Here is a 132,493-nt window from a genome sequence, read left to right as displayed (position 1 = left end):
TTTGGGTAGTGTTTTGCTAACCCTATTATTACTTTATATGGTGCGTGTTTTTTCAAGATATTTTATCATTTGAGTTTGGGTGTGTTTATCTAGCATAACCTCTTTCATTTCACAAGATATGTAATCCTCAAGTACTTCCTAATTGCTTAAGGAAGCGCTATACATTCACAACCTCAATAAAATGTGATTCATCAAATTGATCAATGATCGTAATTAAATCTCTTTGTATAGTCATCATTGTGAATTGATAACATGAACTATAGAGTTTAGGGATCACATAGGTTGCTCAAGCAAGAGGGTTTGATATTCATTCCCATGTCTTGGATTGGAAACGACTCTACTTGACTTTGCGGCACATAAACCTTGAATGCAAGTGTTACTTGTTTTATGCATTTTACATAAAACAAAATGTTTTGGGAGCTAGACAATAAGTTACAGGAGTTATTGCATGCCATCAAGAAGGTAAAATCCCTCATTTGCCATATACCACTCAAGTAGGTAGTGAATAATACTAATCAAAGTAATTCTATGAGGGTTGGAAGCATCCATTTATGTGGTGTTGTACAAATATTGTTAGCCAAATGTGAGACTCATGGGACATATTTATTGTCTTACAATGTGTAAAGACCATAATGGATGTAGCTGCAAATAATGAAAATATATTATCCTTGGTGAAAGTCAAAAGTATGGCCTTAGTATGTGCATCACATGCCTTGGGGGTGTGAGAGCCAACTTTTGTTGGACCATATTCTTGTCCATTTGTTATAAGTTATTTCTTTCAACTCTTGGTTGGCTCACAATTAGGTAAAACATTCGGGGGGTGTATGTGAAAGTTTTTGATTTGGTGGAAAGAAAGAAGTCAAAGGGGTGTGGATGAATGAATGGGCACTTAAGGAATGCCTATTTCTTCTGCTTTGGCCACTAGTAATAGAACCCTTCTCCATCTACTCAAAACTTTGCCCCAAACACTTCTTTCCACATTCAACGATCACAAATCCCTACATATAAATTCTTATTTTGTTTTTTGGCTCTATGGCTTTTTAAATTGGGTCCTTGCCATATTTCTTGCATGCATCCAATACTAGGCATTGGTGACACATTGCACTATTCATAACAAGCAAAATTTTGGTTTATGAATTGTACAAGCTATTTTCATTTTCCTCATATCAGCCATTTATCTTAGTCATATCTTCATGACATTGGTTGGCATATTTATGCATGATTGTGTAAATGTTGTGAGTATTGCTTGCCAATAATAGGAAGTAATGCTAAAAAGTATGCACATGTATAAGAGAGGGAGAGAGATCTAGTTTTTCACTACTTGAGTTTAGGGTAGTCAATGGAAACCTAGATATTTGTTTTTATTGAGGAGAAACATTATTCTCAACTATACATGAGAAGAGTTGTAAAATGAAAACACCATCAAAATCCATGGCATGAGATTTGAACCCACAACCTTACTTAGCAATGGGCACGGTTTTGGCTCGAACCGAACCGAACCGTTAAGCCATGGCTTAATGGTTTATTGGCTCAAAGATAAATAAACCATTTGGTTTGGTTTCAAATATTATGATCCGGTTTGGTTTTGAATTTCATGGTTTAGTGGTTTAGTGGTTTAGTGGCTTATCGGCTTATCGGTTTTGGTTCGGTTTGGTTTATTGGCTCAAAGATAAATAAACCATTTGGTTTGGTTTCAAATATTATGATCCGGTTTGGTTTTGAATTTCATGGTTTAGTGGTTTAGTGGTTTAGTGGCTTATCGGCTTATCGGTTTTGGTTCGGTTTGGTTTTGAATTTCATGGTTTAGCGGTTTTAGCTTATGTGGTTTGGTTGAAAGGTTTATCGGTTTATAAATTTGGTTTGGTTCTAAATTTTTCATAAACGGTTTGGTTTGAATGGTTCGATTTAAATGGCTTCATAAATTTTAAACAGTTTGGTTTGGTTTTTAATATAAATAAATGGTATGGTTTGGTTTCAAGGCCAGGAAACCGAACCGAACCGAAACCGAACCACGCCCATCGCTAACCTTATTGTTATAATGTCATGCATATATGTTTCAGCTTTTGAAATTGATATGACAAAGTTTGCAACTCTTTTAACTATCATTTGAGAAAACATTGAAAGTCACTTATATGAATTATTAAGACAATCATTTTCATATTGTGCTTTATTGCATAGTGCCTTGTTTGAAATCATTCACATTATAGATATTTGTCACTTGTGAGGACCTTCGCATCTAAAAACATCACGATGATCAGCACACTCGTACAAAAGATGGGCCTTAAAAAAGGGAAACATGGAGATTCTGGAGGAATGTGAGTTCATACTTGCTTTTACCTTTATAAGATCATCATGTTTTATGCTAATGTATTGCCAAACTCCATGTCAATATTTGGAATAGAGGAGATGCTTGATTTGGGGAGGAAGTGCTTACAAGCAACAAACATTGTAGCTGAAACAAAAATAAGACGACAATAATTGGTGGGGCGGGGCCCTACTATCCTATTGATTGTTTTGAGAAGTTGGTGACCATTAATGTCCATGATCTTTTTTAAATATTCGTTAGAGTTGTTTGTTTTACTTGTGTTCAATGAGATTGTTGCATAAAGATGAAATGTGCATTTTTGACAAAAACAAAGACACTTTGGAAAACTTAATGATATCACTTTTTTCTAGTTTTACATGTCATAAATTAGAACCGACCATTTTGATAGTCACGGCTTTTGTAGTCATTTCATAATATTGAGACATTACTTGTTTGCTCATTCAAATAAGACAACCTAATGCTACTTCCAATTAATTTTAGCACTTCGTTAGTTGGTAATAAAGATTATGTAAAGGCTCAATTGCTCATGATGTTCGATTGTATAGTTGTTTATGGGAATATTTTGAAGAAATCGGAAAAGTTGCACATGTGAAAGCAAACAAGTGAACCATGTGCATATCTCCGACTTTTGGAGAGTTAAGCTCGCATACTTATATACTAATACAATACCCTAAAAAACATTGGTAGGTACTCAAGTATAAGTGTATAGATACTATTTAATGGCCAATGTTTCAAGAACCAAAGTGCAAAACAAACGAATTGCGGAAGTGGATATCTTGTCAATGGAACAAAACATGAGGTTGAGACAACGAATATGTATTTTCATTGAATCTACAAACCTTTGCCCTAATGTCATGATACAAGAAGAGGATTTGAATTAAGTTGTGTTTGGAAACAATGGACAAGGGGATTTGTAATTCTATACAACATATGTAATATGATGTGTGAATGTGGTTTTGTAATTCCATACAACATATGTAATATGATGTGTGAGACATGTTGGGATTGCAAAAAGCCTAATTTTCTAAGAGGAATCTATTTAGATACCATGAAGCAAGTCCTATGCATTCCATATTCCAAACTATTCTTTTACATCTTTCAGTTTTCTAGAACTCAATTCATTTCTTCCATATCTTTTGAACATTTTCACTTGCTTCACATGCAAACAATTGATGTCGGGGTTGTTTTTCAACTTTAAGAACCATCTCTATGATACCATGAGCTCCATGGGCCACGCCAATTAAGCATGAACGGATGTGGACAAATCATTTAAGTCTAAACCAGTTTGGCAAAGCTCAAGCCGAACTGAATCAAGTTCAAACCAGTTAAGGAATCTCAAGCTTGAACTGGGCTGAATTGCCAAAACAGTTTTAAACAATTTAACAACTTCGTTTTGGCTTGATGAGAGTTGTTATCAACTCCTATACACGATTACGCAAACATACAACATTACACATAGTGCAACATTGTATGCATTGAAGTGGGCGTATGTGAATGGACATATATTAACATATGCTCTTTTTTTAACCCCATTCTTTTCCCTCTTAAATGGTTTCCATGCATCATCTTGTTTGTTTGTCATATTCTTTCTCCTTTTGTCGTTCTTTATTTATGTCTACACTTCTCACGAGTGTGTTGTAAATATGTCCTTTAAACCTTAAACCCCTTCATGGATTTCATAGGGGTTTTTTTCTTAGTTATTTGCGAATGTCTTTACTATTTGTTATCAAACCAATTATTTCATGGGAAATTTGTGAGTGTGTGTTTGCCACTTTTCTTAATTCCAAACACAAGAGTTTCCAACTCCTGTGTGGTTTTGCGCATCTTCCATTCATTATGTAGGTTCATACAGATGTCCGTGTGTAATAAGTGAGATTTAACGGAATGGGGGAAAGTGAGATAGACATGTTGTCACGATAAGATGTAAAACAGAGTTTTAAGTCTGAATTCGATCGTTCAATGAAGTTTGGCTCAATCAATGTGCAAATTTCTATTTTAATGCCACACAAGCAATTCATGGCCTTCAAGCTTGTGCAAAATGAATAGAAATAAGGCGACTTAATTTACGAAGATTAATGGGGTGGTTAGGTATGTGTTGAAATACATCTAAATGACGCCCCAAAATTGATAGTTGTAGGACCTTCCTTTCATAATCATTGATAACAACATATCATGGACATGTGATGATGACTTACTCAGATTGAGGAGAGAAACAAATAAATGACATCACATGAAAGAGGGGAGCAAGGAGAACCAAACTAAGTGGGGGAAGAGAGAGACAGAGAGAGACGACAAAAAAAAAAAAAAAACTAATTAATCATAAGAGAGATTGACCACATTTAACATGATCAGATATCATAGGAGTGGAGAAGAGAATTGAGAGGGCGTAGAAATCGATGAATTATTGGAATTAGTACATGAATATCCAAATTCCTACTTTTCAATTCCATGGATTGCATTTTAGGTACCCAACGAGTCAAGCCACTATATTAACATGTTCCCTATTGAAAAGTAGGAATTATTTGTTTCTTTTTCAATGGCATTGTAGGTAACCCCGCTAGTCAAGCCACTATATTAACATATTCCCTAATGTGTGGATTTGCTCAATATATGGCTTACACTAAGGTGTATCCCTAATACAAAAAGAGAAAGAGAAAGAGAAAAAGATATATTAACATCTTATAACACCAAGATTATGCACATGTGTGTGTGTGTGTGTGTGTGTGTGTTGTGTATCCTATTTAATGTTGTGGTATTTATTCCACCAGTTTATGATTAATGCATTTCTAAATCTATCATTCAGTATCATTAACATGTGAATTACCTCCTTGTTAAAGACTTTGTTCTATATTTGCGAGTTATTACTTGCCCCCATGTATATGGCTCGAATCACGCATATTTATTTGTATGCATAAGATAATTCTTGATAGCAACATTCGTTCCAACTCTCCCTCCATACGCCTACAATTGAGTATGTATCATTATGGATCTATGTAAAGTAACATGTACACATGCCTCCTTTTGAATATAGTTTGTATATAATGCTTATGTTCAATAGATACTTTACCTTTTACCATATACTACCAACTCAAACACGCACACGCACACGCACACACACACACACACACACACACACATGCACGCATTGCCAATGAATGTACTTACAAAATACAAAGTTGACATTTTTGTTTAGGATTATTGTGTGGTTGTTGCAGTAGGCTTCCTGTTCTTGGGAATGTTCTTTTATGTGCACCTAAATATTAGGGTGCAAAGCCACGTAAGAAGGGAGGTAGGGTAGACAAAGATGAAGAGGATGACTGGAATATCTAAATTTCTGAAAAGTGAAGGATCAAATTGATATCTCAACAGCTTAAGATGATTATAGCCTATAAGAATTGAATCCTTTACAAGACAAGAAGATAACGCATACATATGTTCATTGCTTGACATTGATGTAGACCATTTCTTTTCCTTCGTTTCAATCCTTATTTCTCTCAAAAAGATGGTGCCGAATATGAATGCGGCTTTTAATAGTTAGGCTTGTAAGCTACCGACTTAGAGACCTACACAATAGTGTTCATTGTTTTTAAATAATTTTCAATCAGATCTTTCCTTTCCAAAACACTATTGAAAACCTCATCCGATATGTCGAATAAAAAAAATCTTAGCTAACTACATCAGCGCATCTAATTAAAATGATTCACAAATATTGTACTCATTTGGAAGGAGTTGGTTGTTGGTTAATTTATTGAAGTCTTAGGTGTATGTTATGGTCTACATATTGTTTATGTAGCTATATTGTACGCACACAACACCACACACATTATAATGGTTCAATAGCTAATCTTATGATTGAAATTCATAATTTGTTCCAAGTTTCACTATTGTGGGCTACATTGAACATAAATGTTGCACATCAATGAAATTAACAGCTATCAAACCCTTTTTGATACTATTAACAACCATCAATGAAATGTTTTCAATGAAATCCAAAGTCAATATCAAACACAGGACACGAAAATCTATACGTCATGTTTACTACTAACAATGATTTCTCAGGTAACTTTCTTCGCATTTTCACCTTGGGCAGTAAGTAGTCAACTTTATTGCAGCATAGTGATAACCATACCAAATTCCATTAGGGTTTTAAATATTACAAACCTAGAATTCTTCTATTCACCCTCATGCATAGGAAAACATATACACAACCCACATGTATGCTACATATAAAATAAAAAAGGAAAGAACAAGTCTTTGTCTTGAGTTTTGACAATTGTGGGTAATTGGGGAAAAAGAAGATGTTCACAATCGCATGATTTTACGGATATGAAAAGTTTCCAAAGGTCTTTCACCCCTTGGACCATACAATGCTAGTCCACATGAATTTAAGCATTTTTTGCAGCTCTATAGAGGTCTAGCCGGTTGCAAAAAATAGTTGCATAGCCAAAGACGATTGAATAAATGAATGTGCTAGAAACGATGATTTTAATTTTGTTATTTGTGATTCTTTTTGCATATGTACGCTAAGTACTCCAACTTGACAAATTTGAGATCACACATATCCTATGTTAGTACTATTATTGATAAAAAATAGTGTAACAATATTGTTGGACGTTGACAATGGAAATCTAAAGACAATTCGCAGTCATCGTGAACTGCTACTTCCATGATGATGTTGTCGAGAGAACTGTACACTTTGTATGCTTCTCATTTATATTTGTGACTGGTTTGATTTATCAAATCTTTCTCGAGTTCTTGAAGTCACATGATCATTTGTATGCATATTGATTACATTTTTTCTATATGATGATCATGGATGGCCTTTTGAAATGCAAAATGGGAAAATATGTGTCGAACATATTTAGAATATTCTTGGAGTTTACACCACAAACCTATCTATGTACATAAAACCTCTCCGCCATTTTGATCCCAAATAAATGCATACGAGACTAGATATGAGATTTGTAAAGAAGCAATATGGCAATGAGATATAGGTTTTACATTTAGCATTGAACCATTTTGTAAAATTCATTATCATTGTCTCAATTGAAACTACATTGCAAAAGCACTCATGTTTTGGTTTATATATGTATATTGTGAAGCATCATAATCATATTGTATGCACGGTAGGATCAACGAGATTTGACTTGTTTATGTGGTCCCCCTAGTGACTAACATTAGAGGACTAAGGGTAACACGGTCTTGAGCTACTTTAAGTCCGTAATTCATGTTGAACATGGACATCCTAACTAAATTTATGTATATTTATGTTTTCTAATCATTGTTGACATAATTGGTTTTCATGGGAAATGGAAATAGTATTGTATATAGTCCAACATTATTTTGCAGAATTCTAGGGTTCGTGCAATTTTGAACAAAAACAATTGAAGCACTTCGCGTGTCAGTATACTTAAAATCTATGTCGAAATTACAACCACAAAATTGGTTTTGGACTAAACCAATAAACACCATGATTAAAAGATTAAATATATATGGAAAATAAAGTCAACAACTGTGGAAGAATTGCTTAGGAAATATTCCAAAGAAGGGATTTCCATGAGGTTTAAGACAACATACCTTCATGATATTTTACTTCAATAGTTTGAAGCTCATTGTGAAACAAATGTTATTACATTTAAACTTTGCTTCTTTCGAGGTTACACATCACCATGTTCGTCTTTACGGGCCTCTTCATAATCAAATTGAACCCCACACATGCATATGCACATATAACATACCTTTAGGCCTTTTGTGATCGTCATGGTTCTTGAGCCTCGAGACTAAAAACTATGTTGCATCCCCTTCGGATGGTTGTTTCTATGCCATCCTAGAAACCAGACTTCTATTTGCATCTACATTGGTTGTCCAATACATTATTTTTTAGTTGTTTGATTCAAACCTATTGTAGTTCATTAATGTCCTCTTTATGGTCATATTTATCTTTACCAATCCCAAGCAATAAAATATAGTCGAGGCCCGAGGGTTGCCTTTAAGAAATTTACATTTTCGTGATGACAAGTCATTCGACATTAAAGTTTAAACTCATTTGCAACCTCAGAGAATCAAAGCTATAAATAAATGTTCAAGAGTTTTGAATCAAATTTGAAGCATTAAAATAAATAAATGTAACAAGAGACTGCTTCACTATAGCATTTGACATGTACCCCCCAAATAGCAAGTGAGTGAATGTTATTGTCTTAGGGGACATCTAGCAAAAATAATTATATTATATATATATACATATACATATATATATATATATGTTCCCTCTCTAGTTAACTTTGTGGATCAAAATAGTAACATAATGCTATCAAATGCAGCTAAACTCTATCCGAAAAAACTAGCTATATTTGAAGAATAATCTACATGTTGGAGCAATACACCCTTATGGAGCATAAAATACCACTAAGGTTCCCTTAAGACAAATGGATAAGTAAAGGCAGATGACGTGTCGATTTCAATTAATTGGGGTATTCCCATAGAAAGTCACAAATTAGAGTTAATCCCAATTAGTTCACAACTCAACACCACTTTTCTAGGAGTTTTAATGTAATCCATGTAAACATATGCTATGTAATCCAAAAATGTTCACGTCACATTCAAGGGGTTGTCATTTGGGGTCAAATGTATAAGGTTATGGATGTAAAGAGAAGATGAGAGAACTTGCTATCAAAGGAAGGTTGGAGATCGGATTCATTTGCGAGCAAGCAAATATTAAAACTTGGGCTCGACTTGTTTTCAAATTCTTAGATACAAATTTCTTAATTATTAGACCCATAGGGAAAAAGGAACACACGGCGATGTGTGTGTGTGGGTTTGCTCTAGTTATTGTATTTTGTAGTAGGAATTTTTGCCAGGTAGAAAACATCTATGCTTTTTCTCTATTGAGTACATGCTTCTTAAAGACCACCTTTTTCTTTCCAGATACGAAATAATATTTGTTTGTGTGGCATAGACTTTTGACATGTCTAAGCCAACAAACCTTTACAAATTGTGGTCTTACTTGTCTTGTTCTTGATCATCTCCTTCGAAATGTTGATGGTAATGGGATGTGTTCGTCCTTTTATTCCCCGGGGATTCTTATCCCCAATGTCCCTTTTCTGGAAAGGCCATGTAACTTTTAACCCATTTGTCCCTCTTGATCAAAAACATTATGTCTCTTCATTTCAATTACAAGCTTGTTTATTTCTACTAACTAGCTCGTTTACTAGCACAAGACATGGAAGTATTCTTAGAATAATACTATTTATATGAATGTTTTCATTGTAGCACCTCGATGCTTTTGAGAACTTCAGGATTACCTCGAAATTTGTTGAATTACCATATATTGATATAAGGAGACAATATAAGCTTCATATTCAATGGATAGATGCATAGTCAATAGATTTTTCTTCAAGGTCTTCTATGATAGCCCCCTCTATAATAAGGGCATGTCTCTTTCGTAACCATTATGTGTATACATTATAACATTAATATGCTTCCAACTACCAAATAAAAGAAAACCTCATGCAAATTACATGGCTACACTCATAGGGACACTTCAAACTTCTCTAAAGGATTCTAGACCATTTTTTCACTGCATAACTCCTAAAGCATGTGCTACTACGTGTGTGCGACATGTGATGATCATGTGTTGGGATTATGAGCACCCCATACCTTTATTCAAGAAAAAACAAATGCATTGAAGCTCGATTATTACTTCTCCTTATCTTAGAAGTGCGAGGTGTGATATTATGCATGGTTATGGCTGATAAAATTTTAGGACAAACATAAGACAAACCTTAACAATCAGGTCAACACAATTACAAGCAATAAGCTATAAAATATTGCTCTAAGCAATATGAAGCTACAATACGTGACATTGCCATAAATCATGAAAAAGGATGTGGAGGAGTGCATTTAAATAGGTTTACAATCTAGAGTTTCATTGGTTCCAAAAATGGGCTTTGCACGGTGTTCACATTGGGTCTCTTTATTTAGGGGATGTTTATATGCAAGGCTAGACCCAATAGGGTATACCCTATATTTTCAACTTTTATCATCTATTGTTTATTGCAAGAAGAATATACAAATCAATTGCAATTTGTTTATAGTTTGGTTGATCATCTCCTTTCCCTCACTTTGAGAGAGGGGAATATTTTTACAAAAAACACTTCGACTTTCTTGCTGGCTGCTTTTTCCTAGTTGGCTTTAACTTCAATTTTCTCATGGGAAATGTCAATATATGGAAGCCTATTAGGGTTCCATATAGCAAACCTATGGACCTTGTGTTGACGCCAGATGGTCTCTTTTAAAAACTGAAATCAGTCAGCCACACCAATATATGCGCTTAATATGTTAGGACTTAAATTTTAACTCTGCAATATGCACAATGCATGTTTTCAATTCAATGAGATACTTGCAACATATGTTTATCTGAAAGAATGCATAGCCATCAACATCTAATGTGTGGGCCAAATGGTGTTCTTTAAAACCAATCCCATAAGTGTAAAAGTTTATAACGATACATTTCATGACACTAAATAGACAATGACAATAACTTCTATGTACATGTTAATATATACCATTTCAAATTAGTACATTCCAACTTGTTGATTGAATGCACTAAACTAACCACTCTCGAACCTAATGCATCACTTTTTTGTAATGAATTGGAGTGCTAATTGTTTGATATGAAAATAAATTTATAGGCGACTTCACAAGCACATCATTGAAACATAGTCTTCTAATACTGTTCTTTTAAAATATGCACTACGTACGTCAAGCACAAGTTTTGATTTGAAGATGATGGAAAACCATATTGAATTCTTAATATGTGAAGCATAACATTGAAATAAGTTAAACATAATGTTGGGACAAGAAGTTCATTCATCATTCATATTTATGATTTCTACTTGCAAAGAACTTATATATATTCATAGCACCATTCTTTTTATGCTTGCTAGATAGTTGTCTCAAGTTGGAAAACGTTGTATCTTGTGAATAGATAGATCCATTCAATAATTTTAGAATTCTTTAGTAGGAAAATGACCCATGTATGAGTTGTAGACATATTATTATTATATTTATTATTAGTTGTAGTATTGAAATTTGAAGAACTAAAATTTTCAAAAGGGTATCTTTCAAAACTTTTAAGATATGTCTGGTAATTCTCTTCTTTGTTTTTAAAAGAACATTTACATTCAGATTAGATCTTCCACCGACACTTCATGATCAAAGTCTTCATAAAAGGAAATGAAGAAGAAAGAAGTGTATGGTGCTCTCTCTATTGCAATTTGCATAATTAGTAAAGGCATCCATCAATACTTTTTAAGTTGTTTTTTAAAGGTGGTGGAGAAAATAATAGAGAACATTAAGTAGGTGGGTCTATTTGGACATTTTATGAAGAAACTATTTATTATTTTATAAATTGATAGACAATTGGGGATAACATATGAATGGAGGAAAGTAAAGTGTTTTGTGGTTTAAAGAAGATTCAATAAAAGCCTCGACAACTTGTTGAACATTATAGGGTTCAAATAGGAATCACTAATGGTAAGGATGGGTTGAAAAGGAGAACTAGGATTTTGTTCCAGAAAAGTTTATCTGTGTTTAGAATTCGGAGGTTAGAAAACATTGTGTACACGTAGAGAATGAAACATATTTTCGAGGGAAACAAATGGTAATAACCAAGGCTACTTTTCGATGACCAATAAATAATGTGGAATGGGGACAACACAATAGAATAAAACGAATCTCAAGAATCATTACTGGTCAACGTTTCACGAAAAAGCTAACCGGGAAAGTTTAATGAGCCTTCCAATGACATAAATTTTCCCAAACAAACGCACAAGTTTTGAATGTTCAAAGGTGTATTGGGGATAGGTATCACAACAATTGTCTTGTGCTATGTTTGCGCATGAAATCTCTAGAATAAGTTCGGGAAGGTTGAGGCGCCAGGAACTTAGGAAGTTAACTTGGTTAATTAGCCTAGGTCAAATGTATGATATGGACAAGCCAAAAAAGGGCTAGGACTAGAAAAACACATGCGTGGAAAAAGGTAACATAAAGTTGGAAGTTTGGGCAAGTCCGTATTTTCCTCCGTTGTGTCCTTTTGAGGCTCTAGTTAACTTGTAGAACCTCAAAAATGTCAAGATCTAATCGGAGTGTTGGAATCTAAGTGGAAAATATAATGTAAACATATTTCCATGCAGTCACGCATCACACAAACTACCTAGGTATGCAGAGCTTCGTGTGTAGACTGTAGGTTAAGACCATAATGTTAGGTCTCTAATTAGTCAAAAATCCGAGGCTCTAAATGGAGAATGTTTGAACCTTCTCATAGTTGTCGACCTTGAGGTTAGAATATGTGTATTGGATGTAGGTAATGGAAAGATGTGAGTTTGGGGAATTTTATTTAAACAAACAAGACATTACGTGCGTGTAGCACAACGTGTCGCGGCGCGAATGTCTTGCATGAATTAACACCACCAACGTGTTTTTGACGAAGAAAAGTAAGCATTTTTCCGTAAGGTAACCCGAGAAGAAGAATAAAAGAAGAAGAAGAAGAAGCACAAAGATTAGAAAAAAGAAAAGCTAAAAAGCAAGCCCATACTCAAATATGTATAGGCTTTACAACCAAAATTTCAAAGGAGAGGCTTTCTTCTCAAAGGGAATAGACAAACATACATACATACATACATACATACATACATACATATATATATATATATATATATATATATATATATATATATATATATATATCATATATGTATATGTATATGTATATATATCATATATGTATATGTATATGTATATATATATGGTTCCTTGGTAGGAGGGGTGGTGTGTATGTGTTGTGTGGAAAAGGGTGCTAGAAATAATGAATAAGTAGTGTGAAGAAGGTAGTGAAGAAGAAGAAGAAGAAGAAGAAGAAGGTAGTGAAGACATAGTGGGAGGATGGAAGAGCGGACTTAGGGAGTTTTAGTAGCATAATTTAGAAGAGGAATCCTAACTAAGCTAATATAATAATGGGGTGCATAATTGGCTTCTATGCAATTGCTGATGTCCGACACAAGTTCCGACAAAACTAATCGTGTCACATACCGGCTTTTGATCCCATTCTTCGTCTTCTTCACCCACCAAATCCTACATGAAAATCCCATCCCTCTACACAAAAACACTCTAATCCATACAATACATACATACATACATATTGTGTGGGTATAGTGCATTTCATTTTGCTAATACTAATTAGCTGAGTTGCTAATGGCTACCTCCTCCAAGGCTATCCCTCCACAACTTGTGAAACTACTCAATGACTCGGAGTACAAGGGCCGATCTGCGTGTACCGGCCCCAGCCCCGGCCACCTCTTCTCCCGCTCCGCCTCCCGACAACTCGGATGCCTCAAATCCCTTTGCTTCTTCATCTTCCTCTTGATCATGTATGGTACATACATACATACATACATACATACATACTCTCAATCATGAATGGTACATACATACATACATACATACTCTTGATCATGAATGGTACATACATACATACATACATACATACTCTTGATCATGAATGGTACATACATACATACATACATATGGGCACACATCATTTTGAAATTATGTTGGATTTCTTTACACTTATTTGAAAGCCATTGGAAGACCCCCAAACCAAACTCATGATTAAACTTGTCATTCAATGTGTGAATGGTCACTATATGGTTTGTGTTCGATTGTGCTTTCGTCGTGGTTTTGATCCCTAATTCGCATTTCCATTACATATATGAGTGATGCATATGCAGCAATGCACTCATGCAAATTATCTCTTAATGCATTTTTAATTGCATACATTCATATACTTAATGTAGAGATTCTACAAAATTAAACTAATCCTCACATAATCAATTCATTCAATCCTTGATTATGGGATTATCTTATTCACCTCTACATAATTAGAGGTTTATCCGATATTGGATCGATCTCATTGGGGTTAATTAATTAATTAATTAATTAATCATAACATGAGTTATTAAGGATTGATCAACTCTTCCCAATATTTTATATATTAGCCATCATAATAATATCCATATGATCAAAGTCGCCCGATGCATTGCATTTATAGATGAGTCTATAAACCATTGATTAAATCTGCCCTATGCAATCTATGTATATGAGTTCTTAGTCATTGCTCAAATTCGCCCAATATAAAATATATGAGCTATTATTAGCATTCAATTTTAATTTTACCAAGATTTTCTCTAGTTTATTGGAATTGGATTATTTGGATCTTACTTTGAGTACAAATATAGATGGATAATCTAATTCAACAGTGAAATTATCTAAATTAAAAATCTAATGGAGAATGTTTAAATTTCAATTCTTAAATCCAACTCTACTCAACTAAATCAAAACTCCATCAAAGTAAATTAGGTTTATTACTCCAAATTTCCGTTAAATTAATCTGAATTGAAGTTAAGTTTAATGGAGATTTGAATGGCTTCTTATGGGCAGAGGTTGGAAATACATGTCGCTATGGAGCCCCTCTTCCCCTTACTCTGATCCTGCCTGGGAGAAAACCCTCCTCAAATCAGCCCAAAAACAGGTCATTTCATTCCATTAAGATCTTTCCATTACCAAGCCAACAATTATATCTAAACAATTTATTTAAAGTAATTAAGCAATTAAGTAAGAGCAAACTTGCAACTAAATTGAAGTGGCTGTTGTTTTCCTCTTTCATTTATGTATCTCTTATCATTTCTAAACATGATATATGTACATATGTCTCTAGATATAGTTAGGGTTTCCTCTTTTTTGGCTCACCTTATAGGGGCTTTAATCAAATCTTAGGCTTCTTTCTTGTCATGGGGCACAAACATTGGGATTGGGATTGGTATTGGTATTTGGCCAACTTATAAGGACCCAAAAGGCATAAATTTGCACCCCACACTATTTCCTATGGTTTGTCTCAAGGGGGCACAAACATTGACAATGGCATTGGTATTATTTGGCCAACTTATCCAGACCCAAAAGACATAAATTTGCATCCCACACTATTTCGTGTGGTTCGTCTCAAGGGGGGGCAGTATAGCATTGGCAAGCACATTCATATGGCCCCACTCATCTAGATCCTGCGGACAAATCATGGAAGGTCAAATTGTTAAACAAATGAAATTGCATGGTGTGCAGGAAGGGGGGCAAATGGTGGTATTAGTGACGGGGGCAGCCGGATTTGTGGGTTCACATGTGAGCCTCGCCCTGAAGAAACGAGGCGATGGAGTTGTTGGACTGGACAACTTTAATGACTACTATCCTGTTGCCCTTAAGCGGGCCCGAGCCTCCAACCTTGAAGTAAACGGAATGTAAGTCCACCACACAAGGCTTGAGAATTTGTAAAAGGAGGATTGCTAGAAGTATGCGCACAAACATGCATCTCACACCAACCATTACACATGAATATGTCGATGAATAGAAGCAATGATAACACACCTAGATAATTTTTAAGAGGCTTCCACATTGAATCTTAGAAGCAACATAGGACACCCATAGCTCTAACTTATGAATCCTACTATATCTTGACTTATTAAATGTTATGACAATGAGTATAAAAACCAAGGCATGCATTATCGTGTTTGTGTACTTGTCCCAACAACCCTAGAAAAATGTGATGCTATAAAAGAACTCAAATTTAATGACCCATTACTTAAAGGCGAAATTTCCCCACTTTTGTAGTTTTATTGTTGAGGGAGATTTAAATGACCAACTTCTGCTTGCGAGACTATTCGAGTTAGTGCATTTCACACATGTTCTCCATTTGGCTGCACAAGTAAGTTCTCATTTCATAATTTATATGGCATTTTTCGCACATGTGTAGAGTACATAATTGAAACTCATATTAAAATAGGCTGGAGTTCGATATGCGGTGAAGAATCCCCTTGCATATGTCCATAGCAATGTTGGTGGTTTTGTCACTTTATTAGAGCAATGCAAGGTAACTTTTTGTGAAGTTTTACGTCATTGTGGTAGAGTTGGTATTATACAAGGGAGTACATAAATTGTACCTTTTGTAAGAGTTGCAATATGCAATGTTGTAATGCAGAACACAAACCCTCAACCCGCAATTGTATACGCATCTTCTAGTAGTGTATATGGACTAAATTCCAAGGTTAGTTTGTCGCGGAAATATATTTTTTCAATGTACAAGTTCGAGTGTAAATCGTTTGGTAACTTATCTTGGTTTACAATTCGATACTAGGTTCCATTCTCAGAAGATGACAGGACAGATCATCCAGCAAGCTTGTATGCAGCGACAAAGGTAGTCACTTACCTTTTACAAAGAATAACCTTTATACATCACTCAATCACTAAAGAAAAATCATAAAAGAAGTCGACATTCATCCCAAATTTTGTATATGATCATTGAGCACTATTTTTCCAATCAAATTTAAGGGTTAGTTCATATTTCTGACTGTAGAAAGCTGACGAGGTCTTGGCTCACACATACAATCACATTTATGGGTTGTCAATTACTGCATTAAGGTAAAGTACTTTATTTTGTTGAGGAAAAGCATTTGCTTCAATGTGAAATCATTGACTTTATATATCTTTATTACAGACTTTCGATGTCCCACATTATCGTGAAATTTTCAATAATATCTTAATTATTTGGATTTAAGTGTGTTTGGAGATTTTTGTCGGTTTTGACATATCATGACATTTTTTTTATAATTACAGATTCTTTACTGTTTATGGGCCATGGGGGAGGCCAGATATGGCATACTTTTCTTTCACTAGAAACATTGTCGAGAACAAGGTAAATGTAACAACACAAACTTATTTATTAGATTTCATCTCGATGGTGAACCCTAATAATAATGTATATGCATTTATGAAGCCGATCACAATATTTCAAGGACCACATGGGGAGGAGTTAGCCAGAGATTTCACTTTTATTGATGACATTGTGAAAGGATGTGTTGCATCTCTAGACACATCATTGCCTAGCACAGGAAGCGGAGGTAAGAAGCATAAGAAGGCCCAATTTCGCATCTACAATCTGGGGAACACCCAACCTGTAAAGGTTGGTGACTTTGTTACCATCCTCGAGAAGCACCTAAAGAAGAAAGCCATTCGAAAGTATGAATCATTCCTGTTTTTGCATCAATGATTAACTTTTTGCTTTCAATTTACTACACATAAACTATTAGAATATAGAATTTAACATCACATATTGCATTCTAATGTCCGTGTTCCTTGTGTAGAATCATTCCAATGCCTAGCACGGGGGATGTTATGTTCACACATGCAAATGTTACGAGGGCCAAAGTTGATCTAGGGTATTTGTTTAACTTTTATTTCGTTTAACCATAAATCTGTGGTTGAGATGTATTTACTAATGCCATATTTATGGATTTATCAATGTGCATAGCTCAAATGGGTTTTTTCAATATTCAAAAGACTAATAATATACCATGCTTATGATATTCTTTTATAGGTATAATCCAACTACCGATTTGAGTGTTGGCTTGCACACGTTCGTGAAATGGTATAAGTCTTATTACAAGGAGGATGGAGGGCATAGTGACATGCTCAAGGGTTATAAGCCATACTAAGTAAACTATATATATATCTAATGTTTTTAAAAGGCTTGAACAATGCCCTAAATTGTGCTAATATTAGCAAACAAGCATACTCAAAATCAACAAATAACAAGGTTTAATGTTGATGTAGTAGTGTGCTGCCATCCTCAAAGTAAGTGGTGTATATATGTCCCATTTGAAAACAATAGGTTCTAGTTGTAAATCTAATATTCATCAAAGCGTGCATGGCCTCAATTGGCGATTGTAAAAAAGTGAGATGTCTAAGACAAGAAATTGACAAGGTAATAAATCAATTTCAATGTTCATCCTTCATATTAATGTCTTTGTGATATACTATGGCATATTTGCATCAACCTATGATGACACACTTTAAGAACCTTTGCAAATGCATATCACTTAAAGAATCTAAGGTAAGGATTTGAAATGATAATTTACCCCCTTTAACCTTCTTTTATGTTAGTCGTATTTGTTTCTTCAATGCAAGAGAAACATAATGACATATCCAAAAAAATGAAAATGTATCGAATCTTATCTTCATTCAAGTGCATAAGAAACATATTGTGATAATAATATTGTTGGTAAGATGATGAATAAAGGCCTATAGTTTCTTTACAAAACTTCATTGCAAAAGAACCTCAAAGCACATTAAATCTATATGTCAAATAGATAGGTGCACAATGAAAAGCATAAAGGGATCATATAGAAGTTTGACATAGAAAGATGACGGTTCGAGAATTGACCCCAACACAAACCACACTATACACAAGAAGGTAAAGCCATAAGCTAGGTAGAAATTCCCACAAACTAGAATGCTACTCAAAGAAGTCATTAACTACAATATGCTATGATGTATACATACGAAATATAAAAAGATTTATTATTTCATTCCATAACCATTCATGTGCCCATAGAACCATGGAAATTTATGTTTCCTCTGTATGCCAATTGATGACCTTGTGGTCCATCGCATTTAATAAAATTCTTTCTAGTTGCTAGAAGTCATTTCTAGTTATATCTTAATATGTGGACATATCAATCCTAGACAAGTATTTGTAGAAAATGTTCCCAAAAAAACCCTAAACCATTGATGCCTTGATGACAAATGATTTCTTTTTAATTACAAAAAAGTGTTTACATTTAAAACAAAATTTCTGAATTTCTTGTTACACAAAAGGGACATCTACAATCATCTACAATGGAGTATACCTTTTCTCCTTCAAAGTACAACAATGTCAATATGGAGAGCAACGTGGAACATACCTAAAAGTAACAAAAGTTGTCCTTATACAACTATCGTATGTATGAGACTTTGAGAAGGATAGAGAAACACATAGAAGAAAGGTATCTCAAGATACATGATTATGTAAGGAGGTCATAGTGATATATAGCAATTGAGATCAATCGATAAGCAGACAACACCATCTATCACAATGGATATGCAGATGACACGATCCTAACGCAGATCCATTTTAATTGGAAATGAAAGGTTGATACCACTAACTTGCAAAATGACAAAACTCCAAAACACAATAAAACATTGACAACAATACTGAAAAATAATAATCAAAATGTGAACCTACCTTTTAAAAGATCACCAATGATAGAATATGGTTGTATCAAATGCTTGTGACACGTGACATATGACCTACACTAAATTAAGATCTTATTTTTAAATTCAATTCGTCCAAAACCAATCAAGCTCAAATGTTAACACTCAAATTCATCCATATGTTGCTTCTTTGTGTTAAATTATCGCCCAGTTATGAAATGGTATATATATATACTACATTTCACATCACATGATTGACACCGACAATATTATTACCCTCATAAATTATTGGTGTGTACCCTTGTGATGCCAACTAAAAGCTAAGGAAGGTAGGTGGAATACGACAACAATAGGAACACCATAAGACATCACACTAATCTCAATGTTGGCACCTCACTTGCATTCAAAGTGAGCAAAGTTTCTAGAAATTTCCAAGTGATATCACTTCACTTGGTAAAGTACAAAAATAAAACCACTAGAACCTTTTTTGTATAGGTTAATTTTCATATGTTGACACAATCCGACATTTTACTCAATGTTCAATAATGAATCAAAAGTATTGGTTAAAATGTTTCTTATTAAATAAGTGCCATGTGTTCATTAGTAAACATGTTTATGTTCCGAGTAAAACAATATTCCCGTAAAAATAATATCGTTTAAAACAATACCGAAAGGGTACCATCGTATCTAGATATGTTCTTCCTTTCTTGCCTTAAATGATCATTGATAACTAATATATTGAAAACAATTGTTTGGCGGACTAATGTAAACATTATGTTTTATAGGGATGCTCTCTTTTCTTTTTTGTTGTTTTTGCATAATGGGCCTACTTTGGTAGTAAGTTATTTGGGTTAACAACACATGGTTGTGGATTCAAATCCTCATTTCCATGTATATTTGCTACACCATATGTCATTTCTTTTTAAAATAATGTAAAAAACCCATGGTGTCCTTACCACAATAATGAGGATCTTCTAGCCAAGTAAACCCTCAAAGTGCCTTAGCCTATGTAGTATGTGACATAAATGTAACTCTTCTAAGGACAAGGTGTTTGAAGAGTTTAGCTACGAGAAGTGCCAAATCAATTTTCCTTTCAACCTATGCATCATTGTGGTATTCCATGAAGACCATCAAACAAACATCGATTTCTCATACCCCAATTTAACATTTTCCGTGTTAATGATACCTAAAGTTGCAACATGATAACCCAAATAAGTTCATTAATTGGGAATATGACGTATCTACGTATAGCATTGTTTTAAATTATTGTATATGAAAAAACGGGGTTCATCTAAATTTTGTTGTCCTCTCCTCAATGCCACAACTAGAGGTAACCCTTTTCAGCTCTCATCACATATAACATCCTCCATGAGTCCAATAAATACAATCAAATCCACAAGCTCTAGAGGATCAAGAGAATTTGAGCTTTTGGAATTTAACTTATTATAATATGGTGTAATGCCTCTTTCCTCTCCTAATTAGATTACAAGCTCCAAGTATACTATTATAAATACTCTCTCGATTATGATCGCCCACATTGCACTTGCTTTTATAGAGGTGGGTGATTGAGTAGGATCATGTTTCCATCACCCACTTTGTCCGGCCATACTCCATTTCACTTTATTCTTCCCTTTAACATGTCAACATATTATGTTTATTCAAATCTCTACTAAATCCTTTACTTTATGAGGTGGACTATGACCTTTGTCCTAGGTGCTCATCATATTACAAAAAAGACATTTATATGGCCCATTGCGTACTTGACTAATGTCATAACATCCTCTTTGATGGCCCAACCATCCTAGAGTATTACATAATGCCTTTCATAGTGCTTCTTACCTAGATTTGTCATAAATATGCTAACCATCCCCACTACGAAGGCAATATTCGGTTGGGTGCTCACATCACATAACCCCACCATTTATGAATGAGTAAGGAATGGTACATTTTGTTCCTTAGCCGCATTGGACATTCCACTTTGCTAGGTCCTAACTCTCATGCATTTGACTAAATGGATGAGGTTCTAAATGAATTTGGGTAATCAGGTAACATAGGAAAGAGAGATTTGAGCCCAAGACCTTATACACCAAACAATGAGGAAAACCACATGAACAAGTTTCTTTAGAAGAGATTTATATAGAAAAGAATAACTCTTAGCTTATCTTTTGGATGTTGTGATGGCATCATGTATGTATGCATGTATCCTTTTATTTTAGACACGTTTTGATAATTGAAAGATTGCATTCTCAAGCAAGTTGGAAGCGAAGGTTTTTATATGTTCAAATGATTGGCTTGTACATCAATCTCTCCATGGAGACTTGACCAACACTTAAAACCCCTTGATTTCCTTACTTTTGGAGAGAGATCCAACATGTAGAAGTGTGGGAAATAAACTTCTCACTAAACTTGATATCAAAGTTTGGGAAGTAAATCCCCCCCTTTTTTTCTTTTTCTTTTTTTTCCTGAAAAAATATCCTCCATTGGTATTAAAATGGAAGTGGCTAGAGGCCATGTACAAAATAGTCTAATATTACGTCGAATATTGTAAAGCCATGCCGAATGACTCTAGCTAGTCTTTCTAGGTAAGATAAATATGAAAAAAAACCCTCGCCAATCTTTATAGGCAAAGAAATTACAATGATGCCATACCATTATCTAAATCAGAGAAATGCCCATGCTTTGCATTTGTTCAAATGAATCGAGTGTTTTGTGGCCTTGTCCATGCTGGACATATGTTATAATGAGTGCATTCCAAGCTATTCACATCTTGAATCCCCTTTTAAATATAAAGGTTTGAAAATGTGCACAAATTTTTCCAACTCATCACCTTCGACTCAAGAAAACTTATACCAAAGTTGGTGATTAGGTGTATGAGTGAATATACATGAACACAACCAAAGTAGAAGACTTGGGAGGCACACCACCTACAAGGTACCAATCCAAGATTGGTGCTCTCTAGCGAATACAACAAACATAATTTAACACTCTCTTCTAAGAGAATGATTGAAGAGATAGAATGTGGATATGCCCCACTCCATGGTCATGAATCAAGCAAACTTTGTGACACACCTTGTGAACACATCACCAACAAATGGAAAGAACATACAATCCATAGAAAATTGGATTATAACTACACTCAAGTGGACCACCAATATTGGTAAACTTGCATGATGTGACCGAATGTTAGCAACCAAACAACCTAATCCCGTGGCATTCAGAGTTAGCCAATGAACCCCTACCCCACAAATGAGCCACGATGTTGAATTGAGAATGATGCCTAGAGAATTCTAGAGAGGGTAGATCACATTAGGCCCAAGTCAAGAGAGTGAGCATTAACACTTACACGTATATGCTCACACTTGGATCACCCAATCAAATAATTCATTTGTCGCTACTCCATTCTAGGGACTTATATTTTCCCCTTGTCCAAAAACATAGGAGCATGATATTATCACCCTTGCACCAGTTATTCACTCCATTCGACAAAAGTTGATACATTGGAGCTCAAAAAAACTCTCGCTAGCAGGTCACATCATAGTGACAAACCAAGTATTACTCACAACGGCATGGTACAACCTATCATGTTCGACAATCTCCAAGGAAAGTATGCATCAAATTCAATGACTAATACACAACTACATTTGGTCTAGTACGGAATATCATGCAGCTCGGGCCAAGGTGGCATGGCCTATACTCACATCACCTAAATCGAGAGGAGGGTTGGGTCTGATTGATCCCCTCTCACAATCCAAAGCCCTACTCGCTAAATTAGTGGTGCAAGGACTCCAACCAGGGGATGACTATGGAAAATGTTATTACGGTTACGCTTCGCTTACTTTAAGCCACAAAAGGGACCAATTGAGCCCCCTAGACGGGATGGATTCTAAACATGGATCTCAAACCAATTTTTCCGCACCAATTGCAGAATAGATTCAATGCATCCATGTGGAAGGTGTGGTGTGACATAAGACGATGGCTCAAGTGTGATCAATCAAACTCCAAACTTGCCTAGCTCAGTCACATCCTATGGAACCCATGTATTAGAGATGAATTTGGTCAACAATTTGGATCAAGTAAGGGGTTGTCATGGGGATGCATTGCAGAAGGTCCAAGAAAGAGTATAGAATGTTGGAGATGGTTTATGTCATTGCCAGTTTACAAGATCAAGCCAACAAACTCCATCGAATCAATGACAAATGGAAGTCTATGAGATCTGAAATGATCAACGATCTATTGCTTAGGGAAGTTGCTAATCAAAGGACGACAATGGAGAAGTGGATAGGCTACAACGAGGAAGGCTCTTTGATCCCAAGCGGTAGGGAAACACTGAACAGGATCGAAGGCCATGAATTGCGAGACAGTGAGACACCAACATTGAATATGACAATTCGAATACTCACATATACTGGTCATAAATGGATTGTAGATCCCAATCCAATCAAAGTACACCTAGAATGGCACATATGTACTCATAAAAACACACGGCTATGTAAAGTTAGTTGGGACCCTTTTCAATGGACGTGATGTGATCCTTATGTGGGTCAAGGAAGCAAAGTCATCCCTTTCTTCCAATTCACGACTAGATTGAGTCGCCACATTATAACCACTCAAATCGCCTGAGAGCTAGTTGCTACAAAGATATGGCACACATATCATGTTCCTCATACAATTATCAGCAAGTTTTGGCAGAAAATCTAGAAACAACATGCTAGGTGAATTACCACGTTCCAATTGCTATTAATAGTGTGGCAACGTGGGAACCTTAGCTCTCCTACTTAGTCCTACTTGTGCAACGTGCCTAAATGCAACAGAATCAATCTAACATGCTTTGTGGGACTGCCTAGAGACCCATCGAATATGGCGAGGGGTTGGCCGCCTATTGCAATTATGTTAGGTTCAAGGCACAATCGAGTGAGGAAATGTATGTTGGTTATCCCCAATTGACAGGTACGAACATCAAGAGGAGGGTTTGACTTTGGTGATAAAAGCACAACAGATTTCTATTTCCACCATTAACAATATCCGTGCAATTCCTATTAATGCCAAAGCTCAAGTTGTGTTGGAATTGGTCAACCCAATAACTTTTTGGATTCATTAGAAACTACGGTGTAGACAAGTCTTCTCCAACCAAATCGTGCATCAAGTAATGTTTATACAAAAGATATAGAGTGAAGTTGTAGCCACTCTAAATAGTCAATATGATGGCCTCATATGCGAACCTGACGGAGTTGAAAGACAACAACTAGTCTTCATCCAATAATGGTCGTCCTCTCCTTTTCTTGAGTCAGTGGGCATCCACATATGATGGAACTATCGCGTCCCCACAAGGATTTGTATATAACACTCTCATCTGTAAAATTTTATAACTAATGGAAGGAGTTTTTTTTTGTGTGTGTGGGGGGGGGAAGATATTATCACCCTTCTTAAGAAAGAGTTGCATTTAAGATATGTGATATTGTGATAATGTCATGTTACAAGAAAGAGTGACCTTTCTCTTGTTTTCACTGTGCTCTAGGTTCAAACCTCAAGTCTATCATACCTTCTAACCTCATTGGTTACCAAAAATACAATGATGGGATCTTGAACAAGATGAAGTAACTAGCCATAATCATGGAAGGATTTGCAAGTCAATCATATAAAAGTGAACATGAAAAGAATTAGATAGCAAACTTGAGAGATTGTTCGTATATTCAACAATGATAAACCTAGATGAATGTCCACTTTTATCAAAATATGTAAAGGGTCGACCAATTTTCTAATAGAAATGTAGTTATGAGCACAAAGAATCCACGAAATATTGGGCCCACCACCAAACTGGCTACTGTAACATATGAATATCGATTCTACAATTCCAAATGAGCATATCAAGGAGATGTAATATGTGAAATGGCCTAATATAATAATAAATTTGATTGCTTTGTCAGAGTATAGACATTAAGATTTTTCATGAACACAAACCATCACTTCACAATAGCATGTGGGTTTTTGAATACCCGCTTACAAAGCAATCAATGTGATGTTGACAATTGAGTAAACGATACATAAGGAAATGTAAGAAAGTGTAATTAGATCGATTACCATTCGAGAGTACGTGTTTGGGGGAAGATGGAAACATGTCAAAATCATACAAGAATATCTCGAAGCGTCCACATTAGCTTTCCACTGTCACTTGACACCTATGAAAACGTGCATCCCTATGAGGCCTTAACTTTGGCCACTAGACTCTGCCTCTACATTATGCTTTGAACTAAGATTCTCATCTACAACAATAAAAAGAGCAATGGGTAAGTTAGACCAAGATTTTCGTCGTAACCATTACAATATAAAGAAACAAATCATGCGCCCTTTTCTAACCCGATTTTTTCCCCTTTAAATATATAGACCATGTTAGCTACACATGTAAGAAACAAAATTAAGTACCCTTCTTGTCCTCCGAACTTGTGTCAACTTCTGTGGACCAACATCATCGAAAACATTTAGAATTACACCAAAAAAACGAAACCGATATGATCATTTTTACAGCATTCCAAGAGCCTTCGTCATCGCATACCTTCATCATCATCATCATCATCATCATCATCATCACTATCCAACCCATCACCATCACCTCCAATATTAAAATCCTACCAAACAAATCAAAACACCTCAATCCAGTCCAATGACTATACATATTTTACCAGCATTTTGATAATATATTTTGCAAAGAAGCATTATGAGATCTTATATACATGAACGACATACCGAGAAATCATTCATCGAACCCATATCGAAATTATCGGCTGCAAGAAATAGATCATGTATTATATATGTCGGATCATGTACTATTATATATGTAAGGAGACAATGATCATATCAAATGGATAGATAATTCAGATGCTTGAAAAAATAAATCATATACCATTATTGCTTGGGATTTCATTTTCTTCATCTTCATCAATCCATTTGTCCCAATCTGCTTTCAAATAAGGTGGTGTTTTTCCTGCTCCATGGAGTAATCTCTTCCACCATCCATTTTCTTTCTTTACAATGACACAAGAGACATTCCGCAGGCCAACACTGACCTTGCTTTCCTAAATCAACAACTTAATGTTATCATCAGACACACAAGAATAAACATAAGAGAATTCTATCATCAGACATTAGAGATTTCAATGCATATCTTTAAGAAAACTCGATCAAACATCGAAGTTCAAAGAAGACCAAATGCTATCATGTCATCATTTACACAATCCTAAATCTCAACATTATGCAATTGAAAATTTTATTGAGGAAGAACTTTGTGGAGTATCATAGAAAATGTCCTTAAACATAGAACCAAAATCTCCATAAAAAAAAATATCTATTTGAAAATACAATTGAAACTTCTCGATGGGATTTGCTTAATTGATTTTCATTGAGAATGAAATTACATAATTTTAATGGAGATTTTATCGAAGAAGTTGAAGAAAAATACCTCAGCATTCACTTTGTCATAGAGATGAAGATCAAGTTCATATAAGACATTTTCAGGACCGACTGTAGCCGAGAATTCAAATTTCCCCTTGGGATCAATCTTTACTTGCGGATTCTTCGCATCAGGAAGCTCAACTGTAAGGTATAATTTGTCTGATCTCTGAGCCCATTTCAACTCTGGATGGCGACTACAGAAAATATAGATACATATTCACAAAAATATAAAGTGGAAGTACACAAAAGAACCCACAGAGAAAAACAGAAAAAAAAAATTCCTGTAGGAGCTTTATAATGCAGGGAAAGCTACGAATTTATCCTTTTCCTGATTTTACCAGAAGTTTCGTTTATATGCGTGAAGCTTTGGAAGAAGGTGAAGAAGAGTAAAGAAACTATGCATGAGAGAGCTACTCTGCGTCTTCCTAATGCAAAGGAGGGGCCTTTTACTAGGGTTAGGGTTAGGGTTAGGGTTAGGGTTAGGGTTAGGGTTAGGGTTAGGGTTTTAGAGCATACCTCATGATTGGGTTGTTTGTTTTGTAGGCCACCTTGGTGATTTTGGGGGTTTTAAAGAGAAGAGTATATTATAATTTATGTACATATGTATGTAGTTACTCTTCGAAATTGTGGCTCGATAACTATTAACGAGTCACGACACCGGACGCAAACGCCTGCCTTGTTGCTTTACATACCAGCTTTTTTTAAGTGTCGGTGAAAAAAGCAAAAAACAAAATAAGATTTCGAACGTACGGAACTCAAACTAGACAAGCTGGCCTGAGACCTGCCCGCATATCATTTCGGCATGTGAGCCCCTGAAAGGGCTTGAACTCTACCAGTCTTGTCTTGTCTTGGGATAGAAGAATATGTGGCCTCATTGCCAATGATCGCTAGTTGGTCGATTGTCTAGATCATCTTTGAGAGAAATGTGCCTTTGTTTCACGATCAACTAAGCTAAAGAGTTTAAATAGCATCGCTAGCACCTGCCATATATTGCACCCTCTAAGCATATGGTAATAGATCTATCCATATATCTATGTCTTAAGACTATGGCGCCAATTTCGCTACCCAAGAAGCCTAGAGAAGTTGTCATACCATGCAAGAGCTTTTTGTACATTGCAAACATGTCGATATGCTTTTCTGTATACCCTAGATCTCTCTTATGAAGATCGCCTTTCTCATCCATCCCGACAAGTTTCACGAGTATGTGGAGAGCACCCAAAGACTGCCCTCTCATCCATTCTTGTTTATACTAGGGGCCTTACGCATGTACATTCCCTCTTGTCTATTGTTTGGGAGGTTGCATTTTCTTGCTTTGTATGGATGTTCGACTTAAAACATCCACATCTCTCGAGTTACATGTGAGAGTTTTGTGGAATGTTTCTCTTATTGTATCGCTGCTTTGGCAAATCAGAAATAGCGGGCACACATACTTATTAGAAATTATAATTTTAGTACAACTTTTAGAGAAAGATCTAGATTTAAGCTATATAAAATATAGCACCACCCAATCTATGAATATCCGGGTGTTATTCTTTCCCTAACAATCTAAACGTATGAATAAAATGAATCTAGTGGCCCACATAAATGGACAACCAAATGAAGACACGATGTTTCCTTTAAACATTTTCAATGACATTGTAAGAACATGGCATGTATATAGAATGTTTGTTCGTTCGGAACCAACTAATAAAGGAGGTAGCCTGTTGGTTTGGAATTACCTTTTTATTGTTTGCATGTTCATTTTCCCGTGAATATTATATAGTTACTATCTGTCAAGAATCTTTTTGTTTTTCCATAATACACAAAGAGATAAAGGTATACATGAGCTCAACCTCGGTGTGACAATGACACTCCTACTAATGGGGTGGTCGCAAAGTCTTAAAATGGAAACCATGCTTGCAATTGAGCATCAAAATAGTATAAATATGAAATAATGGAGGAATGACGAGGAAAAAATTTCCTAGCATATCATTTTGAAACATTCAGTTGAGTGGTGGAGGGAGGAAGATTTATAGTTTATGAGAGACAAAAAATATAGTTTATGAGACAAGGTTGCACCCATAGTGAGTCTTGAACTTGGGGAGAGATGCGTGTATATGATGAGTTCCATGCATTTTCCATGCATTTGCTCAAAAACCACCTTTACCTCTTGCCTTTGCAACTCAAAGACATAGTTTTGAGAACTAAACTATTGTATCTCTTTTTATGGATGTAATAGTTGTTCATCAATAAGGAAAATTTGTGCTAGAAAAACTGGTATTCAAAGCCATCATACAATGCTCAAAAGTACTCATTGGATTGTTGACTTTTAAGAGTCATTATCTAAATCCTGGGCTCACAAAACTTGTAGATAGTGAGGGACAATGTTAAATTGAGGTTATAATGCATAATGAAATGGAAAAAAGTGAATCAAAATGCACAAGCATAGGCACAAACATCTCTCTCTAGTAACAATGGCATTGAATAGAGGATCATTACATGTAAATAACAATGAGATGTGGTGACAACTTCAATAGGGCCTTGCTAGGGTGGTCATATTTTAGTGGGATCCTAGATTACCCACATGGGCATCTTTTTGCATCGTCAATTATTACACATCACATGGGATATACGATGAGCTTGGAATTTGATATCATTTGTTATCGTGGGCGTTAGTGAGTAGCTAAGAGGAAGGTTTTTTAACAAACTATATTTAAGATAGGACGACTTTTAAGCACAACAAGACATTCAGTGCAAATGGCAATGTGATGAACAACTTCGATTGTTTGTAAATATAATAATGAATTAAGTATACATATATGGCATATATAGATAGGGGCTATGGCACATGAGAAGTAATGTAGCTAAGCAATGGTTGGTTATATAAGTTTTCTTAAGATGGAAAAGTCTATGACAACAAAGAAATATAAATATCTGGAAAATATTGTATGATATGTATTATGTACTACTAGTATCAATGCAAAAAAAATTATTTAACAAGAATAGCTGAGCTATTCTTAGTAAAAGTATCATACTCCTTTTCAATAATAATATCGCCACGACTATTTTTTTATCCTCGAACATAGGCTTTACAATAACTATTCAAAAACAAGAGGCTGCCTCTTGTGAGTCAATGCTAATAATAAGCTAGTGTAATTACAATCCATGTTGTGATATCACATTGACGACATATCGGCAATCATGCAAATTTCAAACAATTCTAGCTAGTGGGTTGTAAGATGCTTTTCAAATATTAAAGTACTTGAAACATCTGGATAAGATTTTTCTCTACCTATCTCACGATATTTTATTCTAATCGCATTTCATAAACTTTTCCTATTATTTGTAATCGTTAATGGAAGTCACGCTCTATACAACAAAATAAAGCCGTATACGTTCAAGTGTAACATGACCCTATACCCAACTTCTCATCGTATACCAAGTTGCAAATATGTATACAGTTGCAAATACTATACACCTTGTATTTATCTCAAGGGCAATTTGTTACAAAAAAAGTTGTGAGCAAATGCACAATAATAAACACATATGAGAAGCATGCAATGTAAGGCTAAAAAAACACAATGTAATCAAAAACATTTTGGTTTTTACATCAAGCAACTTTTTCCAACATAGATGCTATGCAAAAGAAGTGATTGACATTGTATTGCATGGGAAGGAGACCATATTTTCCCATGTTCCCCAACCCTTCCAAAGAATATGAGCTTTATGTGAGTGAGGGAGAACATACCTAGTTAGTGCATTGTGCAACAGTCAGTGGGGGGGCATTTATCATATAGGGAGTGAATTGATGATTCCATGTATTTCTTTACAATGTTCAGTTTTATGAGTAGGCTCAAAAGAACTAGGTAAGTATAATAGAGACCAAGGGGTCAACATGCCCCCCACCATTGCGAACTATATATGCTTTGCCTCATATTTAGAGCTCATAATGGTAGGTTCTCATCCTCAATGTTGGGAACATAGTGAGAAAAAGGCAATAGACCTCAAGCATATATATGTATCCAACATGCAACATATGTCATTTTTCATTGTGCCACATTTTGTATAGGGCCAACATATGTTAGGGATAGATAAATGATTTAGACCATCACCCAAGTGTAAAGTAAAAGAAATTTTGAATCCTTCTACGATTCAAATCCCAAGTGCTTAGCGAAAGTGTTATGGTTATCGATTGGTACCAACTAAGAAGGATAGTATGACATAATCTAGGTAGTTGCTCACCTGAAAATGATAAGGCAAAAGCCATCAATTCCACTTTCGATGACCACAGACTTTTATTTTCCAAGGAGATTGTTGATTAGCCACAAACAGACTCAAACAGAAAGCTATCGCCCACACGCGTTGCACAACATGTCCATACATGTATGCATGTTTGGTGCAGTCGAAAGCAGGGGCGAGGCAAGAACAGGGTGTGGGTGGGGCACCGCAGGTGTTTGTGGCCTAGTGAATCGTGGTGTGGAACGGGTCGGGACAATATGTATGTGCAAAGGACGGGGAATGTATTGCCAAGGAGCAGAGGTGTGAAACCAAAACCATCATATCCATCAAGCATGATGATGACGATCTATCACGATCACCATCCCCATCGCCACATCATCATCACCGTTGCCATATCATCATCACCATCGCCACATCATCACCACCATCGCCACATCATCATCGCCATGGGCATCGGATTATAGCCATAGTCATAGCCATAGCCATAGCCATTCCCCTGGGCCTTCATCTTGATTCCTCATCATATATGTATGTATGTATGTATGTATGTAGATAGAAAAAGCAGGGCAAAGAAGAAGAAGAAGAAGAAGACACAGGAACAGAGCAGAAAACCACGGCCATGCCGCCCCTCTGTTTGCTTACCTTCAACCAACTATATACATACATACATACGTATATAGTTTGTATACGACTTCCCAGCTTAGGGTTTCTGAAGCTGATCATGTGTTAGGTTTTTCTGAATTCCTTCCATTCCCTTCCTTCTTTCATTTCTTTATCCTCTGCTTTTGCCAGTATCTAGGATTAGGGTTAAGCTTATTCTTCCTTCTTTCTTTTCTTTATCCTCTGCTTTTGCAGTATCTAGGATTAGGCTTAAGCTTATATTATTAAGCTTAAGCCATGGAAGCTGAGCCGGAGCTTTTTCTTACTGATGATCAGAGAGAACTCATGCGCTCTGCTTCCTCTGATTCACACAGTAAACATGGAAAGCATTCTTCTTCTTCTTCTTCTGCTACAGTCAATGGAGAAGCTTCTTCTAAGCTTCATGATAGGGGTCCTCATCATTCTGGAAAACTAGGTCTCCCTAAGAAAGGTAAGATTAACATCAACTCTGTTTTATTCTTCTTTTCATGTGTTAATTTCAATTTCTTTTGTGAAGGTTTGAGATAGTGGGATTGAAAAATGGTGTGTGAGATGCATGCATATTTTAACTCAATTGATTTCATATTTGTAAATATTTTGACATAACAGGTGCAGACTATTGTGACATGAGAATATAGAACAAGTGTATGCTGTATGGATGTAGTGTTTTATCTATACACACAAAATATTTCCTCACACTGTGGATAAATGGTAAATCGTTGATCTTGCATTATGGTACAATGATGAAATCTATAGATTGATCCAACCATATAAATTAATGGAAAATATGCGATCTTGCATAAGATTAATCCAACCATATGCTTACGGTGGGTTAAATTGTGTGCATGGGATTGAGCAAACCACGTGAATCAATGGTAATATTTGATCTTGCATTATGGTAAACATGATGAAGGATATAGATTGATTTAACTATATGAACTAATCGTACTCTTTGATGCTGCACTAGGATTAAATATGGTCTTTTACGTATGCATGGGTTAAGTAGTGTATATGGGATTGATCCAACCATGCGAATCAAGAATAATCTTTTATCCCGCATTACAGAAAATTATGATATTCCAACATAAAGATGTGTAGGTGTGGGTTAGGAACCCTAATTCACCGCACAAAGATTGCCTATCATGTGAATCCAGAGTAATGACAATATTGCAGTGTGCAAAACATGATCTCATGATGTGAAGACGTGGCTAAGGATACTTATGGAACAAGAATGTGTATGGGATCGATCCACACCCTAATTCATCACACAAACATGGCGTTACCATGCTAACCATTGATAGATTTTCTGGAATAAGGATATGAGCACGCATATGGTTTATGGATGTTTATGGGCTTCATCTATACACTTATTTGGCATGCAAATCATATGTTACCATGTGTATCAATTTTAATATTTTATATTGCACTATGTTAAAATATGATAAAGGAAAGAGTTTAGAAGAACTGTAAGGGATTGATCCGACCATGTAAGCGAATGGTAATCTTTGATCTTGCCTTATGGTAGCATATGATATTATCCCATAAAGAAATGTCAAAGGGTTCTTTGATCTTGCCTTATGGTAGTATATGATATTATCACATAAAGAAATGTCCAAGGGTATGTGTATGAGATTGATTACTCGCTCTAATTCAGCACACAGATTCATATGGGAGGCAAGGTTTGGATCTCAACCATGTGATTGGAGGGAAATCTTGGACTTGGTTTATAGTAACATAAAGGCAAAGACATGTTCAAGGTTGTGTATGTGGGATTGATTCCCCTATCTAATTCAGCATACAGATTCACTTGGAACACAAGGTTAACCCAACCTCTGTTTTCTGGTTGTTAAATTTTATCCTAGTCATGTACATAGATTGCTTCAAAATGTGAAGAACGTAGCAAACTTTTATCTTACGTCAATGTAAGATATGCTATTCTGGGATCAAGATGTGATCAAAGATATTTATAGATTTAGTGAATGTGTATGGGATTAATCCCATACCCTAAATATAATATTCTGGGTTTAAAACATGATATTCTTTTGGATCTTGCAGGGGGAGCTGGGGGCAGAGGCACTTGGGGTTCCTTGTTGGAAATTGATGGCGAAGTTTGTTTTGATAAAAATGACCCTAATTATGACAGTGAAACGGTAGCACGAAGACCTCCTTCAATATGCTTGGAAGCTTATATATTTTTTATTCTCTGTTTTTGTCTTTATGATGATTATAATACTGATTGGATATGCAGGAGCCATACAAGTTAGTTACAACTCCAGCTTCCCAATCAATCCAAGAATATAAAAGAAAAGTGGGTCAAGTTATTGAAGAATATTTTTCCACTGATAACATCACCGAAACAGCAGCAGACCTCCGAGAGCTTGGTTCTTCTATGTATCATCATTACTTTGTTAAGAAGCTCATCTCAATGTCTCTTGATCGCCATGATCGAGAGAAGGAAATGGCTGCCGTGTTGCTTTCTGCTCTTTATGTAGATGTCATTCAGCCTGAACAAGTAATAAAAGGATTTTCGAAGCTTGTTGAGTCTGCTGATGAATTGGTGATAGACATACCCAATGCACTCGATACATTGGCCTTGTTTGTTGCTAGGGCTATTGTTGATGACATCCTTCCACCCTCTTTTCTTCACAAAGTAACACATGCTCTTCAAGAAGGGGCAAAAGGTCATGATATTGTTCATAAAGCCAAGAAGAGTTACTTATCACCACCTTTACATGCTGAAATTGTAGAGCGTCGTTGGGGTGGAGGTACACATACAACTGTGGAAGTTGTGAAAAACAAGATATTGGCCCTTCTTAATGAGTTCACCGAGAGTGGAGACAAAATAGAAGCTTGCCGATGCATTAGAGAGCTGAATGTCCCTTTCTTTCATCATGAAGTGGTGAAAAAGGCACTGGTATTGGCCATGGAGAAGAGAAACTCTGAAAGTTCTATCTTCTCACTTCTCAAAGAAGCTGCAAATGAAGGCTTGATAACATCCAGTCAGATGTCAAAAGGTTTTACTCGGCTGGCCGAGGCTATTGATGATCTGTCTTTGGATATTGTGCATGCAAAAGAGCTGCTTCCATACTTGGTATTGGAAGCGAAAAATCAAGGCATTTTGAGTGCATCATTTATAGTGAAACAAGCTGCTTTTGAAGTGAATGGCTCGAAAGAGCCAAGTATAATGGAATTAGATCAACTTAGTCTTTTTAAGCAAAAGGCAGTTTCGATAATTCAAGAGTACTTTCTTTCAGATGATGTTGAAGAGGTGATTAGGAGCTTAGAAGATTTGTCATCACCCCATTTGAACCCAATCTTCGTGAAGAGATTGGTGACTTTGGCAATGGACAGGAAAAACCGTGAGAAGGAGATGGCATCAGTATTGCTATCTTCCTTGTATGCAGAATTAATCACTTCAGAGGATGTTGCTAAAGCATTTTCATTACTCCTCGAATCAGCTGATGATACTGCCTTAGACATACCGGATGCAGCAAATATACTCACGTTGTTTTTAGCACGAGTTGTGGTCGATGATATTTTGGCTCCTCTAGACTTGGAGGAGATTAAAGAAGAGATGAAGCCAAACTCTCTTGGTGTTGACATTGTAAATACTACAAGAGCTCTTCTGGTGGCTCGGCATGCTGGTGAAAGGATATTGAGATGTTGGGGTGGTGGATCAGGCTGGGCTGTAGAGGATGCCAAAGACAAAATTGTGAAGCTCTTGGAAGAATATGAAGCTGGTGGAGATGTATTGGAGGCCTGTCAGTGTATCCGTGATCTTGATATGCCATTTTTCCACCATGAGGTTGTGAAAAAAGCCCTTGTGATGGCAATGGAGAAGCAGAATGACAAGCTACTTGTCCTACTGCAAGAGTGCTCTAATGAAGGTCTTATCACCTCAAGTCAGATGTTGAAGGGTTTCACTAGAGTTGGAGATAGTTTAGATGATCTTGCATTGGACATACCTGATGCAAGAAAGAAGTTTTTGCTTTATGTTGAGAGGTCAAATTTTGAAGGTTGGCTCTCCAGATCTTACATAGCTTCAAATAATTGGAACGAATCTACAGGCGCACTGCCCAAATGAAGGCGATGATTTAAGGCCATACATGGTGGAGCATGTACAGCCGTATACATGATGGTCCACCTTCAAAATGTATGTTACTTGTGCCATGCATGGCACTTAGAGCAAGAATTTCATTTAATCAGTTCTCAAACTTAAGGAAGAGTTTTGACCGCAGAACACTTTTTAGTGATGCCTGTTGAATGGTCAATTTAAATAAGCAATATAGAACTCGATATCCTCTTTCCTTGAATTAATAGGAATGAATGTACAGGGGCAATACCCAAATCAAGGTGATGATTTAAGGCCATATTCGGTAGTGCATGTACAGCCATAGACATGATGCCCTCCCCTTCAAAATGATGTTTCTTGTGTCATGCAAGCTCTTAGGCCAAGAATTTCATGTACTCAGTTCTCAAACACCAATCCAAGAGTTTTGACTGCAGAACAGTTTTAGTGGTTTAAGTTGGGCAGGTTATTCTCGTACTAATATCTGCAATTGTCAATCTAGAGTCCCTTGCATTCGAAAAGTTAGACCAGCATCTAAAGTTTTGATTCATTCTTCAATTCTGTCTAAAGACTCAGCTCTTGCTAAGTAGTTGAAAATCCAATCTTGATGAACCAGGCAATGCCATGAAGCATAATCTCTGCATTATTATCAATGGATCTTCAACAGTAAAAGTTTAAGACACTTCATTGAAAAAACGTGGACCATGACAAAAATCTGTTATGAGAGTAAATGCTGCATTCTGTATGAGTAACATTCTCGTTCTAAATGTGGCCCAATGGCTTTATTTATATCACAGAATGGCTGTATAAAAGTCTTCATGATATAAAAAATGGAATTAGATTATTTATTGCAAAACCAAAACACAACTTTTGGTTTTTGCCAAGAATGGTTAGATTATGAACTAGAATAATATTTTCTTAGGACAGCAAATGGGAAATTTATGGACTTAAAGTACTCTGATTTCTTCAATATCTTTCTGATTTGCAAATCTCCCAGCAAGGATGATGCCTTATAATTTGATCAATTTTTCGGCAAACGAATAACCATTGAACTGGATTAAATACCCATTTGGCTGGAGCAAAATTGTTTATAGGCCATGGTCACATATCTCCTCAAAAATGATGCATTTTTACAATCCCTGAAAGCAGTAATAACTATCTTCTTTTTGTTCTTTTGTTGATATTTTAAAGGGTCATATATTCCACTATAACACTTTGACGTACATACAATGATATCCCCATTCGCATATGATAAAATGAAATAAGAACATATTTAATTTCTTTTTTGCAAAAATAAAATAATTTATATGTAAATGATGACATGTGTAAGAATGTAAAGTCAAGTGTTTGAAGTATCCCATCACACACATCATATATATCCGGACCTTCTATAAAAACCTCACATCAGAGGGATGGTATCTATATCTCGATGTATATATTTCTTTCCACAAAGGGGAAAATGCTTCTTCAATGAGGCACAAGAGAAATGGAAAATGAGAGGGCCTACACCAGTGATCTTTACTGCTTAGCCTCCAAATTTCAAAGAGCTATTATCTTTTTTTTGCGAGGCTAAATGAAACACCACATCATACCCTCCATAATGTATAGAGAGAAGATCCTCCCCTCATGGAGGGAGCTCGGCAAAAATTGATGAGTACATAGAAAGAAATATCTCTATTAGTTTCTGTACTTGTTTTTATAAGAGTATTCTGTTTGCTGCGATATGGTTTTGCCCCTCGATGATCTGCGTATTGATGTATCATCCAAAGTAACCCTTTGCGCAATTTCCTTACTTCGCTTCTGAAAAGAATCACTGATGTTGCCATACAAAACCAAACCATATAAGGAATGTTATTTCAGTATGGAAGAATTAAGCATACAGTTGCAGTTTCTTAACTTGTCTAAAGGATATATATCCCGACTGGATAGTAGTATCTTTTATGAGCAGTTTTCGAAAATGCTCATACTATAGGGGTGTGTGTGTTGTACATATGTATGCATGTGTGTGTGCACGTGCGTGTATGTGTCTTGATTGGATAGTGAAAACTAGACTTTGATGTAGGAAATTCCAAAAATGCTCTTTATTTTGGATTTAACATAAAAAGTTTCCATTGAAGTTTTAGTAGCCTTCATATAAGTTAATGGATGGATCAAAGGCTTAGAATCAATAATTAAAAATATAATTTTATATCTCTAAAACTTTCAGGAATCCTTTCCGTATTATACCAAAAATTGAAGGTTTTTTTTTGTATTAAGTGGTGCAATACCTATTTTGGGGTTAACTCAAGCACATACATCCATCATACCTTATTTTACCATAGTGTTTCTCGAGCTGCCTTTGCAAAGCCCTTTCCCTTATGCCCTTCGTGTTCAGGGAACGGAGCAACGCCTCTAGCTATAAGCAAAATCAGTCAATACTTGCAAAGTGAGCCATGATTAAGAGTAGCAAAGAAAAGGAGAATCTGTCCAATAACAAAGTAAACCTCTTCTTTAGCAGCATAATATCCCCAAGTCGTCGATTTCTCATCTTCCACGAATATTCGTCCATCCCTAGGGAAGAACCAATATCGATTATGGTCTTTATCTCTTCCTAGTGGATTTGTTCGTATTACCCGTTTTTCAATCTCCCGGTCAAGATGTTCTTGCTGTGACATAAAAACTTGAATCAGCAGATACCATTGAAGCAATCATGATAATTGCAGCTTTTTTATTTTTTTATTTTTTTTCTCCAAAATGCAGCAAATTTTATAAAGTGATTTCATGTGGTTACTTTACCCTTTTGTGTAATTCAATAATCTTCCTCTCTTGTAGTTTGCGCTCTTTCACAGCTACCAGCTTTGCCTTCCGAACTTCTTGAAGCTTCCTCTGCTCTTCAATCCTCTTCCTTTCCTTCACACTCTCCTCAGCTTGTTTCAACTCAGCCCGAATCTTGAGTATGCGCTGTCTTGAGCGAGCTGAGGCCGCCGAAATTTCCTCAGCATTGCTGGTGCACATACTTATCATTAATATAGAGATGATGGTGATTCAAGGATAATGGAGTAGTAGTGTACTGAAATACATATTAAAGTATCGAGTTATGAAATGCATACACAACTCACATACCCATTGTCTTGTGTTCCATTCGACAAACCACCAAAATGCATGCTATTCTTCTCTAAGTTGGATTCTTCATTGTCCATGCCATCTTCGGAGATACTTTCTTCACTGCATTCATTCTTTACATCCTCAGCTACTCTTGGGTCATATTCGTGCACAGGCAATTGCATCACAGACACCTCTGTATTCTGCCCCTGCTGTTTCAATTTTTCTTGTGCCTCCTTTTCCATCTTTGACGACTCCATTTCTTCCTTCCTTTTCTGGGATGCAATAGCTTGCTTTTCCTCTATATAAATATCTAACTGCTCTCTAATGCCAGAAGAACTCAGAGCACAATCAACCAACCCACATAGAATGTCCAACTTTATAGATGGCTCCAACAACATATAATTTCCATCATTAATTGTCGTGGAATGCTCCACTAAAGACTTAAATCCCTCAAGCTTGGAAAGATCACAATAGTCATCTTTCCATGTGTCAATTGTCACCTAATTAATAAAATAAAATAAAGAATTGAGTCCCTATTGGATAGCACATATATAAGCATTATATTTAATCTGTGCAGGAGAGATTTACTTTCGCTTTAGGATTCCGTATCTCTTGGACATCCTCATTAATTGCAGGGTCACTCAAAATCAACTTGATCAGAGCATGGTGAGCTTCCTTCAGTAATATGTGGTCTTTGTCTTTACAGTCTAAAGCTTTTGCCAATTCATCTAAAGGAAATGGAGATAGCCTGATAACCTTCCCAAACAAAGTGCAAAAATTCCAAACCATAAGTAATCGCCCAGTACAATCCATCGGAAGAGGGAAATCAGACAGAGGAACTGGCTTGTTCGGTAATAGGGGATCGTCAGGTGATGATTGTACAAGAGAATCCTCAATCGGATACTTGATGGGTACTACTTTTGCTACTGGTCCTGTATAGATGAAAACATAATGATAATCAGCAAAAAAACATATAAAACATTTCATTAAGGACGGGTTAGCCTAGTGGTTTGGGGTCCCATGGCCTATAAACCATAGAATCCAGGGTCAAAGTCCCACCTCCGCACTCCACAAATTGAGATTCACACCCATAGGACAAAAGAAAATTGCCAATACTTGTTGCAAATGTCCTGAAAACAGGATGAAATTCACTCGACTTACCATTGTTAGCTTCATTCCCATCCTTCAGGATTGTTGTCTTTGCCTTATTCTTATCTTCTTGAGGTGTCTCAACTTTGATCTTATCCCCCTGAACTATCTTCTCTTTCTTGTTATCCTCTTGAAGTGTCTCAGCTTTTCTTTTATCCCGCTGAACCATCTTCTCCTTCTTGTTACTGACTTGAGGTGTCTTAGCGTTGCTTTTATTCCCCCGAACTGTCTTATCCTTCTTATCTTGTTGTGTTTTAGCTTGGCTCTCGTCCTCTCCAATTGTCTTGGTATTTGCCTTCTTGACTTCATGTGATTTCTTGGATTTGCTCTTACCCTGCTGAGCTATATTATCTTTACTCTTATTGTCTTGTGTTGTCTCAGTTTTTGTCTTAGTGTCCTGAATCATAATTTTACCTTTCTGGTGTGTATTTTCTCCATTGCAAAGCTCTGTATCCATCATTTTTGGTTTTTTGTTCAAATTAATTTCTGCTTCCATAACTTCTACCTGCAATAACAAGCCTGTTCAAAGACCACATGTATGACAGCAAAATCCAGGGTTTTAAACTTTACCCTGATAGAAAACTCCATAAATCGTGCATTTATTTCTCTGACTTTGTTATAACATAAGTAATCAGTATTAATCATTCACCGACTAAGTCTTTTGATGGTTTGAAATGTTAAAGAGTATTTGAAAACACAGCTTACCAGTGATCTCTTATTGACTCCATTTGATTCTTTTTTGTTCACCTCCTGTTTGTTGAAGAACTTCTTCAGCTCTTCAGGAGGGTTTGTTGTTATGCCATGCTTATGACACAGGCTTTCAAGAACCACTAATGGTGTTAGGGAGTTTCTTGATGCATTATTTTTCACAGATTCCCTAATAAAGGACTTCAAAAGGCCCCTAGTGAAGGGAGGTACTTTTCTCCTGACCAAGTTTTTTGCTTCCTCAAGAGAGCTGCCAATCAGATTTTTGTCATTATCAAGCCAAACTACGAGGTAGCTATGAATGCCATCTTCAGGATTCTCATACACAGCTACAATCCTACATGGCTTTGTCACACTTTCTTTAACACAAAGCACCTCTTCGTCAACAACAAATCGGTCCTTAAAGTTTTTCAGTATGGCACTCACAAGCTCATCAAGGCGAACCATACCTGTAAACATAAAAACCTCCAAGGATTGTATACATAAAAACTTCCACGTATATAAGAAATCAATAAATAAATAGATACAAAACAGACCATTTCGAGAGGAATAGACTACTATGAATGAACCCAATTCAAGGGCAGAGGCAGGATAAAGAGAAACAAACTATAATTAGTTGGATCAAAACTCTTGAGAAAATTTCAGCACATGCAATTTTGTGATATTTATTAGCTCCTATCATTAGAGGATATATGAACTTAGGATTGAACACATAAACTGCACCAGTGGACAAATTGTCAATTTTTTCATATTTTTGGTGAGGAAAATTCGTGTGCAAGCATGATATCTATATGTTTAAAATCAACATCCTCCTTGAGGAAACTCCCTCTGTACAAATTGAAGGCAAAAAATGTTGTTTCTGAAACACAAACTTTAAGAGATTGTATGAACAGAGTTCTAACATTCTTAGGAATGGAGAAACGCAACCTTGAAACTATATACGAACATACATACCAAGATTTAGATCATTAAATTTGTGACTTCAAAATGTTCTAAATGATATATATCTACAAATTTATAATAAAACATCTCATGTACAGAGTAATACAAAATGAACATCGAAAACTCTTCCAGATTCATAAAATCAAACAAATATTTTTTGTTATCAACTTACTTCCATATACTAACATTCGAAGTTAACCAAAATGTGCAAGAAGCACCAGAAAGCTATGTGATATTTTCTCTCATCACAATTCCAAGACTGGGAATTCAAAGGTTACTGATATTTTCTCTATAATTCATAAATATTGTAACCATATGTTGAATTGTCAGACAGGATGACGGATTCTAAATCATTCATGGTTCCACCTCATAGTGCAGGGGGCAACACTTCCCCACACATTTTGTTATTTCAAATATTTTTCTTTTGAGATCGGTTCCATTTTATGCTGCCTTTTCTTCCCATCCTCCTACCAGAGTCTAACCCTCCCCCTCCTTGCAAATTTCTGCTTGTTTTTTTATATAGGCTTTTCTTTTAGTTTTTTACAGTGGTTATTCCCTCTCATCCTCCATGATACAACTTCTCTTTCCTCCTCTCTAAACAATATAAAAGATATGAAAAAATATGGTCCAGTAATAATGTATCATAATTAGTCTCTTACAACTCATATGATCTACTCGAGATCATTCCTTTTTTATATATTCACAATCATGTACTTTAATTGACCAAATCTGAGACCTTGAAAAACAATCTAGTAAATGATTAATTCCCTTGATTCTGCTACACATGAAAGAGCTCACAGATCACTCAAATCATAATAAACATTTCCAAAATAGCATGACCTTAAGTAACACTTACTGAATTGAACAAGACGGAGCACAGGTCCCATGAATTCTTTGGGAAATTGTTGAACCTTTTCTGTCGCTTTCACCTCTGACAGAAGAGCTTCCTCATATGTCAAGTTGATCTTACCTGTATACTTGCACGTCCACACTCTTTGGCGATATAAATTTATACGATTCACATATTCTCTGGATGAAGTGTCAAGGACTATGATATTATTGAAACAAATCATATTGAGCCAATCAATCTGAGTGCAGGAGATATCAACACCCAAATATAATTCTTTTGTCATATCATTTTACAATTTAAACATATAAAAAGTAATGTATATGCAAACATATCTATAGGATACTGATAATCTTTGAATATTTCCTTGGTTATGCGCACTTGAAATACAAGATCCTTCGGATTTAAATCATCTGGTGGATTGCTGAGCTCATACGGTTTCCTCTTGAGAAGCGGCATATGGCCGAGTTATGCTGTGTGCAATTTTTCCTGGCTTTCTTTTACTCTGGAGAACTGTCTTTCAAATGGAATATTACACCATTCATGATTGTAAGATTCATCCTTGTGGATTGCAATAAACAATGATATTCATGCATTACACAATATGAGTTGTTCTTCCAATCATGTAGTTAAAATCAATTAATCAACGATTAATACTAATGGTAGAGTAATGACTCTCCAACCCAACTGATCCCCCAAGTTGACATAATTGTACTCTCTTCCACATCCTATACTACTGAGACCAGACAGCATCTTTTCCTGCATCCCATACTATGCAGGTAGGTCTCTAGCATTATCCATAGACGAGCTCTTCCACCACAAGAGAGTGGATCCATTCATGCAGTGAATGGGATGAGGAGAAGACAGGATGAGGCCAAATATAGCCTTTTCCATAACTCTAAACATTAGTAACTGCACATAGACAATGTTAGTATCCAGAAGATAGTTATTGAAACCAGATGTATTGTTCCTATCTCTATATAAATCTAAACCTTAGGAATTGCACATGGTCAATGTCCATGCCCACACCATAAGGTTGCCCGCTTGCTGTTTACCAATATCTAATTTATTTTACCCTCTTTGCATTTTGGATGCGCAAGGGCAGCTAGTTTTTTATATTAAACAAAATCTCCATGTGCCCAGACAATAAATCCACATACTTGTTTCATACCTAATGATGATTAGCATCTCTCTACCTCAATTTAACTCCTAAACACACACTAGATGCATTGTTAAGTTAAGCATAAGTTTACATTCTAAGATTTGAGCATGGACAATGTTCATGTCCAAATTATGCCACAGCTATTCATACATGTGGCCACAAGGCCGGCCCAAATGATGACTGGGCTATCTCAAGGGTTGGCTTGACTCGGGTCGCATATTGAATGAGTAGTTTATGCAATTTTATTTTAAATGTCAAAATATTATAGAAATAACACGGTATGCAATTTTGCTATGAAGATCAGAATACTATAGATATGACATGGTATGTAATTTTGTTACAAAGATAAAGGAAACATCATACAAAGAAGAAATAAGAAACACTTACCTCCACAAGATGAAGAAGAGCCTATAGGCTGACAACAGAAGAACAAAGAACGAAGAAGAAGAGCCCACAATGATGCCAAAAATGATTGAATTGATGAGCTAAGTAACTCCTTCAAAGAAACTCTTTCTGAAGACAACGAAATCTTCCTTCTTTAACACTCTTTTCTTCTCTCTCTCTCTCTAACGATGAAGAATCGTGTATCACACTCTCTCTCATATGTATGAACATGTGTATCAGGTGTGCATCATTGTTGGGCAGTTGGGTTTTCCCGCCTAATCCATAAAAATTTCTGTCAAATCTGATGGCTTATGATGTTCTTTGACCTTCCGCTTTCATGCAAATTGGTGTGGATTTTGGAGAGAAAGAGAAACAGGGGAGGAGAGAGAATATGGAGGAGGGAAGTAGACCCCTCTCTCTTTCTCTCTCTTCATTCTGACCCATCCTCATTCGGTGTAAACGGTCCCTTTTCAACCTAATGTGAAGGAACCCCATGGACAACATTCATTCACATAAGGGTAAATTAATTAATTCATCACGAACCTCTCGCTACACAGACTTCATCATCGGTTCCATTTCGGCCCCAGATTCAAGTCTACATACCATGACAATGAGTATTGTGATTTGTTCGACAATAATGTATGTTTGTCTAGCTTGCTTTACATTCTGTAGATATGCTTTTGGGTGTTGTGATAAGTCGTCCATGTATATGGTTGATTCATCAAGCTTATTGCTTCAAGTTCATTGTATGAGTGTTTATGGACTCCTTTTGTCGTTCCATTTGTATGATGATCGTTTATAATGATAAGACACAAAAAAATGTCTAAGGATGATGCCATTATGTGATGATCGCACAAAAAAAATCCTTCTTTGATTGCCTAAGACAATTGTTTGGCATATGATTTGGTTGTCTATTAAGTTGTTTAGATAGTCCTTGTACGATTGTTTGAGGCTCTATTAAGTTGCTTAGATCTTCCTTGTAGATGATGATTTTGGGTGCCTGATAAGCCGTCCATGCATATGGTTGATTCATTGAGGTTATTGCTTCAAGTTCATTGTATGAGTGTTTATGGGCTCCTTCGTCATTCCATTGTATGATGGTTGTTTATTATGACAACATAACTTGTGCATTGTCTGAGGATGATGCCATTGTGTGATGATCGCACAAAAAAATCGTTCTATGATTGCCTAAGACAATTATTTGGCATATGATTTGGTTTGTCTATTAAGCTACTTAGATAATCCTTGTACGATTGTCTGAGGCTATTCATTTCATTCATTATGAAGTTTTTTTTTGTCTTATAAGTCCGGTAGAATCCTTGTATAAATTTTGAGCTTACTGCTTGACTTCCCATACATAATATGGAAATTTGATGGCTCAATGATACATCTGTTTGGCAATGCATGCATGATTTGCGATATTATTTGACGTCACCGGACAACTTTCTCGATTGCTTTTGAGCACCACATAGTAAATATGTCATTTATATCATCATTCTGTGGTTGCCTTGACCTAGTACTTGACATCCAATTATATGACAACATCAATTGTATGATGCAACAAATTTCACATTTTTGTATGATTGCATCGAGCCACAACTCGACATTCATTGTTAGATTAATCAATTGTCTAATTCATCATTTGGATATTCTATGCATGATTGTTCAACAGTAGTACGTGATATTCCATTAGACAACTTTCATTAGTGCTTTTAAGTACTACATTGTCAAATAAATGGCTTACAATTCTCGTGAGTTCGTTTGAGGCTACTCTAAATTCCACTATACATCACCATGATGGCCACATGCATTACTTAGATATTCCATGCACAATGATCTAAGCATCTTACTCCACATTCCATCACTATTATTCTTTTCAATGTTCTCAAACACCACATTACTAGAAGGGTGTCTCATGATAACATTATTATTGGTCGTAAGTGTGTCAATATTTATATAACTAGTCACACACCGCATTCACAAATGCACACAATATGTTTTCTTATTTTTCCAATCCTCTATAGATAGACGATGGTATATAAGACTTACCTGGATCATGGATACAATTATAGGTGAAGTCTAAACATTTATGTTGTTGGGGAGTTTGATAATATATCATAATCTAATAACTATAAACTTGTTACACTTTAGAAATCAATTTTGCCACTTAAAACAAAGGGTGTTGTTGGATATACTTATATTTGGATTCTCAATTGAGAAAAGGAGAATTAGTCATTCCATTTCTTTGAGACGTGACTCCATTTCCTATAGACTTTTATTTGCAAACTTAAAGGTGATACTCCGACTCAAGATTCCAAACATCCATTTTGGATTTTTGGTTTGGTTGGTTGACCTTCTTCATCATTGATTGCAAGAGGAGTTGGCTTTTCCAATTGACTCAAATTTGGGCATTTGGGTAACTTGGAACCACGTTGTATTTGGGCACCGCCTATTGCTAACTTTTGTTTTTGCGAGTCCTTTCTCAAAAAATCTGTTTATGATTGTTTTTTATTTGTTAACATCATTGTGTGAACACTTCACCTAAAGGTTTTTTATTTGGAGTGCTTCAGAGTTTTGAAAGTTCATAGGTTTTTTAGGGGTTTTTTCTCATCTAAAGGTTTCCTATTGGGAATTTATCTCCAAAACAAAAAATGTAATCCAAGAACTAGTGTTGCATATTACAATGACAACTACAGTTTAGTTAAGGGAAATAACATCGCATTATTTGATCTTAATCTCCTGATGAGGTATAATATTTCCAATCAGATTATTGGTTATAAGTGGAATTCGCATACAATAAACTTGCTCATGAAATAATTTGAGGGGAATTTTCATTTATTAGGTGGCAATGGCTAAATGCCCAACGGGTTTGTAATGTGAAAGGGGCCCTTTGGGGTTACCAATTTGTTTTGAAGGGAAGATGTTATTGTGTAAAAGGGGCCTTTGGGTGCCCCAACGTTTGGGCTAACTTTTGATCATCGTTTTCTCCCCTTTGTGTCCACTAGAGTTACTATCCTCTACGTGCCATTTCTATGCTAATTAATTGAGATATGCTTGACGATGATCTATTTAACACCTCATACGTTTATTATCAAGTAATTATATATTCAATCGAGAGAGCGCCCTTTCCCTCGACGTCGGGGCTACATTTTGTTCCTCTTCTCTCCCCTCCACGCCCATAGAGATATACTTTCCTCCAACTTTTCTATGCTAAATAATTGATATATACATGTTATTTACTTAACCATTGTTTATTAAATTAAGATGCCTTGTATGCTTGTAACACAATAATGATCTATGTACGTGAGATAATTTGATATATATTTATAATTTGGTGCAATGATTAGGTGTGTGTTAATGACAAATGTTCATTAAACTCGAGGAGCCCTTGAGCCTTCTACAATTGAACGAACTAAAAAGTGGGCAACATTAGCACCAATAAGTTCATCACAACATTAATGAAAAGCTAAGGGAGATCAATTCAACATGTCTAGTTTGTGTATATGGAGATATATACGTGGGGGATTGATAACTCATAATCAAATATTTCCTCAGTTTTGCTTGCTCCTACCACTAGCCACCTATTTGGTCATGGGAAGGAGGAAAACCAATGCATATGTATAATCCCATGGTAAATATTAAAGTGGGGGTTGACGTCATCTGAATTAGTTGGTGTGATGCAACTTCAATAATAATTAACTTAACATTTTTCTCCTACGATAACATTGCAAGTTCATTTTGGCAACCTAAAGGTGCAAAAAGATTTCAGACAAACGTTGTTCTCATTGTATCTCAAGACGAGGATAAACTGGAAAGTCTTTTGGGGATTCACATAATCTCAAAGTGAACAATATACATCCAAAAAGTAATCAAAGAATAAATGGGAGTAACCTTAGACTGTCGAAGAACTAGTTGCATTGCAATCTAACTCGAGAATGCCAATTTGAATCAATCGAGAATATGATCTTTGAGATTGGAAAGACATTTTACTTTGCTTTAGCACCAATCAAGTTGTTGCACCACCAAATTCTGCAATTTTTAGAATATGAGAATAAAAGAAGGTTATGAAACCGCACATCAATACTTGGATGAGACTTGATTGTCAATATCTACAAATGTTGCCACCAAGATGAAAACTTGTTCAATACAATTTCCATAACACACCTGCATGGGACCAACTATTTAATATAATCTCCAAGCTATCGAGCAATGTACATTATTCTTTATTTGGTGGGAAATAACAATGCCAAGTCAAGGAAATGATAATTGACCAATTCATGTTGAAATAATAATCAAGGATGGAACAATCAACTTCATCACAATTGTCACCATGATAAACGATATTGCACGAAGGTACACAAATAAACGAGTTCATGTATAAAGGGATGTCACACATACTCGTCTAATGCAATGTAATCTATCTCTGTCATTGTGCATACAACTCAACAAACCTCGCTTTATTCATTAATCACCCAAAAACTATGAAATCTTCCATGGTAATACCCAAGAGATCATAGGTTCAATGGTGTCCCTTTAATATTTGGATAATCGAATAGAAGGGTTACTCTTCCAATACTAACTACGAGGAATCTATGGATAATGTCATAGACTATGCCCAACTAAATGCTCAAGGTTGATTACCTCAAGGACATTACACATATCACACCTCAATGGTTTCCAAAATTGTACTTTCATCGTACGCTTTTATGGCGTGGATTTGAGGCTCTAATCTCAACTTTATCCAAACATGTGAGCCAATATTTGTCAGAAACGTTGGCTGAGAACCTTTAGTTTTTAGACATATTTTCTTTATTTTCTTTCCTTGACACTTGGATGTTGCCCATTATTTGTACCTATTCTGTGAGAGTATTAGAGTAATATAAGAATGGGCTAGTTCCTTTACATGCCACGAGATCACGATAGAGAGAAGGAGACAAATGTGAGATCAGCTCACTAAATGTATTTTCAAGAGATTAGGAAAACAAAGTTTTAGTTTGGATGACAATGCGACAAAGGTAATGCAATTATTTCCCTCAACGGAATATTCGTATCATTAGTCTCCTTTTGCTCTTTATTTTTTGAATATCCTAGCAAAACTATTCCCTCACTTAATGATTTTGCACCTTCACTTACCTCTGCAACCATCTAATGACTTTATATGGATTGCATTCCTCTCCTTTGAAACATCCAACTTGAAGAACATTGTCATGTGTTATTCAAGTTTAAAGAGCAAGGACCATCTATATAAAGTATGTTTCTAATACTCTCTTAGATGCCTCTAAAATAACACATGCAATCCCTCAACTTGATGAACATTGAATATGACTAGAGATTGAAGAACATCATCATCTATGGGTTTAAACAAGAGAGTACCGAAACACATGCATCCCTCAAAAAGGTCATTATCATCTATGGGATTGAAGAAGAGAGTATGAAAACACATTGTCATCTATGGAATGCGATATTTGGCAGCCAATCAATTAGACATCATGATACTCAAAGGATTCAAGGTTTGGGCAATTACAAAATACATTCCGTAATATTAGTGAATAATCCAATGTAACGAAGAAGACATAGAGGGATGACATGTTTGATTAAGGGGGAATTGGAAAAATATGTGTCTATCATAAAAATGATGAACATAAATGCTACATGTGGCTTAAAATAGAAGTATAAAATGTCATGCCCACTTTTGTAGTTTGGATGCTACATACCTCGTTAGATCCATCTAACTTATATGCTTGTTTTGATATAAAACAATCACTTGTCAACCTAGAAGATTATGTTGTTTATTTTTAAGTCAAAGGGGAAGTTATTGGCTTTGGTGATATAAACACTCATACAACAAGTTAGCTGCTTGATTCACAACAATTTTTATGTCATGTATCTCAATGATGCAATAGGATTAAATGTATAATCGATCTTCCACTAATAAAAAAGTTTCATGTCAATTTGGGAAGTTACTCCAACAAATGTGCAATAGTATCACAATGCTTGTTGCAAATGGTGTATCATTATGGCATGACACTAATGATTTTCGTATAGAAAAAACAATGGTAATATTGTGATTGATTGTGTGATACTTTTTTTTAGGAAATTTGGATTACACGCAAGTTATTGCATAGTGAATGGACAAAGTCATATGACTTGTACATTTATGACCTCAAATATATGAAAAGGTTTGAGTGTGGGAAGGTCGATAAGGATATCAAACAATCATATTTGAGCATAGACTTTAAACTAGCACCCATGTATTATGAGATGGTTGAAGGTAAGTTACAAACGACACAACTACAAAATGGTGTAACACTAGGGTGTAATGGGAAGCTTTCATGAAAGTCATTTTTTGATGCATAAACAAATAATTTTCAGCCAACGGCCAAGCACATACCCTGTAAAGTCATCAAATAATTTAGTTCAAGTAAAAAATGGTTTGATAAAGAACATCATGAAGCTCAAAAGTTTATCCTAAAATTGGATGTAGTCATGGATAAGGAGGTGATCATAAACAATTGCATAAGTACGTAAGACTCATTGAAAGGAAGAGAATAATATGGAAAGTTACTCAGGGAGGCGATATCTTCGAACACAAGAGATAACACAAGCGTGTGCTAAAACCTTGGAGAAACCTGAGGAAGAAATATGTTGAGTCATGGTCCATTGACTCATTTGAACTTGTTTGTGCATTGTAATAACTTATATGAGAAAGTTACTCAGGGAGGCAATATCTTTGAACACAAGAGATAACACACGCGTGTGCTAAAACCTTTGAGAAACCTGAGGAAGAAATATGTTGAGTCATGGTCCATTGACTCATTTGAACTTGTTTGTGCATTGTGATAATTTATATGAGAAATCAAATATTGGAAAGATGACATGTTGATGATTCTCTTCCTCTATGCTTCTTTCTTTACAATTGAAAATGTATATACAGTGCTTAATAAGTGACATCTCGAAAGCAACCTTCTTGTTGGGTTCTCATACCTTTTCAACACATTGGTCACATTGGTGCTACTTTGTGAGGTGGTAGACGTTAGAGGCATAACTTTACAATCAAATTCTACAACTAATTTTAATGGGTAAAAGTAGGATAGTGAAGAAACTAGTTATCTCGGGCTTTGGGACAAATCCATATAGATGCAGGACACAGTGGGAACATGTAGTGGTATGGGAGTCTTAGGTCGTAAGCTATATAAAGGGCACTAACTACCCCTTCATCATGACATCTCAAGATGTTGTTGAGACTTTGTTAGCGAGGGTAAGCTCTCATCTTCATATTCATTGATTCAACAACCAAGGTATAACATATGGGACCTTGATGGTAATCTATGTTTGTCTCATGTCCTTCACTCAGGGGTGGTTGATGCGGTTAAACACCCTTTATATATCATTCTCCTTAATCTCTTGTTCTTTTTCTCATCATTAGTTCGATCCCTAAGTTCACTTGGAAAGAGTTTGAAAGCAAAGGCAACTTTGAGATTAAATCATTTCCTATCGAGGTCTCCCATTGAGTGTGCATGTAATATTAAAAACTCCCTCTCATTGACTTCTCAAATTCGTATAAATCACATGGGAAACAAACGAACATATCCAATGACACATAAAAATAAGTTTTTGTGTTATGATTGGATGAAATACATGGAATAATGGTTTGGAATATGGGATACATCATACAACACACTTGCTTCCTAAAGCATCAATAGATTCCTCTATGAACGAGGCATTTTTACAACATTATACTACATATGTTCCACTTAACTACATAACTATATTCTTTGCCAAACAGGGAAACCAAACAACAATACATGTTAGAGTTCATCCTGTTGTTTGCAATGTAGACCATTGCTTTCAAATAATTTAGTTCATACACTTTGGCCAATGTATATACTTTTCCCTGCACGGGTTAGGGGGCATGAACATCACACTTTGATATAATACTCTCTACCTTTGATCACATTTGACTATGCTTTTCATTCATGTTTAACCAAAAGCCAATCATTGCACGAATTGCTCTTGCAGGCATAATGTGCATTCTCAATTGTGACATTCACTAGTAACATTATCAAACATCAAGAGCCTACGCTCATTTTCACAATGTGTATTAAATGAAAATGCCATGCTTTGGTCTCGCATATTATATTTGTCTCTGAATATGATAATACAATCTATCTATCACACACACACAATCACAATGTGCACTCTCGATTGCGATATTCATCAGTAATGTTCTTGACTACGAAGAGTCACTGCTCACTTTCACATGTATTACATGGGAATCTTATTTTTGGGGGTTTTGGAGTGGCATTTGAAGATGATAATAAAATGCGTGTTTGTGTGGCCAATGCTTAGCGAAAATGCATATATGAAAGCTTATGGTGGTTTCACGGGGTTTGAACGAAAACAGATGGGACCCAGAAGGAGTGGATGAGATTGAGTAAATAAGTTGTGGATGGGGACAAGTTCTTCGTAGCGCCCATATGTACATACATCACCAAGTCAACCCAACATGTCCGTGATGTGGCGGACATATGTTGGTGGACATGGAGGAATGAGAAAGAAGATATTCATGCACCAGCACATGTCTCTGGATACTTACTTGTGTTATGTATTTATTGTGCATATATGAATGCAAGTTTTTTTTGTTTCTTTTAAAAAAATCAGAAATAAAAAAATAGAAAATAAAATCCAGAATTAAAAAAGAAGTAAAGTAAAAAGCAAGAATTTAAAATAAAAACTAAGAACTAAAAAAGAAAAAAAAAACAAGGGAAAAAAATTAAGATAAAAAGTAAGAAGTAAGAAATAAAAATAAAAATAAAAATAAAAATAAAAATAAAAATAAAAATAAAAATAAAAATAAAAATAAAAATAAAAATAAAAATAAAAATAAAAATAAAAATAAAAATAAAAATAAAAGATAGAAAATAGAAAATAAGAAATAAGAAATAAGAAAAAAGAAAAAAAAGAAAAAAGAAAAAAGAAAAAGAAAAAATAGAAAAATAAAAGCTTCTAAAATAAGGGTCATATACCTACTGTTGTTGTATGTATAATGTTTTTACAGTTTTTAACAGAAGAATTCTTCAGGGCAAACCCTAACCTCTCTGCCCACAGCAAGAAAACCCTAATCTCTGCACAGGAAAACAACCCCATCACCCCACTGTGCAGCAAACATAAACAAAACCCTGTAGTTCTGTGTAGAGGTGAACCCTACCTAGCGGCCCCCACCTCTTGTGCAGAGATCCTCTACTCTCCGCTAGAGAAGAGCGTCCTCCTCTTTTTCTTGCTCCATGGGAAAGAAGAAGAAGAAGGCTATTCCTAAAGTTTGGTGCTTTTACTGCGAGAGAGAGTTCGATGATGAGAAGATCCTCATTCAGCATCAGAAGGCAAAGCATTTCAAGTGCCATGTCTGTCATAAGAAGCTCTCCACCGCCGGTGGTCTCGTAATTCATGTCCTCCAAGTGCATAAGCAAGCTATTACAAAGTAAGGCCCTTCTATGTTTGCTTTGATTTTTAGCTATTTTTGTTTTAATCTGATATGCATTCTCAAGTGCACGAGTCGGTTGTTTCCAAGTAAGCTTTTATTATTCCTTATGTATTTTTTTCATTTGATCTTATCTATCTATCCATTATGTATTTTTTTCATTTGATATTATCTATCCATCCATCCATCCATCTATCTATATCTTCATGTGCCTAGCGATTATAGTTAATTTTTACTTCCAATTTAATTTTGTTAATCTGAGATTATTTATTTAAGCGCACAACCAAATCTATCACAAGCTATTATTGTTGCTATCATCATTTTTGCTTCTTCTCAATATTTATTAAGTTATTTATTTTTTATTGTTATTTGCTCCGTTTGTTTTGTTCTGTTTTGCTTCTTTCAATCATACATTGTTTTCTTGTTTCCAATGTCTACATATTTCTGTTTCTTGCATGGTTTTTTTTATTAATGGCTAATCTAGGTCGTATTAGTTCTAAATTGTGTTTTTGAACATTTTTCTCACTAGTTTCTTTTCATGCATGAAATTATAAGTTCGGAAAAGTGTCTGAAATAATTGTAAATTATGAGACAATATTTGCATTGGAAATTAATATTTTGTTTTCTTGGCTACATTTATTTTCTGGAATTTGGCTTTCATGGGTGGTAATAAAGAAAATATTGGAATCCAACATAGCAATTTAGCGATAGTAGTATACATTTCTATCAAAATTTGTTAGCTTCATGAGATTTGCTACCAGCAAGTTTCAAATTCTTTTTACAGTGTTCTACAGCAGCTTTCTCCTAAGAAAATGGTTCTAAGGCAGCATGATATATCAAGGAAAGGGGTGTCTGATGAACTGTGTTGTCCACATTGAGAAGAATTTCCTAAGAAAGAACACTAATAAGGGCCCCTTCTTTTGGAACAAATAACTCTTCTAGTGTATATATTTAAAAGATCTGTATTGTGGGCTGAACACACTATCGCTTAAATTATTAAGAGTAAGGATCCCATGATGTGAGATAACTACAGAGCAATCATTATAGGCCACTATTGGGCCATGTTATATGCATCAATTTTAGAGTTAGAGTTGAGTGAATGGGTAGAGAATCATGGTCATCGGGCACAAGGACGAGCCCTTTTAAGAAGGGGTCCACTGCTTTAGACTGTACATTGATGGTGCAAGCTCTTGTTTAGACCGTGTAAAGAGGATTTATTGCTGCTGTGTAGACTTGTAAAGTCGTTTGACACATTGTCATGAGCTGCATTCATGCAACAACTGCAAACTTCATAGGTACGAAAGGATTTGCTGTGGGGAATTTAGGTACTCTATGAATAGGTAAAATATCAGACGAGGTAGCCAACAACATTCACATCATTGGCGTTAAACAAGGATGTCCTCCATAAATCACTGCCTTTGGGGTCCACATAATTCAAATGCAGATTGCATATATAGTGAGTTGACCTGGTGCAAGTCTTTCGGGAGTACTTGTACCCATAATTCTATATCTAGACCATATTATCTTTATCTCAGACTGCTAGAGGGCCTATGAAGTCATGTAGATGCTCTGCATTCATCTTGTGAATAAAGAAATCTCTTTGTGAACCAACCATGAGAAGTCCACACCATATTTAGGGACATTCTTCATGATGTAAAAGCAAATATCCTGGCCAAAGGGGATTGACAATCAGAGGATTCACAACGAGAGGATTCCTCTTTGTTGTTGATGTGGACTTCACGGATGCCAACCATGACCACAGTCAATGTTGATGCATATTGTCATAAGGTCAAGTCATCCTCACATGGCATCAGAGATGCCCCCCTCATCCCTCCTACCTTTCCATAAGGGGATTGACAATCAGAGGATTCACAAGGAGAGGATTCCTCTTTATTGTTGATGTGGACTTCACGGATGCCAACCGTGACCACAATCAATGTTGATGCATAAGGTCAAGTCATCCTCACATGGCATCAGAGATGCCCCCCTCATCCCTCCTACCTTTCCATAGTAGGTCATTCCATGCAGGATTTTTTTCATATGCCACATGAAATTTATTATGGCAGGTTCAAATAGAGCCTTTAATTATCTATTGGAAGAAATATTGTCCTTCTATCTAACGCAAAAAACAAAAGAGAATTGTAATTTTTTCTCAGATGAACTGTTTCCCTCATTTTTGTGCATCTATTTCATCCTCCCATTCTTCTTGAATCTTCTTTAATGCTCTTTCTTATTTGAAAATTTCCAACTCTCTTCTTCTGTCTTGTCTTTAATCCTTTTTTCTGTTTTCTGTCATCTTTAGTTCTCCTTTCCTGTTTTCTTATTTAAAGTTCTAACTTTATGTTCACACATTATTTCAACATTCTTTTGTGCTCACTACACACAGAGGGATTATGACGGTATTGATAATGTTGTGTCTGATTGTTCATTGGATGATGAATATATATAAAAAACTTGTATTTTGAGATATTCTAATAGAATTTGGAAAAATTTGAAAATTATGCCTACTTTAAAACTTGTTGCATTTTGCTGTTTATAATTTGCGTGAACCATGATGATGGGGATATATTTTATGCTAGAATTTTCACTGTGTTCATTGTATCATATGGTGCGAGTTTAAAATTATTGTAAATATGTATTATTGTGGCCTACTGTACATGGATCATATTTTATGACTCGGCAACCTTGAACTTGTGATGGACATGCTCAGATGAGATCAACTTAAGCTAGAAGTGTAGGTCAGATTGATGTGATGATTTTTATTCTATATATTGAGAAGGATTACTGTATAAAGAAGTATGACATTTAACCAACATAATTCATTAATAGAAATTTCAGATTACTGTATAAAGAAGTATGGCATTTAACCTACATAATGGCAATGGTGACTTAACTGTCATAGGGTTCATGTGTGTTCAATTTTCAACATATGAAACTGTTCGCAAATCTGAAAGCAATTTGTTTACTTTGGTTGCTTTCCCTAGTGATAGAAATCCTATTATGTCACTTACATGGCATTATGTTAACATTGGGAACTTTGCCTTCTTTTCAGTGTGATCAATTTGATTATAGATACCATCGTGTCTGGTTCATTCAGGGGATTTTTTCCTTGAATTGTTATCTTGGGTAGTGTGAAATTTCACACACTTTTTGTAATTTGGCTGTTTATTTATTTGAGGCTTCCTTTTTTATCTTTCCATCTCCATCTCCATCTCTCCCTCTCATTAAGTCACTGACATATCCCTGTTGGAGGGTGGCAGCTCCAGACCTGCACTCTCTTTCATCTTTATTATCTCTGTACTACATTCTCTCTCTTCCCAGATTATTCTCTCTCTAGAATCTGCAACGCTTTAAATGCCTTTTCTCTCTTCCACTTTTTCCAAGATATGCCCTTTTTTATTCCATGTTTATTGTACCTGTTTGGTAGTACAAGAGTCTCTTAACTACCAAACAACCATTCCCAATTTTGTATAAATAGGCTTATACCAGCCTCTCTTGTAATGAGATTATTTTCTGCTGCTACTTACAAACAAGCACAACTCTTTGGCTGTGTCTCTACTCTTTGCAACCATTTTTTCAACTGCTGTCTAACAGCCTTCTCACAACTTGGCTGTGTCTATTTTGTTCTAACTCTTCCGCTGCTGCTATTAACAGCTTTTCTCACATGGTATCAGATCAGTGAGGTCTCCATATCCTCAGCCTGATTTTTTTGCCAAAGAGCACACATACCTCTCTTCTTTTATCCCTCCCTCCCAACCCTATAGTGGAAGTTCTCTTAGCAGCCACCCTCCCAACCTACAGAGGAGGTTTTTTTTTTCTTTTCCCCTCAACTGAGCCTCACCTAGCATCTAGGGAGAAGTAGAAAGACCCTGAGGATCTACTTACAACTGCTGTAAATTGTCCAGTTGTAGCTCAAGAGGAGGATATCCATGGCCTCACATGCCACCATTGTTTCATCAACCATTCCCGAACTCCCCAAAGAGTCCATCTTGGATGGGAACAATTACTTGGATTGGGAGCTACAAATAAAGACCTTGCTACAATACCATCGTTTATGGATTGTAGTCAATGGTAGTGACAAGAAACCACCAGTAACTTCATCCTCTTCAACTAAATCAGTTGCTGGCTCATCTAACGCTGAGATTGAAGCTTGGCTAGATAAGGATTCTTGTGCTCATGCTTTCCTCATGTTTAATATTAAACCAAGCATCGCTCATCAATTTCAAGATAGAGATGAAGAGACAGCCAATGAGCTATGGACATCCATCAAAAACAGGTATCATCGAGCTAATCATGCTCAAATGATAGCTTTTGAGAACCAACTAGCAAATCTCAAGATTCATGACACTCCCAACATCATGGATCAAATTACGGAATTTGTTACTCTCCAAAAGGAACTAGTTTCTTTGGGAAGCAAATCCACTGAAGTTGAGTTTGTGCACCGTCTAATGAAACCCCCAATACCCATGTGTTGCTTGTCTTCATGGCAAGCAACATCGAGAGCCTTTCCCTCATGAAACCACTCGCCATGCAACATCTATCATGGAGTTTGTGCACATGGATCTTTGTGGTCCCATGAAAACCACTACTCTTGGTGGTGCACGCTACTTCATGCTCATCATTGATGGTTTCTCCCGCAAGGTTTGGGTTTATTTTCTTGTAGAAAATCCTCAAGCCTTCACAAAATTTCAAGAATGGGAAGCTCTCGTGGAGAACGAGACATCAAAGAAAGTTCGAAAGATCAAGTCGGACAATGGTGGAGAGTTTAGCTCCCAAGCTTTCCACCATTTCTGCTCTCAACGAGGCATTGCTCGCCAATTTTCTACACCCAATACTCCTCAACAAAATGGAGTTGTGGAAAGGAAGAACCGGACAGTCCAAGAGATGGCTCGTACAATGCTATCTCAATCGGATCTTCCTCTCATTTTGGGGTGAAGCTGTCAACACAGCAGTCTATATCATCAATTGCTGCCCAACAAAAGCAATTGCTGCAATGACCCTTGCAGAAGCATTTACAGGTGTAAAGCCCTCAGTATCTGATTTTAAAGTCTTTGGTTGTGATGCTTATGTTCACATTTCAGATCGTAAAAGGACTAAATTTGAATCCAAAACCAAGAAATGCAAATTTCTTGGTTACAACACACAATCTAAAGCCTATAGGTGTGAGATTTCGAATCAAAGTCCCTAGTCATGACTCATCTCTATGGATGTTCATTTTGTGGAGTCTCACTGGATGACTCTATTATGTCATCTGAGTTCATGGTTGAAATATTAGCTCCTTCGGAATCTCCTATTTTAGACGAAGATGTCTCACCTTCAAGCCTCCCATCTCCTCCTACTCAATCACTAACTTTGCCAACAATTCAAACCTCTCCCTCAACTACACTTGTTTCCCCTCCCTCTACACACCAGCTTCCACCACTTCCCAAGTGGCTCCAAGCCACCATTCGTGATTCTCATCTCTCCGATGCTGAACTTCATGAGTCCCTCAACTACACTTGTTTCCCCTCCCTCTACACACCAGCTTCCACCACTTCCCAAGTGGCTCCAAGCAACCATTCGTGATTCTCATCTCTCCGATACTGCACTTCATGAGTATACATCTGGTTCTCGAACACGTAAGTCACAACGGCCTCCTCACTCATGCAACTTTGCCTTACCGTGCACTGTTGTGCAATCACAAGAACCCACAACAGCAAAAGAGGCCCTTGTTCTTCCAAAGTGGAAAGCAGCAATGGAAGTTGAACTTGATTCCATTGGGTGGAATCATACATGGGAGCTGGTCCCACAGCCTACTCACAAGTCATCAAGTTGGCATATTGCCCTACTCAAGAAAATGTGGCTGATTTATTTCCTAAGCTCGAGTCAATGTTGGACTGCCGTTTTGGAGCTGAGAGGTGTTGGAGGGTGGCAGCTCCAGACTTGCACTCTCATTCATCTTTATTATCTCTGTGCTACATTCTCTCTTTTCCTAGGTTCTCTCTCTAGAATCTGCAACGCTTTAAATGCCTTTTCTCGCTTCCACTTTTTCCAAGATATTCCCTTTTTTATTCCTAGTTTATTTTACCTGTTTGGTAGTACAAGAGTCTCTAAACTACCAAACAACCATTCCCAATTTTGTATAAATAGGCTTATACCAGCCTCTTTTGTAATGAGATTATTTTCTGCTGCTACTTACAAACAAACACAACTCTTTGGCTGTATCTCTACTCTTTGCAACCATTTTTTCTACTGCTGTCTAACAGCCTTCTCACAGCTTGGCTGTGTCTATTTTGTTCTAACTCTTCCGCTGCTGCTAATTAACAGATTTTCTCACAATCCCCTCTCCTCTAGCTATATTATGTGGATGGATCAGAATATATTACGAGTCCTAATATTTTGCCTCTTCACTCGTCCTTCAATGGTTCTCTTTACCTTTTTATTTATTTGTTCAACTGTTTTAGTCTTATGAATATTTACATACACACATAATTAAATTAGGAAGTAGGAACTATGTTCTTCAAGATGGTTTCTGGTCAAATATCTTTTACTTTTTAAAGACATAATGGGCGCGGAACTTACCAGAGGAAGCCGTTGATTTCCTTTAGCCAGAAAGTAGGGACTACACAGTTTCAAAATGAGTCTCAAAATAAGTTGTTGTCAAACCTCTCCTAACTTAAGAAGTCATTATTAAGTCCTAACCGAGTCTTAATTGATTCAAAATACGTCAGAAAATCCATCCTTTGAATGGACATGTTAATATGTTAGAAAAATTTACAAAACTAGTCCTTGGGTCCTCTTTGTTCTCGTTAATACTATAAGCTCCCCAAACTCTCTTCACTGGATGTTAACATTAATGTTCATAGAAGCCCTGTTATTTGTTTCTATTTTAGGGTTCCAAATGCAAAACCTGAGAGGGAGTCCACAGAGTTGGAGATATTTGGCATGGAAGGCATTCCCCCAGAGATTCTAGCCGCACATGAAGGAGACCAAGGTAGATAAATGCATGGAAAATATATCACATTATAAATTTATCACTCAACTAAAAGCTATTATTTATGTTGGACATGTTTTCCAGATGATGAAAGGCCTGCAAAGACTGCAAAGGTGGAGATTCCTACCTTCAATCCTGGTGCTCTAATTGGCTCCTCACCTCTTCCTCTGCCAGTATATCGACCAATAGCGCCCATGTAAGTACATACTAGATATGATTATTACATATGTAAGGGTGAGTTTTCTGAGGTTGTACATACTAGATAATATTATTACACTTTTAATTCATAACTCATTATTTGACTTAGAGGAATTGGTATTTAAAATTTGCACCTGATTCTTAGACTGATAAGAGTAATCAATACAGGTATGCCTCTCCTCAGCCAGGTGTATCCCAACAACCTCCACTGTGGGCTGCACAACCCCCTACATCACAACCATGGCGCCCAGGGTATGTTTATCCCAGACCTCCTGGAGTTGCTCTTCAAAGGCCACCCTTGCCTTTACCACAACCTCTATTTCCAATTCAAGGTGCAAATATGCCATTGTCTGTACCAGCATTTCCTCCACCACCACCTCAACCGCTTTTTCCTATAAGTTCTTCAGCTAATCAGGGTGTGTCACCTGCCCCTCCTCCCCCACATGTATTCCCTTCTCCAATTGCGCCTCCTGGTTTTCAGCCACCACCTGTTGGAAATGCATCAGAACCGAGTCCTGTACTCAGTGCTAGTGAAACAAGATCAGCAGAAGGATATGGGTCTGGTATGGTGCAAGGTCTTACCTCATCATTCTCACATCCTCAGGCTCTTCCAGGTAAGCTTGGTCAAGATTAATGAGTTTTTTGCCTTGTTTTCTATCTTGAGGAACGATGAAGTTATGCAATGCTTCCTCGTGAACAGCTTGTTTCCTGTCTTAAGCTTCCCCGTGAACAACTTGTCAACGAGATCATATAATGCATCAAGGTGTTTCAAACCAAAACTACAGAAATATTTGAACTGTGAGAGTCTTTTCATTTAGGAGAGCTTTTTGTGTGATAGTTGAACTTTTTATTTTTATAAGAGGGAGATGAAAGTAGCACGCTTAATAATAACTAAAATGATTGACAATGCTAATTATGTTGAGTTATATATCCACATCATGAACAAAATTCTGTGCGATTCAGTTAACTTGAAAAGATAACCGATGTATTGTCGTAGGTGTACATATTCATGCAGTTCTTGAAACTTGGCTGAGCACCCATGAGACAAATGAAGAAACACGGGATGCTACTTGCAAAGATTATAACTTCTTTACTGATGTAATTGTTGAACTACATGCCCGGACACTTCTAGTCTTAACTGAGAACATGAGTCAGGGTTGAGGGCACAGTTGTTTGTGTAGACTCTGGACTATGCATGGTAATGTTGATAGTTTCACCCTCCTTAAGCTGGACAAAGATAAAAACTGCACTATTGAAAGCTAGGCAATTTCAAGATGTGACGTAGCCTTGCAGATTGTGTATGAAGTTGCATGCTGGGTTGTTGTATGAAATTCAAACTCCCGTCTTATAATGAAGGCGATATACATTTGCAACACCTTATGAATGTGCAAAAACTCATGGACGATAGATGCAAAACTTGCAAAAAAGTAAGGCTTTATTTTGCAGGATTTAGGGATAAAATTAAGGCAATACATATGCAACACTTTAGGATGCACGGGAACTCCTGATCGAGAGGTTTATACAACCATATGTTGCTGCCTTAGAATACAGAAAAAGTAATAGTTTAGGGTTTAGGGAAAGAATGTTAGACAATACTTGTGCAACAGCTTAAAGTGTTGCGTTAGATTTTACTAGCATGTTGAGAAGTGTATCTAACCATATTTTGGCCACTTTTGGATAGATGTGAAACTAGCAAAAACAAGTAAGGGGTTTTGTGGTACCTTTACTTGAATAGTGGTAAGCAGATTCGATGCTGCAAACACCTCTTGATTTGTTTGTTGGTGTATGTTCCTTTCTGTTCTCATTGACCGGTTACGAGCCTTACACCATGGCTTCATTTGCCATCATATTTGTGTGATAGAAACTTATCCATCATCTTTGTTTTAGAAGCCTATATCCATTCCTGGATGATTCCATGACTTATAGCTTCTAGATGTAGTCATATAATTCTTTTATTTTTTTCCCTTTCCATGTTTTTTTTACCAGAGATTTTGTTTTCTCTCTTCATGTTGACTTTTTCACATCCTTGGTTGTTTTTGGTCTTTATTTGAATTAGCATTAGCTTCTCTCCATCATTTATGTCTTGGAGGAAGTGAAAACATTGTGAAATTGACAACTCCAAGATCAACCTTCAAAGCTCAAAGCATTATCCGATTTGTGGATTTTGATTCTTATTTGATCATAGGACCAGGAGTTTGAAGTTTAAAAATAGCCATTTGGAAATAGACTTATATAAGTTTTCAGCAGTTTTTACATGTGTACACCTACATTTATAACACAAGCATTGCATCACAAATATCAGCATATTTGGTGCACTTGCAGGCTAGACCCTTACCATCAACGTCGTGAAGGTATGTGCAAAGTTACTTTTTGCCTCCAACTGATGTTCTAGGTGAATGCCTGTAAGAATGGCTTTGCTCAACTCTAACTTTTTTGTGCCCTGGTTCTTGTCAAAAGAGCAAAGAGGTTAGCAGAGAGTTTGTTTTACGTTCCTAAATAGATGAGATTCTGTTGGCATTTTTATTTTTTCAAAGTAGACTTTAGTTTAAAACTGGTGTCTTCTCTATTAAATTTCTCTTTGTTTGAGGAAATAGGTGTTGTGGCTGCATCTGCTGTTTCTGGTCAACACAGTTATGCTGCAGCACCTAACACTGGAGCTGCTTGCATTGGTCCACCTCCTGTGATCTCAAATAAAGCACCTGGTCAAACTACAGCTAATGAGGTCTACCTTGTATGGGATGATGAAGCAATGTCTATGGTGAGCCATTTTACATCCTGAAATATTGCTATGGTTGCTATGTTTTTCAACTGACCGTGTTTATAATGATTCCAGGAAGAACGTAGGCTTTTACTTCCAAGGTATCAGGTGCATGATGAAGCATTCCAGGTAAGCCTCACCTTGCTTCCTGTCAATTGTGGTTAGCACGATTTAGATGGGCTAATCGCTTCCTGTAAGTACCTCTTGATTAGGGTTGTTAGGTACAAGATTCCTCAACTGTCTGATTGTTCCTACTGAGTTATTATTAGAAGGGATGGAATTCCACGTATCACTTTGTGCTTCACGACAATTCAAGATGTTTCTCAAATTAGAGCCCCATACTAGGGTACTCTAAAAATTTGGTCGAATAGACTGATATTTATATGTATGGTCACAAAAACTTCTGTATATGGGTATATTCTACATTTGTGATATGTGTGCATGGGTTAAAGGTGACACCAGTCTGTAGAGGGTTTTGAGTGTGTTTGTTATCCTTCTTTTTATAATCTGCCATGGAAACCCTATGGAAAACCGAAAATGGTTTTGGCTTCCCACATACTACTCCAGTGTTTCCTGCTAATCTTATTGTAACTGGCAATGGCTCTTGTTACAGGTCAGGAAATATTGTTCGGATTTCTGAAGTTTTAACTTATTTCATTACATTTTTAATATCATGTGTTTAATATTCATACATGGCTTTCTGCTGCTGCTGATTATATTAATGGTTTTGCTTCACAGATGAATTCTGTTGATGCTGCGATCGATAAAAGGATATTGGAAAGCAGGCTCGCAAGTCGGATGTCATTTGGTGTCTAACAAACTCTTTCAATTACAAAGATTTGTTGATGTTTTACTACCACAAATGGTTAGTTTTGATTTAGTAGCGAAATATTTTGAGAGGCTAGACACTTGGACACCTTATTTTTGATATATTGTAACATTGTTCTGGATGCTGTATGCCTGTCATTAATGGGAACCATGAAAATTATCGTATATGTTTTGTTCATCTTGTGTCAAGAGCAGGTGTGCACGAAATGAAAATCAAAATTTCATTTCCTGATTTTGCAACTGAAGGAACTGATTGTCTGATAATAGATATAATCTATTGATCTAAACTAAAATAATCAGTCATAAATATTTTTGGACAATCTTTGACTAGACTATGTCAAATTAGAGGAGTCTTAAACCAGAGAATTTCATGGTTGTATGGGAACTTCTGTGGATCCCTAGTATACGCTTCAATAAATTTATGATAAAATGGACAAACTTGAACAAATTGAGGTGCTCCTACCCCTTCATTAGAGATTGATGGGAGTGACAAGTTGTTTGTTCTTGCTTATTATATCAAGCACAAAGGTTTCACTTTGGCACCTCTTAAAATAATGCACAGTGTCTTTTGAAAGGTTAATTTGCTTGATTCGTTTTAGAGATATTTCTTCCATGGATGCGTGATTGTCAACTATCAATGTGAAAACGGAACATTATTTACATTTGTGGAGTACTTGTGCTAATGTTCACAGCAGTCTTATGTTGTAAATGAACTTTTGGAAAACTATCGATCTCAGAAGATGTCCTCGGAATCCAAGTCTTGCATATGTGAAATCTGGATCACTATGGCATGGGTCAATAGTTTCATGATTTGAACTTTAAATCAATGTCTTGTTCACTCTTATGTTGGAAATCAACTTTGGGAAGCTATCTATTTAAACCCTTACTTGATTTTCAACTTTTCTTATGTTGGAAATCAACTTTGGGAAGCTATCTATTTAAATCCTTACTTGATTTTCAATTTAAAGTCAATGTCTTGTTCGCTCTTATGTTGGAAGTCAACTTTGGGAAGCTATCTGTTGATCTTAGAAGATCTCCGCAGTAAGTCTTGCATATGTGAGATCTGGATCACTATAGCTTAGCTCAATAGTTTTACTGCGAAAGGAAAACTTTAAACCCTTTCTTTCTTGATTTTGAATCAAAAGTCAATGTCTTGCTCACTACTATATTCTGAGTAGTAGCCTCATCATCCATTTTTCTTTCATAATTTGTTAAACTGTCCACTCATTTTCTTTTATGAATTCGTGTCAACATGCTTCCTTGAAATAATTCACTTGTCAATTGTGTGAGCTCTACAAATGCACAAATCTAGCAAGTCTATTTCTTAGGCACCAAAACAGAACAACCAAAATTCAACAATGAGTAGAGCAACATAGAAATCTAATGTAATTGGGTTGTAGTAACTGCCAAAAATCCAATCTAGGAATTATCACAAAAAGTCGGGCATGGCTTACCCTTCTTAAAGTGTGCTAGTTTCATGGCAATAATGAGATATCGTTAGTTCCTTGGTTGGTTTCGAATGCTTGATCATACTTTTAACTCTAGTACAGATTACAACTATATTGATTGCTATGTGGATCAATGAAGACGGCCCGTCCAATGATGAGAATTGGGAGAGCTTATAAGATTTAACAAGAACGAAGAGGACTCAGGGACTAGTTTTGTAAATGTTTCTAACTTGTTAATATGGCCATTCAAAGAATGGATTGATCCACGCGAAAGGCCAGAAGAAGAAGAAGAAGAAGAAGCAGCTGCAGCCGCATAGTAGTAGCTATGGAGGTAGTAGAGCATGTTGTTCTCTTCAAATCAGTCCAAGGGGCGTCTCACACGGATATAGAATCATGGGCTTCTGGGCTGAGAGGTCTTAGAAACCTACAAGGGGTCATTCACCTTCATGTGGGACATCTTCCTTCTTGCAAACCTAATCATGGCGATTGGACTCATGCCCTCTATGCTCGATACAAGGACAAAGATTCTCTGCAAGCTTATGCAGTGCATCCTGATCACATAAGTGCGGTTGCCCGCGGGACCAACCTCTTCTCTGAAGTCATGGCCATGGACTGGGTAGCCAGCATGAAACCTCCCACAATTCCCTTGTCATCATCTGAATGGCCATCAGAGGAGGATGGGAGAAGACCGCCCGCCATATCGCCAACATTAGCATCATCAGTTTCTTCTTCGCCTTCTTGGGTTGCTTTTGTGAGCTGGGCACCCCAAGCATCTTCCCAGGAGCTAATTTCTAACCTAATTTCTACCTTAGGGTATTCGGACCAAATGGCCGCTTTCACATTCGGCCCGAATTTCTCGCCTGCCCGTGCCCGTGGATTCGAATGGGGATTTGCTTTCTTCGACAATAGTGATGGGGATGAGGAGGGCCATCGAAATGGCTACGATGCCTTTCACCTTTTGATGCAAAGGCCAGAAGTTGAGAAGTTCTTGCTGGTTGAATTCTCGCCGATGCATGGACTTGCTGCCAGTATGTAGACAAATCCTCCTCTTTAACAAACAAAGGGGTTTGAGTAAGGTAGGATATCCTTCCATCCATTTTCGACTGCCTCTTTCTTTTAATTCTGGAAATGGTGTATGTTTTCATCTGTTTTTCTTTCTTGAAATATATGGTAATGGTTATGTGAAGGGAATATATGATCATGGATTTTGATGTTATTAGCTATTCTTGCATGTAAAAGAATGTTATGCAAAGCTATGCAGCATGTGCACCATGATCTAGACATCTAGCTTGTTGAAAGGCTCAGAAATCAAATGATTATTATATAAGATGCAAGATCTGAACTCGTCTCATCGGATGTCATTAAGAGAATGAAAATTTCTCTCTTCTTGGCCTCTGGTTAACATGAAGAGTACCTTGTCCTCGTAGTCAATGTCTTCTTTTGATTGGCAGTAATCCATGGAAGATCATGTGGGATTTTGAATCGTGGATCTCTGTCATTCCTTGTGTGATACAATCTATGACTTCAACAATATAGAGTCCATTGTAGGAGACGATGCATAGATGGCGTAGCACATCACCGATGTGATTTAGATTTATACACATGTGGATAGAATGATTATATATAGGCATAACCTTATGAACCAATTCTATAGCTAATTTTAACGGGTTGAGGGTAAGATAGTCGGGAAACAGATTATCCTAAAACTCAGACAAACCCATATAGACTCATGACACATGGGAACACGTGGGTGGTGTGCTAACCTTAGGTGTTGAGCTATATAAAGGGGACTAGGCACCCCTTTGTTATGATATATTGAGACACTATTTGAGTTTCTATTGTACCTCTTCTCCAGATCCGTTATTTAAGTATAACGAATTATAACATAAGATAATATTTGGTGGTATGGGACATTGATGGTATTTTATGTTTGTCTCATGTCCTTTGCTCATTAATCTCTTCTTCGTTTGCTCATCATTAGTTCGATATGTAATAGTATGCATTAATGTATGGGACGTGCCATCTAATACAACATGCTATACACAATATCTATCTATCTATCTATATATATATATATATATATATATATATATAACATCATCTAATATGACCAACTACATGCATCTAAAGTAAATAGATAGTGCACCAAGTTGTTGAAGGCATTATGGCTTGACATGAACTTAGACATTGTTCATGCATATAACATCTAAATATAAACATCTCACATCGCCTATAATAAAATAGTTATAAACAACCAAAGCAACGTTTTTGGGATGCAGTTGGATCCTTATGTTGCCAACATCTTTATTTGGATATTTTTTAGGGCATTAATCGACTTGTAATAGTGTAAATGACTCAACATCTTGTTGGAAGGTGGCACATTTCAACCTCAATAAAGTCTGTATCCTTTATTCTTCAAATAACAAAAGTGGGAAACAATAAGCTACCACATTGCATGGAAGTAATAAATGTCAAAAATTTTAAGTTATCGATGATTGGCATCAAGGACAATAAGTGATTGTTGTTTCTCATCGTAAGGAACTAAATAAAGATCAATTTTATAGTTTGTTCAAGTACTCAATGGTTGACATTAAGGATAATAATGGTTTAAAGGCCATGCTTTTTCCTTGGGCTGGGGATTTTGTTCCACCGCCCAGTTGTTGTCGCATATTTATGGATGTACAAAAGCAATGTTAAAGAGTGGTGAAACAACATATGTTATTATCAAAACATGACTGCATGACATTATCTCATCTCTTCTGTAATTTTCATGTTGGAAAGCTAGATTTGATAGTTTCATGCAGCAATCATAATATCAAAACTCATACTCAATTGCCAAGTTTACTCCACACAACGTGATTGAAGTCATCAATTGATTGTTTGTTGAGAACGGATGAAAGATATGGTGGTCATGGAAAAAAAGTAGACTTATAGAGTTTAACATGAATTTTTAATCTCTTTTGGTTGAAATCCAAGGGACAAGAACAAAAGAAAAAGACACTAAGGTGTTTCCTTATTGGTTACAAACACTAGGACTTGATTCTTTATGATGAGAGTTGTTGATTGTTTCCACACAATGATTCATAAACCTTCACACAGATGGTTCAAGTGGGCTCTATAGGATGATTTAGAGACTCTCTACGCAATAGTTTTTATTGAGTTTTTCAAACTGAACACGATTTATTGGACTTTTTGGTTGAGGATGATCTTTGTGTGGTAGTTGATGTCTGAAGTTCTTAAATCCCAACACAACTATCGGAATGAGCTCTACGTGGAAGTTTTATGTTCAAGTTTTTAAATTGCAACATGTAACAGTTTGTGTAAGGTTTTAATCCTCAACACAATGGCTAACCTTGAGCTCTACACAATTAGGGTGATGGGTGAGCTTGTATGCTTGTCTATATTCAAACTTTAAAGAGCCTTTTAAATGAAATTCTTCTTAGGTACACTTGAGTCTCTTCATTGGGAAGAGAATATATTTGATATCAATTAGCCATCGTTGATAATTATGACTAGATTTAACGTTACATAATGGATTTTGAAAATGATTAACCACTATATTCTGACTAATTCACATGAGGTGAAAAATAAAGAGCGGATGAACATTAAAAAAATGTGAATACTAGACTAGGGCTAACTAATCTGGATTTACCAATGTAAATCATGATTGGAGAGAAGATAAAACAATAAAAATGGAAAACACAATGATGGTAAGTGGACCCGTGTCCTCTTTGCTAGATCCGAAGATGGAAGACTCTTACTAGGCATAAAGATTGCACCCTAATCAAATAAGTGTGACCGAGTGCACGGGAATTGTTGTTGTCTTTGTTTCCGTCCAAGTTTGCTTTGGTGACATTGGAACCCAAAGAAGCATCCTCGGGCGACAAGGGAAATTTGAACCTCATTTCTACCTTAGAAGGATCTCGATCCATTTCCGCTTTCACATTCGGCCGAGTTCTCTCCCTTGCCCTCACACATAGATTCAAATGGGGAATCACATCGTTCAAAAAGAATGGTGCTAGTGATGTGATTATGATGCCAATCCATATGACATGGTCTTGGTTGTTTAGGAAGAACATCTGAAAGTTGGGTGGATGTTTGATGGGCGGAATCTCACTCATGGGTGTGGATACAAGCCGCTAAACTATCCTTTCTCTTTTCACAATAAACAAGAAAATCATGCTAAGAATGTACCGTACGATATCCTTTCATTTCTCATTTCGAACGCCTCTTTTCTTTCATTTCTGAAATGGTGCATGGTGCATGGTGCATGGTGCATGTTGTATTTGTTTTGTTTTTCTTTTAAACATAATATGGACATGGTTGTGGTGATGGATATGGTGAGCTCTTGTTTCATGTGAAGGGAATAATATTATATGACCATGGTGCATGGATTTGGATGTGCATAGCTAGACTTACATAGATGTGTACCTAGACTTACATAGAAAGGAATGTGTATGAAGAAGGTATGGAGCACATGTGCATGATGAACGACTAGGGAATAATATTATATGACCATGGTCCATGGATTTGGGTGTGCATAGCTAGACTTACATAGAAAGGAATGTGTATGAAGAAGGTATGGAGCACATGTGCATGATGAATGACATCATCAACCGTGTATAAACATCTCATATAACACAAAGAGAGATTGTCATTGTAACTGGTGTCTCCTGATTGACACTTATCCATGAATGATCGTATGGGAAATTGACTCATAAATGTAATTCTTTCCCTCATCTTGATCCGTGTGTGTTATAATTTAAGACATCGACATGATGGACCCCAAATTAGGAGACATCACATACATGGCATTAACATCATCGATGTGATTTATATTTCTATCTGTGGATAGAATGACAAATAGATGTGGCTAGAATGTTTTATGTTTAGGCATGTAGGGCAGTTAATATGGTGCACTACACACACAATGTATGGGTGTAGAGCATCATCTAACATGACAAACTACATGCATGCAAAGTAAAATGATACTCCACCAAGTACAATGTATGTAAAGATTTGTTTTGTTGCCAACACTCTATTTTAGGGATTTGTTAGGTCATTAATCATTGTATAATGCTATAAATGAGCCAACATCTTGTTTGAAGTTGTTATATTTCGAGCTCAATGGAAAATCGTATCCTTTATGATTCAAGGTACAAAAGTTGGGAAGCAATAAGCAACTAATGAATCTCATTACAAGGAACAAAATAAAGATCAAATTCATAACTTTCTCAAGTTATCAATGATTGACATTAATGTTTCTTATTGCAAATGGTGAATTAAATATCTCAATATTATAACTTGTTCAAATAAGTAGCATTTTTGCATCAATATTATAACTTTTCCGTAGCATACTTAATTGCAAGCTTTAGTAGCAAAGAGAGGTGAGCACTAATGTATTGATCAAACTCAATTGTATGATGTTACTGCATATCATTCTATAATTTTCATATTTGAAAGCTAGATTTAATACTTATAAAACTAGCAATCATAATATCAAAACTCATGCTCAATTAGCAAGTTTACTCTAAGCAAGAGGATTCCAGTAATCAATTGGTTGTTTGTTGTGGAACGGGTGAAAGATGTGGGTGTGTCTCTGTTAAACTTAATGTCTTGAATAGAAGATTTCAATTGCTTTTGTTGCAATGTAAGGGACAAGAGCAAATTCCATGGTAGCAAACTCCATGAAATATACATATATATTCTATATAGAAAAGATAAGTGTGCACGCTAAGTTATGCAACTATTGACGTACAATTTACAATCATGGAAATGATTTAACATCATGATTCATAAGTTTGCTTCACTATTTCACTTATTCACAATGGTTAGAAGCACAAAAATATGAGAGAAATATGTTATCGAAGCGTACATGTTTTAACATATGTTCTCACAAGGAGATAACGTACATAGGATAACATTTAATAAACTACTCATGTTTTTATAACACTAGAATAGATTGATTTTTATAACTTTATTACAATGGCCAGCAAATCACCCATATTGTTTTCAGTGATATCAATGTCTAGCTACGTTTAGAAGCTTGCTAGTTATGTTTTAATGCTTGTTGAAAAATAACAACTTTTGTCATGCAGTTGCTTGCTATTATGTAGACAACGATTGCCGCCCTTTTTTGATATAAGGTGTCACACAATGATAGCCAAATATATATGAAAGTGACCATTAAACAATAGCGTATCTATAGATACTTAGAGTGTACATAGCCTGATCTGTATATGCAATTCACCTAACTAATGGGAAGCTAATTTTTCTTGGAAAAAAAAGAAAAGAAAAAGTTATCATGTTGAAGAGACTAACTAAGTCTCCAAAAGTTTGTTGCTCTTGTGACTTGTCCATATACAACAAAAATAATGGATACTCACGTTCAAAGTTGCAAAGATGCATAAAAGATAGTTAGGTCTAAAGTTTATTGCTCTCATGAGTTCTTCATTACAATACTCTTCATAGTTAGGTTGAGGTGTTGAGCTATATAAAGGGGATTAGTCACCCCCTTTTGTACGACATCTTGAGATAATGTCGACACTCTATTAGTGAAGCTAGCTACACATGTTAATTTTTAACAGGTTAAGCGTAGGCTGGTCATCTATTAAAATTGATTATAGAAATTGGTCTAGTAGGCGTGCAAATCAGGCATGCATGCTTGTCGATTCTTATTTAAATCTAATTCGGACGCTACTTTGGGTGTCAACCAACCACCATATGCCTTATTCCTATTCCTAGACCCCTCCTCTAGCTGTAGCATATTAGGTTCATTGTCTAAGGTTAGGGTGGGTCTAAATTTGAGCATATCTCCCCATGGAGTTTTCCTTTGATACATCTTTATCATTATTTACTTGTTTTGTTTTCTTATTGATAAATTTTTAGTATGTACGTGTGTATGGGGTCATGACAGAGGTATGTGAATTCACGTGTATTTAGAAAATTAAATGTGTAGGCAAATTTTCTTTCTGTGGGCCTGAGCTTTAGGTTCTAAGCTTTCAGTTTCACCTTGAGCTTTAGGTCTCGAGCTTTGGGCGTAGCTCGAGGTTTACATGATGAGCTCTGACCCAAAAATTGAAAAGTTAGTAAGCTGTACTTTTCCTAGTAGGTGCTTTTAAGGAATCTAAATTGTCGTTAACTCCTTGTTATACCTCCCCTCTAGGCTTAGAGTTGCTTCACTTTTATAGTTTGCATTTGGGAGTTTGTTCTAGGCATTGTGAACGAGAAATATTTAGTACACTTGAATATAAGGTGTTAACTTTTTAATACTAAACTTGGCAACAAGAATGCATTATTTTTAGCACTAAACAATTCATCCCTAAGGATATGATCTAGTAAAGAAATTGGGATCTAAGATTCGGATTTGAGCTTTAATTATCCATAAAGAGATGAATAAGCAAGACAACATAGAGTATAAATCACATTCTACAACTGCTCGATGTTTTCAACAAAATGGCAAATTGTGAACGTTTACATTCTATAAAGGAGTCACTTAGCATTTACGATATGTGAAAGACTAGTAAAACAAAAAACTTGACCTTCTTCAAAATCTACCTTATTTATGAGGGCTTTTCCGAAATTATACTACCAATTCAACATTGTTTTCAAAACATAGCTATTATATAGGAATCTTTAGTCAAGCCGAATTATACAACATTCCATGTATTTGTGATACCAATTACTTATGTATTTGTACATATACACAATTGCCATAGACATACGAATATGAATATGCATACGCATACGCATACGCATACGCATACCCACATACACATACGCATACTCATACGCATACACATACCCATACGCATACCCATACACATAGTATGAACCATACATACCATACGTGCATTCGCATGCAAGAATGTTTCAATCATTCGCGTAAGAAAAATACCCTCAAAGAATGATAAATACCATACTTTTGGATTAACTACATATTTATTATGAGGTAAATAAGCCTAAAAAATGGAAAAAAACAAAAACAAGGGAAAAAAAAAAACACAAGAATGTTTGAAATAACATATGCATTCGTTTTCCAACGTAGGAAACGAATGTTATGCTAGACAGACACGAATTTTACATACTATGCCCATACACATGCATACCCATACCCATACCCATATGCATACCCAACGCATACGCATACGCATAGTCACATAGTTAGATACACTTACACACACACACACACATACTAGCATCCATTGGTATAGATGCACCTCTACGTAGTACACTAACACATAGAAATATTCATTTCAACATGCACATAATTGCATAAACCATGATCCATACACATGCATATATTTATCATGTATGTGCACATAGGGATACGACTCATACACACATACACCAATATATGTACCAAAATGTGATGATAAGGAATTGGGGAGAGGTTGAAATTTGGATCCTACCAATTTAAGGTGTCAAGGATGGCAACTCGGTTGACGTCATGTTCCAACAAATCATGTTCAATGGCTCGGCACTATCTTTGTGTGGATTCCAAAAGGCATTAATGTTAGGAGGCCAGGAGGAGGGGTTATATATGCCAATGCAAAAAGCACAAAACATTAATTTATAGTAGATTTAACAGTGTGTCATTTTGCAAGTTGGTCTACTAGGTGAACAAAGAAACTTGCTTTATCTACTACTAACTACAACTACTTAAATCAAGGGAGCTAATGTAGCCTCTTTCTTATATGAGTTCTTCATGCACCACATGTCCACACACACACTCCACATTATATTAACTAGGTCTTTTTGTTGCTGCTTAAGGGTTTAGGGTTTTTGTATGTATGTTTTCTTCTTAACTATTAATGGAACCTACTAATAACATCTTAATCACCTTTCTTAACAACCTATTCTTCTTCTATTGCAAATATGGTCTTCCAATGTTATTCATGACCCATCTTTGTTCTTATTATAATGACCTTGTATGGCTGCCTAATGGCCCTTACATTACTACTACTACTACTACTAGAAGCTTATGTTATGCCATAAAGATATGGCAAACCAACACCCCGACCAATGCCGACAACGATAACTATGTTAATACGATGGAATCATATAATGATCATGATCATGTTGGGTCGGTCGATATAAGCTCAATTAAGTCTACTAGCCATCATGATGATAAGCATTATATCAATCATATGGTATTAACTCATGAGAAGAGCCCTGATTTGGATGATATTGATGATGATGATGATGGTGCCATTGATATTAGCATTAGTGTTGGGTCATTAGAAGTAGGGTATAAGGCTAAGGCAGTCCCTAGGGTTTGGCCATTGCCACTCCACTTCAGTAGTGGTCATCACAACTCTACAACTAATGCTACCACTTCTGCAAATCCTCCTCCTCCTCCTCCTCCTCCTCATCACCCATTAATGGTGGTGCTTTCTCAACACCTCCAATTCCAGTATACACTCAACTCCATGGAGGATTGCATGGTAGTCAAGAACTCTAGCACTTATACCAGTCCTGTTCTGGATGAGGCATTCAATCGTTATGGTGATCTCATCTTTGGGAATCATAATGGTGGTGATGGTGAGTCTGGTGATGATCAATTTGATATGATGATCTCCACTTTGTGTATCAACTTGAAATCTATGGACGAGAGTGTGAGTACCTATTGGATCGACATGATCATTCATTCCATTGATCCATTCCATTCCATTCAATTAATAATATGTGTGTTTGTGTGATGGTGAATTTAAATGTTGGATAATCAAATGTTTCATGCCAATAGTTGCATCTCGACACGGATGAATCGTACTCGTTGCATGTGCCACATTCGAACAATCCAAATCTAGCATACATTGAGGTAAACAATTATGTTAAACATTCATAAGATTGAATCTTTTGAATTATTATCTCATGCAATTCACACAATCACTACTTACTAAATCTACAATAAAAACAGGGCTTTTTTAGCAATGCCAAATCACATTCTGTACTATGTTGTGTCTTAACATGACTTTGTGAATGAATTAATGGAATTGGTTAATAGAAAGAACACATTTCATTACATGATCGAAATGAAAGAAAACTTTGCGATTAAAATGTATACGATCCTCTCGGACACTCTTAAGAAAATTAACATCAATCAAGTTAATTGACATTACAGGCTGATACCATATATGGAGCATTACGAGGCCTCGAGGTAATTACAACTATGGTGGGCGTTACAATCATTAAATTGATGATAACAAATCCTTCAAACTAACAAGGTTATGTTGTCCTTATTATTTTCATAATGTGATTAGACATTTAGCCAACTATGTAGCTTCGATTTTAAGTCCAAGAGTGTCAACATACGTGATGCCCCTTGGTCTATCGCCGATAAACCCCGATTCCGATACCGAGGACTCCTTGTTGGTAAATATATACGTCGACTAATTAACACTTTGATTCTTATGATTAGTACTATAATCTATCCTTGACATGATTAGTACCAAATTACAATCATTTGTCATCATGTTAATACAATCATTGTAGGGAGGGTATTATGCATAAACATAGTCCCTCAGAAACAACATGGAAGAAGTTATTGCATTGTCAGCTTTGTTTAACATTGACATAACCAAAACCATAGATTATGTGGATTAAAACTTATGTTTGTGAAATTCATGAAAGATACTGCGCGGCATTATCAACCCATCCGAACCATTAAGAAGGTCCTCGATGCAATGTCATATGCCAAGCTTGTGAGTATAGATATGCTTTTTTGTTCTATGTTCGGAGTCTCATATGATTATAAATGGCAAAAACCTAAGTCAAATCGAGTTGTCTCATGTTTGATCAAAGTAAACAAAAACATTCATGAATGATCATTTCATTATAGGTTAATTTTCATGTTTAAAGATTATGTATATTATCTGCATCCTGACTTGTTTTGTATAAATACATTTCATTTGGATGTAACTTTAGAATGTGTTCCATTGGCACATTGTCGACACACAATCGTTCGCATTGGAGATACCCTCCTTCCCCAAATTATCAGACGGTTCATACTCAATCCACGAGCGCTACACAATCGAGGATGCCAAAGACATAGTAGAGTAAGAAAGATCCACCTTACATACATACATACATACATACATAACATACACACATCGATATATATACAATAGTACATGCATAACTTACACAAATACATACATACATAAAATATACATAACATACATACACACACACACATACATACATACATACATACATACATACATACATACATACATACACACACACACACACACATACAATTTTGAATACTCATAACATACACACACACACACACATACATACATACATAAATACAATATACATAACTACATACATACATACACACACAAATACATAAATACAATATACATAACATACATGCATACATAAATACATTCATAAATACAATATACATAACATACATACATACATAAATACATACACACACACACACACACACATACAATTCTGAATATTCATAACATACACACACATACCTATGTATATGCATACAGAACCTACTCAAATACATGCATACATACATGTCAGTAATTGTATAACAATCTTTTTTTTCCTATGAATGGGCATTGCAAGGTATGCAAGGAGAAGGGGCATCCATGTTTTGCCAGAGATCGATGTTCCTGGCCATGCTGCTTCTTGGTGAGTTCTATATATATGATTAGGAGGTTAAATTTAGGTTAAGAAGGGATAAGTCTTATACTTAGGGATGTGATAATATTATTGCAGGGGAGTTGGATATCCAAAGTTGTGGCCTTCTGTCAACTGCACACAACCATTGGATGTGTCCAGGAACTTCACATTTCATGTCATCGATGGCATACTCTCTGGTCACACATGCTTTCACATACATACATACATACATACACATACACACACATACATACATATAAATAGCACACATACACATGCCAGTACTGGCACATATGTACATACATGTACTGGCATGCATACAATACATAGTATGCACATACTCCTAACATATACAATCACATGCACATACTACTAGCATATACAATACATATGGACATACTACTAGCATATACAATCACATGCACATATTGGCATTCAGATTGACTCATCATATTGCACCTCGTTGGCATACATGATCACAATCTATAACAACATCCTTAATGCACTGCATGCACATACTTATCCATATGATCGGATCGACATTTCCTATGCAGATTTTGCTAAAATCTTCAAGTTTGGGTTTGTGCACATGGGCGGTGACGAAGTTAACACATGTGAGTTGTTGATTCTCATACACCAACTAGCAAATCCCCTTTCCGATTTTACACAATATTGTGTGTGTGTGTGTATGTGTGTGTATTACTAGCCAAAACACATAGATGGCACATGCACATAGATGCTCATATGTTTTGGCTACTATTTAGTTTATAGAATTGCATGACCTTAAGTTTTTTTTCCACTTGTTTTTTAGGTTGATATTTAATCTTGTTTTTTGTTGTTGTTATATTTTGCTCTTCACTAAATTTGTGCTATATGTATATATTCATGATGATGATGATGAAGCTTGTTGGACAAGCACACCAAGGATTAGGAGCTGGTAAATGTCTCTCCCAACAACATTATATATGTTATATGTGCTTTGTTATTTGTTAATCTTTTTTTGGTTTTTGTTTTTATAAATGTTTTTCAACATTCTTTGTAGCTTTTCATTTATTTTACTAGTTAGTTTTTTTTATTCTACACACATTTTTTTTGAATATGTGTATCTTCCTAATGAGTCAGTCATTTACTAGGCTCAACAAGAACAACTTGACAGCATTCGACGCTTACAAAAGCTTTGTGGTTCGAGCTGAGGCCATAAGCTTGTCACATGGATTTATTCCTATTAATTGGTAAAAGTTAATTAAATTTGTTTAAATGTTTATATTCTATTTTATTTATTCTAAGTTTTAATCTATTTCCTCTTCTCATAATTTCTATTTTAATTTCTTAATTTTGTTACTTCATTTTATTTATTTATACTTGCATTGTACTTTATTTATTTTTAATTTGCTTTTATTTTATTTTCTCTTCTTATTTCCTAAAAACAAGTAAATATTCGCAAACACGTACACATCTGCTTTTTTCGCCTTCTTTTTTTGAATTAATATGAAATTTGGTTTGTAATTGTATTAGGGAAGAGCCATTTGATAGATTTGGTGATCAACTGAACAAGAAGACCGTGATCCAGAACTGGTAAGATCAACACTTAAACATACAACACACAACACAATGGCAACAATTTCCTTTAGCTATGGGAAAGGAGCATACTTTCATGGTTAAAAAGCATGTAGGGGGTTTAGGGTTTAGGGCGCGCGATTCCCAGAAGTGCTAGATTTAGATAATTTGTTTGAGGTTTGTTTCAACAATTCATGCATTGCACAAACTATTTAACTCAAGCATATGCTTGTCGGGCAAAAAAGTGTGTATGGGTACACAATGCACTTGAGTTGAGGATGTTTTTTCATGCTTAAACCTTAAGTTGGGAGTAGATACCAGAGTACAATGCTTTACCAACTGTGGCAATCAATGCCACTATTATCTATCATTTTCTTAGATGATCTTGATATTGGCATATTGGAAAAAATAGAAAAAAAAAGCTTATCGACCACCCCCATTTTGGCAACGAGAAAAAACACTCGGTTGTACACACATTACTAAATGAGGTATGGCACTATGAATTGTAAGTGAGAAAAAACATGAAATTTATTTCAAACAAGACGTTTAACCTAAATTGTGATTGATAAGGTATTGGCAATGGAACATTACTAACGGTTAGATAAAGATTAGAGTAGACACTATAGTTATTTGAAATAATTTAGGTAACTTCAACCCAAACAAACAAAGAAGTAATGATATATCCATCAACATAATGTGAAACAAATCTTATCTGACGCTCTTTATAAAAAAAGACATGTCAAATATGTCATGTGGCAATTTAATGCATGTAGGTTACAATCCGGAATAGCCCCCAAGGTGGTAAAGGCAGGTTTTAAGTGCATTGTGAGCGACCAAAATGTTTGGTACTTGGATCACTTAGATGTCACATGGCCAACATTTTACATGAATGAGCCCTTGACCAACATTACTGATGTCAATGAACAAAACCTTGTGTTGGGTGGGGAGGTGTGCATGTGGGGTGAAACAGTTGACCCTTCTGACATCGAGCAGACTATATGGCCCCGCGCCGCAGCTACTGCAGGTATGTGACATTTTTCCTTATTTGTACGAGCCATATCAATTTCTTGAGATTAATTAATGTTGTAGCCAATTTCCCATTTACAATTGATACAAAACCTTGAAAAACATCTCATATACTAAATTTTTAGTATAAGTATGTGGGAGCCTACACACATAGTAGGTTATATTAAATGAATTGTGAATGTGAAATTGTTAGTTAGATGCAAGAAAACATGCCCCCGTATGGTTAGTTAGATGTTAATGCAAAATTTAGGATTTCTGATACACTCATTACAACCTGTAGAACGGTTATGGAGTAGCTTGGATCGGATTGCCTTAGATCCAAGAGATGCAATGCCTCGACTACGCCATTTTCGGTGCTTGCTCAATCAACGAGGAATCGCTGCAGCTCCTGTCGAAGGATATGGTCGATCAACACCTTTTGGTCCTGGTTCTTGTTACTCACAATGACCCTTAGTCAAATTTTTTTTTTTATGCCAATGTTTCTCAACATCTATCAAGCGGATGATGACATGGACCTTGTTCTTAATATTATGTATAATTAATTATATGACTATGCTCCCTCACTCAATCATGTTAGTTTATCCCTTGCCAATGTGTAGCCAATGTGTAGCTCTTCTCGACCATTTAAATCTCTCCATCCATACATGTCAATGTAAGATGATCATCGACTTCATCTCACAAGTTAAAAACCACAAAATCCAAGAACTTACTTGCAAAATAGTAATGCATGCATCTAGATAGTCAACAAATCTATTGCATTCCCTATCATTATTGTAAAGCTTAGAACGACCCAATGCAGTTGTTTCCAAATACCTCACTTTCCTCGATATGGTGTTGTGGCATTCCTAAAATAATTCACTATTTTGAAAGTTTATTTGATTATGCTAGCATTGGAAGAGAGGGAGGCATGCTATGGAGGAAGTTAACTCCTATTAACATCATTAGGACATGATGTTTCAGGTTCAATATCCCTTAAGAAAACTAAATTATGGAGTATGTTCATGTTGTGGATTAGACACTCTTGGCATTAACATGATGCTTCCATTTTTCAATAGTCTTTGAATGAACATGATAAAAAGAAAATTGAAATAACCCAAGACACCTATGCACAAGGGGAGCAGCTACATTCCATGAATTAATCAAACGCTAAACTAACAAACATAGGCATCAATCTATGTAAGAAATTACCATACAAACCTAAGCAACAATATATGCTAAGAAGTATCAAACAACCACCAAGGAGACATTTGCTCAAGTGTTCTATTGGAAACTATACACTTTACCACATGTGGCAACTTCCATATATGTTGGACTTAATTGGTACGTTTGTATGATTGGATTAACATAATACACAAGACAAGATTTCCTCACTAAGAAATCATAAAAATTCACGAGACATACAATTGTTCTTTACCTCTACATAATTAAGACTTGCTTGAGAGAAAATTGCAACCTACTCTTAGGGAAGGAAAGTGCCCATTAAAGAAAAACGTACAGGGATATTTGTTTATGAGAATTATCCAATCTCATTGCCTCGCTTTCTTGGAAAATGTGTTTACCATTAGCTATGATTGGGAGAACCTATCATAAATATTTCACAATAAACTCACATGGAGACTTCCACTCCATACTCTAGAGGGCATTCTATTGATCAATGTGGCAACCGTCAAAACTACCTATCCCCACAACTGCTTCAGGACATTCATAGAGATCGTTACCTCTAGAAGATGTCTATTCTTCGTCTCTGCTACTCCATTTTGTTCTTGTGTATATGGGCATGTAGTTTGATGTTGTATTCCTTGATATGAGAGGTATGCCCTAAATGTGTAAACTTGCACAACAATTCTCTCAATAGTGACGAGAACATTTCATAAATATTTCACACGTAAACTCCTAAATGAAATCGTTATGAGATCTTATTCACATCCAACACTTATCATGCGATAGATACTTTGAACATCAAACAAGGCTTAAAGCACACTTAATGTATCTAGCAAATTGAGCGCAACACCTAACTACTAATGTGAATAGAATAATTCTGATGGTGTTATTGACCAATAACACGACACTTGCACATGTAACAAGGTCCTCATGAAGGTCATATAACGTAGTCATTATCAAGATCATGATGGTATACTTCCAAGGACATGAATTATTTGTAGATTTTATCAATTCCAAGATCAATATCAAGAGAAACTGTACTTCAAAGGACATGAATTATTTGCATATTTTATCAATTCCAAAATTTATCAGCTTTAACAGGGAATAAGGTTTTACACTCTCCGTACTTGTGACTATACATAAAAACATCCACTATCTAATGAACAATGAAAGCTAAAGAAAATTTTAAGAAATCTATATTTTACTAGCATTACTTCAACCATCTTTACAACAAATATAAACTCACTCTCATGTGTTGAGGAAGCATGGATAGAATACCCTTGAGATATTCTATTCAATATCTACATCAATGATTGACGGATCAGAATCAACTTTAGAAAAGTCTTGCCTTGGCTGCCAAACCACAGATCTGCAATAATTGCATGTAACTGTTTGACTACGGACACCAACAAATGGTCTTTTACACGATGGACAAGAACCCTGCATCAAATACCCATGAGAATATATCTTCCATGAGTAAACTAAATGTATGATTACTGCATCTTTCATATAGATATCATTATCCCAGGCATAGAAATGGGGCATACCTGTATGACCATGTTTTTTGTAAGAGAGTTGATAACGAATGGAGCCGCAAAAGGAAGAACCCATATGGAGAAGAAAAGGATTTGGAAAAACCATCCAGACAGAAGGAACCACAGAAAGAAAATAGTCTGCAAAATATCCCAAATATAATCAATCTCTCTGTCTCCATCTCTTTCTTCAATTCATCTGAAAGGGCTCTCTCTCTCTCTCTCTCTCTCTCTCTCTCTCTAACTATCTATCTATCTATCTTTGTGGATGCAGGCAAGATGTGGAAAAATGGTTTAAAATATGGAATGCATTACAGTTGCTTCTTAATGCCGCAATGGACATTTCGGTGAATGAGCATTATCTCAGCTTATTAACTCATAAACTAGGCATTCACTAATCTAATATATGATCTTGTTGAATGTAAGGGTTGAGCATCCTAGGGGCCCTCTGGCCCTCTGTCTTTGTTTCTTCTGTATGGATAATCCTGTTAATAACTATGTTGGACAAAACAACTACATGTCTGACAAAAAGACTGAAGAGATGTCTCAATGCCAAGTAGTCAATCCTTGGTAATAAGACCTGCATAGACTATGGTGCTGAACTGCCAGTCAAGGAGACCTCTCAAATGGCTGATATGACTCAGCACTTCACAATGCAAATCAAAGATAAACATAGTCCAAATAGGCCAATTATACCAACAACCCCAAGATTGCAGAAGGTGAAAGACAACCACCACATACAAATCCTACTTGTTCCAGTTTGCCAAAACCCCAGCAGCAGCATGCTACACCCTTGATTATGGTCGCAAGTTTCCTTGGTGCAGTATAAAGAAGCAGGACCACTGCCCTTCTCCCTATCTCATTTTTAGTTCAATTTCTAAGTTAGGTTGATAGTCATGTATTTTGAAATTTTCTTGGTTACCCAGGACAGTGATGATTTTATCTCTAAGACCCATTTTTGGCCTCTAGTAGACATTCGTATAGTTTTCTTCCTTCCGTTGTTTCTCCTTCAATATTACAGATACCTTAATGTCATCCAGCAAAAGATGTCTATATTTTCAGTGAAGAACTTTGTACGCACAAGAGATGTATATGATTACAGAGATCTTAGATCTAATGTTTTATAAAGCCATGTGCAAAGTAGGATTGAACCCATACTCCAGTTTAAAGATCACCTTCTAGAGATTTTGGAAGAGATTCTCCACATAATCTCAAGGCCATTCTAGAGGAGGCAGAGCACAGCTTTGTGGATTTCTGTAAAGCTCTTGAAGTACACAAATTACAAGGCTTAGAAGTCCGGACAAAGATAATAGGGAATCACTGTGATTTATCATTCAGTTAACACCAGACAGTACCATTAGGATATGGATATTCCAGGACTAGGGCAAAACAGATCTGTTCACTTTATCTATTTGGCCTCTATATTGATGAGGCCAGTTTTCTCAGCACATTCTGAGAAGAGAGGATAGAGGGACACAATTCTAAGTTACTTGCACATTCCTTCCACTGTATGCAGATATTCACCCTTCAACATAGGCTACTAAATATTTTGTATAACTCAACCTCACTTGAGGAATGTTCCAATTTCCTATACAATAATACGACACTACACTTGTTTTCCCTGTGATGCAGTCGTCTTTACTCTGTGGCATGCTTCCACTATCATCTTTTAATCAAATATTCTGAGCACCATTCCTAGTTCTAGAGATATTTCACTTACAACATCACAACAAGGCCTAGTGCCGCTCCTTTCGGGTGTGCATAATCATTGCATGCATGGATATTTTCAACTTGACCAACAATGTGCCACAGATTCTCATTCTTCTAAGTTGGAAACACATGATTGATTTCGTAAGAAACTTAGAAACCTGTGTCATTTGGAGATTGACCTTACCAGCAAAGCAAACCAGCATCAGTACTATCCATAACATTGACCTAGGATTTGCAGCATTTTGCCTTTGGATGTTGAAGTCATGGGCCCATGGCCAACCCCTCGCCTTGGTCTATTGATATGATTGTTTTGCTCACAGATGGTAACTCTTCAATATGTGCTCCGTAGTACATGTGTATGAGAATTTATGTTATAGCATCAGCTAAGTTAAGCAACCATGTCTTGCCAGTCATTTTTCCCAATCAGCCAGACATGAAACCATTGATTTCAGCCATGGCATCTTAATTTTGTGAATATTTTTCTTCATAATTAGGCTCTATAAATAGGGCACCTGTTCCCCATTATCAATACGCCTCTGAAACTCGTCTCCTTCTCTTGTATTGTGCAATCCATTAAGGAAGCAAAAAACCCATGCAAGCATACATATTTTTGAAATTCATAACTATTTGGTGCTTATTTCTGTTTCTTATACATAAACATGTGATTCTGCCAACATCTGTATCAAAGTTCCCCTCCTTGTTACTGAGCAACAATGATTCCTAGTTGCAGAAAGATTTTTCTCAAATATAATCGAACCCAAATTTGAAACAAGTGGAGAACATCAAAGAACATGCAAATGCAACGTTATCATTTAACCGGCCAATGTTTCAAATATGCTGAATACATCCCATCATATGGGAAAATGTAAATATACATGATTGCATGAATAATATGGCCCAATATATCATTGTTATCTCATGATAAGTAACACATTCAAACTGAGCTAAAACTATCTCATGGTAAGTAGCATAGATGCATGAGTTAAAACAGGATGAGAAAGAAACAAACATGTCCTCAGTTTGTCTTGAGCATGTCAGGAGCATTGAGGTAGAGTTTGTAAAAAACAAGGTTCACCAAACAGCAAAATTATGTCCAACAATCTTTAGTTTCTATATGCCATATCCACAAGATAAAAGATTATGACCCACAAAGGAAATGTGAGGCGTATCCAATCACTCTCCAACCCCATGACATTTCACAAGTAGGTGAGCTAGCATGTGGCAACACTACTTGAGCTACACACCAAAGACATCCTCACGACAGAAATTGAAGCATGATATAGATGTCATCTGAGTCAAATGGAACAAGGATGCCAAGAATAGAAAATTGCAGTATTACTCCACTCTCGTAATCCCGGCATGTTGGGACATCTACAAGGAAATGATGAGACGCAGCCAACCACTCTTTATCCCCATGACATTTAACAGATAAGAGCAATCACCCTGCTCCAATTTTGTTTCATTTTCTCTTCTCCGTGCAAATGCCAGTGAGGCATGTCGTCGCATTGATGCACACATGCATACACATATTGCAAATATTGAGCAGAAATCAAGAATATGTGAGCTACACCACCTCAACCTACCAGAAACAGAAGAACATGCAACTTTGGAATGCCTTATGACCAAGAGTACATCAGGCATAATTTTCAGGAATTCCCACAAGGTTTTACTGACTTTCAAGAACTGCTAATGCAACTTGTCAATTTGAATAACCCACGGTAACATATGAAATTTTCATTCGCAGGATGTTGGGCTTGAATAAACCGCAATCGAAGTTTAGCTCAAAAGAGAACCTTAAAGGCTTCTATGGATGACTTCTAGAGACAATCAAAAAGTACTGTTCACTCTCACCAACACAAGCATATCCATTGTCATCAAAACCGACGTAATTCAAAAGGAAAATCAAAACTTACAATAAGAGTTTGACCAATTGATGTCTGTTGAAATTCATTCAACTGTCTTCGATACTGTCAAAACATGACACAGTTATAAGTCATGTAGCATCAATCATACATTGATTACATGAAATTGAGCTTTACAAATTTTCAGGCTCACAAACAATCATACTTGACCACTATTTTTTAGCTTTCACTCATAAATTAAGAAAGGGGGAGGGTGAGAGAGGGCTGAAAGAAGTTAAAAACATGCATCAAAGAATAAAAACCTAAAACTTCTAAACACCTAATAGACTATATTCATTCATAACAAGAGAAATAATTTATAAAATAGCTTTCTTGCAGTGTCAGTTATGCACACCTGAGTGTGCTAAACGGCTAACAAAAAATATCATAAATTTCTAAATTATGAAAATCTGACATGAGGAGTTCGTAGATACATTTTATCCAACAGTTGAATCTTAAATCTTCTAATTTTTAGCCACTGTTCATATAACACATCAACCTACTCAAGAATGGTGAAAGCTAATGCACTACTGCAACCAAAAAAATGATCATCACATGGCTCATCATCAAAAGAAGTAAACTGTAAGTCTTAAAGACAAATGATAAAGTAAAAGAACAGAACTCGAATATAATTGTGACCTAAATTTGACAATTTTATAGCTCATGAAAAAAAAGCAGCAAAGTGCAAGATAGTGAATTTAATATATTTTTGGATGTTCTATCCATAAAGAATATATTTTTGGCAACACAAGCAATGGTGTGAAAAGGGTTCATACTTTACATACCATGGGTGCTTCATCAATAGAAACATGCAAAATTACACAATTGCAAAACAAAATTAAACCATTAAGGTTAACAACAAAGGATAAAGTGCAACTACAAATTAGAAATTATAAAGATAAAACACTTCTATTTGTAACAAAATTTGGACCATTTGAAAGCTCATCAACAAAAGCAGGAATGTGGTAACCATATTTGTATGTGTATGTACATCATACCGTGGGCCAGTTGCGCTGGAAATCGGCAGAGACATTCCTGAACTTCTGGACCAAACCAAACTGCTGATCAACATTCTTCATTTGTTGTGAAGCAAAATCCGCGACTTCCTTTGCTCGTTCTGAAGCCCGAAACCTCCTGTCCAAATCCTCCGCACTTCTTCGTGCATCGAAAGTCATCTCTTCGAATTTCTGGTTTGCAGCAGAGAAGCTCCGTTTCATCTTCTCCTCAATGTTCTGCGCTTCGAAGAACTCGACGGTCCGATTCCACGAAGATTCAATGCTTCTCCGCGAGGATTCTACGAAGCGAGAGGCGAGATCATTGAAGCTTCCATTGGAGCTCGCGTAAGAGATGACCACAGCGCTGCTCCTGCTTCGTCTTCTGAGGGATTGGGGAGATTTAAGGAAGAGGGGGCGAAAGGCGAGAGAAGAAGAAGGGAAGGGTCGACAATAGGTTTTGGCGGGGGCGCCATTCTGCAACAACAGCAACAACAGAGAAGAGGAGGAGGAGGAAGAAGAAGAAGAAGAAATGTGCAGTGTGTGAGTTGGTGATGAAGATGATGATACTGCTGAAGAAGCCATGGAAGCTTGAGAGACAGTTGTCTGAAGAAGAAGAAGAAGAAGAAGAAGAAGAAGACTCTGTACATATATGATATGGGGGGGGGGGGGGGGGGGGGGCGGTGTGTGTTTGTGTGTAGTCCATGGGAAACTTGAGGTCCAAACAAAACACTCTTTTTTGTGACCATCAAAAAACTTTTACAATGTCCGGGCTCCTCTACCCTTCTTTTATGATGTCCGGCTCGTGTCACTTCTTCTTCTTCTTCTTCTTCTTCAAAGCCAACAAGTAGGGAATGGTAGAATATCTCCGTCTCAACACATTCTTGGTAACCCGTCCATATCTTTCATGAGGTATGTAGTTCAATTGAACCCAACATCCATATCAATTGCTGGCCACAACAGTGAAATGCACAGAGCTCTCCTGGGAGAAAAGATCATAACGAATCAATGGCAACTTATCTACAATGTCATTAATATTAAGCTTTTGTAGCATAATGTATAACAACAATTCGGACCAAGCAGTGGGATGTCTTCAAAAGCACAATATTGATTGGTTGTTGATAAACAATCAAGTGGATTATCAACTAAGTAATATGAAGCCAAACCTTGACAATCTACTATGCCAATGGTTGTATCACTTACAACACAATACAATTAGCACTTGTCTCACTTGCTCACCACGAACTTTTATGACATTCCACTCTTATCGTTTGTTGAAATTTGATGTCTACCATATGCTACCTATTGGCTTTGATGATGTATCCATACTATCCTAGCAGGTGCTTTTGGGGATTGTAGTGATGACAATCCACATCAAAGAGTTGTTTAGCAAATAGGATAGAAACAAATCATGCATGTAATGCCAACCAAGATAGTTGTGCCAATATAATATACATACATACATACATACATACATCTATCTATCTGTATATATATAATTCTCGCATACATTTATCTATGAAGTTGGAGTTTTCATATAGCTAGGGTGATCAAGGCATTATGTGCAAATTTTTGACAAAAAGTTGGAATTAAGATCAGTTGCATCATAATACATAGGTCAAAGCATGGGAAAAACCAAATGGCCAAGCAAATCATGCATTGATCAAATAACATAATTTTTTAGCCACAAATTTTTTATTCAAATTACTTCCAAGCATTCCTATAATATCCTTAATTAATCCCTAATGTATTTTTTGCATTAATGTCATTGTTTGTCTATCAACGAACAATAGACTTAGCTGACCCAATCACAAACCAATAGCTTCACCTTCACCTTCACCTTCACCTTCAAACAATGACCATTGTGGAACAAACACTTGTTGAATGGCATGTAGAAACCAAGGAGCCTATACATTTTCCTTCTACAACACTAAAAGGGCAGAAAAACGGAAAGCCAAAAAGAAGAATGAAAGAGCATGCATCAACATTTGAGATGCCCTTACGAAACTATGGAAGTTCCCATATCTCAACACATTCAAGATTCATGATAATCAAAGATTACCCAAATGCATAGCAATGACATACATATTACTTCTTGTTTAGTAGTTTGATAATTAGCTGAGAGAATTAGGAGATAGCAATTCAACTTACAAATGAGAGGTCAGAAAATTCACTCACCATGATCAATGGACTCAAACTAGGGCCCAACTATAGTTGGTGAGAATATGTTCACTGTGGAAAAGACGGTGAAAGGTGATGATTTACCATGATCCATGTCTTTCTCAAAAGGACAGTGTAAGTAACACTAGGTTCGATAAACTACAATGAAGAACTTGCCTCGCCACAAAGGTATGGATCCCCATGCAGATATCAATGTTAAAAAGAAGAGTGGAATTTCAAACCCCACAGAAAATAGGATGGAACTCACCATTTTCATTGATTACAAAATCAAGGATTCAAAATGTAACCTTTTTAAAAAGAAATAGCCACGACAACACAATAAAAAGTGAATTATGCACTTGTTTATTGCCTCCTGCCACTTATCTTCACCGTATTGACTACTTGTGGTGGTACATGGAGATTCAATGATTTATAGAATTTAGTACAGCTTAGCACGATCACTTGGGTAAGAACTTATTTAGAAACCCTTGAGAAACGGAAGCCTGAGTTGATCACATATAATTGAACAAAAAAGTAAATATAATAGAATTCATGAACCTCAACATAAACAGATCGCACGGAGTTACAAACCATATTAAGTCAAGTTGGAATGTAAGCTATAAAGCCATGTGTAGGAAAATCACAAGAACTCCCGAGGATCAGTCACATAGCCCTTCAAGGCTGATGCTGCAGCAGTATAAGGAGATGCAAGATAAACTTGAGACTCTTTATGACCCATTCTTCCTGGGAAGTTCCTATTCGTTGTAGACACACAAACCTGTAATACAAAACACATTAACACCCTAAGAACTAGATTCATATCAGTTGTACATGCTACACATTTAACAAAAAAGTATATTGAACGTCAATTCTATTCTTTGTAGACAAAATTGTTGTTCAAACCCCATTATGAAATCCTATGACCAAAAATAGAAATTTCATCCTTCAAATGCTAAATATTTAGCTAATGAAAATAAACTTTGAATATTCACCTGAGGTTCATTCATGCGTGCATAAGTATCTCTTGGGCCACCTAAACAAGCTGCACATGATGGACTGGCCGGGGTCTCACAACCAGCTGCTTCAAAAACCTCAGCACATGTCTTGCCATCAGCTCCTGGTACTGGCATCGTGTACACATCCATCCAGACCTGGCAAGAGAAACTGTGTATATATACGGCAATCTTGTGCGTGCGTGCCCACATGTGTAGGTATAATATGCATACACTCTGTGAAACATATGCGATATTTTGGATTGCACTCCTACATCATATCCATCTTGTGGAAACAGAAAAAAGAGCCAACACAAACTTTCTTTCCAACTTTGTTCCAAAAAACAGATCACATTGTTTTCAATGACTGGAGACTGTCAATTCCCCTTTTCCCCATAGCAGGAAGCCTCGTTTTCCACAACCATATACTTGAAGACAATCATTTTTCTCTAGAAGGTACATCCAAATTAATTTAGTAAATAAAAAACCTTTTTCTTTATTCACACTTGGACATGACTGTGGTGGAAAAGAATATACTAATTCAAATTGATACCATTAGATTAAATAAGGAAAAAATGCACACCATCCCCACAATATTGCTTCATAGGAAGACAACCCCTCTAGGACTCCCTCCTTTTACATTCCTCGCAGGATGATCTGCCAATTGTGCCATTGTGATGTGGAAGCAAAGGAGCACTATGTTTGCAATTGTCCTGTTTTTATGAAATGAGAGGCTATTTTTTATGAAAATAACACTCACTGCCTCTTCAAACAAGGCTTTGGCCCACTTTTCTTGGTAATGGAATACAAAGACCAAGGATGATTGGGATTGTTCTCACTAGAAATCAAGAGAAATAGGAAAACGTTATTGAAGAACAATACAGCCACAAAACCTCATCAGCAAATAACCATCACAGCCTTCTTTAGCACTGTCACCTCATTGTTTCAAATACCATGGAGTTAACACACCTAGCCACCACACGTGGAAATACTATGAATTTAAGAACATGTGCCACTTGACCACGACTTAAAGATACGATATTACAGCTATAGTATTTTATGCATGTGTGGTGCAACCTCTACATCAATAGTGTTTAATGCATGAGAGGTGCATCGATCAAATAGTAAGGCTTGGAGAGGTAGTATTTTTGCAAGGGATACAGAAAATACATTAGGAATTTCTATACCATCATATATGGTTTTAGAGGACACTCCTGTACTCTGTAATGCTTCTAGAAACTAGAAGAAGGAAAATAGAGTTGTATGCCCTTCAAAGAGTTTACAGGTACATACATATTGAAAGTTAATGCTCTGAAATTGCCTCCCAAATGCTGCATGGGAAAATTCGTAAAAGCAAATTCCTTTTATCCAGCTGGGTCCAAGACATCCGGAAATGCTTTGCAAGATCAAATGGTTAAGAATAATTGGATAGTGCATGGAGGAAAAGCAAGGGGACACGAATCCATGTTTTGATCAGCTAAATCAGAAGCCCCAGACATGAAATTGAGAACAGCCCAACACAGCTCTAAGTTTTGAGTACTATTGCAACAAAATTATACTCAATATTTGGGAAAATTACTACGGATAGCTGGATAATGCCAGAGAGACTGAGGAATGCCATCACACTGATTTCCAGAAAATTCACAAAAGACTGTACTAGCTTGCAAAAACTCCTAATGAGGACATCATGCACAACACTAAGAATGCTCTTTGCTCGTCTCCTTGACCACAACTAAACCCACGGAAGATCCAAACTGGAAATTAAGATTTTAGCTTGATTTTCCATTTCAGCTTTCGCTTTTTCTATTTTTAGAATGGCACACGCAAATCAAGAAATAGTCCATATTTTTATAGAAAAAATATAATCTGAACTAATCTTCGTCTCTCTTAGAGATCAAAGTTTTATGGCGCATGACAGTTGTCCGCCAAGGTGCTTGCTTACAGACCACAATTTAGAATCCTAGAATCCACAGCCAAGAGTTCCCGAGCTATGCTGAGAGAGCAGAAGTTTTCATGTAGTTAGCACTGTGTACACACTATTTCCATAATTGCCATTGATTCATTACATTCAAGATACCTTACCCCTGTTGCTATTCCTAGTTCATGAATTATAAGAGATTGCTGCCAGTGTCTCTAGAATTATCATCTTTTGAAGGACATATATATACATATATATATATAGAAGATATGTACTGACAAAGAAGTATTCTCGACACATCTTCTGGGGCAGAGAGGTTCATGTGAGTAACAATTATGTGTACATATAATTTCCACAACAAGCATTGATTCGTTTCATTAAGATTACCTTTTCCTCTGCTTCTATTTCTAGGTCACGAATTATCAGGGATTGTTGCTAGTGTCTCTATAATTATCATCTTTTCAAGGATAAATATACTGACAAAGAAGCATTATTGACACACACACACCTTCTGGGTAGCAGGGACCAAAAATGTTGGCACCTTCACTGACTGGCCCTGTGATCAAAGTATGATGGGTCAATACACATATTACACAAGTACAGAAGAACCAAGGAAATGATCAATAATGGTAATGTTATAAATACATACAGCGGCATGCAATAACTTGGCTGCTGCCAGGAAGTCTTCAGTCTTTCCACCTGTGCATGAACCAATATATACTCTGTCAATCTTTGTATCTTTGCACTCTCTTGCTAGAGCTCGGTTATCTGGAGAATGAGGCTGTCAGCAACATAGAACAAAATTTACTACACAATGAGCTTAAATAGTGTTTCTCCCACAAACAATATCACCCACAAGCAAGTATACCTTAGCAACAACAGGCTCTAGCTTGGAAACATTGAATTTGTACTCTTCGATAAAGCTGGATTTACATATCAGATTAAGATACTTCAGTGAAATACTAACTTTTCAGTTAATGATCCCATGGAAGATGTTTAGCCATATAATTACCTTGCAGCAGCATCACTATACACAGGCTCAAATGGTTGGGAATTCTTTCCCTGAATGTCACATGTATTCAGACAAGATCAACAAATAATGTGATGTTTCAGTAAGTTTCAGACAAGAAAACAGAGCTGTGTATTAGTAGTACAGAAAATGCAACAAAATTGTCTCAACACCTAACTCTAAAGATAATAAACCTCAAGTTTTGGGTGTGTTTCAGTAATGTATTTTATAATGATTGCCTCAATGTTTTAGGAATTTGATGTTTAATGTAGACCTCAGTCATGTGCATGTTTCCTGGAAGTCCTTTTATAATACAGACCTCAAGATAGTTAAAAGTAACTTGATCAGCAGCAATTACACCATTCTTCCCACCCGCTTCAACAACCATGTTACAAAGGGTCATTCGATCTTCCATCTGAATTGTATAGCCAGAAAATCTCTGAATCAACAGTACTAACAAAATCTTGAAGAAAAACACTATAAAACAACTCTATGCACCTATTTATCTTTAAGTGAATGAACTTAACCAATGCACACAACTTTGACGCTCATAAATGGGGATGGATGAACTATACAAGCTTACCGTCATATTGTCTACAACAGACCCAGAGAACTCCATTGCCTTGTATGTAGCACCTGAAACTGATATTTCACCAATTATCTGCAATTTTCATAAAAGAGAAAGAGGAAGAAATACTAAGACACAACAACGAGTACAATATATTGTTATCTTTCACGCTTGGACTAACAGAAGTAATCAGCATGTTAAGGAAAGAGAGCATGCCAATGCAAAAATTGTGGCAAACCTGCAAAATTAAATCCTTTGCCTGCAAATACTTAGGCATCTCTCCATCCAAAATAAATTTCAGTGTTGGAGGAACCTGGAAAATTAGCAGTCCTTTAGCTTAATCCTCAAACTCAACAATAAGAAGTCTCAGTGTGTTCATCTGGTAAGGTGTCTGCGTGATATGATATAGAAAAAGAAATATTATATTGATGATTATAAAGAAACCAATACAGCCAATGAGACCCGAAACTGTTACTATTGTGATACCATATGATATCTCAACAATATTTGTAAGATGTACCATAACATACAACATGACCTACTAAGTAAATAAAAACTCCACCATGATAGTAGACACTGAATGAGACTTATCGACAGTTGTGTGATGCATCTCTAAAAGACCAAAATGAGTGAAACCTTATCAAAGATAGCAGTTGTTAATGTTGTCTTCTCAAAGGTAACGACAAAGAAAAAGGTAAGATACTTAAAACTTCCCAAAAACTCTCAAGTTAACTCTTTCCAAAGACTAGAATATAGCTTAAGGGCCTCAAATTCCAGCACTTTCAGGAAACCTTCTATCCACCATCCCTCTCAACTATTCAAAGGTCTACAGATCTGCCCATTTGTTCTTCCTTCCCACAGAAATAATATAACGGGAAAATTCCAAAACACCAGTCTCTTTATGTGCTTGTCAAGATGTCAAACATTCTTTCATATTTGCCTAACACCACACCTTTTGCTTAATCAAATGATTAAGCAATGGATCACTAATTAATCGACAATTATTAAGCATATCTCTTAAGGAAGGCACTTACTCAAATTAAACCAAGTTACTTACTAAAGGTAGATTAATTAGCAGCACATTACTTTATGCAAAACCATAATTGATGACCAGATCTTGATTCACATTACTTGCATAGTGCCAAGATCTCCATTATTCAGTAGCATATTACTTATAGTTGAAGTGTTCAACTTTGGCATTTTTGGAATAATAATACAAACGTGTGACCTTTGAGAGAGTACAGATGTCTGTAACATTTTGACAATGTACCCTAAAAGAAATTCCAAAATATTAAGGAAAATCTGAGTACAAACAAGTGAAAAAAACAGCGAGTTCTTATATACCTTCACAAGCAGTTTTCCTGTTCCCATTATAAACCCTGCATCTGTATTACCAATACCAGTGGCGAATTGTCCAAACGCTCCAGCAGTACAAGTATGAGAATCAGTACCAAAAAGAACCTAACATAAATATTGCTCTCAGAATTAATTCTGACAGAAGAAACCATTGCAAATAATAGCAGATGCAGGGATGCTTATAAACCTCGCCTGGCCTGCAGTGGCCTTCTTGTGCCAACGCAACATGACAAACCCCCTTATAATCTGGATTTACCTGTTCATTGAGAAGAACTGTGATCACGTACACATTATGAAATGAACACGATGCTAACCTCTACCCTTGGTAGAAAATACACACCTTGAAGTTGCTTAGGTCTTTTATATCATAAAAGTACTTAATGTTTTGCTCATGTGCAAAATCTCTCAGTATGTCTACATTTCTATTTGCCCGCTCATCTGCTGTGAAAATGTAATGATCTGGAATAATGACAATCTTCTCAGCATCCCAAACCTGATCCAGATATAAAACAACAAGGAATGTAATCTTCATAAATGGTCTGTCCCAAGTTATAAACGAAAGGGAAAACTCTAATAACTAAAATCAGATTTTTAAAAATTAATTTTCTTTAATTTCAACATTTATGTATATATGCTTGGTCACCAGTGGGGCTCATAATTACAAAATTAGATTGAAATTAGCAAATTAGAAAAAAGAAACTAAAGAGAAAGCAAGTCAAATTTTAATTAAATCTTATCGTTAGCCAAATTCATATCCGAGTATTGTTAAACTAATCTTCAAAATCTTGCATACAATTTTTAAATGCATAAATATGAGCTTAATAGGCGCTGAACTTGGAACAAGCATATATAGATCTTTTTGAGAATAATGATGCATACTTTTTCAGGTTCTGTTACAGTATAGGCATATTTCAACAATTTTCTATAAGGTAAACCCACTTACTTTGGCGTCAGATCCAAACTCGTTTTTAAAGATCCCAATGGTTCCTGGCCCACAGACATCATGTGTCATTAAAATGTCTGTAGTGACCCATGTATTTTCACCTGGTGTCAAGCTTCCCTTCTTACTAGCCCGAGCAAGTATTTTCTCTGTCATTGTCATTGTTTTCTTCACCTACAATTCCATTTAAAAAAGTCAGAAATAAAAATGTGTAATGATGTATTCTTCGCAGTTTACTTGTAAGCTCTCCTATTTGCTACATGTGGTCCTTCAGAAGAGAAAATACACTTGCACATTGTCCAATCCGGAAATTAAACCGTTACTCAATTTGATATCTTTAAATCAAAATATTTATTGCATGATCATTCCAACTTTATTTTTGAAACAAAAAATTATACTCCATTAAGGTATTCGATAATGTCATTTATAGGTAAACAAAAATCTTTCATATGAGAAAATGGATAGACAATTTGTAAAAGGTCATATGTTTAATACAATAACAGACAGACAAGTAAAGCCTGTCAATATTCCTTCCAAGAAACAATAGGAGTTTACCGAGATATTTTAGCCCATGCTGTACATGAAGAACCGCACATATCACAAGCACATGAATCCATTGAAGATGTATACTTTTACAGATAAATGAAAGTAGCAAAACAAACTTAGAGCGTAGTGAAACATGTATATCCATAATCCACTTTCTCCTTATTAACCATCATTGAATTATGCTTGAGATGAGAGTGAGAGTTAAGAAGATTCAGCACAGTATACTGATCGGTGCCAAAGCTTGGCAACTCTGTAAGTATTTCTTTATTAATTCAAATAGAATTAGAACATTATGACAAGAAGAAACATAACATAACATGCTAACATGCCAAAAACTGACATTATTGATGGACCCTGCAAACATGTTAGAATAGTTGGTTTGCATGCTAAACCTCCAAACACATCCAATAACCTTAAAGTTAAGGATAATCACATAGCTAATCTCTCGCAAGAAATAACAGGCATGTGACATTAAACAATAAATGCAATAATTCATGTTTAATGAAACATCCATTTTTTCAGCATCCGGAACATTTATTTTGCCATTTATTCTACATAAAAAAACATTCATTTTCAAGGAAAACGACATTTATCATTCGGTTGGTAAGGAGACAAAACGATATCCTTGACCTGGAAGCTTGTGAATTAGTTAATGGTGAATAACGATGTTCAATGTCTTTATATATAGTGTACAAGGGAAACAACAAACATTGTTATGAAGAGGTTGGCTTGAGAGCAACAAAGTGTACAAATGGTAGAAAAATCAAAAGCAGAGGCAAGCAACTCGGAGGCTTACCGTGCCAGTCGTTGCCGGGGACCGCTCCTGAGTACTAGGGGGAGAAGCGACAGCCACGACGCCCGAATTTCGCCTCCTCCCGTGAATCTGGACAGGATCCCGGGGCTTCCACATAGGCATTGGCGTGGATGAGAATGAAGAGGAAGAAGAAAACACTCTTGCAATTCCATGGTGACCCTGCACATTCTAAATTTAGAACAAATGAAATAAGAAGAACCACCTCTCTCTCTCTCTCTCTCTCTCTCTCTTGCTCTTGTATCCGAATCTGAATTTTCAATTCTAATTCTCATTCAGAAAAAGGAAGAAGAGCCTCTCTATCTCTCTCTCTCTCTCATGAGTGAGAATTGAGAAGACGGAATTCAGAAAGAGAGTCGGAAGAGAGAGAGAGAGAGAGAGAGAGAGAGAGAGAGAGATGCCTGAGGGGATGAAGCACAGGAGATCGTGGCGTCCATAGCGATGAGCGGAGAGGACAGAAATTTAGGGTTTTGGCGAAGGAAGAAGAGAGAGAAGAGTGTATGGAAAGAATCTGTAGATATATATATATATGTATGTATGTATGTATGGAAGAGTGATAATAAATCCTGAGAATTATCAGAAAAGAAAGAAAAGAGAGAAAAAGAAGACGATGATGAAGAAAGAAAGATAGATAGATAGATAGGAGCATATTTCTCTGGTGGGAATGAATGAATGTCCGGGGAAGGGAATAAAAATATGTGGTGGGGTGAAATTAGGGTTTTCTTCTTCCTTTTTTACCCGCCCAGAGAAGTTCCGTTCGAACCGAAATGAGAAGTTCCAAGGAAAAAAGAAAACCGATAAAATCTTCTTCAGAAAACCCACTTCATGGTATTCGGGAGCAAACTGGAGCGATTGTCATCCCCTGACCTTACTGACTGACATTTGGTCTCTAGGATCACCCTAGCTGGGGTGGTGGCGGCCTCGTGTTTTAGACCCTAATTAATGGCTTCGTTCACTACCAATTGGTCTGTTCTCTGGCCATCCGTAAACCACCTTCCGTTCAATCCTACCAACTGATGGTCCATCATGTGTAGCTCCACCCTCCCTATACAAGTTGTGGCCAAAACCCCGGCCCTTCTTCATGTTCGCTCAAAGGGGGCGGGGGATGTAGAGAACTTCCCAAGCTCACCACACTCATATGCAAGACCAATTTATGTGAAAGCAAGTGATCAATGTTCAACTCTGTTTAGCCAAACCCTGATCACTTCTCTCCTATTTGCATGTGCTCCGATTATTAGAAGCGGGGTTAGTTTTCTATTGTGTGTAATCACTCTACTCGTGTAAGTGTTTAGTGCTTGAGCTTACTATGGCATCAGTGAGCCATAATAAGCTTTCGAGAGAGGCAAGTGAGAGTTTGTGAAGCTAGCAGCTTGGGAGTGCTTGACAACCACCATTGCCCCACTTGCTATCAATATGGTATACAATGGTATGAGCTCCTTCGCCTACGATATCAACACAAAGACAAAACTCCGCATCTATGAAGATGCACACTCAGGGAGTATATGTTGGGTTTCCTACCAAAAAACAAGAAATGGTATGACTTGCAAAGCTTGAGCTAAAGTTGTCCAATATGTATATATTATGACAAATGACTTTGAGCATGGATTGGACTTCTAATCTAACAATAAGTTGCCTAGTTCACTCTTAAAGTTGACCTCACAAAGAGATGTCGTACTCATAATAACTAACACTTATTCAAATGCTATTTTGGAGGAACAATCGAAAGCTTGATAACAACTACACCAGTCTCCAGACAAAGGAGATTATAGCGCGCACAAAAAATATTGGCATCTCTGCAAATTTTTCATCTATGCACTCGAAGTCAAATTGATGCACATCACATGTTATTATACATTACGGACCGCCAAGTCCAATGGCCACATAAAAAAACATAATGGGCAGAAGGTGAGGTGTTGAATCTAATCTGAGAGCAATCTATATCTCGCAAATCCATATGCATTACTTCTAAGACCAATGATGGTGTTGTGTCCATCATTCATGTGAACATGGGCGATCGGGATCGGACGGCTGCATGGCCATCGATTGAGACTCCAGCCCAAATAAAAGAAATGATCTAATTGAATTGGTGGGGTTGTAGAGGGGTATTTTTTGGTAATAACAGGAAATCCCGGGGATGGATGCATTCTGTGTGAGAGGAGGGGCACTGCAGGAATTTGTGAAAACATAGGGTTTTCTTTGATGGGCAAATTGATTCCTTTGGATATGTATGTCTGTATGTGATCTTCGAAGCGACAGGCAGAACTCTGTCTGTGAGAAGCCATGGTTTCTCTCGGTCTTCCTCCCCATGTCTCATTAGTGCCCTCTTCATCCTCCTCCCCCTCCTCCTCCTCCTCCTCTTCTTCTTCTTCTTCAAGCTTTCATGGATCCTTCAGAATGCCATCCAAAACCTCCTTTTTGGCTTATACTAAACGACCCATCACATCTTCTTCTTCTTCTTCAACAAGGAGGTCTTCTTCACATGACAATTTCAAGGTTTCCTCATCTATCCAAGCAACTCAGGCCCCTTCTTCTCCTCCTCAGAAACTAGTTTCGCAATCAGAAGTGATGGGCCTTCTTCTTCGGCAACGGATTGTGTTCCTCGGTTGTAGTTTGGATGATTTCTCTGCAGATGCCATCATCAGTCAGCTCCTTCTTCTCGATGCTCAAGATACTCAGAAAGACATCAGACTCTTCATCAATAGTTCTGGTGGTACCATCAGGTCTTATATATATTTATTCTATATGCGTCATCATTATCGTATTCTTCTTTGTGATTCTAGTGAAAACAGGGTGTTTTCGCTTTCTTCTTCTCTGTGAACTAGTAAACGAGAGTATCTTTGCTTCTTCTTCCCGCTTTTTTCTTTCCTCTTCTTCATTAAAATCAGACTTTGCTTTGTTTCTTCTTCATTTCGTTCAGAATTTAGCTCAATAAAAGTATATGTCATTTTGGTTGTAACATAGGAATGATTGCTAGCATTTATTTGTGTTTGATTCTTAGTATTGCATTGCCCCCTCCATAAAATTTGAACTTATAGGAGATAGAAACTTATATTAGAAGAGCTCTAGCAAAATATATACTGTGGCTATGAACTAATGATATAATATAATTGGCTATTGTTGATTCTATACTTTATGCCCATTCTTTGATCAAAAACACCTTCCATGTATTATGAAAGAGTGAATGAGATATGGGAACGCCCCTGTGTTTACTTATAGTATAACACTAAATTTATACCTAATTAGTATCGCAAGAGCTTCATGAACACCACAAGTACATTCAACAAAAATGGTTAGATATAAAACATTAAGTACGATATTAATGTGGATACCAATATCGTAACTAAGGAAAACATGCTATTAAAATGTAAAACAAAAGCAATATAAATTCAACAGCCAAGAAACTCAATTGGTTGAGCATTGAGGGGAACAGAACAGCTACTGTGACACCTTTTGATGACTAGGAGTTGGCCTGATTCCAATTAAACTCAATGGGTTGACCATTAGGGGGCGTGTCAGATATAATCAATGATCAACCCCAAGTTGTCAATATTTCTAACATCATCATTTATAGTTTACCCTTTAAAAGTACAGTTTTCTGGGCAAAAAATGGGAAACCAGCGGTTCAAATACAGTGGTTCACTAGGCCAGGGTTTATGTGCACGACATATTGCAATTACCTGATCTATTGTAATCCCTTTGCAATGTCCTGGTTGGCAGCCCAATCTTGTAGCCCTTTATTGACTTGTAGCATTAGGAGTGATGGAGCCAAAGAAAGTTGTGATTGTTCTTTGTTGATGAGCTTGTGTGATTATATTGCTGTCCTGCGATGACTTCTCCCCGTATCGCTTGAGTTCTAGTAAGAACAGTCCCAGGCACTATGAGTTCTCATATTCCATTACCTTGCATACTGGGCCAAAGCCTTGATTAAAGTGGTAATGGCATTTCTGTCTTATTTCATAAAAAACAGTACAGCAGATAGCATAGTTTTCTTCAGATCCCACTCCCTGATGACACAACTTTCTGTCTTCCAGAGATGTGTGTGCATATGTGCATACTCAATCGCTAATCAATGATGTTGTAGGGATGATCAATGTTCTTTCGTTATTGAATTTGATAATATTTGTCTGGATCACTCTGTTCTACCGAACGTAGTTCATGTTGGATGGGGACAATCCAAGCTATATTGATAGGGGGTAGTGCATTTCTGCTTATGCTATGTGACTTGAACCATTCTAATGTTTCAGAATACCAAGAAACATCAACTCCGTGTTCAGCTAGTTGTTTTGATGACATAAGTGCCAACCTTGAATACCTTGTTTAGGCAGCTCCCAAAGCCGTTGGATATTGGTTCCTGATTGGATTAATGTATAGAAAGACTTGCTTCCTAGGTTTCTACTTTGTAGAGGTAATGGTGTCTCAAACATATCAAATAGACTGTACATGTGCACATTGTCTTTCAAGAGCACCAAAGGTTGCATATCCATGACAAAGTCAAGCGCAGGCATCCTTCTCATGGATATGCAACCTTTGAATATTACTCCAATGTATGTGTAGGATTATGTGTGCGCCACCTTTTCCTCTTCCAAAAAGAACTCTGGTTCTGATCTCATTATCCATGCTTGAAATACCATTACTTTAGTTTTATCCAGGTTTACTGACAAACCTTTATCCATACAGAATGATTTTAAAGTGTCTAGATGTCTTTGTAGTCCCTCTTCTATCCACATAGTAGGGAAAACTTCTACATTTTGGCATATCTATTTGTGAATAGTGAAATCACCATCTTCGCCATTTAGATTGATTCTCAGTTGTCCTATCTCTTTCTGTGAGTATCATGATCTTGCCATTGCTTGATACTCTTTTCTACAGTGTTGTTTACGAAACAGAACAAATCTTGTAGTGTGTTATTGGCGAAGCAGCCGAAGTCTAACAAAACTGCTGATAGAAAGAGACCCATGGGAAGCCCGTTGATACCTGAACTCCAATGGAAATGAATAGTGTATCCAGTTTAATTTTTGCCAACTGACAGAAAGTGGGATCCATGTGATAGGTTGTGCATCAGGTGCACACTGACAGTCAACAAGTTCATCTACAAGAGACTACCAACAAAACACTCTGGAGGATACAGGGGTGCCCACAAGGAGGCAGAACACACACACACATGCAAGGGAAGAAGGGTAGAAATGAGACCAGCCATTGAGAGAATAGGAGAGTTCAGCTGATGTGGGATCCTAATGACATGAAGATTGACGTCATGTCATCACAGTTGTCATCTGTGACTCTTAACAACATGAAATCGTTTTTATTCATTTGAGTTTAACATTGTGCGATGAGTACACTGGCTTAAGTTTATACTGTTATTGACTCTTGAGCTGAAAACCCAAATATATGGATTTTCATTTTTCAGCAAAGATCTGAAAATGATGGATGTGTGCGTGTGTGTGTTATTCTTCTGTGCTGTTCAGCATTTTGTGGCTACATCCTTAAACACAAGAAATGGACTAAATAACTAAAACAGGATAAGATACGCATATACTGAAAATTTATGTATGTTGTATTTATGTATAAAACAATGCAAATGCAGTGCTGCGATGGGTGTATTTGATGCAATTCAGCTTTGCCGGGCCCCTGTTTCTACAATAGCCTTTGGATTCGCAGCCTCCACAGCAGCCATATTGTTGGCTGCAGGAACGAAAGGAAAACGGTTTGCAATGCCGAATTCGCGAATACTTTTGCATCAACCAATGGGTGGTGCAAGTGGTCAAGTCATGGATGTGGAAATCCAAGCTAAAGAGATTATGTATCACAAGAAGAATATGACCCGAATCCTCTCAGAGATTACTGGACGCACTTACGAACAAGTTGAGGATGACATTGATCGAGATAGGTATTTATCTCCACTCGAGGCTGTGGAATATGGCATCATCGATAGCGTCATTGATAAGGATACCATTATACCTATTTTGCCGGCTACCGAGAAAGTTAAGATGCGGTCGGAATATAGAGAAGCAGAGCAAGATCCTCTGAAGTTCTTGATTCCTGTTATTCCTGATGATGAGATATACTAGAGTATGCATTGGGTTGCCGTATTCAATATATACTGCTAATTATTCTTTTTTTAGTGTAAAAAATGAATACGTCAGCAAAATATACCCAACTTGTTGAGTAGTTCTCTTATAGATCGATCCTCACACATATTTTCTAGTATATGATTGTTTTGTTATTCAATACAAAAGGAAATAGTATCCTTTGATTGCATCATCTCTTAATATGCTCCTTTTGACTATACATCCTGTCCTTGGGATCTGATCTATTACAAAAGGATAGATGGTTTCCGAGCATTTCAACTTCAATCTGTATGTGCACTTACTGGTGATGAATACAGATCTCTCTCATTTTGATGCATTGCTCTATGTTGAAATGATTTTGGTGTGTGGTAAGGAATGCTCTTTTTAAAAGATCCTGAACATGATTGAACTCTTCAAATGGGCCTAATGGACAATGAGGTTTTTGGTTATGAAATGTGTCAAAGTATTCAGCGCATTACAGTGAATTAGACAGAATTCAGTACTATAAAATGGAGGTTGGTAGCATGGGTGGATGGTTCCATAGGGCATATTGGTATGCACTGGAAGAAAATAATCATTTGCATATTTGTAATAATGATATTTTGTAGGTTAGTAGGATTCATGTGCTAACATTTAAAGCACAATCTTAATGACTATCAATTTATTAGTATGAAGAAAAGAAGTGAACTCTTTTAAGCATAGACATCCAACCTGTTGTTATGACACGGATTTGAAAAATAGAATAATAAAATTGGTGAATATTGTGTTGCAGTGTATTGATTATGTTAAGTTTTGATGTAATAAAACCAACTCAATCAAGAATGTGTATGGATAGGTAGATAATAAAACACGTACTACATAGTTCTTTCCTGGCATTTTGGCATCTTATTATATAAACACCTATATTATCCTGTTAATGTAGAAATGAACTTCCTATCAACCTTATGACAAAATAATGTGTATATGCTTAAAGACCTTAAAGGAGAAATAGATTTATTGGGTGTCTTCTTGGGATGCCCACATTTGAATTGTGGAATACAATGGCCTTGTTCGTAACTTGATGCTTACATTGGAGGAATCACAGAACCAATATACCTAATGTTATGCCAAGGAGAAACCATAAGGAGACCATAAGGAGAAACAGATTTATGCGTTTCTCCTTGTGTTTGGAAACCCCATAAGGAGAAACAGATTTATTGGCGTCTTCTTGGGGTACCAACCCATATTTGAATTGGAGGAATAGGTTGGCCTTCTTTTCTTCATAAGCCAATGCTTTGAAGTTGCCTCTAGGTTGTTTGCAAACAACATTAAATTGATATGAAGTTCATTCCATGACAAAAAAATCAATGATTTATAGTATGGAGCCACATAACTCAATATTTTTACAACAGGTCACCAGTAATCACAATAATGACTGATGAACAAGTAAAAATGCACTCTGGCACCATTCTTCAATTTTTTTTACAACAAGAATATTTATATATATTCCTACATCTAGTCTGATATTAAGACCATGGTCAAAAAGTAGACAAAATAGCCCATTTCCCCATCTCGGATATAGGAACATATCGGTATGCTTTGATCTTATTTGCCAATGAAAGACCAGTTGCCATTGGAGGGTCTTTGAAGACTACATCACCCACATCAGTATATGCTGTTATGTCACCAACCAGCTCAAACGTGAGCTCTCTTGCACAGATTGGTGTTGCGAAATCGAAGTAAAGTGGCGTGGAGACTTGGGTTATAGGCACCAAATAGTCCCCAACAGGAACTCGATTCTCCTATTTAAGAATTAAATAATGCGGTCAAAATCAATGAGAAGTTTCAAAAACACTCTAGAATTATATTCTTTTAGTGGAGAATTTTAGACAAGCTTATTGTTTAATCTAACAGACAACTACCCATTAATAAACGCTAACAGAACCGTAAATTTTGGATATTTATCAGAATACCCCTAAAGTTTCATAAATTCCCAGAACTGCCATAAATACCCTAAAGTTCCAGAACATTCCTAGATTTCTGACATTATCAGAATGCTCCTTTGGAGTACAAACAAAACTTACAACTACAAAATGGATATTCTGCTAAAATTTGAAAGTTTATGGATATTTCTGGTTAGCATTCAACAAGGTAAATAACAAAATAAATAAAAGCAAAAGATTTCCACAACCTGAACTGCCGACACACGTATGTGTAATGTCCCACGATTTATCACTAATCCTTCTATAGACTCCAAAATAGAATCTAGAATATTTTCATTTTTTGTTGTGATAGACTTCACGGTGTGCTTGATAGTGTGCAAGGCATCCAATCGAAACCCAGCAATATTTGGGGCAGATAACGAATATATCTGCTCCACAATGCGATCACTCTCCTTATATGCCTCTCCTTCCACCTGAACCTGTTTATTTTGTAAAACAATCACCGTCACCAAGATTCAGAGGAGACTTAATAAGATCAGACTTAAAATAGAAATCCTAGGAACCAGATGAAAGAATTTTCAATCCAAGCCTAAATATGAGCCTTTGCCATGCATAATCTAATGATGAGGCTTAGCCCCTCAGAACAGTCATCAAATGAATCTCCTCTTCTGTCCAAAACCTTTGAATAAACTACTTCGCTAATATGCACTTGCAAGAATATTCTCTTTACGTTTTAAAGGGAGGAAGGGGCATAATATTGGGCCCTCTGGCATGCTCACGGAAAATAGTAAAGTTTTTCCAATATAAAGAGTGTAAACTCATCTATACGTCATTCTCACTGCTGGAGCATAATGAGGGAAAACAATTTTCTTCAGAAAACTGGAGCCACTGATATTTAATGAAAAGCCATCGTATACATAAATGTAGCTTAATCAAAGATCTAACAGACTAATCCAGTAGTATTGTGTGAGTATAGAACTCTTCAAAACATCATCGATAGTTACCAGTTACAACTTTGAATTGAACTGAGGAAAACATTTTTTTATTACCTTTAAGCGGCCATAGGAGACTGGCTGTTCAAGGAAATTCCTCCAATTTTGTTTCAATAATGAATTATTCTGCATTAGATCTGACTTATCTTGCAAACTGCTTCCTACAACTATTATCCTTCTAGCGTGGATACAAGGAGGTGCCCAAGTAGCTCCACCAGATTCATTTCTCTTACTTGATGGAGCCAAACTCAGAAGATCGAGTCTTGAATCAACTGAAACTCTTGAAGAATTTTGCAGTGTAAGCTTCACCCAAAGGATACGGCACTGCTCCCGTTTTGAAAATTGAAATGAAAGGAAGCGCAACCCTGTTTGGTCGTTGACATTTCCAGACTGTTCTTCACCAAAAACATTAGGGGAAGCAGCAGCTTCTTTGCCCAGGTCCCATCTACCGACTAATGTACGATTTGTTTCAGTGATCCAATTTCCTGCCCATACATCCAACTACAAGCAATATTCCAACGTTTTAGAAATCAAGCTTTCAGAATAGAGTAGGAATTTCCCTGATATCGTTAAAAACGATATACACTTACAAGAGGGGTGTCATGTGGAGTGTATCCACAAGAGCTGACAAACAATACCAATCCTGAGACAACAGATGGAGAGGATAAGACTATAGTCAATGTGACAGTTGAGACACCAGATGGAGCTTTCCAGTATGTTCTTGAGGAGCCTAAAAAGGGATCTACGAGTAAGGAAAGAGATGATACAGCACCTTCCGCAGTTGCCACCTGAGGAGAAACAAAAATTTCAGTTATTACTTTACAAATGCATCCAAGTATTCTGCGTCGAAAGATCATGTGTAAAACAACACACAAGTAGCACACATTATGAAGGCAAACTCACACTTTCTAGCAAGCTTGCATGTGGATATTCTGCTATAGATTTTTCACCATTAAGAAGAGCTTCAAACCACTTCTGTTTTCTATTCATTTCTACACCACCTTCATCAGAAATTAGAGACAAACAATCACCATATACATCTTTAATAGCCTTGGCTGCTGCATTTGTGATCCTCTCTTTCCTTCTTTGGGATCCCAATGCCTTTAGGTGATCCAAAAGCAGAGCATGAAGAACTATCTGAGGACAGCTTTCCAGCCATATTGCATCATCTGATATTAGATTTTGGACAATAAATTCTGTGCCAGCCAATGCAGATTCTTCATTATTGACTCTAGAAACTGAATATTGTTTGCGTCTGCATAGCTCACATATTGCAAGTCCTGGTACTTCAGAAGAAGGCTTCCACCTCAAGCTTGTTCTATTCTCTGTGTTGTCATGGATTTGGGAGCCAGTGATAGCCTCTACTTTTTCTCCAGTGTCTTCTAAAACATACTTTTCCAGCCCTGTTACAGATAAGATTTCATCCTCAAGTGTTACATGCTTTAGAATAGCTAGTTGTGCTGAGATCTGAAATACTTGTGCTGCATATGAAGATGACAAACAGCGATTAGGATCCATGGAAACAGGATCTTTCCCAATAGAAAGAAGGAGCCGATCCCTATCAGCAGCAGATAAACCAAGTTGAAAACGTCTAATCTCCAATTCCACAGCTTCAGAGAATTCTAAACGTCGGTTCTGAGAATAACAAGAGAAGCAAAAATAAATTTCAAAAAGGAAATAGATAGAAACATGGTGTGATTTGTAAAGGACTTGTTATTTACCAGGTCAGAACGACGAAAACGTTTTACATACTCTAAATATTCATCTGAAGTAGTCTTAGTTTCTACATTGATGTTCATATTGCTCTCCATAGCACTCTCCTTATGTAGAGGATCTTCAAATTTATCTGAAGTCTGTAGTGGAGCAAAAGCAAATAAATCCCAATGCTCTGATGGTTTAATGGATGGTATATTGTCCCAGCTGACAGGCATAGAAGATTGACTTGTTACATTTATATCACCTGTCAATAAGTCTAACCCATGTCCTAGACTGCTAGAATTCACTGGTAATACTCCCCCATTAGGTTCAATTTCATGCCCATTCAGCTTTGCTTCGGGTAAAAGAAAGGGATTTGTAATCTCTCTTTCACGTTGTACAGGTATAGGCTTTCCTTCAGGCACAAGAAAGGGATTTGTACCCTCTCTTTTGCTGTCATTTTCATACCTCGCTCGTCCTGGTTTTATGACTCCCTTCCATGGGTCATCCTCAGCCAATAACTTTTCCCATGGAAGAGAGTATCCAAGGACTTCAATCTATAAGCAAAATAAAAGTTAGACTTACATATGATTATTTTTCCATTTGACGAATATGCCTAGATTGAACAACCACCTGACCAAGGGTCATTCCCATGCTTCCTTGAGATGTAGATGCAGGATAGAATGTGATGGCAACTATCCTGGTCAAGAAATCGATCTCTCCTTCCAGCTCTTCATATTCATACAACCAGGGGAACTGATTTTCACCTCTGCCTGCAACGGACCCAGCACCTGTAATTGCAGCATCCTCTGAGTTCACAATAGGAGGTAAAATATAAGACAGCTTTGTTCCACTTGCACAGCGAGGTATAGTAGCTCCCTGGAAATAAAATTACCCATTTTCAAAATATGATCAACAATTCTCTTCATCACAAAAGCATGTACCGATGGAAGTTACCCAACTTCCAAAACAAGCTTCAAGCCATCAATGTGGCGACCAGATCGCACATCAAATGAAGCAGGAGAAGTGCCATCATCTAATCCATGTGCAACAGACAATAAAAGTTGGGAAATGTGGCAAGGGCTTCTTAAAAATATGAACACCTCGACTATTTCAGCAGTGTCCGGGCAAACCTGCAATGATAGAATAATGTGAGAAAATCTATAATGGGATTACAATATAAAACCACTACCTACAAAAACTAGGAGATACATAATAAATGAACTTATTTTTGCAGATTTCCCATTAGCCAAATTTCTGGTTTTCATACAATGTTTTGCTATTGTATGTTACCTAAAAACTGAGCATTTGTCTGTTTTCCCATAGTAAATAGATTTGAAATAAAACTGGCTACAAATCTGTATATGTCATGAATTTATGCTGACAGAAGAGCTTTCAAAAACTACCACAAATACACTTACCCAAATCAAATCCTTTGATTTAATGCTGATCAAATCATTCGGTGCATATAGACCTGGAAAGCTGCTCTGTAAAGGTTTCAAAACACAAGCTGGAGATCGGGACAGAACCTGTAGTGATTGATCCACAACTGTGGGAAAATGTTTTTTCTGTCTGAGACCCAGTAAAATCTCTAGCTGTTTTTGTTTCGTGCTGTCCACAATGACATTCAAATATCTTCTTTGGAGTGTGATCCTCATATTTTGAGCAGCAGCATATTGTTTGGATTTTGATGATGATTCCTCACTAAAGATCTGTAGAATGTGACTATGCATAGCTCTTGAGCCTGTGTAAAGAGTTGCATGTACATCTCCCGCACTTAAAAAGAGACCTGAAAGCACAGATACCGGAGATGGCAGTGTCGCCTCCTTGAATTCATAAACTGTCATGTCATATCTCCTCCATGCTTCATCAGGACAAGGGTGCACCCATGTAGTTGTCCTTGTATTATGGTCAATGTAGAAAACCTTCCCAGTTACAGCGTCGCAACGGCTTTCCCAACCAGGTGGAAGGGGACCAAGAGCTCCCCTAGAAGGATCTCTCTCCCTATTAAATGATGTTCGTGATTCTAAAAATCGGTTTGAGTTCATAGATAGACCCAGCTGCCTGCATTGCTCAAGTAAGACTTGCAAAGCAGAAAAGAAGCTTGCAGCATTAGTCCGATCCAAAGAATCTGCACAGTTAAAGCGCAGGACTCCTTTTTGAGTATTTGATATTACAAATATACCACCGATTGTACCAATATTCCGTACTATAATAGAATCTGGAGGCGTTCTTTCATCAGAAAGTGAGAAATATCCCATTGTAAATCCCATTTCTGGGGCATAAGGCTTCAAAAGTTGCCATAAGCCATCCACAGTTCCTTCATCTCCTAGCATCTTATTTTGGGTGTGCCAATCATAGTTAACCAAGGATATTTTTATGCCTGTTGGTTCTATTTTGTTGTTTACGGCATCTACACACTTCTCGAAATGAAAAGACAAAATTGATTCAGGCTTTCCAGAACCATTACGGAGCAGATTTATGCAAACAATGGGTACAGGAGACGTTCCTTGCATATTACACTTGTATTGGTCTCCATAACGCAGACCCAACCTTGAAAAATAAATGTGAGAGCCTCTGTATGTATCCTTTTCATTCACTGATATCTCTGCTTCTGCTACTGTGGATTTTATCTCTGCTTTCCACCAGATAGGAACAGTGCCACGTCGCCAAACATAAGTACTGAATGGAATAGACTTGGTTCCTGAGAGTGATGGCCAAACAATCTGCTCACACTCAACTTCATTTCCTAAAGAATAACAAGAATGGAAAAATGGCTTCAAATAGTGAAACTTCCAAATGAGAATGCTGAAAATAATACAGATGTAAAGTTAATAGCAAGAATGTATCTAATAAACAACTATCGTATCAGAATAAAGGTCATGAAAAGCTGATATTCTACCTGTACTGAATGCTGAGTTCAAACCACGGGCCAAATACCGAGTTCCTGGATGTAATCTGCTGCGTCTAGCTATCAAAGAAATTATTACCTGTTGACCCCTTCCATCCATAAACATTCCACTCTCTGCAAATCCCTGTAACCATCATTAGAAAGTCAATCCACAAGAATTCAAATTCCATACAAGTGTGTAAATTAAAATTAATGCAAACACATTGTAGGACAAAGATTACCTGCAACAAAGCAACACAATGATCATTTAATCCAAGATTCTTGAAGGCTGTTGATAGCCACTCGTTCCAAACAAATTCCTTGTCTGGATCAGTAACCAAGTGATCACTGGGAAATGGTCTTGTGATATCCCTGGTCTCACAGAAGTAGTACATGCCATCAATGTAAATTTCCTGCAAATCAGCCACATTTTTCGCTTCTAATTTTGAGATGGGCTGTGGATTTCTTAACGTAATCTTCACCCATTGTGCCTCCTCCACTAAACAAACAGAACCACCTCCTGGAAGCTGCTGTATAGAATTTCTTAGTTTTGTTGCAACAAGAAGCAAACCAACATTTCCCAGGACTGTATACCCCAGTATTGCTCGTGCATAAACCTTGCTCTTCACAACTCGTGAACCTGCAGTTATATGATTAAGAGCATCTACCTCTGAGGAGAATTTACCATATCCAAGTCTATCAGTAAATATGAGTTCCCCTGTTGTAGGATCAATTGAAATCACATGTGTGAAACTTCCTGTTGAAAGGTGTGACAAAATGAACCTTTCACTAGAATCAAGTTCTACAATTAGGACTGATGTGTCCAACTGATAACCTGCAAATCAGAATCGCATCACAAATTCAACATTCATAAAACCAACAATTCAGTTTTTTTGTAAATGGGCATGTTTGTTTTCTAAATCAATATAGAATCATGAAGAAACATATCTGCTTTTATAAAAACCAAAATATTCCAGTCCCAGCCCCAAATGACTAACCTGCAGATGGGGCTGGGGGGAGCGGAAATTTTCTAATCATGTCCCAGAAAAATTATCAGTGACATCCAATGGTACATTCTATTTGATCATGGAATATATCTCCTCCATACTAGAGAGAGCAAAAACATGTGGTACAAGAGCTGTTATCGGTAACTCATTACTGGATTCAATGATGAAAATCAAATGTGTGAGCAATGCCCTATTACAATGCCAACTCATGGCTAGGGATACATCATCTAGCATACCTAACACCAGTTCCTAAAGTAAAGCATATTTTTCTCATTGATATCTTGATAGAGTTGACACCAAAAGCAGGTGACCGTGGACTATATAGCCATAAAATATATCTCTCAAGATAATTAACATTGGTACAATCTAGAACACCAGAGAGTAGACTCATCCCACAACATATACATGAGCATGGGTGCATTAAGGTAGTGAATCTGTGACTCTGGCACATTCATCACATCTACACAGTGACTGGAATTGTAGTCCACTCAGGCAGCCCCAGTGCATGCACAATCTGCCATTGAGAGTAGACCACCCTGCCATTAATATCCAGAGACTAGTTGCATTTGCAAAGAAGCCCAGAAAAGCATGGCTTAGTCCAGATATTGCCAAGACAATGTGTCTGGACACACTGCGTGAGAATGTTTCACTTTGGTTCCATAGCTCATACTTTAACCTCCATGGTGATAGAACAATATATCTATCACCCAATCTGCACAACATACTCAAAGAAGGATATCATAGCATCACTGATTGTGAATCAGAGGGCCACATCCACTAACCTGGACATGAACAATGTGCTCTACATTTCTACTTTGGTTCTTAAAAGGCACACCTCTAAGACAAGTACACGCTTACACACCCAAGGTGATAGTAGTTGTTGGTCCCCCTGGTTCTGGAGCATAAACTGTTAACTCGAAGAAGCTTACTATGCTATGTTTAATATCTAGCATTGTCATCTATTTCTCACATTACTCACATGAGATGCATATAAAATCAGAATATTTGGTTATAATGTTTTAGCACATGTGTTAGACCTCCATCAATTTGGAGGGCCATGAAGTTTTATGTGTGCAAAACAGTTCATTTTTTTAGAAGGTTGGAATATACATGCACTTGACTGAACAGGATTTTTTAAGTTAAAAGCTTCAACAATAATTACCTGGTTTACTACGGTCATCCATCGTTTATATATGAGAGTCAATATCCATATACAGCTTATGGCCATGCAATGAAATTCTTCTGCAAATGATAGAAAGTATGTAACATTGCATTAATGAAAATAAACTTCAGCAAAAGATGACTATATCACTAATGCCTTGTGTCTTGAAGAAATCTTAGATTGGCAGTCAAAACTTTCAGAACCAACATCTCATGGTGATTGAATTTTCAGAAATTTTCAAATCCTTATTGAGATCACTTATGGTAAGATGCTAATTGCATTTTGACGTTTTTGATCAACATTGTAAACAGCCTGGGGAAATATACTGAGAAAATTCTTAAAGATAAGCTTCTATAATAAAATAGAATTATCATAGAAAATAGCAAAAATTATTAGAATTTTATGTTACCAATTTTTTTGCTTTTTGAAAGACACAATACTGCTCATTTCCTTCTGATATACATGGCTTCCCAGTTCAGTACTGCTTCGTTTCCACCCAACAACTTGTCTAGAAGTGCATTTGCGCATATATGATGTTCAAAGAGCTCAGAGTTTTACACCTGACAAGAATAACAGATTTGGTCTTGTGGAGATAGGGAAGAGCTTAAAAGAAGGGGTCTACAAACAAAGCAATGGACAGAAAAAGGATTTTGAATTGGTCATAGAGTCTAGAGTTGCTCATCATCTAATACATTTTATTTATGAAATATTGTCGATATTGTCACGAATATCATTATCAAGGACCTGGAGACTAACTCACCTAAAGAAAAATGTGTCCTTGACGAAGCAAAGTCAGCAATTAGAAATAATGCCACAAGCATAAAACTGGAGGAATATTCTTGACTATTATGGAATCCTAATGACTCCGTTGTTCTCTCTTCAAGTTTTTGATTGATTAAAAAATAAGCATACACTTGTATCTCTTGTATAAATCAAGATGTATTTGAGCTTAATATCACAAATTTTTTTCCATGGAAGTTTGAACCAATTAGACAATATGTTCATGGCATCTAAATGCTTCAGAGATGTATTTTTGACCTTGCCTATCCTACTTTGATTTTTAATGCAATATTTTCTTCAAAGTGCAATTCTAGAACCATAATAACAGTGAAATTTTTAAGCCACATGCAAACAAATGCAAAAATACAAAGATCAAACTAACACCGGGTCCATAATCTGTACAAGATAGCAAAGAGATCTTAGATGTAGCATTCCCTTTGTTATGTGATCCCTATTCTCCCTAGATATAATGAGGAGATAATTTTTTCACAAGTGGTCTGATCTTGTTTAGAGGAGCTCTACTCATTCCATACCATTTTTGTTCAAGGTGCTTCATCTGTTGTCTTATCTTGAGATTAGCTTATCTTCTGGCATGAAATCACAGATATGCATGTTGCATCTAGAGATTTTGACATCATTAAATTCTAACTGACATTCTGCCTCATGCATCATTTCACATATCACCCATTCAACAATAGTATCACATGAAAACATACATACACAAATATATAAAAATCTTCTACAACATACTAAGACCATTATCCATATGCCTTCACTTTGTATGAAACATACTACATTCCCTATCTTAATTTCTAGCTAGATATGCATTATGCAGCCGGTGATTGACTCCGTTTGAGCTTCATTTCTTCTATTTGCATAACATTCAGAATGTTGGAAACAACACATACACTGGTTAAAATTTGTGTCCCGCGATGTGACACAAGGCGTTGGGGCACAAGTGATGAGAGTGGTCGGCTCTGCACACTTTGCCCTAAACAAGTTCACGAGTCTGAGTATCACACTTTGATACAATGCTCTGCCTTTGATCATATTCGACCAATCCTTGCATGAATTCCTCTCACAACCTCAATGTGCACTCTAGATTGCAACATTCATTGGTAAAGTTCTTGAACATTGAGAGTCACTACTCACTTTCACACGTATCACGTGAAATGTAATATTTTTGGTCTCATAGGTCATATTTGACCTCCGAAGATGATAATATAATCTCTCTCTCTCTCTCTGCCATGTCTGTCCTCTCCTCTGCGTTTTCTGCAATGTGAATGTTTGTCTGCGGTCTCTGCAATGTCTGTCCTCTGTGTTTTCTGCAATGCCTGACCCTGTGCGTTTTCGGCCGAATCAGATTCCCTGTATCTTCTGCCAACTCTGTTCCTCTATGCTTTCTAACCAGTAGAAATCTCTAGAATCTATATTGTTCTTTCTACCCTCAACATCTCCTATAGCTGCTGTCCTAAGACACCATGGAGTCTTAATGGACCGAAAATTAAAAGATGGATCTTAACACGCACGACGAGGGTCTAGATCCATGGAAGACCCCAAGAAGATACCATAGACGAAAAGGACAGGATGGAAGCACCCCGAATAGCGTTAGAAGGGCACACAAGGCACCTAGAACGCAGGCCCCATCCGACATTCCATTTGATGTCAAAAATGGGAAACATGATTTATTACGCCATTTGATTGCGCAAGAGATCAATCTTATTCGAGAAGACATAGAAATAGCACTAAAAGAAGAAATGAAAAAGGAGATAGAGAAATAGAAAACAGAATTGTATGCCCCTCTCAAAACTGAGTTATTAGAAGAAATGCGAAAAGACATAATAAGCCATGTGAAGAAATCACACTTACAGCTCAAGGATGACATGACACAATACCTTAAGGATGAAATATCCTCAAGTAAGGTTGAGTTAGGAGCTATAAAAGTGGATTTAGAAAAAGGACAAGAAGCAGTGGAAAGATGCATCTCTACAGTGGAAGCCAATGTCACGAAGGAAATGCAAACATGGGCAGACATGGCCAAAGATGCCAAAGATGCCAAAGCTCAAGCTGAGCATGCCCAAAATGAAATTAAAGCAAATGCTCCTTGGATAGAGGTAGTAAAAAAGCAAAAAGGAACATCCATGGATAGGGTTGCAATGCTGATTGCTACTTTAGAAGAAGAAGCCAAGAGGAAAGCTCGTGCGTTGCATGTACTAGTGGTTGGTTGGGCCGAAAAGGGAAGTCCACAAGAAGATGCCAAGAATCTCGGAACAAAGATTGGAGCATCAGATATTCCATTTGCTTCGGCGTGGAGGGTGGGAAGAGATGAGTCTAGAGCTAAAGCACTTATCATCCGCTTCATGGATATTGACAAGAAAAAAGCTTTCCTCTCTAAAAGAAAGGCACTCAAGGGTGGCACACCGCAAAGAAAACATGCCACGAGTGTTTGATGCAAGAAAGGAAGGTAAATGGGCCATATATAGAGACAGCAAGGTCATTATTACAGAGAAGAGAACCGCATGATGATATATGGCCTATGAGACCCTACGCATGACCATATGGAATTGCAACGGCTATCTATGGACAGATGTCGAATATTTTGAAGATATCTTCAAAAACCCAGATACTGCTATGTATACAGAGACCCACCAATGCATGGCTAGCAAACTCCCTGAGGTACAAAGATATATAGATGGGAGTCAATATGTCGTCCCCAACCTCAGACAACAAGAAGCACTAGAGGTTTGGGAGGAGTGGTTGTGCTCTACAAAAAGGAGCTCCATGATAGAGTGCATGATGTCCATAAGGATGTAGATGCACGATACATGTGGATACGAATCAAACGAGGGGATCTTAGGGAGCTATATATTGCAATTTGCTACTTTCCACCTGCCTACTAAAGGTTTGCACCTCTAGGTGAATCACCATATCTACCATTATATGATCATTTCATAAGATTTGCTACTATGGGGGACATTATACTATTAGGAGATTTTAATGCACAAACCAAGGATGAACAAACAACTATGTTTGACACCAACGAGGCTGTTTATGGAGAAGTTATGGCAGAAGAGGTTGGTCTAAAGCGACAAGCTCAAGATATGAGTGCTATGACTGAATATTGAAAACACTTTCTAGCCTTGGGAAGTGCGCCTGGATTTGTGATATATAATGGATTGTCACAATGGCCTGGATCAAATGCTTTGACATGTTGGAACCCAAAAGGAGGTGCAAGCACAGTCGATTATCTAATGGGATCTCCTTCGCTTATACCTGAAATAAAAGAGTTCACTATATCGGGTAGACCTATTGGCTTGGCAGCAGTTCATGCATATACACTTCGAGGTAAAGGATGGATGCACAAAGGATGTATATGCTAAGGAGAGTGGGCTGGCTATGTATCTATTTACTTGCGAGACAATTGATGTGTATAGTTGTGGTGTATACAATGGCATGCTCCATTTGGATCCTTTCGCACCCTTGAAGAACTTACCCAAGGATTGTTAAAATCATTGCATAAAGCAGCCATAGATGCCTTTCCTCACACAACAGCCAATCCCCCCCAACTTGGGAGAGTAATACAAAATAGTTGGTATGATGAGGAATGTCGTGATACAAGGAGATGCTTGCAGCGTGATGTAACTCGGGGCATTTATACACACAACCAAGCGAGAGCAACCTTCCAACGCCTTGTAAGGAAGAAGAAGAGATTGTATTTCTCTAAATTTGAAGATCATTTGTGCCGCTTGTTTCTAGGACAAGAAATTAAAAGAGCATGGAAAATGTTTGATGAGAGGCAACCTACCACACAACAGACCTCATCTCAGGTGTGGCATGAATATGCAAAGGTTCTATATGATATCCTGGGGAAACCTCCTCTTCCCCACCCACATGGCTCATGCCCACATGAATTAACCTTTTTTACTACACAAAATGTAAGAAATGTCATTGATCGGCTACAATTTGGGAAGGCCTAAGATCATGATGGATTGGTGGGTGAGCACTTTATCTATGCCCGTGACACCTTGCTCCCATTGCTAGCACACAGCCATGTGTGAAGGTTTTCCTACTAGCCCCTTGATGCCAAGCAACTATAGGACAATCATGATGGGTCATTACTTGGCTAAATTGTATGGCTTGATTCTAGAATCAGAATTGAGTATATGGGCAAACCGGAACGGCTGTTGTTCAGTTGGATAGGCAGGCTTTCAAAAGGAGTTCACAACTTTGGATCACATATTCACCCTCCAAGCCCTTGTTGAGGAGGGCAAAGCCCATAATAAGAGGATTTATTGCTGCTTTGTGAATTTCCAAAAATCCTTTGACAATGTGCCACATGCTCGGCTTATGCAGCGGCTAGAAGCGCTTGGTGTTCCTACAGATATGCAATGGGGAATCTATGCACTCTATGAATCCGTGTCAAGAAATGTGTTGTCTTCCAAAGGTTTGTCAGAGGCGGTGGCTAGCACAACCGAAGTGAAGCAAGGATGCCCACTATCACCCACTCTCTTCGGTCTCTATATCGATGAGGTATCACATTACATAGAGAGATTCGGGGGTTCGGGAGCACGCCTAGCAGGTATAGCTATACAAATATTACTATATGTTGATGATATTGTGCTGATTTCTCACTCTCTGGAGGGACTACAAAGACATCTAAATGCCTTTAAACTATTTTGTACAGACAAAAGATTGTCAATCAACATGGATAAAACTAAAGTTATGTTGTTTAACACCACTCAAGCATGGGTAACAAGATCAGAACCGGAATTCTTCTTGGGAGAGAAAAAGGTGGAATACACACGCTCCTACACATACCTAGGAGTAACATTTACAGGGCCTAGGTTCTCCTTATGGAAGGCTGCTTGTGCCCAACTTTCTTGTGGATATGCAGGATCTTGAGAGACAATGTGCATATTTGAAGTTCCACGAGCCACGAACTAAGCTATGGTTATTTGATACACTTATCACGCCAACTCTTCTCTATGGAGAAGAAAAAGGGGGACCGAGTCTTAACAAGGCAAATCATTGGAAAGATTTAAAGAGACCTTTAGTGTCAATGATTGCTCGCATGATAAGGAGCAAAGCATCGGTGCCTCACGATATAATCCGGGCAAAGATGGGAGCAGCACCTATAATCACTGAGGCATTGTTCCGATCAGTGACATTTATCCAACGTCTTTGGGAGCTCCCTAAACGATGGTACCCAAGGTTGGCACTTATGTCATCAAGACAACTGGCTGAAAATGGAGACATTCATTGTTGGTATGCTGAAATGCAACAATGGTTCAAGTCACATGGCATGAGTATAAATGCACAACCCCTGTTCCAATATAGCTTGGACTGTCCCCATCTAAATATGACCAAAGTGGAAAAGAATAGAGTGATCCGAACTGATATTACTAACTTGGAAAACAAGATAACATGGATCAGCCCCAAAATACCACTTGGTATGCGGATGGCTCACTATAAGACACACTTCTTACACACATCGGAGGATGGATTCATCATCAAGCCACCTTATATGGACATACATCTATCCTATGCGCTACACAGTGTGATAGGGCAGCTGCGAACTCCATCACATCAGCTACAGATTGAGGTAGGCAAATATACATGATTGCCTCTAGAAGAGAGAATTTGCCAATTGTGTCATCAAGGAGTGGAATCCGAAGAACACTATGTTTGTCACTGTAGTGTCTTTTATGAAATCAAAGGGAGATACCATTGCCTCTTTAAACAAGGCTTTGGCCCACTACGCAAGGTAATGGAATATGAGGACCAACAGTGCCTAGGACATTTCTTGCTAGAGCTCAAGAGACATCGGGAAAAGTTATTGAAGAATATAGCCACACACGCTCATCCACAAAGAACAATCGCAACTTTCTTTAGCCCCATCACTCCTACTAATGCTACAAGTTAATCACGGGATACACAAATGGGCTCCCGACCAAGACACAACAAAGGGGTTACAATTGATCGGGCAATAGCAATTTGCCGTGCATGTAGACCCTAGCCCCATGGACCACGACCTCAACACCCTTGTCATCGATAGATAAAAGCCATTACCTCCCGCCATCGTAGGTGCTTCCCTCGCTTCGGAGACATTTCCATTCTGGATCGACCTATGCCGAACATGTGAGAATCTCACATGTGCCGAAAACCAGATTCCCGCGTCTCTTTTTATCTTATATACTTTTATATTTATGGAGTATTATTTACTTCTCTTTTTTATTTGTTGTTCTCAAAGACGAGACAACACTTAAGATATAATCTCTTGTTTGGTCTTATAGATCACTTTGGCCTCTTAAAAGACGTTAATATACCTCTCTCTCTCTCTCTCCATTGTTCAGTCTCCTGCATTCTATTTATGTCCAATAATCAGAATCAATGATAGCATAGAGACACATATGCAAGCACTATAAATATCCATTTCAAAGCATTCAAGGATCAATAATCACGTCAAATGAACACATCCATATAAAAAAACGAAAATATCACTCTCAAGCAGACAATTATGTGATGCGGTCATAAGCACACAGCTACATATAACCAGAGTAAACATATCTCTCTCAAGAATTCTATTTATTCCACGGATCAGAATCCATAATCATTTCAAATCAACACATACATACATACATATATATATATATATATGTGTGTGTGTGTGTGAAAAAAGATTAATTATGTCTTTTAATATTTTGTACTTGGTCCACAGATCGGAATCAATATGCACACATATATATACGAACAAAATAAATATCACTCTCGAGAATTTCTGTTTACCTGTGTACGAATGGATCTATGAGCAGAGAGATCGGCGGAGGGAAATTTTGAGCTTTTGGAAGAAGGGAGAAATACCTATCTTTTGGTGGAACAAAAAACAGATGACTTCTTCTGCTGCTGCTGCTACTACTACTACTTCTTCTTCTTCTTCTTCTTCTTCTTCTTCCCTTCCTCTTCTTTTATTTTCCTGTGCTTGGGAGAGAGACCAAGAGGGTATTCTGGCAAATTTGCAAAAACTTGAGGCCATTTCCTTCGTAAATAATTTAATTCTTGGAATGGGGCCTGCCGAAACCGAACCGAACCAGTTAGACCATTCTGAGCAGTCTCTTGGTAGGTTGGACAACACGCTATTTCAATGCACATATTGAACTCACATTTAACAAAAACATATTCGGATATCCACCCATGTTGATGAAAGTATGTTTTGTGGCTACTTGGAAATTCACGTGTCTTGTTGTGAGCTTTTCACATTCGGTCGGACGCTCTCCAAACATGGATAGAGATCGACATGAAGTTTGTTACGTCCTTTGACAAATCTAGTCAAGGGTCGCTTGTTGTGTACCACTGAATAATAACAGGTTAGTTGTCATGTATGGCCAAACGGAACATTGTGCAAGCCCTTTCAATTGAGCAAACTTCTCTGTCTGTTACATTCGAATCAACACATGTGGTGTGAAGTACTAAATCCTCCAAATCAAGTTGTTTTGTGTTGTGTTTGCTTCCATCAATATTTCTAGATTGACAACGTAGATTTGGTGGAGACATGCTTCAATGATCTCTGGCAATGCTTTGGTACATAAAGAACCACTATCATCGCTAGAGAGATATCATCATCATTCTTCAAGCTCTAATAGATGTGATCAATAGAAGTAAATTGTGGTAGCATGTGTGGCCTCCAATAAAGCCAAATGCTTGATAGAAACTCTGATGATGATCATGACCAATGATGGAAGAGGAAGAAATACACTCACAAACTACCAACTTCTCCTAGCCTCTGAATGAAAGCAAAAGGAAAGAAGGAAACTCTATAAGAAGAAGGATGTCAATGGCAAAGCATGTTGCCAAAACAAAACATAAACGTTTTGTAGCAAGCCTAAGCACATCGACGAGGATTTTCACAAGAAACAAGAGTGATGTTAGTAATTGCCTACGGTCAACTCGAACCATGGCAATATATGGTGGAATGTTTGTGATGAACCATTAGGCAAAGTCAACGACGACCCTAGCAAAGATGATGACATGTTTCTACTCGTGCACATCATACCACAAGAAAAATCACAAAGAATTGTATCATAACACACCATGTTATGTGGAAACAATCATGGCACTCCAGCCAATTCACCACACTGGAGAAGTCTTGTTGGGCAATGACAATGAACATAATAAATGCATCAAGAGGATATTGCATGTTGCGACTATTGCAGAAAACGTATTATCGGTCAGACAAATAGTGCAATAAGGCATGCAAGCTCAACTCAATAGTAATAGGTTCTTCTTCTTCAATAAAGGCCTCAAGGACAAGGGACAATTCAGTCACCCACTTTATTCTTGATGGCAACATGTTGAAATCCACAATGTTTGCCAAAGGACAAAACGCCACGTCCCACATAGATATATGACATGAATGTATTGGCTATGTCATCTTGAAAATGTTGCAAACAATGCAAATATGAGGAGTCATGAGATGACTCCAATCTTGAAGTGAAATGGGGTAATTAATGTGAGCGAAGCAAGCCTAATTGGGAAGTAATGGTGAAGGGTCTAAGCATGAGAAGGTGAAGCTTCATTAACAACCACATGGGCTACCTCATGCATAAAAAAAGTGAAGTGTTCTATCACTTTTGAAAGTTAAAAAATATTGTGGAGAAAGACACTAGCAAGAACATTCATTGTATTCGGTTTAGTGGCAACAATGAATATTTCTCCACTAAACTATTGGATTATCTCCAACAAGTGGGAATGCATCGATGATTCATATGATGGAAGTAGAACAAGGGAATTTTAGGGCTAAAAGGTAATTGGTCTTCAAATGCAATGATCATAATTATCACATATTCCTTGTTGGCAATGTAGGACTTGTAGAGCTATCACGACTATGGTTGAAAGGAGTGTAAATGGTGTGGGTTAACTACACACACATGTGCGACATAGTAGGTGTGGGGGAGTCTATGGAAACTCCCCCACACCACTAAACACCATGGTAAGAAGGAAGTTAAAAAAACTAAAAGATAACTAGGCTTCAAAGGGGACAATCATGATTGTCGCATAATCCTCAATGGTAAGTGTGAAGTCAATTTTTGCTCGTAAAAAAAGACCATGGCAAATACATCAGATGCTAAGGTGTATAAGAATAAAGCACGATATGAAAGGTTCAAGATTTAAAAGACGAATGAAATTGAAGGGATATTAAGTTAGAGGCGTTTCCCAAAAGTAGAAAAATCATGAAAAAAGAAAAATTTAAGAAAAAAACGCATAAAATAGGCAGAGAAAAAAACTCATAACTTCTTCATCTCATATCCAAATTTCAAAAGAAAAGATTTGTAAAGAAGCTGACAAAGAGAGCTTTCTGGTGTGACAAATTTAGATGACAACCCAAAAATAATGATGTAGAAAGAAAAGAAAAGAAAAAATCAAGAATAATGCAAGTAAAAACCTATAAATATGAGGGTATTCTTAGCAATTGGGGGAGACAAAGGGAGGAATAGAATATCTACAAGAAGAAGTGAGGAAGAATAGGAAGATTAGAAGAAGTAAGAAGTAAGAAAAAGATTAGTTGAAGAAAGAGAGAAGAAGGAAAGACTATTTTGGTTAATAGTATATTGAAGTAGTTATTTGGGGTTGTTACTTTTGGAGTCTAAGAGGATTGTATTGTTTTCCTAATAGTATATTGAAGTATTCTTTTTGCTTCCTCTTCTATTCTCTATCTTTTTTCTTTCTCTCATCATCAGTAAGGTAGGAGTCGTGGGAGCTATCAAGGTTATGGGTGCAAGTGCGATGCGAACAAGAGTGCATGTGATTACAATTGTTAATGGTTGAATTGGATTGTAAACCACAATCGAATGACATCCATTACATTTGTCTATTAAAAAACAACTAATCAAGTTTCCCCAAAGGGCCCAACACAACTCTACCTTGGAATGTTTCCATTTAAAATGAAAAAATGGTCCCCTTTTCATTACGAGTTCATACCTAGTAAAGAGAATTTTCCTACCAATTACAATGTTACCATGTTTCTAGTATAGATTTGTCCCATGATTACTGTAGATTGGAAATACTAAGCCTCATAGTTGCTAAAACTAAAATATATGACATTATCTCCATTAACAAATGTCAAAAACGCATGTCATGGAATCTACGCCCTATGTGAGGAAGGAGACACTCGCTAGACAAGAACTAAACATCGGTAAAAAAAATTTGATCCAAATTAATTGTGAAACCACAACTAGAAGAAGTTTCTAGCTACAAAACATGATTTAATACAACCTTACCAACATTTGATATGATCTCAACTTGATACCTATTAAGTTGAATCTGCCCATGGTTGTTAAGCTTGTGCCTTGGCATGTAGAGACGGGAAAAGAGACCAAGAACAATAAGACCTTAGTTGCAACGACGATGATTACTTAACTAATTCATTTGATGTGAATTATCGTTATCGTTTATTGAGCAATAAGAACCCGTTCGCCGTAAATAGAAGAAATACTTCCCGCACTAGTTTAAAGTAATGTTGAGAAACAAACTCAATTTCTCGTGTGTGGGAACACACTCTAGGATACTCAAGTGTGTGGCCACCCCACCTCCTTGTATAGTAACTAGTGTGTCATAGAAGCTAATATCCTATGACACATTCTTTAAGTAGTTAAGACTCGACCTCTTTCCCAAGAGGCACCTCTAGTGAGAGAATCTAGAGTGAAGGTGACTACATAAGCACCCTCTCATTCTCTTTGTAAGTGGTTGGTCATTCTTGTTTCATTGTAATATAGTTTTTTGTTTTTCTGTAATCTCGAGCTCTCTCTCTCTCTCCACACACACACACACACAGTTCTTCCGTTGCACAGAATCACTCTCGATTCTTTACAGTAATGAACTAGTGAAAATCACTAAATGCATTAATGTCTTATTGTGAATAAATATTATGGTTGGCATCCAGTTGAAAATTTAGAGCAACCAATTTATTTGGAACAATATGGTCTCCATATACATATACATACATACATACATACATACATATATATATATATATATATATATATATATATGTATGTATATATGTATATTACTCCAAAACGTTGCTAGATTTCAGTGACACACCTTTCGAATAAACTAATTAGTATCAACTACAACCCTCAAACACACAGATATATTAAATCCTCGACTTGTCCCTTTCCATGGTGAGGAGGGGGGTAGACCAAGTCCATTTTTTATCCTTGATTTGTAGTTTAAACTTAAAAAGGGGTACAATGCAAAGTAAGTGTGGAATCAGAAATCCATTTATGCCAATTGGACCATTTCATACCGTTTCTTCTTAAGATGACAAGAGCTTGTGCTAGAGCAATTGACGCAAAAGACAACTTTTTTGTAAAGAATCGGGAGTGATTCTGTGTAGCGAACGAGATATGTGTGTGTATCTGAGAGGGAAAGAGAGAGAGGAAGTTACACTTATGAACAATAAGATAAATGGGGGATGATTAACAAGAGTGTAGCTAAAGACTTTTCTCTATATTAATAAACATCAAGTTACAAAAATACCCACAATAAGGTATTATAGATCTCATGTGCAAGAGTGCACATGTGTGAGGAGAATATAGGTACAAAGATGTAAGTCCTATATTAATGAACATGTGAGTGGAGGATCTAGAACGTATCCCACTCAAGTATAGAATCCTATTTAAGGCTACGTGGTCAACACACTAACTAAATTCTATTTAGGTAACTACTAAGTTACGTGGTTAACTAAATGGCTAAACTTAGTTGAGCTTGATATCTCAACATTTTTCTTTGACTTGGACGTTGACTACCTTGAAACTAGGACCAAAAAACTCGAGTCCACACAAGGTTCCTTATCACTCAAGCAAGAGCCCCATAATGAACATTTAATTAGAGCTTAATCAAAGTGGAGCGATACAGTTGATGGATGTATAAGATAATTGGATAACAACAAGCTTGATTATCTATACCTTCTTTCAACTTGCATGATCCACATATTTATGTTAAGGGCTCTTGTTGCCTATTATGATGTGGAATCATTGTTTGCCCCTCAAAATAAGTAAGTGGGTATCCTCTAGTGATTGACACATGACCCATATTTGGGTGCTTATATATATCTTAGGTTTAAATATTGTCCTCTTCCCAAATGTTTGCATGTCATTCGTCAAATGATCGATGGGACTACGAGAATTTGCAAGAAATCCTATTTGTGTGTTATGGTGGCCTTTTTTCTCTACCGTTGAGGGGTATGTTCCAAGAAGGAGTCATTGACAAACGAAAGAACGTGAAGGTATAGGGTTTAGAGTGCGGCAAAGAACCCGTTTCGGAGCATGCAAGGTCATTAAGGCGTGATCGAGAATGCGGGGCAAGGTTGGCTCGCCGTTAGAAAGCACGACAATGGTGATTGAATAGAAGAATCTGGAGGTAATGCCTCTTGGGTTGGGCCTGAAACAAACTCCAAGATATAAAATCAGAAGAATCTGGAAGTAATGCCTTTCGAGTGGGCGTGTAACGGACTTCTAGGAATCACGTTGGAAGAATCTGGAAGTAATGCCTCTCAAGTGGGGTTCATAACTAACTTTGTGAACGAACGGCCGAGGAGTTGCAAAGAGAGAGAGAGAGAGAGAGAGAGAGAGAGAGAGAGAGAGAGAGAGAGAGAGAGAGAGAGAGAGAAAGAGAGAGAGAGAGAGAGAGAGAGAGAGAAGAAACTCCCTATAAGAAGAAGAAGAGCAGGAGGAGGAGGAGGCATGGCTACATCAACATAATTGGGAGAGTGCTGCAACATTTTTTCTTCTACCAACAGTTCGGATGTCATATTGTCGATTCCAGAGCCAAAGGGAAGAAGAAGATGATGATATTATTGTGAAGAAACAAAAGATTGGAACTAATAATATGCATGAGGATATAGATATGTTATCAAAACCATCCTATGCACATGTTATGGGTGAAGGTGAGGAGAAGAGGAATGATCATTATTGGGAAGTTATGCATGTAGTTTCCAATGAAGCTCTCCATGAGATTTTACCAGATGATATAGAGAAGGTGGCCAACATAGAAGAGGATGAGATCGTAGAGGTAGAGATGCCACATAGGGAAATTTTAAAGGCGTTTTCCATGTTTCATGAGAGAGGCATTATTTGCTTCTTTATGGGAAAAATTCCTTTGGTAAATTGGGTGGCTCAATGGTTAAATGCAATGGTAGGTAGGAACAACGTGGAATATGTGTATAAAGGTCCGCGAGGTTTTTTTGAGGTGGTGTTTCGAATCGAAGAACAATGAAATAAATTATTATCACGTGTGCCGGTCTTTTATAATAGTAATTTAGTCTATATTGTCGCTTGGTGGCCGCTAGTTGAATTTCAAGAAATTTTAAAACAAGAGTGTCCAATATGGGTGGAAGTAGAGTGTAAATTTTCTATTTTGTGGCCTATAATTCAAGGTGTAATGGAACAATTGGGAAAGGTGATAGTAGCTCCAAATGCCAAAGCATATAATAGATATAAGTTATGTATGTTGTGGAATACAACTAAAAGGAGATATTTGTGGTTAAACATAAAAACTGAAGAGATAAAGTCATTCCGTTGCCAACTGCATTGGGGATCATTTGCCAGTCATTGCTTCCGATGTGGTGGTTTGGGCCATTTCATGGCAGAATGTCCACAAACAACAATAGTAGAGATGACTAATACTTCCCATGGTGATGTGTTAATTCCAGAGCATGTCACAAATGACAATGATGTGCTGAAAACTAAGGAAGCAAATGTCGACAAAGGTAAAGGTGTCGCTATTTTGGAACATAAAGACAAAAATATTGAAGAAAGAAGACAAGACTTAATAGATGATGATGGGTTTTGGATTAAGGTGGCCTTTAAGGTCAATCATCCAAGGCACCAAAAAGAGAAAGTTCATGAAAATCATGGCCAAGAGAGGGGTAGTTCCTCCAAAGATCCTATGGGGGTGTCTTATGCACCTAATTATGATTAATTGAGAAGAAGGTCAAAACCGTGGCAAGGTTCACCATATCAACAATCTAATCAAGGGACAAAACCTTTCAACCTTAGGTTTGATAATAATGGTAAAATCAATTTACCATTAGACAAACAAAATTGAAAATGAAATAGTTCATGGGGTACAATGATATCCACCGATAGACATCAACCATCTGTGCAAAATGCATTTGCAGTTTTAAGTGATTATTTCAGGGATATACCCAAGATATTGGCACAACGGGAACGTGAACAGGCCAACAAACATCCTAATTAGTGATTCATGAAAATAGTCGCAAGGGGAATTTGTTCTTTGTCTAAGCAATATAGTATGTGGAAAACTGTTTTTATTAGTCAATGGGATGTATTATGTGCAGTAGAACATAAGGAGCATGCTAAGTCAGGGTATTCTCTTAAGTATAAGTAATATCATGTGTTTTATGCCGGAGTCATTGGAGGGTTGTATTCAGGCATAATGCTTATTGTAAGGGACAAATTGAAACCAATAGTGGTTCAAAGAGATGTTCATGGTCGGTTCTTGGTGGTTGAAGTTAATTATGAAGGGAATAAGATTTGGGTGGTAGATATTTATGCACCAAATGTTGCAGGGAAACGTATCAATCTTTGGAGAGCTTTACATCAAGTTTTATGCCATGGAAGAGCAGGTTTTTTGTTAGGTGATTTTTACATGTGTTCAGAGGTGGGTCAATCTACTTCGATGCATGACCTCATGGATGCTCCTGAATGAGAGGTTTGGGATTTGTTTATGATGGAGGTCTTAAGGTATGATGCATGGACTTGGATTAATGGACATGATGTTGGTTATACATTTCAATCTTCACAATATAGATCAACTTGGAGTAGATTGGATCGAATTTACATTATGCATGATGAGACATTCTTGCCATCGCTTATGACTATGCAAGTGTATAGGGGGATTGGATTATCAGATCACTTCCCGGTTGAGTTGGACTACACACATCAAACTATGGATGATTTTAGATCGTTATTGGGAAAACAACCATTGTTGTTTACTTTATCTTTTATTGGGCATAATAACTTTAAACATGCTATGGGACAATTGGTGGAAGAGTTAACTAGACAAGTCAATGTTCATGGTCTTTCGTCATGGGATGTTTGTCTCTCTAATATTCAACGCTTTACACGATATTATGGAATTCATCAAGCATCCATCCGTAAACAAAAGATGAGTTTAATCCAACAATTTCTAGACAGATGTAATGCATTGTTGGCGAAATGTCCATTTGATGATGTGTTGTTGAATATTCAAGAGACATTGTCACATGCTTTACAAGTGTTAGAGGTTTGTAATCATCAACAATCACGTGTGATGGCTATGAAAAAGGAAGTACATGATCACAATTGTTATTCACATAAGTTTTTCCATGGGTTGCATGCATCTCATGCTAGGATGAATGTGGTATGCGTAGAGATTGATGGAACCTTAAATACAAACCCACAAGTGATTATTGATCAGTGTGTTAAGCATTTCAAGAATTTTGGGCAACAAGGTAATCTAAATGATGACATAACACAAGCGAGATCAATGTTCTTTAACTCAGTTACAACGATTGGTGGGCAACATGTCATGTTGGCCTTGGAGGAGGATATACAAGAGGAGGAGTTCAAATATGTATTGTCACATCTCTCAGTTGATAAAAGTCTGGGTTGGGATGACATTACAAATGAGTTTTTTAAAGCATTTGTACAAAAACTCAAAGATCCTCTAACAATGTTATTCTAAGAAGTGTGGAGTTCTGGTAAAATCCAGATTCATGGAAAATAGGTCTGGTTAAGCTTATACTAAAAGTTGCATCTCCTATGTCTTTTGCTCAATGGAGATCGATATCATTAATGGGTGGGTTGTATAAGATTTTTGTCAAAGTAATTGCAAATAGACTTCAAAAGGTATTGTCGTCTGTGGCTCATCCAATGCAATATGGGTTTATTAAGGGAAGGGATATCTTGCATAAAATTTTGAATGTGCAAATGGCAGTGGATTATGCAAAAGAATCCAAACAACAAATTGTAATGATAAAACTAGATATCGAGAAGGCATATCATCATGTAAGTTAGTCTTTTATTACTCAACTCTTGTCCCATATGGGTTTTGGGGAAAGGATGTCTCGCATCCCCTTGTTGGTGGGGTTAGGTGTAGTGTCCCACATTATGTTAAATGGTGGAGTAACTAAAGCAATACCATTGGCAATATCACTTCGACAAGGATGCCCATTGAGTCCATTGTTATTTGCAATTGCTACACACCCGATTTTGGTGAAGATGCATGAGTTGGCAACATGTGGGAAAATAGTTGGACTAGCTCTGTCATAAGGGAAACAATTGATAGCTTAGGCATTGGTTGATGATTCGTTCTTATTTCTTAAAGCGATACCTGATAATATAGCACAAGTCATGGAGGTGTGGAATGTGTTTGCATTGGCATCAAGATTACATATAAATATGAGAAAGTCGATGCTCATTAGATGCACCGAGAGTGATTTGGTTGATCTTGGATGGTGTGGCCAAATATTGGATCAAGGCAATGTGTGTCGGCATTTAGGTTACCCTATTGGTGTTGATATCTCAACGTCTCAAAGTTTGAATTGGATATCGGGGACCATTTTAGACAAATTTATGTATTGGAAGTCTCAAGCATGGCCATTTAGTACTCGTCTCAAAGTGGTACAAGCTACAATGATTCCAGTGATTTCTTATTTTTTGCCATTATTACTAAATTGGACAAAGAAATCACTTGATCAATTAGCTCGTTCACTTAAATATACATTGTGGAAGAAAGAATCAAGATTGGGTATGACTTGGGTATCATGGAACAATACTTGTACTCCAAAATGGTTAGGGGGAGTTGCATTACTAAATTTGGAGGATCATATGGTGGCTCGAAGTTTCAATATGTTAAAAGGTATGTGCATAGGTACCCAACCTTGGGCAGAAAGAATTCGTTATTTTGTGGAAAAGGTTGGTATATACCATGGGAAAACCAGAATTACAACATCGTGGTGGCATGTTGTTAATAGTACCCGTGCATTTAAATGTTCCGAATCTATTATGGTCCAGCAATTAGTGCTTTCTTGGCAGCGATGCTTGAAATTATTTCATTGGAGCTCCCCTAAGTGTAGAAAAGATACTAATTCCTTGGCAGCAGAGGTATTGGCATCTTCAAGGCTACTACATTGGGATGGAAAGGAAAGCCTAAATACACAGTTTAATCGAATGGCCAAGCTGGGATTGGTAACAATGGAAGATGGTATATTAGAGTCATGTAGGAAAATGATGGCATTTCGGACAAATAGAAATAAGTTTCATATACCACGTGGATATGGGTACATTTGGGAATCAATATTGGCATTGCCTAGATTAGTTTTCCCAATTCCAGTGTTGGTGCTTACGAACCCATGGAAAGATTGGTCGTTTGGTATTGGACAATCCTTTTTTGTGGTGAACACTAATGATGTATACCATAAGTTGGTTGAAGATAGAGCTTGGTTAGCAACCAAGTTTGTAAACACATGGTACATTACTCGACATGCAAAGTGGTGGAGTAGAGTTTTGGATGCAGGATGGCAGTCTCATCTTCTGTTTCGTGCTAAGGTGTTTCTTTGGTGTGTGATTGTTGGTGGGTTGCCTTTGGCGATGGCTTTAAAACGTCGAAATATCTCAAATGGGACATGTTTTTTTTGCACGGTGGTTGAGGAAGATGCCAGACACAGGTTCATTACATGTCCGGTTGCTAAAGCCATTTGGGTTGTTATATCACAAATTTGGGCATCGATAACAAGCAATATTCTGTCACCTTTTAATTGGGTTTTTATTGATGCTGATAAAGGCATGCCTGCACTATCATATAAGGTCTTGTTTGACTACCTTAGTTATTGGGGGATGTGGTTTAATTGGACCATGAGAAATGGGTTCTTGTTTGATGGACTTTATGGGGTAACACAACAACTCCATAGGATGAAAGGGAAATTGATGTGGCAATTTTCGCAACTATGTTGTTTGGGGACGTTGTCTCGAGAGGAGATAGAGGTATGCCATCTAATTTTGCAACACTTGAGAGAGTTTCCCATGCATGATCACTAATCATGATGTAGTGAAGATAGCAAGGGTTGTATTATCATATTGTTTTAATAACAAAACATTGATTTACGAAGAGAGAGAGAGCTCAGTTGGAAAGGTTACCCAATGGAGAGCAGGAGGTCATGGGTTCAACCCCGACATTCCATTGTGGTATCGAATGAATTAAGAGATATGAGTGAAGTATCTAATAGAGAGGTGAGGAAATTATGGTTTGAACCAAGGACATAGTGCTTTCTGGTGTTAACAACTTACCAGTAGGGTAAGCTA

The 132,493-nt window shown here is 36.8% G+C and overlaps 11 protein-coding genes and 1 pseudogene across 19 annotated transcripts; 7 read left to right on the top strand and 5 right to left on the bottom strand.

The window, feature by feature from the left end:
- Positions 1 to 13,499: 13,499 nt before the first annotated feature.
- Positions 13,500 to 18,219, top strand: LOC147859467 (UDP-glucuronate 4-epimerase 1-like). Its single transcript, XM_087325538.1, has 12 exons — positions 13,500 to 13,752; positions 14,822 to 14,912; positions 15,497 to 15,669; positions 16,040 to 16,133; positions 16,212 to 16,298; positions 16,407 to 16,472; positions 16,563 to 16,622; positions 16,782 to 16,846; positions 17,042 to 17,120; positions 17,202 to 17,443; positions 17,569 to 17,643; positions 17,802 to 18,219. The coding sequence occupies exons 1-12, from the start codon at positions 13,577 to 13,579 to the stop codon at positions 17,917 to 17,919; spliced, it is 1,326 nt and encodes a 441-aa protein (XP_087181664.1). The 5' UTR covers positions 13,500 to 13,576; the 3' UTR covers positions 17,920 to 18,219.
- Positions 18,220 to 25,502: 7,283 nt separating this feature from the next.
- LOC147859466 (co-chaperone protein p23-2-like) lies at positions 25,503 to 27,485 on the bottom strand. The gene is made up of 7 exons (XM_087325336.1): positions 27,419 to 27,485; positions 26,910 to 27,096; positions 26,355 to 26,526; positions 26,198 to 26,235; positions 26,007 to 26,079; positions 25,877 to 25,903; positions 25,503 to 25,716 (listed from the first exon to the last, which is right to left on the bottom strand). Exons 1-7 carry the CDS (start codon positions 27,421 to 27,423, stop codon positions 25,661 to 25,663), a joined length of 558 nt encoding a protein of 185 aa, XP_087181462.1. The 5' UTR covers positions 27,424 to 27,485; the 3' UTR covers positions 25,503 to 25,660.
- Positions 27,486 to 31,834: 4,349 nt separating this feature from the next.
- LOC147859465 (MA3 DOMAIN-CONTAINING TRANSLATION REGULATORY FACTOR 3-like) lies at positions 31,835 to 36,157 on the top strand. 3 transcript variants are annotated; one of them, XM_087325718.1, is made up of 4 exons: positions 31,835 to 31,850; positions 31,976 to 32,210; positions 33,815 to 33,909; positions 34,008 to 36,157. In XM_087325718.1, the coding sequence occupies exons 2-4, from the start codon at positions 32,018 to 32,020 to the stop codon at positions 35,841 to 35,843; spliced, it is 2,124 nt and encodes a 707-aa protein (XP_087181844.1). In that variant the 5' UTR covers positions 31,835 to 31,850; positions 31,976 to 32,017; the 3' UTR covers positions 35,844 to 36,157. The 3 variants fall into 3 exon arrangements, 2 of the variants coding, with proteins under 2 accessions (XP_087181844.1, XP_087181843.1); XM_087325717.1 differs by lacking the exon at positions 31,835 to 31,850 and adding an exon at positions 31,880 to 31,911; XR_015530348.1 differs by lacking the exon at positions 31,835 to 31,850 and having other exon boundaries at positions 31,920 to 32,210; positions 34,008 to 35,938; positions 35,975 to 36,157.
- Positions 36,158 to 37,075: 918 nt separating this feature from the next.
- Positions 37,076 to 44,472, bottom strand: LOC147859464 (DDT domain-containing protein). Of its 3 annotated transcripts, none has more exons than XM_087325715.1 (11): positions 44,105 to 44,472; positions 42,902 to 43,072; positions 42,565 to 42,737; positions 40,767 to 41,215; positions 40,074 to 40,566; positions 39,501 to 39,844; positions 38,931 to 39,412; positions 38,604 to 38,811; positions 38,312 to 38,473; positions 38,135 to 38,223; positions 37,076 to 37,628 (listed from the first exon to the last, which is right to left on the bottom strand). In XM_087325715.1, exons 2-11 carry the CDS (start codon positions 43,012 to 43,014, stop codon positions 37,415 to 37,417), a joined length of 2,727 nt encoding a protein of 908 aa, XP_087181841.1. In that variant the 5' UTR covers positions 43,015 to 43,072; positions 44,105 to 44,472; the 3' UTR covers positions 37,076 to 37,414. The 3 variants fall into 3 exon arrangements, with proteins under 3 accessions (XP_087181841.1, XP_087181840.1, XP_087181842.1); XM_087325714.1 differs by having other exon boundaries at positions 42,902 to 43,068; XM_087325716.1 differs by having other exon boundaries at positions 37,076 to 37,641; positions 42,902 to 43,068; positions 44,105 to 44,471.
- An 8,673-nt stretch (positions 44,473 to 53,145) lies between these two features.
- Positions 53,146 to 64,502, top strand: SUF4 (zinc finger (C2H2 type) family protein). Its single transcript, XM_087325417.1, has 7 exons — positions 53,146 to 53,579; positions 60,452 to 60,552; positions 60,637 to 60,748; positions 60,919 to 61,364; positions 63,345 to 63,508; positions 63,584 to 63,637; positions 64,247 to 64,502. The coding sequence occupies exons 1-7, from the start codon at positions 53,386 to 53,388 to the stop codon at positions 64,322 to 64,324; spliced, it is 1,149 nt and encodes a 382-aa protein (XP_087181543.1). The 5' UTR covers positions 53,146 to 53,385; the 3' UTR covers positions 64,325 to 64,502.
- Positions 64,503 to 65,965: 1,463 nt separating this feature from the next.
- LOC147859462 (stress-response A/B barrel domain-containing protein UP3-like) lies at positions 65,966 to 68,414 on the top strand. Its single transcript, XM_087326572.1, has 3 exons — positions 65,966 to 66,429; positions 66,493 to 66,860; positions 68,108 to 68,414. Exons 1-2 carry the CDS (start codon positions 66,110 to 66,112, stop codon positions 66,818 to 66,820), a joined length of 648 nt encoding a protein of 215 aa, XP_087182698.1. The 5' UTR covers positions 65,966 to 66,109; the 3' UTR covers positions 66,821 to 66,860; positions 68,108 to 68,414.
- A 6,499-nt stretch (positions 68,415 to 74,913) lies between these two features.
- On the top strand, positions 74,914 to 80,604 carry LOC147859461 (beta-hexosaminidase 3-like). The gene is made up of 14 exons (XM_087326405.1): positions 74,914 to 75,401; positions 75,530 to 75,604; positions 75,908 to 75,943; positions 76,047 to 76,158; positions 76,417 to 76,487; positions 76,711 to 76,841; positions 77,380 to 77,445; positions 77,533 to 77,633; positions 77,991 to 78,050; positions 78,340 to 78,373; positions 78,570 to 78,668; positions 78,952 to 79,011; positions 79,767 to 80,017; positions 80,300 to 80,604. Exons 1-14 carry the CDS (start codon positions 74,934 to 74,936, stop codon positions 80,464 to 80,466), a joined length of 1,731 nt encoding a protein of 576 aa, XP_087182531.1. The 5' UTR covers positions 74,914 to 74,933; the 3' UTR covers positions 80,467 to 80,604.
- A 1,643-nt stretch (positions 80,605 to 82,247) lies between these two features.
- On the bottom strand, positions 82,248 to 87,946 carry LOC147859460 (uncharacterized). The gene is made up of 4 exons (XM_087326131.1): positions 87,322 to 87,946; positions 86,336 to 86,389; positions 82,728 to 82,853; positions 82,248 to 82,620 (listed from the first exon to the last, which is right to left on the bottom strand). Exons 1-4 carry the CDS (start codon positions 87,898 to 87,900, stop codon positions 82,471 to 82,473), a joined length of 909 nt encoding a protein of 302 aa, XP_087182257.1. The 5' UTR covers positions 87,901 to 87,946; the 3' UTR covers positions 82,248 to 82,470.
- A 1,872-nt stretch (positions 87,947 to 89,818) lies between these two features.
- IIL1 (isopropyl malate isomerase large subunit 1) lies at positions 89,819 to 98,113 on the bottom strand. 2 transcript variants are annotated; one of them, XM_087325654.1, is made up of 15 exons: positions 98,017 to 98,113; positions 97,601 to 97,777; positions 96,262 to 96,432; positions 95,659 to 95,811; positions 95,506 to 95,574; positions 95,307 to 95,423; positions 94,201 to 94,275; positions 93,978 to 94,055; positions 93,714 to 93,809; positions 93,398 to 93,447; positions 93,254 to 93,308; positions 93,035 to 93,166; positions 92,894 to 92,941; positions 90,468 to 90,626; positions 89,819 to 90,253 (listed from the first exon to the last, which is right to left on the bottom strand). In XM_087325654.1, the coding sequence occupies exons 1-15, from the start codon at positions 98,050 to 98,052 to the stop codon at positions 90,116 to 90,118; spliced, it is 1,554 nt and encodes a 517-aa protein (XP_087181780.1). In that variant the 5' UTR covers positions 98,053 to 98,113; the 3' UTR covers positions 89,819 to 90,115. The 2 variants fall into 2 exon arrangements, with proteins under 2 accessions (XP_087181780.1, XP_087181779.1); XM_087325653.1 differs by having other exon boundaries at positions 97,601 to 97,786; positions 98,017 to 98,110.
- A 1,745-nt stretch (positions 98,114 to 99,858) lies between these two features.
- On the top strand, positions 99,859 to 104,028 carry CLPP4 (CLP protease P4). The gene is made up of 3 exons (XM_087325863.1): positions 99,859 to 100,335; positions 103,200 to 103,819; positions 103,852 to 104,028. The coding sequence occupies exons 1-2, from the start codon at positions 99,896 to 99,898 to the stop codon at positions 103,681 to 103,683; spliced, it is 924 nt and encodes a 307-aa protein (XP_087181989.1). The 5' UTR covers positions 99,859 to 99,895; the 3' UTR covers positions 103,684 to 103,819; positions 103,852 to 104,028.
- A 987-nt stretch (positions 104,029 to 105,015) lies between these two features.
- SAC9 (sacI homology domain-containing protein / WW domain-containing protein) lies at positions 105,016 to 121,068 on the bottom strand. Of its 3 annotated transcripts, XM_087326471.1 has the most exons (14): positions 120,918 to 121,068; positions 113,761 to 113,911; positions 113,352 to 113,431; positions 111,425 to 112,017; positions 111,195 to 111,327; positions 109,714 to 111,041; positions 109,255 to 109,425; positions 108,926 to 109,171; positions 108,319 to 108,849; positions 107,501 to 108,232; positions 107,188 to 107,385; positions 106,655 to 107,098; positions 105,854 to 106,084; positions 105,016 to 105,464 (listed from the first exon to the last, which is right to left on the bottom strand). In XM_087326471.1, the coding sequence occupies exons 3-14, from the start codon at positions 113,371 to 113,373 to the stop codon at positions 105,201 to 105,203; spliced, it is 4,893 nt and encodes a 1,630-aa protein (XP_087182597.1). In that variant the 5' UTR covers positions 113,374 to 113,431; positions 113,761 to 113,911; positions 120,918 to 121,068; the 3' UTR covers positions 105,016 to 105,200. The 3 variants fall into 3 exon arrangements, with proteins under 3 accessions (XP_087182597.1, XP_087182599.1, XP_087182598.1); XM_087326473.1 differs by lacking the exon at positions 113,761 to 113,911; XM_087326472.1 differs by lacking the exons at positions 113,761 to 113,911; positions 120,918 to 121,068 and adding an exon at positions 113,531 to 113,549.
- Positions 118,350 to 120,251, top strand: LOC147859457 (uncharacterized; annotated as a pseudogene). Its single transcript, XR_015530318.1, has 2 exons — positions 118,350 to 118,710; positions 118,816 to 120,251. The product of XR_015530318.1 is annotated as an uncharacterized LOC147859457 (transcript).
- Positions 121,069 to 132,493: the final 11,425 nt, after the last annotated feature.

Source organism: Azolla caroliniana, unplaced genomic scaffold (assembly GCF_043228905.1).
Source record: "Azolla caroliniana isolate FFs.n. ecotype wild unplaced genomic scaffold, voAzoCaro1.0.p SCAF_10, whole genome shotgun sequence".
NCBI classification, from domain to species: domain Eukaryota; kingdom Viridiplantae; phylum Streptophyta; class Polypodiopsida; order Salviniales; family Salviniaceae; genus Azolla; species Azolla caroliniana.
Note: the sequence above shows the minus strand (reverse complement) of the source record. Positions and strands in the feature narration are given on the sequence as shown.

What these genes read in the sequence shown, in the direction of transcription:
- SUF4 (XM_087325417.1), top strand. Translation starts at nt 53,386, where the DNA reads ATGGGAAAGAAGAAGAAGAAGGCTATTCCTAAAGTTTGGTGCTTTTAC. An exon ending in CGCACATGAAGGAGACCAAG is followed by an intron (nt 60,553 to 60,636) that starts GTAGATAAATGC and finishes CATGTTTTCCAG; the next exon opens with ATGATGAAAGGCCTGCAAAG. An exon ending in TATCGACCAATAGCGCCCAT is followed by an intron (nt 60,749 to 60,918) that starts GTAAGTACATAC and finishes TAATCAATACAG; the next exon opens with GTATGCCTCTCCTCAGCCAG.
- LOC147859466 (XM_087325336.1), bottom strand. An exon ending in ATGACAAAGTGAATGCTGAG is followed by an intron (nt 26,527 to 26,909) that starts GTATTTTTCTTC and finishes TTGTTGATTTAG; the next exon opens with GAAAGCAAGGTCAGTGTTGG. An exon ending in TGAAATCCCAAGCAATAATG is followed by an intron (nt 26,236 to 26,354) that starts GTATATGATTTA and finishes TATTTCTTGCAG; the next exon opens with CCGATAATTTCGATATGGGT.
- CLPP4 (XM_087325863.1), top strand. Translation starts at nt 99,896, where the DNA reads ATGGTTTCTCTCGGTCTTCCTCCCCATGTCTCATTAGTGCCCTCTTCA. An exon ending in AGTTCTGGTGGTACCATCAG is followed by an intron (nt 100,336 to 103,199) that starts GTCTTATATATA and finishes ATGCAAATGCAG; the next exon opens with TGCTGCGATGGGTGTATTTG.
- LOC147859462 (XM_087326572.1), top strand. Translation starts at nt 66,110, where the DNA reads ATGGAGGTAGTAGAGCATGTTGTTCTCTTCAAATCAGTCCAAGGGGCG. An exon ending in ATGAAACCTCCCACAATTCC is followed by an intron (nt 66,430 to 66,492) that starts CTTGTCATCATC and finishes CATATCGCCAAC; the next exon opens with ATTAGCATCATCAGTTTCTT.
- IIL1 (XM_087325653.1), bottom strand. Translation starts at nt 98,052, where the DNA reads ATGGACGCCACGATCTCCTGTGCTTCATCCCCTCAG. An exon ending in CCCCGGCAACGACTGGCACG is followed by an intron (nt 96,433 to 97,600) that starts GTAAGCCTCCGA and finishes ATGGAATTGTAG; the next exon opens with GTGAAGAAAACAATGACAAT. An exon ending in AGTTTGGATCTGACGCCAAA is followed by an intron (nt 95,812 to 96,261) that starts GTAAGTGGGTTT and finishes TATCTGGATCAG; the next exon opens with GTTTGGGATGCTGAGAAGAT.
- LOC147859465 (XM_087325718.1), top strand. Translation starts at nt 32,018, where the DNA reads ATGGAAGCTGAGCCGGAGCTTTTTCTTACTGATGATCAGAGAGAACTC. An exon ending in ACTAGGTCTCCCTAAGAAAG is followed by an intron (nt 32,211 to 33,814) that starts GTAAGATTAACA and finishes TGGATCTTGCAG; the next exon opens with GGGGAGCTGGGGGCAGAGGC. An exon ending in CTAATTATGACAGTGAAACG is followed by an intron (nt 33,910 to 34,007) that starts GTAGCACGAAGA and finishes TTGGATATGCAG; the next exon opens with GAGCCATACAAGTTAGTTAC.
- LOC147859461 (XM_087326405.1), top strand. Translation starts at nt 74,934, where the DNA reads ATGGTATTAACTCATGAGAAGAGCCCTGATTTGGATGATATTGATGAT. An exon ending in ACACCAAGGATTAGGAGCTG is followed by an intron (nt 78,374 to 78,569) that starts GTAAATGTCTCT and finishes GTCATTTACTAG; the next exon opens with GCTCAACAAGAACAACTTGA. An exon ending in CCGCGCCGCAGCTACTGCAG is followed by an intron (nt 80,018 to 80,299) that starts GTATGTGACATT and finishes TACAACCTGTAG; the next exon opens with AACGGTTATGGAGTAGCTTG.
- LOC147859464 (XM_087325715.1), bottom strand. Translation starts at nt 43,014, where the DNA reads ATGCCGCTTCTCAAGAGGAAACCGTATGAGCTCAGCAATCCACCAGAT. An exon ending in GAAATATTCAAAGATTATCA is followed by an intron (nt 42,738 to 42,901) that starts GTATCCTATAGA and finishes CACTTCATCCAG; the next exon opens with AGAATATGTGAATCGTATAA. An exon ending in ATTATGCTGCTAAAGAAGAG is followed by an intron (nt 38,224 to 38,311) that starts GTTTACTTTGTT and finishes TTTTGCTTATAG; the next exon opens with CTAGAGGCGTTGCTCCGTTC.
- SAC9 (XM_087326471.1), bottom strand. Translation starts at nt 113,373, where the DNA reads ATGGATGACCGTAGTAAACCAG. An exon ending in GCTTGAAGCTTGTTTTGGAA is followed by an intron (nt 109,172 to 109,254) that starts GTTGGGTAACTT and finishes TTTTATTTCCAG; the next exon opens with GGAGCTACTATACCTCGCTG. An exon ending in CTCCACATGACACCCCTCTT is followed by an intron (nt 107,099 to 107,187) that starts GTAAGTGTATAT and finishes TATTGCTTGTAG; the next exon opens with TTGGATGTATGGGCAGGAAA.
- LOC147859467 (XM_087325538.1), top strand. Translation starts at nt 13,577, where the DNA reads ATGGCTACCTCCTCCAAGGCTATCCCTCCACAACTTGTGAAACTACTC. An exon ending in TATATGGACTAAATTCCAAG is followed by an intron (nt 16,473 to 16,562) that starts GTTAGTTTGTCG and finishes ATTCGATACTAG; the next exon opens with GTTCCATTCTCAGAAGATGA. An exon ending in GAAACATTGTCGAGAACAAG is followed by an intron (nt 17,121 to 17,201) that starts GTAAATGTAACA and finishes GCATTTATGAAG; the next exon opens with CCGATCACAATATTTCAAGG.
- LOC147859460 (XM_087326131.1), bottom strand. Translation starts at nt 87,900, where the DNA reads ATGGCTTCTTCAGCAGTATCATCATCTTCATCACCAACTCACACACTG. An exon ending in TCCAGCGCAACTGGCCCACG is followed by an intron (nt 86,390 to 87,321) that starts GTATGATGTACA and finishes ATGTTTTGACAG; the next exon opens with TATCGAAGACAGTTGAATGA. An exon ending in CAATTGGTCAAACTCTTATT is followed by an intron (nt 82,854 to 86,335) that starts GTAAGTTTTGAT and finishes GATATTTTGCAG; the next exon opens with ACTATTTTCTTTCTGTGGTT.